This window comes from Humulus lupulus, chromosome 4, assembly GCF_963169125.1.
Source record: "Humulus lupulus chromosome 4, drHumLupu1.1, whole genome shotgun sequence".
Lineage (NCBI taxonomy): Eukaryota > Viridiplantae > Streptophyta > Magnoliopsida > Rosales > Cannabaceae > Humulus > Humulus lupulus.
The window spans coordinates 207,499,736-207,643,914 of NC_084796.1; the positions used below are offsets into that span (position 1 = coordinate 207,499,736).

The 144,179-nt window shown below is 36.8% G+C and overlaps 5 protein-coding genes, 1 long non-coding RNA gene, 1 other non-coding gene and 2 pseudogenes across 7 annotated transcripts; 2 read left to right on the forward strand and 7 right to left on the reverse strand.

Moving 5' to 3' along the window:
* The first annotated feature begins 24,876 nt into the window (after window positions 1-24,876).
* Window positions 24,877-28,736, forward strand: LOC133831143 (histidine--tRNA ligase, chloroplastic/mitochondrial). The gene is made up of 11 exons (XM_062261341.1): window positions 24,877-25,317; window positions 25,413-25,508; window positions 25,755-25,843; window positions 26,052-26,181; window positions 26,289-26,381; window positions 26,806-26,880; window positions 27,081-27,198; window positions 27,315-27,457; window positions 27,565-27,693; window positions 28,172-28,335; window positions 28,425-28,736. Exons 1-11 carry the CDS (start codon window positions 24,940-24,942, stop codon window positions 28,561-28,563), a joined length of 1,554 nt encoding a protein of 517 aa, XP_062117325.1. The 5' UTR covers window positions 24,877-24,939; the 3' UTR covers window positions 28,564-28,736.
* A 12-nt stretch (window positions 28,737-28,748) lies between these two features.
* On the reverse strand, window positions 28,749-31,321 carry LOC133832829 (glucomannan 4-beta-mannosyltransferase 1-like; annotated as a pseudogene).
* Window positions 31,322-32,358: 1,037 nt separating this feature from the next.
* On the reverse strand, window positions 32,359-33,886 carry LOC133831144 (glucomannan 4-beta-mannosyltransferase 1-like). The gene is made up of 4 exons (XM_062261343.1): window positions 33,553-33,886; window positions 33,223-33,315; window positions 32,835-32,908; window positions 32,359-32,742 (listed from the first exon to the last, which is right to left on the reverse strand). The coding sequence occupies exons 2-4, from the start codon at window positions 33,231-33,233 to the stop codon at window positions 32,522-32,524; spliced, it is 306 nt and encodes a 101-aa protein (XP_062117327.1). The 5' UTR covers window positions 33,234-33,315; window positions 33,553-33,886; the 3' UTR covers window positions 32,359-32,521.
* A 10,178-nt stretch (window positions 33,887-44,064) lies between these two features.
* On the reverse strand, window positions 44,065-44,715 carry LOC133829374 (uncharacterized). The gene is made up of 2 exons (XR_009891721.1): window positions 44,618-44,715; window positions 44,065-44,295 (listed from the first exon to the last, which is right to left on the reverse strand). It is a non-coding gene; the product is annotated as an uncharacterized LOC133829374 (long non-coding RNA).
* Window positions 44,716-46,937: 2,222 nt separating this feature from the next.
* Window positions 46,938-50,755, reverse strand: LOC133831145 (polyadenylate-binding protein-interacting protein 3-like; annotated as a pseudogene).
* On the reverse strand, window positions 50,367-61,522 carry LOC133832830 (ATP-dependent 6-phosphofructokinase 5, chloroplastic-like). Its single transcript, XM_062263118.1, has 8 exons — window positions 61,490-61,522; window positions 61,263-61,403; window positions 61,013-61,129; window positions 60,836-60,940; window positions 52,091-52,188; window positions 51,618-51,671; window positions 50,729-50,762; window positions 50,367-50,402 (listed from the first exon to the last, which is right to left on the reverse strand). Exons 1-8 carry the CDS (start codon window positions 61,520-61,522, stop codon window positions 50,367-50,369), a joined length of 618 nt encoding a protein of 205 aa, XP_062119102.1.
* LOC133831146 (probable plastidic glucose transporter 2) lies at window positions 59,828-66,130 on the reverse strand. The gene is made up of 8 exons (XM_062261344.1): window positions 66,118-66,130; window positions 65,898-66,010; window positions 65,723-65,816; window positions 65,170-65,323; window positions 63,423-63,480; window positions 61,846-61,920; window positions 60,836-60,940; window positions 59,828-60,098 (listed from the first exon to the last, which is right to left on the reverse strand). Exons 2-6 carry the CDS (start codon window positions 65,942-65,944, stop codon window positions 61,857-61,859), a joined length of 417 nt encoding a protein of 138 aa, XP_062117328.1. The 5' UTR covers window positions 65,945-66,010; window positions 66,118-66,130; the 3' UTR covers window positions 59,828-60,098; window positions 60,836-60,940; window positions 61,846-61,856.
* Window positions 66,131-131,615: 65,485 nt separating this feature from the next.
* LOC133832831 (uncharacterized) lies at window positions 131,616-132,077 on the reverse strand. Its single transcript, XM_062263119.1, has one exon. The coding sequence runs from the start codon at window positions 132,075-132,077 to the stop codon at window positions 131,616-131,618; it is 462 nt and encodes a 153-aa protein (XP_062119103.1).
* Window positions 132,078-141,318: 9,241 nt separating this feature from the next.
* Window positions 141,319-141,425, forward strand: LOC133833687 (small nucleolar RNA R71). Its single transcript, XR_009893054.1, has one exon. It is a non-coding gene; the product is annotated as a small nucleolar RNA R71 (small nucleolar RNA).
* Window positions 141,426-144,179: the final 2,754 nt, after the last annotated feature.

Below are 144,179 nucleotides of genomic sequence, written 5' to 3' on the forward strand. Positions count from 1 at the left end.
AAGAGCGATAGCCAACTTGAAATAACCTCGAAGTCACAAGAGGAGTAAGCATATAGAAAGGAAGTACCACATTATTTGAGAATATGTGGCCAGGGGAGATGTGAAGGTTATGAAGATTGCATCTGAAGACAATCTTGTGGATCCATTTACGAAGACACTACCAGAAGTTACATTTGATAAGCATATCTAGGAAAAAGGATTAGTAGAATTAAGGCATTAGTATCAATTAGTGCAAGTGGTAGTTTGTTGGGGTTTTATTCCCTAATTAAAACTCAATTTCTTTGTAATCTCATTTTATTATCAATAAAAGAATAGATATCATTTTTTGACTTGGTCAATCACCTTGCTCACATGTTTTATTTTCATGATTATTTATTTAACATAAACTTCTATTAAATCCCGAGCATATAGCTAATCATATTTCTAGTGATGTAATCACAATGGAATATAAATATGATTATATGTTAAAAATAATTTAGTCCTAAGATTAGTCAGTGCACATGATTTCCACAGACTTGCCAATCTACAATATGATCTACTTACACATTGTAGTGTTATGTTCTTTCCAGAACATTAGCATTGTAACGTCCTGGGTAACCAAGACCATTACACTGTGTGTTTATAATAGTGCAAGACTTGCTAATCAAGTCATTTAAACAAAATGTGAATCTAACGTCATCAACGAAATAGGAGTAAAAGATTTTGTTCATAAACAGGTTATTTTCGTTAAAAATGAAAGTTTAATATATGGAATCTCAAAACAGGGCTTAGATGACATATTCACAAAAATTTCAGAAGTTAAAAATAACCCAGGCCATTCTAATGGCAAAATACACATTTTAGGTTTCCATCCCTGTACAAACCCTCGACCATGGCGGCCGAGTAGCTGACAATGTACACCTCGCCCCCAGAGCTCTCCAACTCATGGTTGATCTAACATATCCTTGCTTTTACCTGCACCACGTAGCACCCGTGAGCCAAGGCCCAGCAAGAAAACATGTTATCATAACGTGACCAATATAAATAACCAGGTATTCCATAAAATGTAACCATGCATTCATCAATTCATAACATTTTCCTATTCAGTGCTCACAATTTGTCATCCAGATAATCAACATTTCATATTCATCAAATTAACAACAATAATCACATTCATAATCAACAATTTATCACAACCATTACACAATATTCAGGGTCAGTGCCCTTAGGTCGCACCCTCTGTTTAACCCACTATCTTCAGCTCACTTAGGCCGCCCCCAGTGTTATATCCACTAACTCCGGCCAGCTTAATCGAGCTCAATGATTAATAAGTTGTCCTCAACTACCAGTGGCTGAGCCGTGCCCTGTGCGCAAATATTGATACCGGCACTCTTAGGTCATTTATCATATGTCCCCATGGCATAATACCATCTCATGACATCATATACAAGTATAGGGAGCTCTTAGTCCCATTATATTCACATGGTTTATCACAATCATATAACAATGCATACCAACATAGGGAACACTTAGTCCGAACCTAACCACATAATCAGGTGCAATTTTCTTACCTCTTGTTCGAGCGAGAAATACGTTACGAATGACCATTGAGAATGATCGATCCTTTGATCCCTTAGCAGTCACCTAGTCATAACCAAATATGGAATCCAATTAATGAAAATATCAATAAATGGGTCTTAACCTAAACCTCACTCCCGGGACCCCGAATTGTACCCAAACGGTGAGTAGATTCGATCCCAAGCCTTAGGGATTGAAACCCCGAGCCAAAAACCCTTAAAAATGCCCAAAACGTGAATATGATGGAACAGGGTAGCGCCCCAGCGCTACCCCACTAGCACCCCAGCGCTTTTTCCAGAACCAAAACCGCCCAAGCATCCCTAAGTAGCGCTATAGCGCCCCCTTGTCGGCACTATGGCGCTACACCCAGCCAGAAGTGCCCCCGAACTTCTCCCCTTCGACTCCTCCATTTCCAACTTTATTCCAATGCTTCCAAACATCAAATTAAGTGCCAAATGAACCCAAAAACTACCCTCACGTGTCCTAGGCATCACAACCTAACCAAGCTTTGCCAAAAACCCCATTGAATACTCAACTTTCAAACCCAAAATCTCCACTGAACTCAATAATAAAATAGAGTAGAAAACCAGAGTTCTAATGGTTAGAATCTTACCTCAAGCTCAGTATAAACTCCTCTTCAATGATGGAACAATATCCTAGATCCTCAACACTTGATTCCTCAGCTTAATTCCTCAAAAGAAGCTTCAAAATTGAAGAAGAAAATGAGAAGAAATGATGAATGGTTGATGAAGGAAGAGGTGCTCTATTTTTCTACAGCCTTCTACAATTTTCTAGTGTAAGTATGGATATACATCCTTTAGGGTAAAAAGACCTAAATGCCCTGAAGTCTAATTAAAATTCTTAATAGCGACCAAGGGAAAAATCATCCTTTCGCACCTATCTCGTCAACCATAATTAACACCCTCCAATTCCTGTTATTCTCAATATCTTCGAATATCAATAATTCATATCCCGTTACCCCTTAACTCCCGGCAATGCTCTAATCACCAAATTACCCCAGGACTCACCCCGAGCCCCGAACTTACTCCCGTTATGACCAAACTGCTAGCTTATACTCAAAGATCGTCTCATGCCGAACAGCTCGAACAAATCCACATTATAATGTGGCCTCAATAATAGCTTACCAATAAGCATACAAATATACAATTACGCCCTCAACGGGCGAAATTACCAAAATGCCCTCATAACAAAATATATACCCATATGCATGCATTTATCATCATATAATAATATGATCCACCTAAACATGCATATAATTATATAATGGCATAATAAATCAGTTATGGACCTCCTGGCCTCCTAATCAAGGTCCCAAACCTTATTAGGAAATTTGGGTCGTTACAAGCATAGTAGATAAGATCGAATGTATTTGGTACATCGGACTGGAGTGATATTGACAGTAGATGAGATAAGTTAACTTACTATTATTATCTATTCTAGTCATATCATATAGTTGATCATAGGTCAATTCAATCTCAATTCTGAGTGGTTAATATTCTAACTGATTGTATGATTTGAGTTCTTTGACTTGTTCGTTACCAGCTTACCCTACGGACTAGCCCATACTTACTTTTTGCGAACTCAATAGTATAATTGTGTGGGAGTGTTAATCATAGATATGAACATCTATAGCTTCTGATGAAGAAGTGAAACAATGATTTCCTTTTAGTTTGGTTCAAGGTGCTAAATGATAGAGATCTCATTTCAGTAATTAATATTAGTTTACTGAAATATCATTTATAAGGAACTAAGTGTTTTAAGGATAAAATTCAATGAGGGGTAAAATGGTATTTTAGTCTCATCTCATTGTAGAACATTTGTAGAGGATTGAGTGACAATTATGGTTGTAACAATGGATAATTAATAACGTATCTCTATTGCTTATAAAGCGTTCTATGAATTCAAGAGTGCAATTCTGAATCTTTAGTGGAGCCACGATAAATTAATAAGTTAGTAAATTTATTTGTTAAATTTATGATAACTTATTGGAGCATGATTTCAATGGCATATGGTCCCCACTGTACCTTGGATAAAATAATCTAGATAGTCTCAATTAATTGATTTAATTATCAATTAGAATTATCAAAGTTGACCAGGTCAATTTTGAATAGTTTCACAGAGTTATGTAATTTAGAAAAGAAAAGAGAAATTAGGGCAGATTTATTAATTAAAATAAAATGGTGTCTAAATTAATAAATAAGCTTAAATCAAGGTTCAAATTATAAATAATTAATTTGATAAAGGATTTAAATAATTAATTAATTGAAAATAATACATACCTTGTTTTTAAGTCCAACGAGCTTATAATTAAAAGGGAAAATTTCACGAGCCAATGGCCTATGTGAATTTTGACCTAGGGTTGATTAGTGGCTATTATTTTATTGATTTTTTAATTAAATAAGTAACCTAATTGAGCCTATAAAAAGAATGCTAACTGAAAGTTGAAAATAGATTACAGAAAGACTATCTGATAGAAAATCAGAAGATCTATTCTTGATGCTCTAGGTTTTAGATTTTCTCTACAGCATAAGTTATTTTCTAAGCCTCAATATTCTTTTCTCTTCTTCTCTCTGTATCTATCTCATGTGTTGAGAATTGTCCACTCTAGTCTACGTGATTCTAAGGATACTTTGGAAGGCTGTGAAGAAAATTGAAGATCAATTTAGTTTATTGGTGATACCCTGCGATAGAAAGGATACAAGGGTTAGAGAAACTGAAGGAATGACTCAATAATTCCGCTGCACAATGATGTAAGTGTTCTTATCATTATCTCTGTATGAATTCAATTTTAGAAACATGTTCTTAGGTTGTCTCATATTAATTTGTTTAATATAAGATTTACATGAAAATAAACAAGATCATGTATATGTTTTCCCAACACAAGAGGGGGTAACCAAGCCAAGACCTCCTCGATTTGCCTGTTTGCCCTAGAGAGATGGCTTCTTAATTGGGAATTTTCTATCTTGACGGCAGTCAAATACCCCGAATTAGGATTTGGTGGGAGTGATGTTGAACACCCAGCGTCGTCCTGACCCACCGGTTGCTTTCCATGACGCGATTGAATGTTTGGGCCCCTTTCAACGAGAACAACAGTATGATGGGCCTCCTGCCACCAAGCTGCTCCATGTCATTGTCATCCATCGATCGAGTGAGCACCATGATGAATGTCGACTGAAACTTTCAAAGCACTAATTTCCTCTCAATGAAAGCACCAAATTGTTGACGCAATTTTTTGCCAACAGTAGATTAAGAAATCAAATAGGTAGATTAGTGCTAAATTAAAAACTGTAATGAAATAATAAAAACCCTCTCGAACACACATAACCTTTACGTGGTTCAATGGTTAAAATCCAAATAGTGCATGAGACAATGTTATTGTTTTTCTCTCTCAATTTCTGTAGAGTTTTAGTAATACAAAATGATTGTCTCTTTCCCTGTCCATTATTCCTGATATTTATAGAGGAATTTCCTGGACAAGTTTGGGTAACCGCGTGAATAAATATGGTATATATTTAATACAAATTATTCACATTTACATCGGGATATGATTTGATAATAGAATAGAATATACTTCTGCCATCTTGGATAATAAATGGTAGATATGCAATACATCCTAGGCATTAATGAGCATATAAGGAGCTTCCAAATCTCTTGGGATCCTTCAGTATGCATTCTGACCAGATTTTCACGATCTGAATAACTCACCCGAGCTCGTGCTCAAAGACTATATGAACCTTAGCTCGTATTAAGCTTAGAGCGCCCAAATTTGGATCTAGCCATTATAGGTCTCGAACTCGATTGTTATCCTACGAGGCGGTCTGATAATAACTTGTTGATCGTGTTCGAATTGGATTGAGTCTCGAGCTGCTCTCATCACTATTAACCAGATGTCCTACTTGGCTATTTTATTCCCACATTCATTTGTCAGTCGTACCTGAGCTGAGTAATTGAACTCACGCTAATTTTAGGGTACAACAAAAAGTAAGAAAATTTATCAATGCATTCAAGATCTCATATCTAGGGTTTTGAATAACCCTTAACCAAAAAGAAAACTACTCCATAATCAAATTCATATTCACAAACATAAATATCCAATGAAAATAAAAAAAAGTTTTGAGAAGAAAGAAAAACTAGATTGAAGAATAAAGATGACAATATATTTTCTTCTCCTCTATCGCTCTAGACTCTAATCGCAATCCAAAGTTATTATAAAAGTTAACCCTAACCCCTTTTATAGCCCTTTCAAAAATACATTTAAAATTCAAGTTCAGGAAAAAATCGATCGCCGACTGCGGCCAGTGTTTCTTGGCAGTCGCGGCCGCTGTAACATGTATTTTACAGAAAATCAAGCTCCGGTTGCAGCCTGGGATATGGCTGGCCACGGCCATAGCATTTTTTTTTTTCATTTTTTTTTTCTTCAACTGCAGCCACTGAGGATATTTTACTTATAACTTCTTAGATATAGTTCAGAATTGGACAATTCAAAAAGCTATGGAAAACTAAGAAAAATATCTAAAACTTGTATTTCTAAAAAGATTTCCAAAAGAGTATTATAAAATTATTAAAATTAAGTGTGAAGTTTCATATTTGTAATTCTGAGCTTAACCATTGCTTGTAAAACATCCCAAATTCATTATTTTTCACCAAAATGTCTTGGAAGTCCTAAAAATACAAAATAAACTTATTAAACATATATAAATAAATAATCAACTGCATAATCATAGAAAAATAATGAATTAAAAATAATCAAATTCGATACTTATCAATACATAAAACTCGAATAATAATTATATTAATCATAAAAAATAATATATTGAAAATGCTGAAAAAAAAATATAAGCAATATAACAATTATTTTGAACAAAGCATAGTAGATATATAAACCATTAATTAATAAGAACAAAATAGTAGAAATGACATACCATTAATTAATGAGAACAAAATAGGTCATTTTGATATAACTTACAAATTATGAAATATTTTGCTGCTGAAGTTTATTATTTGAGGACATTGATATAAGTCAGGTTATGGTGTAGTTTTATTTTAATATTTATATTTTGGTTTGATTTGTAATTTCAACATATTAAACAGTTGAAGCGAAACTAATCAAGGATTTTTTTCTAGTATAATTTTATGTATTTTTTACATTGATTTGTTGACGTCGCTTTCGTCAATTTAAAATGTAGAGCACGTAAACAGTAAAGAATTATGGCCAGAATAAAAAAATAAAACAAGGAGAGTTTTTTACGTGGTTCAGCAGTTAACTCTGCCTAGTCCACGAGTCTTTGTTATTAGAACTTAGGAAATTTCTGGAAATCCTTCAGGGATGAATTCTCCAGAGTTTCTCTCAAGATCACAAAAATTCAGTCATTTACAAAGGTACATGACTCCTTTATTTATAGAGAAAATCTCAGAATACTCTCCCACGCGTTTCGGGAAGTTATTCTATATATTAATAAATTTAATGGCTTTAAAGCCTGTAACTCCTATATACAAGGAAACGTCCCCTAAAGACCAGGGGGCGTGTAACCGACTAGTAAATATCATTTTATTGTAGGGAAGTTACAACAATAATATTTCTTGAATGCATGGACTGTGTCTCTTCAAGTGACCTATTAAGCCGTTCGAGACCAACGATTAGTATCATGCCTGTCAGTCTCTGAGAAGTATAAGTGGCCTTATTTTCCCGAGATCAACTCGGAAAGGGTAGATACCACCGAGGCCGCCCTACCCCGAGCTCACACTCATGCCAAGCTCGGGCCACTTGATCCGAGGTCACCCGACAATGGATGTACTCCGATGTTCTGTCTTTCGAGCTTGTAAGGACTTCGAGGCTGCCCATCTTCGAGGTTGCCACCTATTTTGAAGATTCGATGTCTAGATTACGAGCATGTATTTTGACTATCGTGAACTCACCCCTGACGGATCCAGCTTTCGAGGTTACAACCTTAAGTCTCGAAATCTGGGTGTAACAGATTTTTAATTTTTTATCGGGATTTTTTTTTTAACATATCTGGTATCTAGCTTTATTTATTTATATTTTGTTGTAGCAATTCTTAAACAAAGTACTCTGCAAAACCTCTATAAAATGTTACTCTATATTAAAATAACTTTTATAGAATCATAAAAAGTTTTAGTCTCAATTTAGAACAAGTTATAAATAGTAATAAATTTTATATTGTAATAAATTATAATATTTCTGGGTCTCAATATGCCTCCACACAATAATAATTGTGTTAATATTAAATATATTTATATATACTATTTTATATATTCTAAAAATTTATGATAAAAATAATTATCAATTTAGACTTATAAAATACATTTGTATATTTCCAATATTATATAAATATATATATATTGTAGATATGCTTTTATGTCATTTTAATTTATCAATATTTATAAATTAAATTTGTCATGTTTTATCAATTATTATTTAAATTAGATTTAAATGTGTATATTCCTAACACTTTATAGATATAATTCCATTAAGTTATAACTTTTTCATAGTAATAAAATATGTTAGACCCAATATTATTACTATATAGAGATTTTAATGTATTTCATGTAGATTTTTGTATGACAGTCTCTTTCAAAAAAAATAAAAAATTGTGTGACAGATTCAAAGCAAAAACAATAAACACTCAACCAAACAAAAAAAAAATACTCCATTGGTTTTGCTGGTAATGATTTCCCCTAGAAATTTGAAAATGAAACCAAATAATAAACACTCTTACTTTATAAATATCTAAGTTTGGAATAAATAAATGCCATTTTTAATGTTGTTCTGAATTTTTTAAACCAAGTACTAATAACGATTAAAGGAACTGCTTAAAAAATATTTTAAATAATCAAATATGCTTCTTACTTTATTAAAAATGGGGTATTTTTCTTCAACTTCTTCTTCTTTTTTTTAATAGAGATTTTTCATAAATATGACTTTTATGTTATTATTGTGCAAAATTATGAAGATTATACTTTTCCTAATTTGTATAGGAAGATTTATTAAATAAAAAAATAAAATATGAGAAACACAATTGCTAACTAACTAAATATGGAAGTTAAATTTATAATTAAAACACATCAACCAAAAATGAGTACTATTGTAATTACAATTACGCTCTTCTCTCTCAAAACTCAGCCGCACAAACCCACGATGAAGGAGATCCACCTTCGGTGCAAACCCCTTCCAGCTCCAACGCAAATCCCTTCTAGCTCTGGCGAACGGTGGTCCGGAGAGCTCTGTCACCTTCGTATGCGATTCAGATGACATTGACTTTGGGGAGTCTGTTTCTGCCATTAATGAAGATGAAGAGCTTCAACTTGGTCAACAACTTCGGTGGATATGGGAGACTTTGGCTATATCGTCCCAAATTTGCTAATAAGGCTTAGGGCCTTGATTAGCATGCCGGGAGAGCAATAATTAATTTAATTATATTAATATATGAATTTGATGATTATGTGATTGGAAATGCATGTTTAGGTGAATTAAATATGCATGTGGGCCCCATTTGGCTATTAGGGGCATATTTGTAATTTTAGCCCGTTGAGGGCATAAATGCAATATTTGTGTATATTATGATAGATACCACGAGTGAGTGATGATATATTTGAGATGCACGATCTGAGACAGTCCCAGGGAGTAGTTTAGTTAAATAGTTACAACGGGGTCGAATGCTCAGCTCGAGAGGAGCCTAGGGGAATTTTGGGAACATAATGTGTGTTCGGGATTTATCGAGTAATGGGTAGTAATTTAGCAATGATTTTGACATGTCGGGATTAAACGAAGAATTATAGGAACACTTGAGGAAGTAGTGAGACTTGGCAATTGAAGAAATTGCCCATTGTAGCATTTGAGGATTTGGATAAACTTAAGGGGCATTTTTGACTTTTGCCAAGGGATAGATTTGGACCCCTTTGACTACAGAGAGTGTAATGCCCTACTTCCTTAGAGCCGTTACTAAGTGAATTTAAAAACGTGCATTCAACTCGCTAATCGAGGTTTTAGGTCAAATGGTGTAATTAGGCCATAAACAGATAAAAACTTTAGAAATAATTTCATCTCAATGAAAATCATAAAAGTTTGACACCTGGGATCCCAAAATACAGTTTAGAAACATTATATCATATAAATTGAACCAAGTCGAATAAACGACAAAATCTAAGTTTATTTACAACCATCTCCCAAAATCCACTAGTTGTGGCGGCCAGGCTGGCCCAACATGTACACGCCGCCTCACACCTGCTACACTCATGGTTGGTTAGCTTTCTCCTTACCCTTACCTGCACCACAGAGCATCTGTGAGCCGAAGCCCAGCAAGAAAACCCACAAACAGATTACATATGCAAAACATACACCAAGAATATAAGCAGGCCATTAATGGGCTAAACGCATACGGCCTAGCCGTCCCAGGCGCTTACCAGGCCCTGGGTTCGCGGTCCACACCGGGAGGATATCCCAGGTATCCTTTTAGGGACTCGCCCTGGCAACTCGCACTCCACGTGCTCAACGCTGCTCCCGGCCCTTTGTCGTACTCGGCCTTGCACTCAACGTGCCTAACGCCGTTCCCGGCCCCTACCGACCTCGGCCTACACCGTTCGCGACTTTTGCTGATCATTCACATAAATGCACTCATAGCATAATAAACAAGTACAGAATACTAACAAATACAATCAAAGGGCTATGCCCTACAATTCAAGCACATTGGGCTCAGCCCTGCATACAAGCTCTATGGGAACAAGGGTTTTCTTACCTGAGTCCCGAGCTCACCGAGCACCGATGTCCTGAGCACAGTCCTCTAACTTGAGCCTCGCCGAAACCCTAGTCACAACACAATAACCATATCCATCCATCAAGTTCTAATCCATTAAATAACTTCAAGCCATAACTCTAACCTCCGGGACCTTGAATTCTATCAATCCGGGTGATAAAATCCATCCCCAGCCTTAACCATTGAGTTCCCAAACCTAAACACCCTTAAAAACACAAACTAGCTCTAAGAGTCGCGGCCCCACCCTCAAGCGCCGCGGCTAGCCTCAAAACAGAGGCTAGCACTTCCCTGCAACACACACGGGCCGTGGCGTGCGCACCAAGCACCGCGGCACGCATGAGACTTCTCGGCCTCCCATGGCCGCGCGCGCACACGAGTCGTGGCATGCCCATCCTAAGGCCGCGACCCTCACCTCCAACCCAAAAATCTTCATCATTTTTCTATATTTTCCTCAAGCCAATTCACCCAAAACTTAGCTAACAATCCCAAGCAATCAACACAAACATTCCAGCTCTGTATTAACATCGAAAACCATCAAAAACCTGCTCCAAAACTCAACTAAAATATCCAAAAACAGATCAAGTTCCAATCACATGCATATCCTAAAAACACAGTAGAAATTCAATCTTAATTCCCATGATTAGAGCTTACCTTTGCTGAGTTAAATCTCTGAAGTTGGTCCTTAATACCTAAGCTCTTAGCTCCCAAGATTTCCCAGCTGAATTCCTCTAACTTCTAGCTAATTTCTCCAAGTTTCTCCTTAAGCCTCCAAAGAAAAGATATCCACTTGTTTAGAGAGAATGAGTGAGTCGGTTTCCTGAGTGTTCTGTATAATTCTAAGGTTTGTTTTATTCAACTTAAGTCTATGTGGTTACCTCAAGGCTCGGGGTACCAAAACTTCCCCGAGGGCAAAATGGTAAATTTCGCCAATATTCCCTCCTAGACATTCTATCCTCAAATATATCTCCAAATATTTATTTCCATAACCCGATAATCCCATTGTTATCCCCAAAAATTGGATATCGATGACGTGGCAATAGAGGTGACAAGTGGAAGTACATGGTCTGTAAAAGACACATTAAATAGTCAATAAATACATTGACTCCTCAGAGTTGTGATAAAGTGACTCGGTAGGCTGATGAAGAGTTTTGACGGCTTGAGAGGTGTCACGTCCAAGCCAAGTGCATCCGAGGAGAGCCCAAGGGGCGTGGTCGGACTTTGGTCTGAGGAGAGGCTAAGGACGTGGTCGGACACATGTCCGAGGAGAGACAAAGGTCTGGTCCTTATGCGTATGTCCAACAAGTGCATGGTTGTCCAAATAAAGAAATGGCATGCTAGAGGAGAGTGCCATGTTAGAAGAGAGGAGAACCATGAGGTGTGGTCGGACCTTAGTCCGAGGAGAGCCTAGAGGTATGGTCGGACCTTGGTCCGAGGAGAACCCAAGAATGTGATCCTAGGAGAGCCCAAAAAGTGACTGGTCGGACTTTGGTCCGAGGAGAGTCCAAAGGATCTGGTCCTTATGCATGTGTCCAGCAAGTGCATAGTTGTCCAACGAGAGACATGGCATGCTAGAGGAGAGTGCCATGTTAGAGGAGAGATATGGCATGCTAGAAGAGAGTGCCATGTTAGAGGAGAGATATGGCATGCTAGAGAAGAGTGCATGTCCTACCCATGTCCTACCACCATGCACATGTCCGACCAGCAAGTGCATGTCCTACCAGCAAGTGTATGTCCTACCAGCACTTGCATATGTCCAGCATGCATATGTCCGACCAGCACTTGCATGAATGGTCAGTAGGAGATATGGGTTGACCAGATAAAGGAGGACTAAGTCAAGATTCCCATAAACGACTTCAACAAGAACCGGTCTTGGCACACGCGGGAATCTCTCATTCTTCCCACAAATTGGGGGTTTTGTTACATTTTGAATGTTTTTTGTAATTTAAATATAATAAATATAATGAAATATCCCGATTCTAAGGGATATCAGATGTACGATCCTAAGCCTATAAATATATGGCTTGTGGGATCAGAAAGGGGGCTTCTTCTGCTTCTTTTGAGACTTTTGGGAAATTTTGGGTCTGAGTTTTCTAGAGAGAGAAAGTGCTGGTATCACAAAGAATTCTTGTATTTTTGCAATCTGTACTGAAGAAACTCAGTTGGCCCAGTCCATCTGATCTTGAGTACAGATCTATAATCACAACTCTAAGTGGATTAGGCTATTACCAACATATTGGGGCTGAACCACTATAAAAATCTTGTGTGTTCTTTATTTTCTTTATTAAACCGTCTGTGTCGTTTAAATTCTCTTGAAGGTTTGTCGTTTTTGACATTCTCACGTCGTTGGCCAAAAACTTGGTCAACACCCATAACACACCTAGTACCCAAATTACCCCTCGACTCGCCCCGAGTCTGAATCTCAACCCTGTTGTGACTTTCTGGCTAACCGCTCCCCAAGACTGTCTCGGATCGTGATGCACAGACATATCACATATATATAGCATTTATCACATTTATGCCTCTAATATCCAGACGAGGCCCACATGCACATTTGACTTACTAAACATGCATCATTATCATATATTCACATATTAACATATTAAACCATTTATTGCCCTCCCGGCACACTAATCAAGGCCCTAAGCCCTATTAGCAAATTTGGGTCATTACAACTATCCCCTCCTTATACAAATTTCGTCCCCAAAATTACCTGAACAACTCGGGATACCGCTCCCTCATCTCTGACTCAAGTTCCCATGTCGCCTCCTCAACCTTGCTATTTCTCCACAGCACTTTCACTAAGGCGATGGTCTTGCTCCGCAAGACTTTATCTTTTCGATCAAGAATCTGAACCAGCTTCTCTTCATAGGACAAATCCTGATCAAGCTCCAGATTCTCAAAACTTAGAACATGCGTCGAATCGGACATATACTTCCGGAGCATGGATACATGGAAAACATCATGGGCCCCTAATAAAGCTGGAGGCATCGCTAATCTGTAAGCTACCTCTCCAATCCGTTCCAGAATCTCGAAGGGGCCAACAAACCTAGGGCTCAAACTTGCCCCGAACACCAAACCTTTTCACACCCTTCATGGGTGAAACCCTAAGGAACACATGATCACCAACCTGAAACTCTATGCTCCTGCGTTTCAGGTCTGAATAAATTTTCTGTCGACTCTGGGAGGCAAGCATACGCACTCCAATCTTCTTAATCGCCTCATTGGTCCTCTGAACCATCTCTGGACCCAGATATCTCTTCTCACCTGTCTCATCCCAATGAACAGGTGATCTGCACTTTCTTCCATAAAGCATCTCGTACGGATCCACTCCGATGGTCGCCTGATAATTGTTGTACGAGAACTCGATCAAAGGAAGATACTTACTCCACGATCCCCCAAAATCTAGCACACAAGCTCGCAACATATCCTCCAGTATCTGAATCATCCTCTCAGACTGTCCATCGGTCTGAGGATTATAGGCGGTACTAAATTGTAACTGTGTGCCCATAGCCTTCTGCAGACTCTCCCAAAGCTTGGAAGTGAAGGTGGGGTCTCTGTCAGATACTATCAACCTCGGAGCCCTATGAAGTCGAACAATCTCCTTCACATACAACTCGGCGTACTGCTCCACAGTAAAAGTTGTCCTAACAGGCAAAAAGTGGGCGGACTTGGTATACCTATCCACAATCACCCACATCGAGTCATGCTGTCCCACAGTCCTCGGTAAACCAACCACAAAATCCATAGTAATATCTTCCCACTTCCATTCTGGGATCCCCAGAGGCTGCAGCAACCCTGCTGGTCTCTGATGCTCAGCTTTAACCTGCTGGCAAGTTAAGTACTTGGCCACATAATCCACCACATCCCTCTTCATGCCCGACCACCAATACAGAGCCCTCAAGTCCTGGTACATCTTCGCTGTACCCGGGTGCAAAGAGTAGGGAGTGGTATGTGATTCATCTAAGATCTCTCGCCGGATATCAAGATCCATCGAAACACAAATCCGGCCCTTGTATTTCAGTAACCCCATCTCTAAAATGGAAAAGTCCTTTGTTGCTCCGACTAAGGCACTCTCCCCATGACCTCGCAACTGGGAATCTTTCCCCTGTGCTTCCTTGATCCTCTCAAGGAGTGTAGACTGAAGAGTGATGTTGGCCAACTGACCAACCACCAATTCTATACCTGCTCTAGTCATCTCCTCCGCTAACTTGTCAGATATCTGCCTCGAACTAAACAACTATCCTGGGCCTTTCCGACTCAATGCATCAGCCACTACATTAGCCTTCTGAGGATGGTATATGATATCACAATCATAATCCTTAAACAACTCCAGCCACCGCCTCTGGCGCATATTCAGATCCTTCTGAGTAAAGAAATACTTTAGGCTCTTATGGTCGGTGTATATCTCGCACTTCTCACCATAAAGATAATGCCTCCAAATCTTAAGTGCAAACACCACCGTTGCCAACTCCAGATCATGCATAGGATATCTCTGCTAGTATTCCTTTAACTGTCTCGACGCATAGGCTATCACCTTACCAGCTTGCATCAACATGCACCCCAAACCCTACCTGGATGCATCGCAGTAGACCACAAAATTTTCATTCTCTGTCGGCAAGCTTAACACTGGCGCAGTGATCAATCGCCACTTCAACTCCTTAAAACTGTTCTCACATCTGTCCGTCCAGACATATCTTGTCTTCTTCTTTGTCAGTTCTCTCAGTGGCGTAGCTATTCTGGAGAACCCCTCAACAAATCGTCGGTAATACCCTGCTAAACCCAGAAAGCTTCTCACTTCAGGAACACTGCTCGGTCTAGGCCAATCTCTGACCGCCTCAATCTTACTTGGGTCAACCAGAATCCCCTCTTTACTGACAATATGGCCCAGAAACATAACTTGTGGCAACCAGAACTCACACTTACTGAACTTAGCATATAACTTATGCTCCCTCAACCACTGTAACACCAACCGCAGATGCTGCTCATGCTCTGCCTCTGCCTTAGAGTACATTAGGATGTCGTCGATGAATACAATCACAAACTTGTCCAAATAATCCTTGAAAACCCTATTCATCATATCCATGAAGGCTGTTGGGGCATTGGTTAATCCAAAGGACATAACCAGGAATTCATAGTGTCCATACCTCGTTCGGAAAGCGGTCTTTGGTATGTCCTCCTCTTTAATTATTAACTGGTGGTAACCTGATCGGAGATCTATCTTGGAAAACACTGTTCTTCCCTGTAGCTGATCAAATAAATCGTCGATCCTAGGCAGTGGATACTTTTTCTTAATGGTTAACTTCTTCAGCTCCCTATAATCAATACACATCCTAAGGGACCCATCCTTCTTCTTAACGAACAACACTGGAGCACCCCATGGCGAGAAACTTGGTCTGATGAACCCGAAATCAAGTAACTCCTGCAACTGAATCTTCAACTCCTTTAACTCCGTCGGAGCCATTCTATAAGGTGTCCTAGATACTGGCTCCGCTCCTGGTACCAATTCTATAACAAAGTCAATCTCCTGCTGCGGCGGCAACCTTGGCAAATCCGTTGGAAACAAATCCGGAAACTCACACACCAATCTAGTCTCACCCGGTCCAACCGACACCACCCTAGAGGTATCCACAACGCTCACTAGGAATCCTATGCAACCTTCCTGCATCAGGTCTCTAGCCCTCAATGCTGAAATTATTGGTACTCGCGGTCCACTAACTGACCCCACAAACACAAAGGGTAACTCCCCTTCTGGTTCAAAAGTCACCATTCTGCGCTTGCAGTCAATCGTTGCCCCATACTTTGATAGCCAATCCATCCCTAGAATCATATCAAAATCATCCATCTCTAACTCAATCAAATCAACAGACAGTTCCCTACCATCTACCTCTACCGGCAATGCTCTAATCCACTTCCTAGAGACTACCAATTCTCCTGTTGGCAACAAAGTCTAAAATCCCCTAGCATACACACCACTAGGTCTACAAAGCTGATCTATCACTCTAGCAGATACAAATGAATGAGTAGCCCCTGAATCAAACAATGCTGTATACAAAGAACCAGCACTAGAGATCTGACCTGTCACAACTGAGGGGCTAGCCTCCGCCTCAGTCTGTGTCAAAGTGAATACCCTGGCAGGAGCAAAACTGTCACTTTGCTTCTGCTCCTCCTTCTTAACTTGAGGGCAATCCTTCTTCAGATGACTAGAACTCCCACAAACAAAGCAGGCCCTGATCCTACACTCACCCTGGTGTCATCGCCTGCACCGCGGACACATTGGAAAACTCCTCCAGTTGTCATTGCCACCTGACATCCAATGGAAGCACCCCGTGCCCTCCTATTTAAACTGGGAGGAACAAAGGAATCTGGGGCCTTCCTCTTCTGCTCACTAGAACCACCCCGACGACTGAATCCAACAAAAGGAGGCACTGTCCTCCTGGCATCGCGCCTAACAGCGCTTTCCTTCTAAATCTGATCTTCGGCCCTCTCAGTTGTAAGGGCCTTATCCACAACCTGGCCATAAGTAGTAGTCTCTGGATCCAAAGTAATATTCACATCGCGGGCAATCATAACATTCAACCCCCGCACAAACCTGTCCCTTCTTGCCGCATCAGTCGGCACTAAATCTGGCGCAAACTTCGCCAATCTATCAAACTTTATAGCATACTCCGTCACTGTCGATCGATTCTGGGTCAGGTTGATAAACTCATCAAACTTTGCAGCTCAAACTGCCACACTGTAATACTTCTCATTAAACAAGTTTCTGAACTCTTCCCAGGTCATAACTGATACACCCCTTCTCTGAACCACCACGTCCCACCAGATGCGGGCATCCTCTCTAAACATGTAGCTAGCATAGGCTACTCTCTCATTCCCCTGAACTCTCATAAAATCCAGAATTGAGGAAGTCATATTCTTCCACTGCTCTGCCCACAGTGGGTCTGATCCACCCTCGAAGGTGGGAGGATGCTGCTTCCTGAACCTCTCATACAGAGGTTTCCACTTATTCTCCATAGTAGACTGCACTAGCACTGGCGCTGCAACCTGCTGTACTGGCAGCCCAGTAACCTGAGGTGGAGCCTGCTGCCTCAACTGTCGCAACTCTTCCTCTGTTCGTTGTATTCTTGCTTCCATCTCGGCAAACATCTCTTGCCAATTCTGTGGGGCAGGTGGAGGGTCCTGACCCTGGTTGTCATCCTCAGCCCTAATGCCGTGGAGTCTAGCTAATTGTCGAGGCATCTCAACAAATATGCCTGCAACCAACGACGCCGCTCATCAGGCATGATAACAACATCCAAAACCACCTCCCAAACACATCAGCCATCCACAAATAATAACTCATATAACATATAACACACAACGGGCCATGCCCTAGCATCATGCATATGTTAACTCATTCAACATGCTCTATATAAGATACGCAGGCAGACAGGGCATTCAAACACATATTCAAACATATTAGTCAATCTTACCAACCAACCCTGAGTCAAGCCTGTCACTGACAGCGAGTGTACATGTTCGGTCAATCTTCAGAACCAATAACCTTGGCTCGCTCTGATACCAAGTTGTAACGCCCTACTTCCTTAGAGCCGTTACTAAGTGAATTTAAAAACGTGCATTCAACTCGCTAATCGAGGTTTTAGGTCAAATAGTGTAATTAGGCCATAAACAGAGAAATATTTTAGAAATAATTCCATCTCAATGAAAATCATAAAAGTTTGACACCTGGGATCCCAAAATACAGTTTAGAAACATTATATCATATAAATTGAACCAAGTCGACTAAACAACAAAATCTAAGTTTATTTACAACCATCTCCCAAAATCCACTGGTTGTGGCAGCCAGGCTGGCCTAACATGTACACGCCGCCTCATGCCTGCTACACTCATGGTTGGTTGTCTTTCTCCTTACCCTTACTTGCACCACAGAGCATCTGTGAGCCGAAGCCCAGCAAGAAAACCCACAAACAGATAACATATGCAAAACATACACCAAGCATATAAGCAGACCACCAATGGGCTAAACACATACGGCCTAGCCGTCCTAGGCGCTTACCAGGCCCTGGGTTCGCGGTCCACACCGTGAGGATATCCCAGGTATCCTTTTAGGGACTTGCCCTGGCAACTCGCACTCCACGTGCTCAACGCTGCTCCCGGCCCCTTGCTGTACTCGGCCTTGCACTCAACGTGCCTAACGCCGTTCCCGGCCCTATGTCGTTCTCGGCCCCTGCCGACCTCTGCCTACACCGTTCCCGGCTCTTGCCGATCATTCACATAAATACACTCATAGCATAATAAACAAGTATAGAATACTAACAAATACAATCAAAGGGCTACACCCTACAATTCAAGCACATTGGGCTCAGCCCTGCATACAAGCTCTATGGGAACAAGGGTTTTCTTACCTGAGTCTCGAGCTCACCAAGCACCGATGTCCTGAGCACAGTCCTCTAACTTGAGCCTCACCGAAACCCTAGTCACAACACAATAACCATATCCATCCATCAAGTTCTAATCCATTAAATAACTTCAAGCCATAACTCTAACCTCCGGGACCTTGAATTCTATCAATCCGGGTGATAAAATCCATCCTGAGCCTTAATCATTGAGTTCCCAAACCTAAACACCCTTAAAAATACAAACTAGCTCTAAGAGTCGCGGCCCCACCCTCAAGCATCGCGGCTAGCCTCAAAACAAAGGCTAGCACTTCCACGCAACACACACGGGCCGCGGCGCGCATGAGACTTCTCGGTCTCCCATGGACGCGCGTGCACACGAGCCGCGGCATGCCCATCCTAGGGCCGCGACCCTCACCTCCAACCCAGAAATCTTCATCATTTTTCTATATTTTCCTCAAGCCAATTCACCCAAAACTTTGCTAACAATCCCAAGCAGTCAACACAAACATTCCAGCTCTGTATTAACATCAAAACCCATCAAAAACTTGCTCCAAAACTCAACTAAAATATCCAAAAACAGATCAAGTTCCAATCACATGCATATCCTAAAAACACAGTAGAAATTCAAGCTTAATTCCCATGATTAGAGCTTACCTTTGCTGAGTTAAATCTCTGAAGTTGGTCCTTAATTCCCAAGCTCCTAGCTCCCAAGATTTCCCAGCTGAATTCCTCTAACTTCTAGCTAATTTCTCCAAGTTTCTCCTTAAGCCTCCAAAGAGAAGATATCCACTTGTTTAGAGAGAATGACTGAGTCGGTTTCCTAAGTGTTCTGTATAATTCTAAGGTTTGTTTTATTCAACTTAAGTCTATGTGGTTACCTCAAGGCTCGGGGTACCAAAACGTCCCCGAGGGAAAAATGGTAAATTTCCCCAATATTCCCTCCTAGACATTCTATCCTCAAATATATCTCCAAATATTTATTTCCATAACCCGATAATCCCATAACACACCTAGTACCCAAATTACCCCTCGACTCGCCCCGAGTCTGAATCTCAACCCTGTTGTGACTTTCTGGCTAACTGCTCCCCAGGACTGTCTCGGATCGTGCTGCACAGATATATCACATATATATAACATTTATCACATTTATGCCCCTAATATCCAAACGGGGCCCGCATGCACATTTGACTTACTAAACATGCATCATTATCATATATTCACATAAATCCACATATTAACATATTAAACCATTTATTTTCCTCCCGGCACACTAATCAAGGCCATAAGCCTTATTAGCAAATTCAGGTCGTTACAGAGAGTCTAGAAAGACTTGGAAGGAAACAGAAGAGGAAAGAAAAACACCAAAGTATCTCAGCTCTTGCACTCTCTCTTGGCCCTCTCTCTCTCTCTCATCCTCTTGTGGACTTAGCTAATCTTTGGAATTTTGGAGGAGAAACTCAGAAACTAAAGCTTGGAACTTGGGGAAGATAAGCTTAGGGTGCTAGTTAGTCTAAGCTCGAAATCTTCATTGAAGTAAGGTTACTTGCATGTTTTGATGATCAATTTTGTTGAGAATGAAACTTAGTTAAGTTCTGGACTTAATATTGAATTTGGTTTGAATTGGGGTGAGTTAGTTAGCTTTTTGGGGTACTAGCACTACTTAAGGTGTAGTAGAGTGATTATGGGACTCAACTCTGACTTTGGGGTGTGTTTAGATTGATTTTCAGGGAGGTTAGCTCGTAAAAATGTATGGGAATTCTGGGTTTGGAGGCTTGAGTTGCGGCCCGTGTGTTCAAAGAGGCGGGAAAGCCTCTGTTTGCCGAGGCGTGTCGCAGTGCAAGGCATAGCGTGTCGCGGACTGTGTCCCTCAGAAGAGAGGCATTTTGCCTCTAACTTGAGTGTGTTGCGACCCTTAAGGGGCTGGGCCGCGACTCAAATGCAAACTAATGGTTGTTTGAAGGTTTTTAGCTCGGGAACTCAAATGTTAAGGCTCAGGAAGGATTTTACTACCTGTATTGGTAGAATCCAAAGTCCCGGAGGCTAGATTAATATTCCAAAGTTATTTATTGGATTATAACTTGATGGATGGTTATTATGAATATGTTGTGACTAGGTTTTCAACGAGGCTCGGGATAGAGGACTGTGCTCGGGATTGCGGTGCTCAGATAGCTCGAGACACAGGTAAGGAAACTGTTGTACCCTTAGAGCAGGGTGTGGCCCTATTGTTTGTATTGTAAGGCGTAGCTCTAATGATTGTATTGCAGGGCGTGGCCCCAATATTTATGTTCAGTATGTTTTTAATATCTATTGATATCGTGCTATGTGATGCATATTTGTGAGTGAACGACGGAGGCCGGGAACGATGAAGGTTGAGAATGGCAGGAAGCCGAGTACGACAAGGGGCCGAGATTGGTGTTGAGCATGCTGAGTGCAGGCCATTAGGGAGAGACCCTCCTATGGTGCTGGAGCCACCCCTCGGTGAAGACCACGAACTCAGGGCCTGGTAAAGCACCTGGGATGGCATTGGGCGCTATGTGTTTAGCCCAGTGGCTATTTTGTTGTATATTGTTGAGTGATATGCATATGTTATATGTTTTATGTTGAGTTTTCTTGCCAGACTTCAGCTCATGGGTGCTCTATGGTGCAGGTAAGGGCAAGGGAAAGGTCGACCAACCATGAGTACAGAGAGCGTGGAGCAATAGGTACATGTTCGGCCTACCTAGCTGCCACGGCCAGGGTGATTTTGGGAAAATGCATTATATTGATTCGTTTTGTCGCCTAGGTCGACCTTGGTTGTAAATTTGAGCTGTAAAGTATTTTCTAAACAGTATTTTGGGATCCCAAATGTATAACTCTTTGCGATTTCAATGAATGACTACATTTTTATACTTAATGTCTTTAAACAACTTTTATTTTAGTTTAGTTACACTTTTAACTTAAAACCTCGATTAGTGGGCTAAAAGCACATTTTTAACTCACATAGTAACGACTCTAAGGAAATAGGGCGTTACATTGACGCTGGTGGCTACGATTGGTGGTGGAGGCCTGCAACTTCGGAGAATGGAGGGGAGCGAGCCTTCAAGGTCGGCAAATTGTGTTTTCCAATATGAATTTTTTTTCTAGGTCTAAACTTTTTTTTTTTAGATTTGGAACTAACTTGTAAAAAAAAGTAAGTTCAGGTAAACAATTGCTCATATTATTACAAATATACTTTCTTCTTCTTGAGTTGCAGATAAAAACTCATTTGTTTTCTTTGGATCTGTTTTTTTTTTTTCTATCTTCAGGTATGCAATATGTAGCTGGTTACATTCACGTTATGATATTTGTGTATATTTTTGGGTTCTCTATGGTAACCAGTTACCTTCACGTTCTGATATGTGTGTATATTTTTGAGTTCTTTATGGTAACTGGTTATCTATGTTGCTAAAATTAGTTATTTCTTCTTCCTTTTTTAATGAAGTGTTCTTCTTCTTTTTCTTCAATTTTTTTTTAAAAATAATTTGTAATTACTTATAGGAATATATTAGGTCTTTTTTCCCCATTGGAAACTGGTTACCTATGTTACTAAAATTATAATTACTTATTCTTCCTTTTTCAATAAAGTATTATTCCTATTTTTTCCTTCAAATTTGATGTTTCTTTTCATATTTAATATAACTAACCCATCACCCCTCTTATGGCAGAATATTACTCCTCTGAAGGTAACTGGTTACGCCTCATGATAACATGTTATTTAACCTAGATCTAGGATGTTTTTTTTACATAACCGTGAAAAGATCAATCAAGTAATTGATTACCTTACCCAAACTTTGAAAAAAAATGTACAATCTAAAAAAAAAAAAAAAAATTTATAATAAATAAATAACAAATAATAAACACAATTCATATTACAAAAAAAAAAAAAAAAAATGCAAAACAACCAAAGTAAAGAAAAAAAAGTTATATAATATTCATATAAAAAAACAATTAAGCTAAAAAAAATAATAATCAAATTACAAAAATATCATTCCAAATTAATAAAACTTGATTAAGAGTAAAACTATGACATAAACAAACTTTTATACAAAAATATGGGAAACTAAACCCATCAAAGTGAAAATTCTTTAAAAAAATCCATAGAATAACTTCTTTTTTTTTTTTTTTAAAAAAAAGCCATAAAAAATGTAATTTCATCTTTTTTAATTCATCCACAAAGCATAATTTAGAACTACAGATATGTTAATCCAATTTTGGATACAAGAGTTTCTCATTTTCTTACGAGAGGTTTACATTAATATGGGAAAAATAAACATAGTTTCTATATTTATGGAAAAAAAAATTATACAAAATATGGTAAGTTTTGAAAAAAAAAGTTTAAAATATGATAATTCTATATAATATAAAAAATTGATTACTATAATCATAAATACACAAAACTCTCTCTCACTCTTTCATTTCTCTCCCTCACAACATCTCTCTTTTCCCCTTTCTTCCTCTATCCTCTTCCATTTAGTTCTCTCATCTAGCCCTCCGCCGGCAATGCTATCTTCGCCCCTGCCCCCGACGACGACGATGCACCTTCGCCCCCGCCCCTAATTGCAACGTACCTCCGCCGCTCTAGTTCTTCTTCTTCTTCTTCAGATTTAGTTTTATTTTTATTCTCTTTGTTCTTCCTCTTCTTTTTCACATCTGTTTTTGCCATTTCAAATATGATTTTGCACTTCATATTTAATTTTTTTTCCTTCTAAACCTAACAGTAATCGGTTACAGTCACGATCTATTCTGATTTTTGGTTTTTTTTCCCAGGTCTTTTTAAGTAACTAGTGAAATGACGTCCGATTCTTTTTATTCATATATGTTTTTTTAGATCTAGCTATAACCAGTTACAATAATAATTAATTTAGATTTTATTTGTTTAGATCTAATTTGCTTTCACACCTGACTAAGTAACCAGGTACCATGACGATTGATTTTTTTAAGATCTGAATCTGTAACGAGTTACGATTATGACTAGTTTAGTTTTTTTGTTTGTGATCCTATTTGTTTCCAGGTTTGGCTAAGTTATGGTTACCATCGCAACTGGTTTTTTTTTTCAGACCTAGTTGTAACCAATTATCTTCACGATCAATTTAATTTATTTTTTTCATATTGGTTTTTTTTTCTTCCAAATCTCACTAATTAACCAGTTACAATTCATTTGATATTTTGATAATGGTACATTACTAAAAAAATTAAAATTATTTTTATAGCTGTAACTAGTTACTACAACACCACTTAAAAATTAAACTGATTTTATTGTTATAATCATTTACTACACATCATTATAAAAAATTGACAGTGGCACATGATTACTATCACAAAAAAAATAAAATTGTTTTATAGTGGTAACCAATTGCTGCGGATAAAATGTAGATTGAAGAAGATAAAAAATGAAAGAAATATGGTATGGTGATAAAAAAGAAGAAGAAATGTGAATAAAAAGTATGGTGATGAATGTCTCATATTTTTTTCTTCAAAGAATTATGTAAAAAAAAATATTTTATAAAATATGTGATAAAAAATAATACAAATAAATTAAAATTATAAAAATAATCTCAAAATATATCAAAACTAACTACTAAAAATATATCAAAGATAAAATATAGTGTAAAAATAAAATTTTACAAATATATGAGAAAAAAACTCTTATAAAAATATGTCATGAAAAAGTAGAAATTAGATCCAGTAGCTACTTTTAGGTAAGCATTTTCTTTTTTATCTACAATTTTTAAGTTTTAGTATAATACCCTCTATTTCAATCAATATACTTATTATACCCTTATAATCTATGGATACTGTTTTTAGAAGAGAACCATGTGGTCAAATGTATTTTTGGAATTGTCTGTGGTAAAAATGAGTAGAACTAAACTAAAAATATTTAGGAGGTAATTTTAGTTAAGAACTCATTAAACTGGCTAATTTTCAACTTATCCCCATGAAAAACCTAAGGATAAAGCACTATTATATTTTTCCAAAGTTTAAGAAAAAATATCATATTTAGTGTAATTTCTTTTATTTAAAATACATTGGGCCTTAGATAACACAACTGGGCCAACTCCGAATACTCGGCCCATGTTAATTTATTCACTGACGAGAAAAAAAGACCGCGAAGGGAGGAGAGCCGAGTTGTGTCCCAGTAAGGTTTGAGAGCGCGTGTGCTACACTCTCACGCCACCATGGCTGCTGCTGCAACAGTTGCGAAGCCCTCGAGCTTCCTTATCCTCCGCCCACGACTTAACTATTTCTTGAAGCCCTTGTTCGTCTCTATGGCCAATCCATCTTCATCATCGTCGTCGTCTACTTCCTCGACATTCAATCGAGCTGGCGTACTCCCAATCTTGAAGCCGCTCCTCACTACTAACCCGAGACATCACTCTTCCGTGGCCTTCGCACGCGACAATGGAGGCGGCGCCGGAGGCAGGTCAGGAGCTCTTGCTCCGGCTCAGATTGCGGAAGTCATGGAGAAGATTGATGTTAATCCTCCCAAGGGAACCAGGGATTTCCCGCCCGACGAAATGCGCCTCCGCAATTGGCTTTTCCATAATTTCAGAGAGGTTTCTTTTAATTTGTGTGTAATAATTTTCATAATTTATGGTTTTTTTTTTTGTTTTCCTGACATATTTATGTATCCATGCATGTATATTTTCAGGTTTCCCGGCTGTTTGGGTTCGAGGAAGTTGATTTTCCAGTGCTTGAGTCGGAGGCTTTGTTTGTTAGAAAAGCAGGAGAAGAGATTAAAGACCAGGTCCGTACAATCTTTGTTTTTCTATTTTTTCAAATTATAGACATTTGAAGTCCAATAGGATATACATGCATGCATGTGTATATATATATGTGTATAATGAGCATACATTTCTTCATGTTTTCATAGATGAAGTTGGAGCCTTTATTTTGTTTTTAATTAAGCATTGAAAACGTGTTCCTTTCACTAAATCATGGGAAAATTTGATAATTGAATTAGTTTCTGTTCTCTGCTCAATCAAATCTGCAGCTGTATTGTTTTGAAGATAGGGGAAATCGTCGTGTTGCATTGAGGCCTGAGCTTACTCCTTCTTTGGCAAGATTGGTGATACAGAAAGGGTAATGAAGTTCTAGTTCTGTAATTTGGTTTTTTTTGTTTTGTTGAAAAACAAGGCAAGGTCTCTCTATTATTTTTTTTGGCGTTGTTGCTTTGCAAATCGCGCTGTTAAATGGCATGAGACTTGTAGTTGAAACATGTATTTATTTACTTATGATTTTTGGATCCAGGTACAGATCGATTTTGATGTCGATGTTTTTTTCTGTTCAGAAAATCTTTGTCCCTTCCAGTGAAATGGTTTGCTATAGGACAATGCTGGCGGTATGAGCGAATGACCAGGGGCCGCCGTCGAGAGCACTACCAGTGGAATATGGACATCATTGGGGTACCGGAGGTCACGGTGTGTGCTGTTGCTTGGAATTTCAAACATTAGCAACTCAAGTCTTTGATTTAATGTACCTTATAATTTGTCAAGCTTAAGTTTTATCTCTTTGTTTTTGTATTTAGGCTGAAGCAGAACTTATTTCTTCGATTGTCACATTTTTCAAGCGAATTGGGATTACGGCATCAGATGTTGGATTTAAGGTTTCAAGTCGGAAGGTGGGAGATTTTTTTCTTTCCTTGCGTGAAACTGGTTTTAGAAGTTTCATGACATGTTATTGTTCTTATTTTGTGGAGAAGTTCTGTTTACCAAATTAGTTGGATAGTTTGTGTTTAATTCTAATAATAATACTGTTTCTCGATGTTCTTAGTTTACTTTGTTTAAGAATACAGGCTCTTGCTGTTAAATGTCTCTGTCAAGTGCCATAAACTTCTGAAAGTTTTACTTTTCTCAATAACTAAAAATGCTTTGCTCTACTGTTTGTTTTCTTATGGAATTAGTTATAAGTTTTATTTTTGAGATTTTATAAATGTGTTTTACTATGCCATCTTTTAATAGACAACAACCATGTCATTGTCAGTAAGTGCTCATTTATATTTTGAGAAACTGCGGCATATGATTCTTTTATATCTTTATTTACAGGTTTTACAAGAAGTCCTAAGGCGCTACTCAATACATGAAGATTTGTTTGGCAAGGTTTGCATCATTATAGACAAAGTAAGTTGAGCAGATCTTAGCAGAACTTTGATCTGGTACTCTTTTGTTATGGTTACCAGGCTGTTCTTGTTGATACTGTTAAGTCTTTTGTTTTTTTAACTCTTTGAACGAATATACATTCATGCCTTTCTTGAATTTTTTATTTCTGTATGATATATTAGTACTTTCTAATTTCTTTGTGTCTTGGTGTTCACAATCAGATTGAGAAAATTCCACTTGACAATATTAAGGAAGAATTGAAGGGTACTGGTGTTTCCACAGAAGCTGTTGATGAGTTACTGCAAGTTCTTTCAATAAAGTCATTGACAGAATTGGAAGGTTGGTAGATTCATTGAATAATGTATTGTTATCATCTACTTGTTTTCTAATCAGCTAAAGTGAACTGTGCATTCTAATTGATTATGAGATGTTTTTTGTATTCCTCTTACATTTAGAGATACTTGGAGATGCTGGGGAGGCAATTAATGAACTGAAGCAGCTATTTTCACTTGCTGACAAGTTTGGATATTCGGAATGGATTCAGTTTGATGCATCCATTGTCCGTGGTCTGGCTTACTACACTGGTATCGTCTTCGAGGTAAGATTTATTTATTTTTCTGTTTGTAGCCAATAAAAAGTACTATGGACTCTGGCAGAATGATTTTGAGTTAAAAACATCCCAATTTTTTTTCTTCTATTTTCTAGGGTTTTGATAGAGATGGAAAGTTGCGAGCCATTTGTGGAGGTGGGCGATATGATAGGTTGCTCTCTACTTTTGGTGGTGATGCAAGTCCTGCTTGTGGCTTTGGGTTTGGTGATGCTGTTATAGTGGAAGTAAGTTAACATTCTGTGTCTATGCTATTTCACTCTTATTAGGGAGTTCCTTGCATGAAGATTGTGTTCTATTATATCTTTATTGAAATTTTGTATGCAGACATCAGTTAAATTTATTTAATGATCTGAAAAGATTGTGTGCTATTGATGTTTCTGTGGTGGTTAACATCTCATGTTATGCATTTTGTGGCTCTTGAAGAAGACCGTTATTAAGCAAATTGAGACAGTAATCTCGAATATGTTTTGGTGGCTGCCATCTCAAGTTATAAGTATTATGCTCTATTTATAAAAGGAGAACTTGTTACATTAATGTAATTTCAACATTGTTTTTCTAGGTTAATGACGCCTGTCTGCAGATTCGCCACATCAATTTTGACACTTGTTATCATTCAATAAGTCAATTTTTAAATTATTTGCTTTCGGTGTTAGGCAATGTTTATTTCTCATTTTCTGACATTTGGATTGCTGAGTTTTGTAGTTACTCAAGGAGAAAGGTCATCTACCAGAACTCAGCCTCCAAGTAGATAACATTGTGTGCGCTTTAGATCATGATCTTCAAGGACCAGCTGCGACGGTTGCTACCATACTCCGGGAAAAAGGCCAAACTGTTGATTTAGTTCTTGAGAACAAACCCCTTAAATGGTATTTTCTGTTTAGCTTCTTAAGCATAATAATGTCCACTATATCTGGAGTGTCATTATTTTGTTTATTGAACTTATTCTCCTTTGCAGGGTATTCAAACGGGCAGCTCGCATAAATGCTGAGAGGCTGATATTGGTGGGAAGTTCTGAGTGGCAACGGGGTATGGTTGGCGTGAAAATTCTTTCTTCTGGCAAACAACATGAAATAAAACTTGATGAGCTAGAGTGATGAAATAGAGGATATCTAGTTTTGTATCTTTAATCTGTTCAATTATCATAGGTTATTTAAGCTTGACTCATTTATTTTTTTTAATTTTTGTTATGTACTATTCTTTGGGTGAAAATCTTCTTTATTTAAATATAAATTTGGCTAATGATTTAAGGAATTTATTAGCTTTGAACCATATGCTTGCTGATAACTTCTATTCTTCATGGAAGTGAGAACTCAATGCTGTGTACAAAACCTCAAAGTTTGGCCTTTAAGGCCAGTTTCATTTGGCCATCGTTTTGATACTATAAGGGCATTTAACTTATATCACTCAAGTATATCTTCATCTACTTGGTTTGACTAATTTTCAGAAATGCAAGGCGTGTATGGTTTCTTGAAGAATAACAGCCATGCTAATGTAAGTACGAAATGCATTAATAACTTCTTACTTTTATACACCTTCTAGCTATCCCGAGGAAGACTGGCCATTTTAAGAATTTTCTTATCATATAATTACCTATGTGCTTGGATGGGACTATCTCTTTTACTTTCTGACTGGTGATTGGGTTAGAGAATCTCCGTATGTTAGATTGAGTGGTTAAGGTATATAATAAGTGAAATTTAGGCAAAGCGTTTGGTTCTTGAGCTTCTCTTATGCTTGGAATTTTACATGGGATTTGAGAGGAAGAATAAAGTTGACTCACTGAGGCATTGAGAGTGATACTGAGCTCCTCTTTGTATTTTCAGGTATTTCGAATTTTATTTGATAGGATTTCTGGTTTTTTGGAAATGTTCAACTTGCTAGAGTTAGATAAACCCATAGAAGATTGGAGCATTCTGAAATTTATGAGCACTGAAAATGTTGATAGTATCCTGTATACATTTAAATTAAAGGTCATTACCATTTTCTTTTCTTTTGGAGATGAAACAGTTTATTTATTTATGATATAATTTGAAAGGCTATAATCTATTTATACAGAATTCCAAAAGGACTTGCTGTACACGTGGGAGATTGATACAAAGTAGATTATATGCATTTGTTCTATAATTTATATGATGCAATACAAAATAATTTGCATTTTCTTGTACCTAGACACACTTAATGCTATGGTAGACAAAGGGAAATTTAATAGCACATATGCAGGCTAATTACTTGGGACATATCTTTTAAGTACTCAACCACCCACCATCTGTACTTTTTTGACTAATTAGGAATAAAAGTTCCAACATATCCAAAACCCATTATAAAGAAAGCCCCAGCTTGCAGTGAAAGATATAAGAATAAGTGATCTTTCCCATATAGTAGATTGTAGACTGCACAATGCAGCATAAACATTCCCATTAACAGCTCCAATACATGGATCCTGTTTCAAGATCATTTGTTAAAACATTATGCTAGAATAGTGAGAAGAGAACCAACTAGAGGTCAATAGTTTCCTAGGAGAAGAAAGAAAGCAAAAATAGCAGCATTTCTAGTGTTAGAGTGCTTTGTTAAGGGTAAGAAGAAAAAAATTGGAATTAGAAAGAAAAAATAAAAGAGCAAGAAAGAAAATACCTTTCGCTAGTTCGAGACCTTGGCTTCTTTAGGACTTGATCAACCAAATTCCTCTTTGGCCTCATTGTGTTTCCAAGCTTTTCTGTCATCCCCTTCATTAACCCTATTTGCTTCTAGGAGTCCCTATGATTGCTGCTTTAGTTCGTTGGAGTGACATGACATTCTCAAACAAGATCCAAAACTCAACCACATGCAGAGACCTGTTTCATGGTAAGAGTTTTTTTTTTCATACATTTTTACCAGCAACTAAAGGAAATAAAAGGAAACTCTGTTTGTCTTCAGATTTCTGATACCTTGGGGTGCTGACTGCATTTAGAATTGTGATGGTTCCTGGAATGTAAACAGCAATTGGCTTTGTGATTTTGACTTCAGGAACTATAACACTTGCTGTATAACAATCCAGTAGAAGAAGAATGTGACCCAGTGAGCTACAATCTTCCTCACGAAAAAGAAAGCATATATCAGATGTAGTCTTTTCCAGATTGACACCTTCTGCATGATAAGTGATATTTTAACTAGAATTGAACTTGAACATAACCCTTAATAATTTCATCTAAGTTTGACAGGTATAGTTATTTTGGATTACTTACCTCACATAGGATGATTTCTTTGGACATTTTTCTTAAGAGTAGTTATTTTGGATTACTTACCTCACATAGGATGATTTCTTTGGACATTTTTCTTAAGAGGTTAGCTGGGCCACATGACCAACGGTGTTGTTGGTATCCATATGCCTTAAAAGTACTTGGTAGTTCATTTTTAACCTAGCAAAATAGGAACATAGGTTAGTGAGGAGTGATTTGCTTGGAGAATTTAGAAACAGGATTGCAGGCAGAAAAATCAGGAGAGGTTATGATTAGTGGTGAAAAATGCACATTTGTTGATTTTAATTGTCAAAATAAATTAAGCTTTAATTAATATTTTCATAGAATTAATGTGATATATTCTTACATTGGAAATATTTGATTTTAATTTAATTTATTTATTTTGTAGAAAATAAAGTGTATTTTGGCACTTGGAAACAAAGAAAAAAAGAAAGCAAGAAAGAAAGAGGTAGAACTGAAAATATAGTGGAATTGTGGCATTTTTGAAGTAATTTGCCCAGGCCAATTTCGGCCCAAACAACCCAAGCCTAGCAAAAATCTCTCTTTTTCTCCTTGCCCAGCCGACACCTGGCGAGTCCCTAGTGTGCCACCTGTCCACAGATACAGCCCCTTGACCCATGCGTGACCCGCATGGAGCCCCAACCTGATTCGCCTGCTGACCCGGTTTGACCCCTTTTTCCCTTCAGCCAGCCGCCCAAGTGGCATGCCCCTATTTGCTGGGAATGGGCCAAACCCACCAGCTGCACCAGCCTACTGTCCTAAGCACTTTGGGCCTTGAACTTCCCATTTTGAGTTTTAAAGCTCTTCTTTTGTGGTATTTTAGAAAAAGAGAAATTTGACCTAACTAGGTTAATATTTATAATAAGATTTGATTTTTCAAAATCATATTTTATTATTAATATTTCAGATTTATTTTGTAAATCCCAAATTGTTGTTTAATTTCTTTTTAGTTCTTTCTCCCTCTATAAATAGGGATTATTCCTTTACAATATATATATAATTTTTAGGTAGCAAAACTCTACCAAATTTTAGTCTCATTTCTCTCTAGAATTTCATGAGAATGTCTAGCATAATAGGCTAACCTTCTTAGGAAGGTTATGATGATCCTATATGCACTATGACTTTGTTTGGTATTTTTGATTCACCACGTGCTTAAAGTTTATATATTTGAGTGATTAATTTTCTTTCATCTCTATTTCTTCATCTTGTTGTCTATATTAATGTTTACTAATAGTATATAGATTTTGTTAAACACTTTCTATATATTATCAAATTAGTGAAAATAATATAGATAAGATCTTTATCATTTTCTCCTTCTCATTCATATATATTTACTTTTGCTAAAATCTATATAGAAATAGTCATGCTTTTTCTATGTAGTTTATAAATAGTAAAAGTAATATTTGTGTTAGGTTTTATGTCTAATCTTTTATTGCATTATGGCCAATGGTATAATACTATTTTTAGATTTCTCATAAGATTTATCTCATCCTTCCATGGTAAAGAATAGTAATCACTTGAATATATTTTTGTAAAATATATTTGTGCTTTAATGTTAAATCTTCCAAATGAATAGTTGGGATGTGAACTATCTATTTATGTAATTTTTATGAATCAAAGATCCAAATAAATAGTATGCATATTGGTGATTCTTGATCCTTCCTACTTGTTACTTATTGTTATATCACACTTTATTCTATCTTTATTTCTAATATTTAAATCTCCAAAACAAAATAAAATATCACTTGTTCTATTTGCTTCATATTATTTATTTCTAACATTGATTAACATCGACTGCTCATTTATACTACGACTACTGCTAAGTGAAAGTCACGATTGTGCGTTTAAACTTTACTCCAAGGTCCCCAACAAAGACAAACTTCCAACTGTTTATAAACTTTACTCCAAGGTCCCCAACAAAGATGAACTTCCAACCGTTTAAGCTAGCCCTGACTGCTGGATCCATGTCTTCCACTGCGGTTCGATCTTTCCATCCACCAGCATCTTTTATGGCTTGGAGTCGCCATACACCTGCAGTTCCTGTAAATATATTGTAAAGACAAAGTGCATTGAGTAGAGTTTATAGTTAGATTTCGTCACTAAATTAAAGGAAAGAAACTGATGTGGTTCACCATTGAATCCGAAGAATGAACATGTTGACGAGCCTACTTCTTGCTCAACACTAGTGATAATCGAGTGACATTTCCTGAAGTCGAGTCATTAGACATTCATCAGCATTCACGGTAGAGTAAAAGCAAACAAAATCAATTTTTAGATTGCCAAATGACTGATTACTATTGTCTGTAAATGGGGTAATACTCTTTTCTGTTGTGATTAACATGTGTGCCAGTGATTTCTTTGACCTCTGTCTCTTTTTTAAAAAAAAAAACATGCGTGCCAGTGATAACTATTAGATCCAAAGTTCCAATACTGATGCATGTCATCTGAAACTGTTTCCATAATACGATACATACGAATAAAGTGGTTATAACCTATTTGCTTGTCTTAATATGTTCTTACCAAATTTCCATCTAGCCTGAACCAAGCCCAAGTCTGGATTCTCAAGCAGATATGGAATGGTCCTCCACAGGAAATCCTCTTCAGGCTGGAAATCTGCATCAAAGATTGCTACAATTTCAGTCTTCAACATATTGCTTCTCCAAGCTTTCTTTAAGAGCACCTGCCTTGTAACCATTCCTATTGTTCCTAGTTTCATAATTAATATTCACCCCTTTCTCCATCCATTTATGACATTCCATCTCCACCAACTCCTGGAGTAAGTAAACTAGAGTGCAATAACAGGTTTAAATTATCTATAATGGGCACTTTGCAGGGGTTTCAAATAGATACCCTTAAAACTTCATTTGTTGAATCATCAAGAACCTGAATTATGAGGCGATCTGCTGGCCATGAAATTGCACATGCAGCCCCCATGGACAACCTGTAAACCTGGATAGAGACAATATATATTTATGTTTCTTTCTTTTTAAGTAGTTTATTATTTTGATATGTGCTATAGTAAACATACACCTGAGATGATAAGTAATTATAAAAAAATACTGCAATTTAATTCTGACAGATGCAAAGGAGGAATGTTTCCCATTTTGTTTGTCAGTTAGCTGACCTGAACATTGAGGTCTGCCTGGGCAGGCTTTGTGTGCAGTTGTAAAAGAGCATATACATGAGCTGTTTATCAACAATATGAGTGGAAATTCAAATTGGAAGGCCTGCAAGAGACTTATCTAGCATTTCATCTGTGAGTATATGAATGTATATCTGTCTATTTATCAGATTTTAGTTTTTTTGGATAAAATATATTTATGGGGACTTGAACCTCAGACAACTCACACTTTTTTTTACCAGATTTTACCTTAATCATATCATATGAGAGCCTAATCTTAGTATGACAAAATGTTAATTATGGGAACCAATCTAGTTAAGCAGGATAAGCCTAAGCATATTGTTCTCTGTACACACAGCATGTAGTATTACACTATTTGAAGCTTTGGGATGCGACAGTGCCCATACATGATGATAAAATGTTGTATTTATATACAGATACTATTTATTGTGTGCCGAAGAAAATAAATATAGAAACATAACGAATAAAAGAATCTCTTTAATTTAGAATTAATTTGAACTTTGTTACTTTAAATAGAAGCAATGAATTGCATCTAATAATAAATATGCTCAATTAATGACAAAATTAAAATTTGATAACATTCTTTTGAGGCAAGAAATTTCTTTCCTCTGTCAAAATTCTATATAAAGATTAATCAAATACTTTGTTTTGATTGTTGAAATGGCAGGAAAAACTGTACTACCATACAACTTAAACCAGGATATGTACAATTATTTGCAGATTTCTTTTGGTATTTCTTGATAGAAGATTGAGAAAAATTATTTTCTTAAACCAAACATGAAATTGGTTTACAGTGTAAGTTTAGATATGACAATCAAAACCTTGTTTTATTATCATATGATTATATATAAAGTTTGTATATATTACTAAATTTAACTTTACCTCTTTCTCGTTGAACATAGGTATTTGAATCAAGACCAATGGGTAGCTTTTGTTAAGCTCCACATCTACCTTCATTCTCTCTAATTTGTATCTGGTGTATCTTTTTTCCCCAAAAGTTTTACGAACAAGATTACTATCGCCATGTAAACTCACTCGATGAAAAGCATAATAGACAAAACTGAACACAATATCATTGGTAGGCTTAATAGAGGTACTATCACTGGAACTCTAGAAGAATCCCAGACATTGCTTAGAAGACCAGTAGCATCATCTATCGCTCACCTCTGGATTTTGAAAAACAATATTTCTCATGGTAGTGAGTCTTTCTAGCTAGGAAAAGGCAGAGCTGAAAGGTATATGTTAGGAAACCAAGAGTCAGCAAATAGACATTAATAAGGTGGTGGGGATGGTGGGTTATATTTTGTAATAATGAATAATTAAGGGGCAAGTGGTTTTGGGAAGTGTAAGAGCCCATATTGAGTATATTTAAATAGGGCTGTGGAGATGGAGAGGACATTCATCGTATGAATCTGAGATTAGGAGCAGTAGCTCTTTGGGGAGTGGTGGTCTCTCGAATACCACTGGGTTTATTAGCTATGCTATGTTATTTATCTGGTCATTGTTCTTGTAGTGTTCTATGTGTTGTGTGTGAATCTATTTGGGACCTAACTGGATAGTAACTTGAATTTATGGGACAAGGGTGGCAACTTAAAGTCAGGGTATGCAGCAAGCAGATATAAAGAATCTCACAGTAAAAAGTACACCTTAAGTAAAATTTGAAGTTGAAGAGAAGATGAAGACACGAATTGATTGGCTCAGGTTGAAGAATGTAGTGCAATGATGTACTGTTAGAAAGGAGGTCTTACTTATATGGAAGATACAGGGTCATCATGCAAGTGATGTACTACAAGGTATTTGATAGCTTGAAACCTGGCTACTTTTGCCAGCAATGCAAATACAAGTTTCTCTGTCAATTATATGGTTATGGATCATGATTGCCTGTTTTAAGCAAATTATTTACTGAGTTTGTTGTCTTGTCAATTTTTATGTTGGGTAGGTGCAAAATGATCAAATTGGCATTTCTAGTTTCTTATCTAGTGTCCAGGTACTTTCTATATTACCTTTTTAATTTCTTGTTTCTTATGAATAAAGACAATGCTAAATTGTTGTCTTTTATACCTCTAGAATCCCTCCTACCTTTTCTGAACTTAGTAACAAAATCAAGTTTAAGTTTCTCTTGTACATTTATGTATTAGTCTGTTTTAAAATGGTTTAATCTAGGAACCATGAAGCACAGCTTAGTTTTAGTTTGGAATTGGATGATCAAATAATGAACAATTGAACATAATGATACATTTGCTTTTAAAGGTATATTATATATAATGTATTTATTATGTATTATATATTAGGGTTCACTTTTAATGGTGATTGAGTTTTTTCCTCATGGATGAGTTGTCAATTAATAGCCATTGGATTAAGATCTAACGTTCCACATTTAAAGAAGTTAATTAATGCTATCTTTGATTCTATATCTCAATTCCTTTATTCTATGTTCTTTCCAGATTCATTCCTTATGCATTAATGACTCTTATCTTACCAACTACAATTAGTTGGCTAATTAATGATTCCTATTTCGAAATTTATATATGTATATTAAATATATTTTTATACAAAATTTACTTATCTTAAAAATCTTAAAAAATTTGTTTATTAAAGAAGCTCCAATTTTTGGAAGTGTTTTCCAGTAAGATTTCCAAATTTATGTTATTTTCGAAAATTACTAGTAGATTTTCTATTTTTTTTTAAAAAAATTCCAACTTGTTTTTTGTTACGTAGGATTTGAAATTCACATAGATGAGTAAATCTTATTTATCTTGAAAAACTTGTTTAGTAAAAACCTACAAAAACAATTTTTTTTAAAAATGTTTGATGGAAAAAACTCTATATTTTTCAGTGTTTCTTGCAAGATTTTCAATAATTCTTGTGCTTTCTTTATTTTTACAAACAAATTATCCTCTATTTATCTAATTTCATATTTTGGAATTCACAACTAGAGCTTTTTTTTTTCTTAAAAAAAAAAATTAACTTAGTTTTATTTGTCATGTAAGATTTGAAATTATAAAAGATGACTAAATCTTATTTATCTTAAAAAACTTGTTTAGTAAAATCACACAAGTACAATTTTTTTTAAAAGTGTTTGATGAAAAAGCTCTAGATTTTTCAGTGTTTCTTGCAAGATTTTCAATTATTTTTGTGCTTTATTTATTTTTTCAAATAAATTATCATCTATTTCTCTAATTTCATATTTCAAAATTCACTACTAAAGCTTTTTTTTCCCAAAAATTTTCCAACCTATTTTTGTTTGTTGTGTAGGATTTGAAATTAAAAAAAATGAGAATCTTATTTCTCTTAAAAAACTTGTTTAGTAAAAACCCACAAGAAATTTTTTTTTTTTTTGCAAGTGTTTGATGAAAAAACTCAAGATATTTTAAAGTGTTTCATTCAAAATTCTCAATTATTATTTTTTCTTTATTTTTACAAACAAATTTCTCTCATTGTAAAATTCGAAATTGAATGGTAGGTTTTTTTTTTTTTTTTTCCCGAAAAATATTCAAACTTCTTCGATATCAACTATTATGGTTATAAATTTACATTGAAGGTTATAGAGTTTTAAAAATTTCCAATTTTTAAAATTTTTCTTTAAAACATCACTATTACAAAATTATTTTTTAGTTAATTTTTCTTCAATAAACTAAAATTGTGAGGAATTTTAAAGTTTTGAAAAATTCATCAAGTAAAATTTTCAAATATATATTTTGTTTGTCTTGAAGGAAATATTTTTTATAGAGTGAATCTTCATCATTTTTTTTTGTATAGAAATTCGTGATAGAATCAAAAATGGAATGGAGGACAGTAATTGAACATGAGATGAACTAAACTCTATTAAACTGGATTTACAAGACAATGATAAAATTCTATGTAGATATGAGAAAAAAAATTGACATGTGAATCCATTAGTGAAAAAGTCTCACCATCACTATTTTAAAAAAAAGTAGAAATTAGATCCTATACCCATTTTAAATGATACACTTTAATTTTTACCCACTATTTTTAACTTTTATTTTAGTACCCAAATTTTCAATTGATGTACCAATTATACCCCTTCAATTACATGCTTTTTTTTTCTCCTTAAACACACTACAATTAGAATGTATTTCTAATTTAACTATAATATGACACATATAATACATATTACAACAACACTTAAAATCATGTGCTCAAATAAGGGTAATTTGGGAAATCTCATGATAATAATGGGTAAAGTTCAACTAAATATATTTAATGTCTAATTTTAGTTAACTACTCCTAAAAATGGGTAGTTCTCAACTTTTCCCTAAAAAAAAAACATGTTATTAGCCAAGATGATGTTGTGTTCTTTGAACATTTTAAACTCGGTAATACTTTAAGACCGAAAGATAGGGAAGTGTTAGAATACATTTTCTCAAACTCTGATCAATTGTAAGGTTTTCTTTCTTAATGTATATATTTTTTTTCATTTTTCAATATATTTTAATGTTTATTATTGTATCTATTACAGGGAAATAATAGTTGAAAGTGAGTTTAGTTTTCTACGACGGTCCGACTTCCGTTATCTTGAACCTAAAACGAAGTTGGAGACTGAGGTAATTCATTTGTATATATTAATAATTTTAGCGTGATTGTTATAATTTTTTTTTGGTAAATTTAGATTGTTACTTGGTTTCTTCACTCTTGTCCGAGGATGAAAGGTTGAAGAAGGGTAAATAGTGTAAGAATTGGTATCTTCTTCTTCGAAATGTGGTGAGTTTTTATTTTTTATTTTTTTCAAAACATATTCCATGTTTGTTGAGTTAATTTTTTAATTTTTTTTTAATTTTGACAATAGAAATACTTACTTCCCGATTCCTACTCCAATTTACCACTACATCAAATTTGGAGGAAAATGCATTACTACGAAAGATTTATGGGCTCCCTTGAACATTGCAATGAAGTATGATTCTAATGGTTTATGCTGTACCTATTTTTAAACATCTATTTATTATGTAATTTCGAACATCAATTATTCTAGTAGATTTATATTCTTATGTTGCTTGTAAGACACTTCATTCTTGCATGGGTGATACTGAAAGAAAAAAAATTAGAAGTTTGAGACTCACTTACTGATGAAAAGAATTCTATATTACAATCATCTAAGATTGTCGATATTGTAAGTTTTATTGGTTGAATATATTATTTTTTTTATAAATTTTAAATTTATAAATTCTAATGCTGGAGTGCAAATGCAGCTACACAATCTAGATTTGTTATTGGAGATGATCAAAAGGAAACCTGGTAGTTTCAACTTTGCTAGTTTTGGTATAGTTCGTGGTAGAAATGTCCCTAGACAACAAAATTTGTACGATTGTGGAGTCTTTGTCATATTATTTATGATTAATAGTTGTAAGCTCGACTCAAGGTCTTTTGTGGTAAATAGATTTCATTCTAAGTTATTTTTTTTATATATATTTTGTTCTTATCATACTATACTTGAGTATTTTTTTTTTCACTATTGTAGTTCGACTCTAATGAAGAAATGTGTCACATAGCTTCATGGATTGCATGCTCAAATTTCAACAAGAATAGAGCAAAATTATTGAAAGATGTTCGAGAGCTCATTTCAAGCAGAGGAATATAGTACTAGGGACGGTGATCTTTAACTTAATTTTGTTATTCTTAATCAAGTTGTGTAAAAGAAAGAAATTTGTATTATTATTTATCAATTTTGAGAAATTATAAGATGATCAATATTTGGGAGAATTTGAATATTTTACTTTTGAATTAATTATTTATTAACAAGATTAAAACACACTTTAAATTATATCATTTTCATGTTTATTGGAAGTTTAAAATGTTAGTTGTAGACACTAATATCATATTTCTTAAATAAAAATAATTTTGTATATGCTAATTTCAAATTTAATGATTAATATATCAACCAATCAGATTTTTGAGCATGACGTTAGAGAATTGGAATGGATTTATGGAGACATGTATTTAATGAAATTAGTTGGCATGATCTTAATTGTACATGTTTTTTCATGAGAAATGATTAATAACTCAACCAATCATAAATATAGCATGATGTTAGGGTATTGGAATGGATTTATGAATACATACATTTAATGAAATTAGTTATCATTTTCTAATTTAATTGCTCATGTTTTTAAGAAATTTTTTAATAAAATATATACTTTTTTTTTACACAAACTAACTCAACCAAAATTAAATATATTTCAAAATTATGTTTTAAATTTAAATTAAAAATCAGCGCATAGTAAATAAACTAATTAATAACAACTTAACCATTTAGAATTTAATGGTATAATTATGTATAATCAACCTAACCAATAACAAAATTATTGTGCTATTTTAGAGAATTGAAATATGTTCATTTAATGTTTTAAGAAGTATAACTGATCAGAAATTTGAGCATGATTTTAGGGATATGGAATAGCTCATTAATTGGTATATTTTCCATAATTATTACCCATCTTATTTATTAATTTAACCAAAAAAAATTCGGGTATTGGTTTATAATGAAATTTCATTTTAAAAAAAAAAATTGGATATCTTAAATGTCATAATTTCAAAATTATGTGGTTTTAACACTATTTATAAATAATTTTATCTTATATAAAATGTTATCATTTGTATTCAAATGTAAACTTTGTTTTTTAGGTAGAGTTTGAAATTATTTTATATTTTTAAGAATGTGTCCATTTACTCAATATTATGATGACTTAGGAGAGAAAGAAGATAAAGAGATTGTGTTACTTGCTACATATTTGATTGATTGTCTTGGATTGAGTTTTGGATCCGACAATTGTGAAACATTATTTGAGAAAATGAAGAAACTGTTCGAAGAGGAATAAACAAAAGTCGACGAGCACTTGGAAAATATGGACGTGCTCTTGAGAATGATGGAAAAGTTGAAAAGTGTGTAAGGAAAGTGTTTGTTTGTTTATCTACTATTGTACTTTGTAGATTTTTATTTTTTATGTTTGATTGAACTAATGAAATTTTACTTTTTATTATTTAATGGTTTAATTTACAACATTCATATGATCATTGTAAACATAAAATATAAATAGCTTTCATATAATTCTTAGTAAAAAAAAAACCATGAGATACCTTAAATAAATAGATAAAAATAACATTTATTGTGCATCACAAATTGCACCAATAAGATTATTAATAGCATTTTCCAAATCCAAAAACTTGATGCGAGTTTCAAATTTTAATTCTTTATCGAGACAAGCATGCAATTATTTAGTTCTTCTATGCAAGTCTTTTGCTTTTATGAGACTGTTGTTGTAAATCCTTTGTAACGCCCCACGTTACTATGGCTGCTTCCTGGAATGACGACTGGCCCTGCAAACCAGCACGAGTCTTTCCAGCGTGCTTTGTCCTCACTCGCACGCTTCCTGGGAAAACTTCCCAAGAGGTCACCCATCATGAGACTACTCCAGGTCAAGCATGCTTAACTTTGGAGTTCCCAAGTGAAAAGCTACCGAAAAGAAGATGCATCTTGTTGGCATAGGTAGTACCCATCAATCCCTTTAAGTCATCTTCAACAGTGTAGTCCCATACCTACACAGTCTTAGAATCATCACACTTGACCTTCCCTAGGCGATGTGGGATTGCACAACTTTTACCCCGTCTTTCCCCCTGCGGATCACGAGATTCCGACTATCACAATCACCCTCCCTTAGGGGTCTGACGTCCCCGTTGGCCACACTTCTGGCTGGTTCAAGGCTCTGATACCATTTGTAACGCCCCACATCACTATGGCTGCTTCCTGGAATGACGACTGGCCTTGCAAACCAACACGAGTCTTTCTAGCGTGCTTTGTCATCACTCGCACGCTTCCTAAGAAAACTTCCCAGGAGGTCACCCATTATGAGACTACTCCAGGTTAAGCACGCTTAACTTTGGAGTTCCCAAGTGATGGGCTACCGAAAAGAAGATGCATCTTGTTGGCATAGGTAATACCAATCAATCCATTTAAGTCTTCTTCAATTGTGTAGTCCCATACCTACATAGTCTTAGAATAATCACACTTGACCTTCCCCAGGCGATGTGGGATTGCACAGCTTTTACCCGGTATTTTTGTTGGGGTTTTATGCCCTAATTAAAACCCAATTTCTTTATAATCTCATTTATTATCAATAAAAGAATATAAATCATTTTTTGACTTGGTCAATCACTTTTCTCACATGTTTTATTTTTATTGACGCGGTTTTTTGCCAACATGTATTAAGAAATAATAAGGCAGAATAGTGCTTAATGATAAACCGTAATGAACAATAAAAAAAATTCACTCAAGAACACATAACTTTTACGTGGTTCAGTGGTTAAAATCCACCTAGTCGATGAGTCAATATTATTGCTGCTTCCCTCTCTATTTTGGCAGAGTTTTGGTATTACAGAATAATGGTCCCATTTCCTGTCCAATATTCCCAGTATTTATAGGGGAATTCCATGGACAGGTTTAGGTAATCGCGTGAGTCAATCACATATTTACATAATGTCTACATTTAATACAAATAATTCCCATTTATATTGGGATATGATTTGATAACAAGATAACGAGTTCCTGGTATCTTGGATAATAAATACGACAGTCTGGTCATAAATAAACGTATAAAGGGGATCCCGAGTCTCTGGGGATCTCTGAGTATGCACTATACTAGAATTACCACGAGCTGGATATATCCTCCAAGCTTGTGCTTCGACAACTATTTAATATTCCGAGCTCGCACTTCACAACCATCGTATCTTTAGTTTGGGATAAACTTAGGACGCCTAACACCACACAAGATCACTATGAATCTCGATTTTCTCACATGGATAATAAGCAAATATCATTCCTCTTGGTTATTTCTCCGTGTATTTATCTGCCAGTTGTACCCGAGCTGAGTGAATGAACTCGTGCTAAAATTAGGGTACAACATTTTTGCCCCAAGCTCCAGCTCGTGTATGATGTCATCACTTTCTGACCTACACAGTAGGGGCTTTTAGACTTCTATTACATAAAAGCATTCCTGCTAACTTCTCGAGTATTGGACACGTGGTTTATTGCGATTGGTGTCTGTTCGGGTTTTGAGGACTGTAATAATTGTCTTGTCAACTTTTTGCCACCATTTGGTCTATTTAATCTTGGCCCTTGGATCTTGAACTAACCCAATTTGATGGCCCAGATTAAATTCCATAATTTACGTATAAATAGGATGGCCAAATTTCAAACCTCACCACCTTTACATTTAAAAATTTCCCTTTTCTGAACTTCCAGGCTTCCTTTCTTTCCCAGAATCCCCAAACTGTTCATCATGCCCAGATATTCAGAAGCTTTCTAAAAGCTTCCCATTGCTGAGTCTACTCCTTTTAATCAGTGAACGTAGTTTCCTATAAGTATCTCATCCCTTGGTTCGAAACGTTTTTCCTTTTTTTTTAATGGAGATTCTGTTATTAACTATGTTCATCCACAAAACAAATTGTAGTTACTATTAGGCTATTTCTAACTGTTTATAGGGAATATGTTTCGATTTAGGTTCAATGGGTGAGTCCAAACATATTTTAGAAATAGGACGTCCATAAAACTGGGGAAATTTCTGGGTAAATCTGGGTAACACTAATGGTGAATTGATTTAAAGAATACCTGTTTAGGGTAAAGAAACTAAAGGGTCTTTAGGTTTAAAACCAGATAACTTAAGGGTCACATTTTCTTGGGTAGTTTTGCACTAAATCGCTTCCCAATGAAAGTAGTGGTCTGGCATTTCTGACACACGGATCCCTAAATATCAGGGGACTGCTAGGAAACCGAGGTGCGTAGCTTACACTACAAGAAAAAATGCTTTTAATAACACCGAAAATGTGTTATCAAAACATATGATAACACTTTTTGATGTGTTAAGACCGACTATGTTATCGTAGGTCAGGGTACTTTACATAACACTTTATCAGTGTTACACAGATGTGTTATTGTACTGTCAACGATAACATAATTTCTGTGTTATTTTAATATAGAGATAAGTGTTTAATTATGTTATTTATAGTCGATTATATAACACTTTTTTTGTGTTATACTACACTTTAGTATAACACATTTTTTGTGTTATACTACACTTTAGTATAACACATTATTTGTGTTATACTACACTTTAGTATAACACAAGTGTTATATTAGCTTTGAGAAACATAATCTTTTTTTACTTACACAAAACTAAGAAAACAAATATGAAAGTTGAAGCCAAATAAGGTAACATAAATAGATTTTTATTAATTACTCAAATGTAATTACAATATTTAGTCTACTAGTCTAGGCTTAAGAAATCATATTACAGCATAATTTATGCCCAATTCTAATTCCTTTATCACTAAATACAAAACAAGAAATGTATACAAAAATTAGTGAAATACATTCTTCCATTCTAAAGGCCTTAACTACAAATGTTGTCAAGAATTGCTCCAAAGAAATCATCTCAATATACCTGCACATTGTAAAAAAAAAATCCTTTTATTATTAAGAACATAAGACTTAAGCTAGTTTCCACCTGTAAGCATATAAAGTTTAAATTAAATTTGTAATAACTCCAAAACTTGACGAAACAGCAGGGTATAGCAAGATGTACTACCATGCAAAACGACTGAACCAACAAAACATGCAACTTAAAACAATAAGCTAAGAGATGAACGAAGAGAAAATTCCATTGCCAAACAGAGTACTCTATCAATACCTAAAACTTAATGAAAATGAAAGAAACATTCAGCAGCATAATTCTAAAGCACAACAGAAGACTTTCTTCTTTATACCTTGACAAGGGCTGATGAAAGTCATCTTTTTGTTGGTAGTTCGTCTTCTAACATGGTCATATCAGCCTATTAAGAAAGAAAAATCTAAGCATATGAATTTCCCACAAAACAAACATTTAAATTCAGAAATGAAAGTGAATGAGAAACTCAGAGAGGATAGAGAATGAATGAACTGAACTTTATTGAAATATATTGAAGTGTTAAATAGAAAAAGAGAATACATCACTTATAATGAGCTAAAAATTAGAATAAGACTAACAGATTCATAGAAAACCATAACAAATCTAGCAGCTACCACTTAATAGATAAAATTTGTAGTAATAAAAGTAATAATAACCTCAGAGTAGTCACTATCACAAGATTTCATTCTATAGTTGCTAAAATCATAAATGATGTTAAAGTGGTTACAAGATACTCTACAAAGATTACTTACAAGAGTCTCTATCAATTATGTTTTCATATTAAAAAATATGATTTAAATTGTTTCTTTTGTGTTTTATTTGATCATTTCATGACAATCTGTTTTAATACTTATCTATATATATACACATGTAAGACATGAATTATACTATGGAAAAAATAAAAATAAAGGTAATCTGGCTTCAGATTACCCCAGGGATGTCGTCCACTTCCATAGTTATGAAGATTTAAAGCAACAATAGCTCTTACACTAGAGGAACACATAATTACAAAATGAGATTTATAGAATAAGCATTGTGCCTTTTTTCCAGCAGGGTACATTTACATCAAGATACAAATATCCAAATAACAATTTTAGTTCTAAAAAATCATTGGTAATAGTCCGTAATCACAAGACTTTTCACATAATAAGATAACAAACCAGACCTTATTAGAAATTGGTCCTTGTGCCAGGTAAGGTTTCTCATTACGTAAATGATGAAAGCCGTAAGCCACCTGAGCATCCATTTCTGTAATATAGATCCAAAAAATAAGGAGGCTTGTGTAGAATGATAAAAAATACAGCCCTGGTCTGCTTCATATAAAACTAAGAGGGAGCGAACCACACACACACACACATACTAATACAGAATAATTATCAGCTCTTAGACAAGTCAAAAATCACACAAACATACCTATGCTAAAGTAATTATAAAATACTCCTTCATAACAAGTCTTTTTCTCAGGCAACTCCCCTTCAATCTCCAACCCTTGCATTTAAATACATTTCACCTATTTAGGTTAATTTGTTCACATGAAAATAAATAAATTTAATACTTTACATTTTACAAAGACTAACACAAAACATATTCTAAGTTTAATATGCAGCACATCAAAGATTTCAAAACAAAGTTCATTTTCTTACAATCAATTAAAAAAATAGCTTTAAAAAAAGTTAAATTTTCCATGTTTATATTGTTTTATATATCTTGACGATTAGAATAAATCTCTCTAGATACAAACACTAGAATGAAAACAGGAAAAAAAAACAATTAATTACATCAAAACTTCAAAAATCCCATCATCTAGCCTCTACAATTTTATTTTTCTGCATGAATTATAAGATTCAAAAGAATGATGCACAAAAAATTGCCTAATGTCACATCTAGCATTATACAAAATCCAGAGCAGAGCAATAGATTATATGCTATAATGCTATATAGTCCACCTTCTCACTGATTATTCTTACTTAAAAAAAAACTTTTGTGAGGCTTGAATAATATGAGAACCTAATATTTCATAGCAGAGCAACAGCACAGATATTAGGCCCAGAACACAACCTGATCGTTATAACTTCGCTGCTAACATACCTGAATTTGAAACCAGTAATAGCGAACGAAAACAGGCATAGGCAGTGGAAAGAATATATCAGGAGTTAACTAATAACTGTATGACAAAAACAGAAAATATAATTTGAACTCAAACAGTAAGAACTCCACTAATCCTATGTGTTGTAGCAAAGTTATCACATAGAAGTACATGTCGTTGGATAGAGATAAAAATCAAGATTTTATTTGAAATGCAACACCAAGTATATGACTTTAACCCTTTTTCTAATAATAAATAAAATAATAACAATGACGGTTTTGCTGCATAAAATCAACGGAAACAAAAACAAGGTCTAGGCTGCAGCATAAAATCAAAAGAAAATGTTCTCTAAAATTTTCCAAACTTCGAACCTATCAATCATGTCATGTTCCTGAACAATAAAAACTTAAAAACACTAACCAACACATAGATACATACTACAAGTTTAGCATAAATAAATTTCTTATAGTTAAGAAAAACAGGAATGCTATAAAGTAAATTATAATAACAATTCAAATCGACTAAATTACCACAACCAATACTATATCAAGCAATCGATAACATCAAATCATAAATCACCTAAATTGTTCCCATAAATTCTTCGGTAGGAAGTTCAACAAATTATATTTTGTGTTCGAAATGCGATTGGCACAATACAGATCATGTGAAGATTCATCATCATTGATGTAGACGTAATGCTTCATTGTTGAATTAGAAGCATGTGACCATGCTCAGCTACTTGTGCCAAGTTAGCAACAAGGATACTAACGGTGTATAGAATCCTGTTACATGCCAAAGTTAGTACACCAGATTACATATTTTATCCTTAGTCTAATTAATAAAATAAAATTAAATATAATAAAAAATTTGTTGTGATTTAAAAAAAAAAAAGACTATCCAAACCGTAATTGAAAAAAAAAACTTAGGCCTTTTACTTCTCTTCTTCTACTATATAAAAGTAAAAGCAAAATATATGTCAAACGAGCACACTATATACAACAATATATGATCTCCATTACTTTTGCTTCATGCCAGATGCCAAATACAAGGGCATTCAGGCATGGGATGCCACAATAGATAATACCTCTCACATCCTGTTTAACTCACAGCCTGTTTTTCTGAATACTCTTTCACACTCCCTCCATGTTTGCAAAGTTGATTATCCAACATCCTAAAATTTCAGACAAGAGAAGCTAGTTATGAAATAGGCGGGTGCTGCTTTAAAGTACATCAAAAAATTAAAATTCTTCTCCCCACTCCCTCCACACACACACACCAAAAAAAAAATCCTAAAGAAATGAATATGATTACTCTATTGGGAACCTGCTTTCACTGGTTGTAGCGGAAGAGCTTTTAAAAGGTGGTTCTGATGCCAGCTGCCCAGCATGATCATAGGAACCAGACCTGCTTTAATCCACACCAACACTTGAATGCAAAGACTGTGCTTGATCCTGCAAAAAAAATCCATACCATTTGTATAAAAGAGAAATATATATAGAGAAAAGCATTCTCAACAAAACAATGTACGGGGAAAAACCAGCACTATATCAGAAATAAATTTTAAATTTTCATAATAAAAAAAGGATGCATAAATTTATGGAACACGCCTCGAACAGAAACTTTTTTATTCTTATTTATTTTATTTTTTTTCCCTTTCTGGATAGAGAGGAAGGGGAGTGGGGTGGAGATAGCATGGAGATTTATAGGCTGTTGCTTCAATAAACCCAATTTCCAAAAAAGAAATATAATTAAGAACAAAATTTTAGAAAGGTCTTGCAGTTCATTTTGCTTCAAAAATTCATATGGTTTACCAACCAATACTTTGACAATAATCCAGAGTGCAACAAACTTGTTTAGATAATTCAAAAGACTAAACAACAACGAACTTCAATAGCTAACATGCTGAGCAAAAAATTATGAGAAAGATTTCTGATGAAGGAGCTACCATAGCACAAGAACTTGATGAAGCTCGAGCCACATCATTACTTTTTCCTTTGTTCCAGTCAGCTGAACTATAAATTCCAGAGGTAGAGGAATCTCCAAAGGTATCATTATTATGTGAATCCACCAATACGTCCTCATCATAACCACTGTCATCAGCTATCTTACCACGATAGACAGAAGAGAATCTTGTCTCCTCATCAATATCTAAATTGCCACTGAGTTGAAAGCCTCTTTCCTGTGTTGCATTTAAAAAAATCAACATCCAAAACTAGAAAACTTCGAAGGTAAAAAAAAAAGTATTTATAGGTTCAAAATACCATCAACAAAGCCTCACCTCTGCTAAATGAAGATCACGAGTGTTCTCACCCTCAATTTCTCTTGCAGTTCTTTGAGCTTCCTTTTCCAACTCTCGAGTCTTAGCACCTCTCTCAAGCTTTGTGGTGTAAAGTTCCTCATCAAATGTGCTTTTAACTCCAAACAATGCTTCATTTGCTGTAAACTGGTCCCATCCCCTAAAAGGAAAAGTGCACTAGTAATTACTTAGGAAAGCAAAAAAAAAAAAAAAAAAAAAAATCTAAAGAAGCATCAGTGCTCTAAAGACTTATCACAAATTAGCTTTAAATTTAAAAGAAAATGACAATTACCAATCGAACCACAAAGTTGTTCAAATGGCACCCTACTTGAAAGAAAAAATCATTTGCAACATTGAAATAGCAGTATATCACCAATAAATATGAGAAAAAATAGATGTTAGAACAACCTATTCCAATGGCCATAAAAAATATTCTCTAATTCAGGGCATTGCGGATCATCTTCGTCAGGGACCCATGGCTCAAGTTATCTCTCCAACTCAACATGGAGAGATTGCGATATGACAGAATCTATCATAAGTTCTTGCTATTTTTCACACTGAGCCTCATCTAAAAACCCCTCACTTGTAACAGAAACATCCTGTCAAAGTTGAATTACCACTGCATCAGCATACTCTATCCAATTATGTAATATCTAATGTAGCTACCTATTAAGCTATTTCCCGTAAACATTTCTATTTCAATATTCAAAATAATTGTGAAGATTTTCTGAAGTAACATCTTGATAAGATCTCCACCCTTTATTCGCTTTTGAAACCAAAAATTTTACCAAGCAAGGCATTAGTGTAATATAGTAGCAATAGTTTTGTTATTAGTTATAGTAATAACAAAACAATAACATAACTCAAACAAAAACCATAAGCAGTGGAACTTTTTAAAATATATGAAACAAATTGAAATCAGAAATAAGAAGAGAACATAAATATTGCAAAACCTTTGCTATAACTTGCACAAGTTCTTTAGAAGGTATAATCAATGTCTTTGCGGGAGGCTTGCTAACTGACTCCGCGGGAGACTTTTGTCCTCGAGAGCTACCATCTTTTGTCAAGCGAGCCATCTTCAATATAATTCCTGAATGTAACAAATAGGTGAATGTGATAAAGCTCATCTAAAATACAGGATTAGAACTGTCAGCTGACTAAAGTAATACTAAACGCCAGAAAAAATGCAAAATACTCAATGAAGACTAAGATATTAAAGATTGGATCTTTAATAAATAAAAAAGGTTGAAACCTGTAAAACATAAGCTCTTCAACAAAAATAGAAAAAGTGAAACCTACCAAAATCTTTTTCGTTTGCTGCATGAAATATTCCAGAATATATGGATCCATTTTTCACATGGACATCCACATGCTGACCAACGAAACAAGTAGTTATATATACTAAGCGATAATGCGAAGGACTCCCATGGCCACCAGTTTTGCTCCCTGTCATAGAATTTAAACTCTTTAACAATGGAAAATAAATCCTAACAAGAAACAACAGAAATTGTAAGCGAATTTCACCAGTAGATGTTAATCTGTTATTGGAATTTGACTTCCCACTCTGTGACCTGTTCTCCAGCCTGGTCCCCACATCTCTTTCGCCTCTGCGACGGCCAAATCCATTGGCAGATGATCTGGAATGGACAGCCGGTTGCATATTCATCCTTCACAAAACCCTTTAACCTATGACAAAGAACTTGACATCTGTTTAAGCCCACTCTATTGCATTAACATACATTGAATGAATGATCAATGTTATAAAAACCATGTTCAGATGATGCTAATAAACCAAGGTGAAAGTAAACACTGCAATTCTTATCCAGAGATCATTTTTATTACAAAAATCTATTGACTTGTGTTCCTTCAGCATATAACATAGTGCAAAGAAAACACAAAAAGTGTTGACCAAAATTGGAATAGCAATAAAAATTTTCAAGATATGCCACTGCCAAAATATCTCAAAATAATGTCCTGATCCAGATAACCATATTTAATAATGTTGAAATTTTGAGAAGATTATAACATTAATCAAATCAAAGTCTCACCTTACCCACTAAAGCTCCTGTAGTCCCAATGAACCTACCCAAACAGAACGAATGAGGAATCAAGCCAAATGCATAGTATAATTTCAAAAATAAGAAAGATCATATTATTCTAAGCATCTGTTTAAGTGCCCGTGAATTGAAGTTTTATCACTTGCATTATCGTCAAGGCTCTAATACTGATTGAATTCGTCCTATAACTGTCAATGATATCAAATCAATGACAGAAATAAATTAGCCAATCACCAAGCCCATTTAAAACAAATACTACATTTTCTTTATTATTTGTCTTTGAACCTACATATTAACACATGAGCAATGGAACTATGAACATAACCACATAGCCCAACATTCATAGGTCTTAAACAAATCATTCAGAGGGTCTGTTTGACATGGCTTTGAAACTTTTCCAGAGCCTAAATGTTACTTTTTTAAGTGTTTGGATGAATTTTGTTCTTTTTTTTTTGAGGAGTGCTTGGATGAATTTTCAAAAGTGTTTTATGAATTTTCAAACTATACGAGGAAGTAAATGTCCATTAACTTCTTCATAAAGATCTTTTGAATAAAAAAGGGAAGTTGTTTTCAGTTTTAATTTTTTTTTTAAAAAAAAACTTAGATTACATATTTTATCCTTAGTCTAATTAATAAAATAAAATAAAATATAATAAAATATTTGTTGTGATTTAAAAAAAAAAAAATAGACTATCCAAACCGTAATTGAAAAAAAAACTTAGGCCTTTTACTTCTCTTCTTCTACTATATAAAAGTAAAAGCAAAAGATATGTCAAACGAGCACATTATATATAATAATATATGACCTCCATTACTTTTGCTTCATGCCAGATGCCAAACACATGGGCATTCAGGCATGGGATGCCACAATAGATAATACCTCTCTAATTCACCAAGAATTGTTTCATCACTATTACTTTCTACAGTAACAATACTGAACATCAAGACCAAGAATCTTTGCAGCAGAATAAACCGCTAGGGCATATACACAAGGGAATTATCCCCAAAATACATTTTTGATGTAAGGTCAACTTAACACCAATTTACAACCCCAAATTAAGTTAATCACTACATAAGTTTAACAGAAATATTTGTTCAGAAAAATACCATACCTTTTAAGGCATCTCCTGTCTCATTTCCATAGAAAATGCCACTGATACAGCACCTTCTAAAGATCATCTTATTTTCTGTTAGAGTACCAGTTTTGTCAGTCAAAATGTACTCAACCTAGCCCAAGTCCTCGTTGATTGCTGTACTGCCACATATTATATAAACCTCATATGCATATATTCAAAAAAGGGGGGGGGGGGGGGGGAAAGCATTGACAATTACTACAATACCAATTACACTCACTTTGTTGCATGGGCTGGAGTAATAGTCTCATGGTCAATCATTTTATCATCCCAATCAATAAACTTTGCATACAAGCTCTTCACAAGGTCAAGGGACACCTGCCAAAGATATAACAGTTTAAACTAGAGACTATCAACCGCTTTCAAACAGAGAAATTCTAACTTTTGTTAACAAAAGCATTGCTATGTCTTTTATTCTTATAATGATTTATGTACCACATTTTCTCACACATTTTTATACAGAAGGATGCCTTAGTTGATATGGGGATCATGATTGAACAAAGTAGCTCAAAACGAAGTGGAATGACCAACAGTTCATACCATGGACCTTCGTTGGGATACTCGACATACCATTGCTGCAAATTACATTTATCTAATATTTAGCCTATGTGCTTATAGTATATATACAGAGAGGAGGGGTAGACGGAGAAGGAAACCAATTTGCAGATTATTGAGGGACACTCTAAGAGAAAAAATTGTATTATATGTAAGGAAAATTGGACTGAAGAAAATTACATAGAAAAAATCAAACCACGCTTCAAAATTCACATCCATCTCAATTCGCTATGACCAGTTAATTCAGTCCAAGACACAAAGAAAGAAGAGAGCTGACAGAACCTGTTGGAGGAGTCCCTTCCTGCGCCGTTGCTAGTTAGAGAGAGCGAGCCAAGAGCCTGTTGGAGAAGTCGCCGTTGGTGGGTGCTCTGCTTCCTCCGCTGCTCGGCTTGCTGGACTGTCCGTTGCCGAGAAATATGGAGAGAGAGTGTGAGAGCAGAGGTCAAGGGAGGCCGGAGGTAAAGGGAAACATAAAATCAAACAACCCATTAGATTTATTCCCAAATTAAGCTCGATTAGCATAAAAATCCAATGACCCAGATCAATAACACCTAAAACTATATATCCTTACCTGGCTTGCCAAGACCAAAGAGGAGTGAAACAACCCAACGAATGGAACCCTACTGACAGAGAGATAGAGAAAGACGAGAGAGAGATGGAGGAGATATGAGGTATGGAGGCTGAGATTTGAGGGATGGAGGAGATGTGAGCTTAGATTTGAAACAGGGATGATGAAACCGAAGATAAAGTTCGGACTTTGCTTAGCCAAAGAAGAAAATGGTGAGTCCGTGTGATTTTTTCTGAAAAAAAATGTACGAGTGGCGGGCTCCCAAAATATTACTGCCTTTTTATTTTGCTGCATACATAGCATTTACCATAACTCTTTTTCATTTCTATTATATTCATGTGTTATGGAAATGGGTATTTGGTGTAGTGTTAGGATATCGAGTGGCATCATACGATGGGGCTAAGGATAACTTTAGCTCGTTTAACCAAAATAACCCATTTTGTCCTGCGTACTCTCACCAGTTATAGATCATCTTAGGTCACCTACTAACTAGGCCGCTTTGTCATCAGGTGATCTGATGGCTCTGAAGAAGAACACTCCGAAGAAAAATTCCTCGAGCTCATACTCTCAACACAAGAATGGGGAAACAGGTCGCCTATGATTCTCATATCTCGCACATTGGTCCGGTGGTGGAGAAGGAGCTCGTTATCAACCCCAATGCTTATTTTGAGGTTAAGCATATAGTCTCGAAAATCATGACTCAAGGGAAGGTCAACAAAATCCTGTTGAGTCACAACATAGAAGTAGGATCTGGCATTCATCTCGCCCGACCTGCGTTTGAGGGGGAACAAAGTTATGCCCCCTTCCAGGATGATTACGCGGCCTGGAGCGACGAGCATATGAAGGTCGACGCCTTCCTTCCTTTGGACCAGTACTTCGCGGACTTCTTGAACTACGTAATATTGGCTCCATTCTAGCTCCCCCCAAACTCCTACAGGCTTATGGCGGGGCTGAAGTATCTATTCTTGAAACATGAGTGGGAGGTCCCCACCCTGGCAGACATAATATACTTCTTCTGCCTCAAGGCTAGCCCTGATCAAAGAGGGCGAGGTGACAGATTTTATTACCTCACACGGTTTCCCAACTCCGCCCTCGTCATTGAGCTTCTTAGTCATCCAAATGACTTTAAAGATCTATTCTTTATGTTGAATGGCTTCAAGAACTGCGAACACTGATACTTCAACCGTCCTCGTAAGTCCTCTATCCTTGTAAATCCAACTCATCAATTTTCATTCCTTTAAAATATTTTTCTTTTTTTTTGTACATGTATTAATTGAATTTGTTTCTCGTGCAACCATATTTGCAAGAATGGAAAAGTCTACGACCCTCGGGGGTTAGTATGAGAAGCTGTCCAGACTCCCCCCAGTGAAAAGGACTATCGCCAGGTCGTGAATGACGTTATAATGCTGGCCTGTAAATTGATTGGCGAGGGTCAAACACTGGCCTTGAGGACCCAGGCTATAATGCCCCGAAATCCTTAATGCAGTTTAATGGCTGGATTAGTGGGTCGGGAGGGCCATAATTGTTTTATTATGCCATTAAATGATTATATGCATGTTTATGTGAATTATATTATAATATGATGATAAATGCATGCATGTGGGTCCACATTTGATTATTAGGGCATTTTGGTAATTTGGCTCGTTGAGGGCATATTTGTATATTTTGGTGTATATTGTAATTTATGGATGAGATCCCATTATTATGGGGATATATTCGAGCTATTCGGCATGAGACGATCTTATGTTGCAAATTAGCAGTTTTGTTATAACGGGGTCAATTATTGGGATATAGGGTAATGAGAATGGCTATGTGATGATATATTAGGAGTTATTGAGATCAGAAGGAAATTCTGGGAGTTTTGACTATTTTGTCCCCGGGGGTGTTTTTGGGACCCCGAGCATTAGGTTTTATTTGAGGTTACTTAAGCCTGAAGTAGTCTGTCAGAAAGAACCGTACGTTGAAAACACCTTTCTCTCTCTCCCGTTAACCTTTGTGACCATTCGTGGCAATTTCGAAGAAATCTTGAGTTCTAGGAATCAGAATCAAGAGAGGATCGAGGCCTAGCGATCCTAGGAAAGATTAGAAGCTTCTTGACTGAAGGATTTAGCGAGAAACAACCTAATCAAAGGTAATCTAAGCTTTAAGTTTTGAGTTTTAGAGTTTCTAAGCTTTGATTTGGATTTTGTGTATCGATGAGTTTTTGATTCGTTTGAGCCTCGGAATTTGATGATTTTGGATCATCGGGAAGTTTGGGAACTTTGATTTTTGGATTTGGAGATGTTTAGGTATGTTTTTGGAAGGTTTAGAATGTGGAAAAATGGAGTTATGGCTGGTTCCTAGGTGGGGGCCGCGACCTTGTTCTTGGGTGCCGCGACCCAAGCTCGATGCTGAAGGAGGTGAAGTTTGTACGTGCTGGGGGCTGCGGCACTAGGTAAGGGGTGCCGCGGCTCTTGCCCCTGGTGATTTTTTTTTGCCTGGGGGCCGCGGCTCAGGGTTTTGGGGCCGCGATTATTGAGTGTGTTTTAGGCCAAATGAGTGTTTTGATCATGGGAACTCAATTTTAGGCCTCGGGATCGTTCCTACTACCCGGTTTAGTGGGGTTCAATGTCTCGGAGGCTAGATCTTTGTTCGGGAACCTTTGTTATTTATTTTATTGATGGGATCCCATATTTGGTTAGGTGACCGCTAAGGAACTTAAATGTTGATTGTTCTCAAGGGTCGTTCTTTTACTCATTCTCGCTCGAATCAGAGGTAAGAAAACTGCACCCTATGTATATGACATGCGTGGTTGTTGTTGAGGCACGTTGGTTATTAAATGTGGACATTGATTGCATATTAAATGCTTAGCAAAGATTTCTTACTTGTGTATGGCACTGACTATTCAGAATCGGCACTAGTCGTGTATTACTGACCTGGGAGTCAGAAACAACATAAGCGTCATGAACGCAGAGCTGATAAAAGATTAGATCTAATCGATATCACCGTTGAATGACTCTAGGAGCATTAATGATGGACCGACCCTAAGGTCGATGAAAATTATAAGCACTTGACTAGTCTAAGGCTAGTTACTCAGAGCCAGGGCCAAAGGCCTAAGTGATTGTCTGTCACATGGCTAGGGAGCGGAATCCCATGGTTGTGACTCTATGGTTATGCGATAGATTATATTGGTGACTAGTTCATCGAACACCTATCTTGATAAGCTAGTGAAAGGATCACTTATTTGTAAAGCCCAGGTGACCCTATCGTCACACGACTAATGGGAACGGAACCCACTTTAGTGACTTTTCCAATTGTCACTCCTTTATTTTGGACTAAAAGTCCTGAATGATTATTATGATCATTGTTGATATTATATTCATGCAATATTGTGTTTTCTTGCTGGGCTTTGGCTCATGGGTGTTATGTGGTGCAGGTAAAGGGAAAGAAAAGCTCACCCAACCTTGAGTGGAGAGCTTAGGTGGTGATGTGTACATATGCGGCCGCTTGACCACCATGACCAAGGAGTTCTCAGGGGAACTAGGGGGTTTATCCTATTTTTGCTGCTTAGGTTGGCGGGTTGTAAATTTAAACTATAATGACCATATTGAGTTGTAAATAACTTGTAAATGTTTTGATGGGCCCATGAACAGTTTTATGTTTTAAATAAAATATATCCTTTCCTTTTGATTGGTTTTCCACCTTACCCTATTAATAACACCTAGAAGCACATTTTTTTAACTAAAGAACTCGGGTAGCGAGTTAAATTCACGGTTCAACGTTCACCGTAACGGTCTTGGGGTAACCAGGGCGTTACAACTTGGTATCAGAGCGTGCCAAGGTTAGGGTTCCTATAGACTGGCTGGGCATGTATACTCACCACTGAAGACAAGCTCGACTCATGATTTGGTAACTATTTATGTAGTTATATGTATAACTGCTTAAATATAGTGTGAATGCTTTACCTTTTTACGTGAGACACCATGTTAAACCTGTGCCCTGAATATTACATCTTCAGCAACCGTGTGCTAAATAGCACTGAAATTACTGGAACATACTTATTAGTATTGTTGATTGTGAATTATTATGTGATACATGCTAAGTGCTAAATGCTATAATCATGTATCTATTTGTATATTTGTATGACTGTGGAATATGATAATTATCTGCTTGTTCTTGGACCGTAAGGCGGCAAAAGGTTTAGTTGTCACTACCTGACTGGCCGTATTGACTATTGTTTCAGTAAGGTATAAATTGATAAGAATGAATCCAGGGCAGACAGATACATCAGCTGGCTAGAGTGATCAAGGCCAGAATAATAATAATAATTAGGGTCAAGAGAATGACCAGGGACAGATTCCACAGCCAGTTCCTGCAAACTGGCAGCAGTTATTTAATGATCTGCAGGCTACAATTTTGAGGTAGGGAGTAGAACTTCGCCTCCTGAGACAACAACAAGCTCCTGCAGTGGCCAGTGTATCAGAGGCACCTCTTGTGTCGGTGCCAACAGCTGAGCAGCTGTCTGAGGTTGGTAATAAATGGGAGCCTTTCTATGAAAGGTTTAGAAAGCAGCAACCTCCTGGTTTTGAAGGCAGTACAAATCCTGCCAAGGCAGAGCAGTGGATGAGCATGATTACCACCATCCTAGACTTCATGAGGGTGACTGGTAATGAGAGGGTGGCCTGTGCCACTTATATGTTTCGGGAGGATGCCCGAGTTTGGTGGGAAGTTATATCCCAGACCAGAAACATCAATGCCCTGAGTTGGGAAGAGTTTCAGACTCTGTTCAAGAAGAAGTATTATAATGATGCCATCAGGGTAGCAAAGGCTGAGGAGTTCATCAGGTTACTTCAGGGAGGTTTGTCAGTGACTGAGTATGCCCTGAAGTTTGATCGTTTGGAAAAGTTTGCCAGGGAGCCGCTGCCCACTGATGGGACCAGGAGGGAGAGATTTCTCCAGGGGCTACAGCTCAGATTAGCCCGTGATGTTCGTATTACCACTGTGGCTGCGGTTATTACCTATGCGCATGTGGTTGAGAAGGCACTCATAGCTGAGAGTGAAGAGAACAAGATCTGGTGAGATAGTGCAGCCAGAAAGGAGTTCAGGAGGACAGGTCCTCCATTTGTGGGTTCTGGTAGGGGTGGAGGCCCTAGTGATCAGAAGAGGAAGGTTCCTGACACCTTCCCAGTTCCAGGTTCTGATATGCAGCCCTATGGTGTTTGGTAATGAAGCTTGGAAGTCTTATCCTGAATGCCCTAGATGCAAGAGGCATCATTTGGGAGAGTGTAGGGCAAGGGATTGCTTCTCATGTGGAGTAGTGGGTCATCTTAAGAAGGATTGCCCTAAGGCAAGAAGAGAAGAACCCAAGGAAGTGGGCAGTTCGGCCCCAGCTCGAGTGTTCGCATTGACACAAGCAGAAGCTGAGGCTTCTCCCTTAGTAGTTATAGGTCAACTTCTTAGTGCTAGAATCCCTTATAATGTTTTGATTGATTTTGGTACTACACACTCTTTTGTTGCTAGTAGAATTATTGATAGACTGTGTAGACCCTGTGATTTTTGTGCTGTGGGGTTTGGAACTTTGTTACCCACTGGGGAAATAGTGGTATCCAGAAGATGGGTCAGATCTTTGCCAGTGACAGTGGAGGGCAGAGAGTTATCAGTGGATTTGATAGAGTTGGTTATGAGTGAATTCGACATGATATTGGGTATGGATTGGTTTGTAAAGTATGGGGCAACCATTGATTGCAGAAGGAAGATGGTCACCTTTGAGCCTGAGGGTGAGGATCCTTTTGTGTTTGTTGGTACCGTCCATGGACCTCGTATACCATTGATTTCTATTTTGAGGGCTAGAGATTTAGTGCAAGAAGGTTGCATTGGATTCTTAGCTAGTGTGGTTGACACCACTCAGGTCGTGTCAGTGAGACCAGAAGAAACCAGATTAGTCTGTGAATTCCTGGATGTGTTTCTAGAAGATTTGCCAGGGTTGCCACCACACAGAGAGATAGATTTTGTGATAGAATTAGCACTAGGGGCGAAGCCAGTGTCTAGAGCACCTTACAGAATGGCCCCAGCTAAGTTGAAAGAATTGAAAGTACAGTTGCAAGAGCTGTTGGATTTGGGTTTTATCATACCTAGTTTTTCACCTTAGGGTGTGCCAATTCTATTTGTGAAAAAGAAGGATGGTTCTCTGAGGATGTGCATTGATTACAGAGAACTGAATAAGCTAACAATCAAGAACAAGTATCCTTTGCCAATGATAGATGATCTGTTTGATCAGTTGCAAGGTAACACTACAAGAAAAAATGCTTTTAATAACACCGAAAATGTGTTATCAAAACATACGATAACACTTTCTGATGTGTTAAGACGACTATGTTATCGTAGGTCATGGTACTTTACATAACACTTTATCAGTGTTATACAGATGTGTTATTGTACTGTCAACGATAACACACTTTCTGTGTTATTTTAATATATAGATAAGTGTTTAATTATGTTATTTATAGTCGATTATATAACACATTTCAATACTTATAAATTTGTGTTATACTACATTTTAGCATAACACTTTTTTTGTGTTATACTACACTTTAGTATAACACTTTTTTTGTGTTATACTACACTTTAGTATAACACATTATTTGTGTTATATAATGAAGTATGCATAACAAAATTCTTTACTTATAAAAAGTGTTATTATAATAGATATTATAACACATTTTTTGTATTATTTTAATATTTAGATAAGTTTAAATTATCATTATATATTCATTTATATAACACTAATTTATTCTATTATATTTTTATTTTTTATTTATATAATTAAAATTAGCTTTCTAATATATACTAACATCATCAAATAAACTTGATTTTCAAATAACAAAAAGTAAAAACATTCAACATTGTATTAACAATCCACAAATTAGTTTAAAATATTCAACACTGTCATCAACAACAAAATGTTCTTTAAGTATTCAAGTATTCTTAAATATTCAACATATTGAAAAGTTACTATAACAAGAAACTTGGAGAGTATTGTCTACTATAACATCCTCCAACTCTCACTCTTGCTTTGGCTCGTTCTCTCCATTTCCCATTCCAACTGTTTCATATAGCTTCACAGTTTCTGCATAGGAAATAAGCAGCCACAAAAGTCTTTTTTAAAAAATACTTCAAGAAACTATGCTACAAAAAAAAAAAAAAAAGTTATGCAAAATAATACAACTTCACATATATTCCTAATGGAATTCCTCTAGACTGTTGTAAGAGTGAACTTTAGAATTGAGTGCTCTATATGTCAAAAACTCTTAAAAGATTACACTATGTATATAAATAGATTCAACAAGGGGAAAGGAGTAATTTAGCAGCATTGGACTGGGCTTAAATTTATATATAGGATATGTAGAATGTGGTTTCACAAATTCTCAATATCATGCTTCTTTGGCCTAACCACATCATATATCTGAAACAATTGTTGCTTTAGGCCTTTTCCAAAATATGAAAGGCAATATTTGAACAACTATTAGTAAGCTGGAAAAATAAGTTAACAAGCAAAAATGTGTTAAACTAAAAACAGTCACTATTCCCAGGCCAATCATAACAAAACACTCAACATGCTATCAAAATTTAATGATCCAACTGTATCTTCAAAACCATTGATGTAACATACCTAACTTAGATCCTTAGAAAGATAAACATCAATTTGTTGTTTCTTTTTAGCTAGTTGAATCTCAACATATGGCTGGCATTTTGATTTTGGAGGGGTTTCATAGTATTTAGATCCAGAAGGGAAAAAAATATACTAGTTCTAATAAGTTGATCATGTTTCAACTAGTGAAAAACTGATGTTATACTATGACTAACCTGCCCTGCTCCCTCAGCAACACAGACCACTGCTGATCCTTTTGTCTCAATGAGGTATTTCAGATGCCGCAAAACACCATGAGGACCATGTAAATGGAAAGGTACCTTAAATGTATATAACCAGTATCAGTACAGAATCTAAAAAATAACTAACCAATTAGTAAGTCGCACAAATACCTCTGGTATTAAGCATATATCGATTTGTCCACTAGCCAGGGATGCATGCATAGCAATAAACCCACTGCTACGACCCATCAACTTTACAATTCCTATACCATGGTATGCACTATGTGCCTGTAATAAGGATTGAGAAGTTAACAAAGACTGTTTTTCCCACTGAATTCTTTAACAATGATATTATAATGCATGAAACGTAAGCAATCAAAAAGAAATCGAACAAATCACAAAATATAATGAAAATTTGTACCTCGATGTAAGCTGAATTAATGGCTTGTTGTGCTTCCTCAACAGCAGTGCCAAACCCAAAAGTTTTGTCCATCAGCAAAATATCATTGTCTATAGTTTTGGGGACCCCAACAACAGCCACCTTTAACCCTCTTCTACAGCACTGAAATGAAAATAGGAAAAGTAGGACATGAGACTTAAATAGAAATGGTAGGCAAGGTCGAGGCAAGATAAAGGGAAACAACTTACAAATGCAGCAATAAAGTGAAAGTAGTTAAACATATCCAATAAGATGATTCTAGTGGCACGGTCATCTATATGGCAGTAAAGTGCTTTCTAATTTATATGAAAACATGAGCATATAAACATGGTGATGAATCCTAAACTAAAAGAAAAATGAATTCAAGTCATCAGGAATGCATCAACTTTTAATTCTTGAGACAGCACTTTACATCTACAAATTTAGAACAACTTGTACCAAAGCAATTTATATCCCAAAAGATTTCTGCTTTAAGTTATCTGTTCAAAAGTGACCTTAGTTATGAATGCATCCCAGATTATGAGATAAGAAACACAGGAATGTAAACAAATACACGCATAACTACCTCTTTGTGAATTACATTTGCCCCAGCATGAGTTCCGTTCCCACCCAGCACAAAAAGCATGTTGATTCCTTTTTCCTGATATCAAATTAATAAATGTTTTCAGGTTAGCACAAAACTATAAGTTGCTTACTGGCCAGGTCAGTCAACTAAAGGCTACTGTATTAACATGTGGCACAATATATGTAGTCTAAGCTAAACCCATGATATTCCTCCACGAGAAAATAGTGTATTGACGAAGTTATACATATTCTTATTCATTTCCATTTATAAAAATAATATGACCATATTAATAAGGAAAGCATCTGAGAAGATTAGAACCAAAGTTATGTATATATATATAATATAATATAATTTCTTCTCAACAATGCAAGAATAAGCAACAAGTTTTGCTATTCTATTGATATGAATCATGATTTTTTAAATACCATTTAGCAGAGGTTTATTATAGTATTAGTTTAATATATATACATACATATAGATATATGGTGTGTCATTAAAAGGGTTTTTTAATACCTTGGTGATGGTAGGGCGCCATTTTGTGAGTGACCTTATGCAAAGTGATGCAGCAAAGGCAAGTCTTTTCAGCTGAGTAATATCATAGGCCCCTCCTAGCTTTGGATAAATCAGTTTTCAATTTCTCCTTGTTTCAATATTAATTTGGCCTGTTCAATTCATAATTAACAATTATTAAATTCAGTTCAATTACATGTGCTAAAATATTTTGTTACCAAGACTAAGCAAAGTCTAACACCAAGAGAAAACTCCAATATTAGACATTTACCAAAAAAATATGGCAAATTAATAATATAATAAATCAAGTGGCAACTTTTTCATTGTATAATCATAAGGAAAAAATGGGACTTTCTTTCATTACCCAAGTGTGTAAGCTCTGGCGAGAACCATCTTTAATATGTCTCTAGTGTTTACTTGTATCACAGCAACACCACTGAAAAAGTTTGTAAGATAAAATACAAATAAATTAAGCTAAAACCACTCACACAATATCAATAGCCAAGAACAAGAAAATTACAACTAATCAACTAACGGAGAATAAAATTTAGTCAACTTAAAACTAACAAATACAACTATTGTTATATATAATAAATATACCTTAACTATCCATTATTATTTGGAGACACATTAAAAATGAGAGAATAATGAGAAATTTATTCTTATTATTGAAAATGAACCAAGTGATGAGTACAATTGGGTTAGCCAATTAGCTTTATTTATAAGCTGGCTAGCCGATCAGGAGAATTCAATCAAGATAAGCTCAAAAAAAATTACAGGTCTTACATGAGCTCAAGAACAAGTGAAGAAGCTCCCCCGCCACCGTTGCATATGGCACCAACCCCGTACTTTCCCTTTTTATGTCTCAATACCTGCAACAACATTATTCTTATTTCAGAAATTCCAAGTAAAATATATCAGAGAGAGTATAGTTACCAATGTCTCTTTTATTCCACAGCTAAACTCTCAACAGAAATTTAAAAGAATAAATGAATAAAAGTGAATGGTAATGAGACGGATTGAAATAATTCAACACATGTAACCTTGTATCTAGAAACAAATTATACCTGTTAAGTTCACAATCCCTATGAAGACATTTGCAAGACTTGATGGTACTCCCGCTTTCTTAAAAACAGTCGAAGAGAAATAAAACACAACATTTATACCAGATAGCTGTTGTAAAGCAAATATGGTTGACCCAATAAAAAAAACTGCAAAAGGAATGCGTGAATAACAAAGAACTTTCAGAGAAGGAACAAAGAAAACAGATGAACGGAAGTGTAGCATTACAGATTTTGAAAACAAGGAAAAGAAGGATACATATTCTTATATAAAATAGATGAATGGAAGCTTAGAATTATAAATTTCACAAACAAATGAAATTACCAATCACACAAGACAGTATCTTATTGTTGCAAAATTTATAGCTATGCAAGTGCACACAGTCGCAAACTTGTAATAAAATGGTAAAACCAAGTATCGTCCTCAAGGACTGATTTATCAATTACCAGTCAATTAATTTCTCGTTCTATTTGATGAATTGAAATTCTTGATTTTTTATAAATACAGCAAAAGAAACTATAAATTGCAGAAACAATAATTGAAAATTGAATAGAATAACAACTAATGGAAAAACTTTTAATTTAATCACTGAGAAACAATTAGGATATTCAATCTCATCAACTATCCTCCCTATTATTCCCTAATGCAAAGTGTGAAGTCTTCTTCTTTTGACCTAATTCAATTAACAAGTTGATAAAGCAGCCTATAATCATACTATGAATTATAAACTCAACCTAGATGACAATTTCCTATATTTCTATGGTAAATTGAACCACGCAGGTAGCATTAATCTCAATCAACTTAATAACAGTTACATAATTAATTCAGATACTTTCGTTCTAAATTAGAATTATGTCCAATATAACCACAGCATAATTAAATCTCACTTCTCAGATTTTGACTTAAAAACATATGTAAATGACTAAAGATGGCCAATCAATAATCAATCTATAAGAACAGGTTATATGGAATTGAAGAAGATTGAAGAAGAATAATATAAAAAATGCATTAGTTCATAACAGGGATTCAAATGATTCAATTAAACATCCTAAATAGAAAATTAGTTCCTAGCCATAGTGCTAATCACAACAGAAATTAAAGATAACATCAAGAAGAAGAAAAACATGTAAAAATACTCTAAGCTTGAGCCTTCCAAATCAGTCTTCTCTCCTTTCGTCCGTACCCCTTTCTCTCTTCTTTTTCCCATCTTAAAAACCTAAGATTTCGAATTTTAAAGAGGCGGGCCGCAGCTCTACATACACTATGCCGCGGCCCGTGTCCAAATTCCTGGGCAAAAAGCCCTTTCCATGCCGCGGCTCTCTGAAGCCATGCCGCGGCCCGCATTGACGATTTCTGGGCAAAATGCCCATCTATGCCGCGGCTCTCTATAGCCATGCCGCGGCCCGAGGATTTCCTCAAAAATCATTGCTTCTGTTTCCCCCCTAGCCGCGGCTCCACTTTGCTCATGCTGTGGCTCTTAAGGGATTTCTCAATTCTTCAAGTTTTCATCCCAAAATTTAACCAACACTTCCAAATTGTGTTGAGAACCATTCTTTATCAAAATATGATGAAAAACTTGGTTATTTCTTCCCTTTCTTTGGCATTTTCTTCCACATGCTCAATTCTTCCTGATATTGACAAAGACAAACAAACAAAGCATAAACCCGCACTAAATGAAAGAAAAACGAAATAAAAGACTACTAAAAACATCACCAAAACATAACAAAAACTAGACTCAACACTTATCTATACCTCTAAAATGAGGACCAGATAACAATTTTGAAATCTTAACAGAATCTATGTCATCTCCTCTATCTAACTTGGTCAGCTCTGTCATTGCTACTTTGACATGTGCTACTCCAAAAAGCTTCTCAAATTCAACTTCCGCTTCAGCAGCTTTTCCTTGCTATCAAATAAAATAATAGTGAGAATGCTATAGGATGTTTTCAATAGAGCCGCTGACATAATTTTCAGATTATGCAAAACACGTATTTTTTTTAACTAATTTTATGTGTTTTCTGTATTATGTCTACATAGTAGAAAAATAAGTCGCTTTCATGTATGTTCTGTTTAAGAATAGGAAAAAAGATATGACAGACAAAAGGAGAAGGTCTCAGCCAAAGTGAGAAAAATCCCAGGAAATTTATCATTGTTCAAAAAAGAGATGAAATGGATACATAATCAAATGGAACTAACTCTCCTCGTGAAAAGAAAAACATAATAAAAAAAGTCTCAAGACCATCTTCTTTTTGCTAGTCAAACATAAAGCTGTTATCTTCTGTGCAAAAGATGAATGCATGCAAACCTTGTACAGCCAAGAAGGACTTTCCGCACAGAAAATCATGGCAAGAACAAGTGTTGTAGCTGGAATTGTAGATACCCAAAAACAAATGCGCCACCTGAGAAAATAAACTATAATGTACTTTCAAATAATTAAATATATAAAACTAGAGACAGGAAGATCTGGAATTCATTCTTACCAGCCAGCAATATCATTGACAGGGATTCCAACTAAAAGAGCCCCCATGATCCCAAGGCATGTAGCAATTTGGATTAAGCTTCCATAAGTACCCCTAACAAAAGCAGGTGAAACCTGCCAACGATAAACATTGGAAAAATTGGATGAGATAAAACTACACCTTTGAGATAGTGGAAAAACACACGCCAACACCTGCGAGAAAGATTTAATGGTCCTCGAACCTCAGTTACATAGAGAGCTATTCCTGTACATTTCTGAAACAATTTCTTTAGAATGGAAGTCTTCAACTGAAGAGTATCAATTATAAGAAATGGATGAAAGAGAGCAATATAACTACTGAGAGCACTTCTATATTTATTTATTTATTTATTTTAACAAAAACATAAACTAAACTTGTGTTTAAATATGAAAAGGCCACTAGGAAATTAATTGATGCAAACACATATAAAAAGCTCAAAACTTGACAAACTAAAATTTGTGTATTATACAAAATCAATTTATTAATAATGAATTTTTTCCCCCTTTTAAATGTAATAGGCTAAATTGACCGATTGGTCAAATTGTTCACTACGTCGTGTGTCAAATCTTAAACACAATCAGTGAGCCTATAGATGAAAAGCAAAAAACTACTGCATTTCTTCCCACAAACGAAGGGAGAAAATGAGGATATCATAGCTACATCGTAGGAGTATCAAGGAATGTACCCACCACCGTAGAGTAACAAGTGCACATATATGATATACCATAAAGAAATAGTTTCAGAAATGTACAGGAATAGCTCAAAGCCAATCTCAAACCACTATGGTCTTAAGAATAATGTTTGTTAAGTGCTCAATCAGAATGAAATGATTTTGATAGCAGTTGCTTTATGGAACAATTACATGATTCACATCACCTCATAGCAGCACCAATAATCATAGGCAGTGCACACATCTGAAATGCCCTACGACGCCCAAGTCCATCAGCAATCCAACCACTGAACAAAGATCCAATAAAGGCTCCACCCAGACATGTACTCACCACCAGACCTGTACATGAAAATTTAAAATGTTATAGAAGAGGAAGCAGACTTCAAATTAAAAGTTGGAGAGCGCACCCAAAGGGGGGAAAACGAAGAGGATGAATAATGCATGTCACCTTCTGCCAATGTATTACCACTGAAACCAAGGTCAACAGAGATGCTTTCAAGCGGTTCATTTACTACTCTGCACATCATAAGCATGGAAAGAGAACGCATGTCATTAGTGCAATTTCTTTCTTATATATGAAGGGTCATGCAAATAACATAGTGAGCGATTATATAGAAATTTCTTTCTTATATATGAAGGGTCATTGCATACTCTATAAATTCCTCTTGAAGACACAAATGTACAATTCCTCTTGTATCAACTAAACTCCCTAAAGCATTCTAATACTTACCAAACATAATACTTTTTTTTAAATCTATTAGATTTTAGTGTTGTTATTAACACAATAACAAGTTAACTAAATCTTTGTTAAGACAAATATTAACATAACAAACCAACAAAATTATAGTTTGAAGGGCACCATCAAACCATTTTTCGAATCGAAAGATGCACATTTACACAATCCACCAGTTTGATGCAACTTATTTTACAATAACCACTATCAAACATACTTAATAAATTAAACATGTTTACAATTAAAGTGTAAATAAAAGCTGCTCAAACGAATGGTTTCTCTTCAATGATTTTAATTGCTAATGCAGGATCCTTGGGTTAAAGTTTCTGAACAACAAGCCTAAAATGAATAAACTGCTTAAGTTGCACAAGACAAAACATGAATGAAGAAACCTAACCTCAACAGAGCATTGTCTATCAAAGATAGTTAGAGCACATGTTTAGACTCTTCATAAGAAATATCATCAAAGAATTCCATTAAGTAACAAGGCACCAGCCAAATTGAAATCAGATTTAAACAACTATTTACTAGTAATCCTTAAATTAATAAGATGCTCTGAGACTTGAGTACTTAGCTCATAGATATTTAATTACTGGATATGCCATTAGCCAAGTTGATGAACCAGAACAAGTAAGAACATAGTCTAGTTGATTAAATGCAAAACTTTTCTCTAAACCAAACTATTGGTCAACATAGATTTGTGGAATTAATTTCTCGTTTATGAACCAATGACGGGAGTAAAACTAGAATTCATGTAAATAACAATTGTTAAAGCTTACGAGCTGTTTTCATGACCAGATGTGCTCTGAAAGTAATTGCTGATCAAAAAAAAAAAAAGTTAAAAGAGACAAATATATTCAATTTTGAAATGCTTATGGTTCAATGAATATGGAAATAAATGAAAGAAAGAAAGGAAGGAACTCTTACAAATGATCTTGACAAGTTGATGGTTCAAATATATCCAAAAAGTTATTGTAAGATATATCTATGTTCCTGAACATAGTAAGAAACTTCATCATTAGCTAAATATTTTTAAGTGACTTTGTTTTCGTATTGGCACAATTATCTTCTTTGTTACATCTTCTGTTTATTAGGATAATATATCAAAAAAAATTATTTTCAACAGTTAAAGAGTGAGCTTAGAATTGGGGTTTGTAGGTCATCATTCTTCTTGGTAATTTTGGTCTGGTTTACACATTTTTATAAAACATAGCATTGGTAACTTACATGGGTGCATCTCCGAATATGTTCCTCCACGTTGGAATAGGCCCACTGAGTAAGTTACTTGTTAAATATCTATTCAATGTGCAACACCATAGCATAAGAGAAGTTTAATTATAAAGAAAAGAGTAATAAAAAAAAAGGGGACCAATGAAGTTTGAGTTACTTACATATAAAAAGGTAATATTTGAAAAGTTGGAAGTGGCCCTTCTAGTTTATTAAAGCTAAGATTCCTGCAAAATAAAGATCTTAGATGTCTGTTAAATTCGCTAAAGATTAAGTGTTTAAATTCCAAGGAAATGCTATACAAGAATAGAAAATTTGATAAGAGAATAATCGAACAATTACAAGACATCTAGCCTTCTCAAATAAAGAATATATTCAGAGATATGTCCTCTTAAATTACAACTCCTCATTGTCCTGCAATTTCAAACATGGTCCAATAATTTAAAAAATAATCAAATATTAGGTTGAGTTCCATCACAAAATTTTATGTATATATGGAGCTTACAACTTAGAAAGGTCTGTCATTTTACTCAAGTCGGTTATACTTCTGCAAAGATTGCCTCATCACAAACGAAGTTAGCAAGCATATATATTAATATCTAAAGGAGACAGAAAAGTAGATAATGAAAAAGAACTTACAACTCTCTTAAGTATGCCAAGGTAGAAATACTAGGAGGAATTGGCCCACTGAAACCACTTGCTTCCATCTCTTCGTGGAGAGTAGCATGTAAAATCAATGTAAATTGCTCATAAATTTTGAAAACCAACAAAGAGATCAGTAACTCTTACACATAATGAAGTTGTTTCCAATTGCCAAACTCAGGCATCCTTCTTGTGAAGTAGTTACTACTGATGCTAATGCAATGGAAAACATGAGTCACCAAGATTAACGTGACGATTGTTGAACCAAAATATGTTGTTTCATTTGAGCTATGAAGTTATAGTACACATTGTCACTTACAGCGTGTATAAGTTGGAGAGATTGGTGAGAGACAGAGGGAACTGTCCAGTGAGATTGTTTGCATTTAAATTCTTGCAGCCACACCATGTCAGTTATATAAGACTAAATTAGTTAATGTCATTTCTACTACTTTTTTACTAGATGTGATGAAAAGGTTATGGATTCTCACAAATAATCCAAGTTTACCAATTTCCCAAGCTCAGAGGGAATAGTTTCAGAAAACAAGTTGCTCTCCATGCTCCTGAATTTGTGAGTTTATTATAATTAGCAAATCACATGAGTTTAAAAGAGAGAAATTAAATGGGATAAGAAAGAGCATACAATAATCTGAGAGCGGTTATGTTTCCTAATTCGGCAGGGATTGGCCCTGATAAATTGTTCACGTCAATAATCCTGCACGCCCACATATGTTCAAACAATCAATTACTACAGGCATTTTACAGCTTAATGTTGAATAATGGTAGGGATAAATGGACCCAGGTAAAAAGTTCTATAAAGTCTCTAAAACTTACATGAGAGACATACCACAACTATTTTCCGTTTGGTTGCCAAGAAAACAAAACAAAAGGGGGGAGAAAGAAAGAAAGAAAAATGTAACAGCATGCATACAACTCCATTTCACATATATAAACAGACTCAAAACATGAACCAAATCTCATTTAGCTCAAATGAGTTGTTAATTCTACAATTCTCACACACACAATCACCAAATAATTCTCTTCAATTTTTTCGGCAACCAAACAGGAAAATAATTGAAAGCTCAAACTATAGAAAAAACAATGAAATCAAAGGCATACCTGTATGAATTCCAACAAAACAAACGAAGCACCGAAACATGAAAAGCCACGGAATCCAATCTCAACGAGGTAAGAAAGAAGAGAGGAGGTGAATTACATAGGTGACGAAACGCAAAAACCCTAAAAGGCAGAGCAAAACTGAAAGCAGTGGTGAAAGAAGAACAATCAAAAAGCACACAATAATAATAAAGCGATGGAAAGAAGAACAATCCGGTGTCGTCGTTCGCCTCTGGTGTCGTGTGAGGGCTTGGGCCGGCGAGGTCGAAGCTTCGACGGGTCTGGTGGGAGAAAGAGATCCGAGAGAGAGGAGAGAGAATGATGAGGAAAAAGGAGAAAGAATTGAAGGGAATGAATTGGGTCTCTCGGGTCTCACAAATGAAAAAAAAAAGCTAAGTGTGGCGGGATGGTGGAATTATTACCGCCCTTTTTTCATAAAGTGGCCCAATATATTCCTCTAGCATAACACTTTTTGATTAGTATTATATTCATGTGTTATGGAAATGGGTATTTGGTGTAGTGTAAGAAGGTATTCTCAGAGATCGACCTTCGTTCTGGTTATCATCAGTTGAGGGTTAAGGAGGGAGACATACCGAAGACTGATTTTCGTACTAGGTATGGGCATTATGAGTTCTTAGTTATGTCTTTTGGGTTGACTAATTCCCCTGCTGCTTTTATGGATCTGATGAACAAAGTGTTCAAGGATTATCTGAACCAGTTTGTGATCGTCTTCATCATGACATCTTGGTTTTTTCTTCGTCTGAGTCAGAGCATGAGCAACATCTAAGGTTAGTTTTATAGAGACTGAGGGAACACAAACTGTTTGCAAAATTCAAGAAATGTGAGTTTTGGTTATCTCAGATATCCTTTCTTGGGCACATTGTCAGTAATGAAGGGATTAAGGTAGATCCAGCAAAGATTGAGGTAGTTATAGATTGGCCAAGGCCAAATAATGTTTTAGAGGTTAGAAGTTTCCTTGGATTGGCAGGTTATTATAGGCGTTTCTTGGAAGGGTTCTCAAAGATTGCTACTGCATTGACTGAGCTGACACGCAAGAATCAGAAATTTGTGTGGTCAGATAAATGTGAGAACATCTTCCAGGAACTGAAGCAGAGATTGATTACAGCTCCGATTCTGAGTCTTCTGACAGATCAGGAGAAGTTTGTGATTTATTACGATGCTTCTCATTAAGGTTTGGGTTGTGTTCTGATGCAGTCAAAGAAGGTAATTGCTTATGCTTCACGTCAGCTGAAGGAGTATGAAAAGAGATATCCAACTCATGATTTAGAGTTGGCGGTTGTGGTCTTTGCTTTAAAGATATGGAGGCATTATCTTTATGGGGAGAAGTGTGAGATCTATACAGACCACAAGAGCCTGAAATACTTCTTCACGCAGAAAGATATGAATATGAGACAAAGGCGTTGGCTGGAGTTAGTAAAAGATTATGACTATGAGATTTTGTATCAAATGTGTATATGACATGCGTGGTTGTTGTTGAGGCACGTTGGTTATTAAATGTGGACATTGATTGCATATTAAATGCTTAGCAAATCTTGCTTACTTATGTATGGCACCGAATATTCAGAATCGACACTGGTCGCGTATTACTGACCTTAGAGTCAGAAATGGCATAAGCATCATGAATGCAGAGCCGATAAAAGATTAGATCTAATTGATACCACCATTGAATGACTCTAGGAGCATTAATGCTGGACCGACCCTAAGGTTGATGAAAATTATAAGCTCTTGACTAGTCTAAGGCTAGTTACTCAGAGCCAGGGCCAAAGGCCTAGGTGACTGTTTGTCACACGGCTAGGGAGCGGAATCCCATGGTTGTTACTCTATGGTCATGTGGTAGGTTATATTGGTGACTAGTTCATCGAACACCTATCTTAATAAGCTAGTGAAAGGATCACTTATTTGTAAAGCCCAGGTGACACTATCGTCACATGGCTAATGGGAACGGAACCCACTTTAGTGACTTTTCCAATTGCCACTCCTTTATTTTGGACTAAAAGTCCTAAATGATTATTATGATCATTGTTGATATTATATTCATGCAATATTGTGTTTTCTTGCTGGGCTTTGACTCATGGGTGCTATGTGGTGCAGGTAAAGGGAAAGAAAAGCTCACCCAACCTTGAGTGGAGAGCTTAGGTGGTGATGTGTACATATGCGGCCGCTTGACCACCATGACCAAGGAGTTCTCAAGGGAACTTAAGGGTTTATCCTATTTTTGCCGCTTAGGTCGGCAGGTTGTAAATTTAAACTGTAATGACCATTTTGAGTTGTAAATAACTTGTAAATGTTTTGATGGGCCCATGAACAGTTTTATGTTTTAAATAAAATATATCCTTTCCTTTTGATTGGTTTTTCACCTTACCCTATTAATAACACCTAGAAGCACATTTTTTTAACCAAAGAACTCGGGTAGCGAGTTAAATTCATGTTTCAACATTCACCGTAACAGTCTTGGGGTAACCAAGGCGTTACATAGGCTCCTCTTTCGGTGATCCCCGAGCTCCCCTCCTCTCAAGAGGCCTTGCCAGCCATTGAGGATGAGGACGAGGAAGAGGACGAGGTGTCTCTCATGCAAAAAAGGCAGGCCTCCGAAGCAGACCAGAGACCTAATCCTGACCAAGCTGCTTTTGGGGCAGTAGTTGGCCCTTCCGGCCAAGGTAACCCAGACCTTTTTAGGGAATTAGATAAGGTTGTTGTCGATTTTAGGTTAATTCGTTACAACCCGAATCAACTCGTTAGCCGACATCCTTTCAACTCGGATCTAAATGTAACCCTTCTCCAGTGCGTAGACCACCTAGTGGTAGGCTACGAAAATAGCTACCCTAGGGGCACAATAGTAGTTGATAACACCTTACACTTTAGATTTGCCAATATGGGACAAACTGTAGGACCTGGCCTTCTTTGCTCCAGGGTGCATTTGCCCTTGGGTTCAGACAATACGTAGACGAATCCAGCCCTGAGGAAGGACTTGAACCCCCTAGGATCCAAGAAATATTAACTTTAGACTCCCCTTCTCCTCCATTAAATTGAGGGCCGGAGGTTGTGCCTATCCCGGTCAAATCACCCGAGCTAGTGATAATAGACTCCTCCCCTAGCCTGGAGGGTAGGATCTTTGTTTTCTATTTCTTTGTAAATGTTTGACACAACATTTTGGTGAACTAACTCCCTTTGTTCTTTATAGGTGAAGAGATGGAACAACCATGAGCTCCCGACCTGCGGGTTGCCTTTCAAGCCAAGAAAACCAGCACGGACCCCATTGTGAAGAAGCTCCGAATGACGAAGAAGGCCACCCCTTCAACGGGGAATACATCAAAATCCCTCGCCAAGGGTAAGGACACGAGCTCAGCTCGGGAACTAGCTCCGGTGGCTTCTGTCACTGTTGGGCAAGTTCCCTCTCCCCCACCTCGATTCATGCCTCCTTAAGTAATACAAACTGAGGCCCCCACCATTAGAATACCAGTCAATCCCCAGGACCTGGAAAAGATCCCTGAAGCCTTTCGGGGTATCATCTATGAGACTGCGACTCATATGGTGGGTCATGCTTACAAACTTAGCGCGAGGGACTTGAGGACCATTGAGGAGCGCAGCCCCAAGAACATCCTTGAGTCCGCCATGGGGATGAATCTCACCGTGAGTTCTTTTCCTATACTTGGTGGTGAAATTGTTTTTTTTTTACTGTGCTTACCTTATATTTTTGACTTGTTCTGTTGTTTTGTAGTCCATCCTGGCCCAATATCGCAGCATAACTCATGCTAGGGCTAAAAATGAAGAGCTTCGGGATGAGCTAGATGCTGCCAAGGCAAGTGAGCAGGCTGCCAAAGCTGCTCGGACAAATGCTCAGAAGAATGAGCATGCTACCCAGGCTGCTCTCACCTCTTCCCAGGAAAGCGAGCAGGTTGCGAAGACCGCACTATCTGCCTCCCAAGCTTAAACCATCAAGGCGAATCATCTCGTTGAACGTCTTCAGGTCAAGATTGGTGAGCTCAAGAAAAAATTACTCGAGGTCGAAGCTAAAGCCAAGGAGGAAAGGGTGGCGTCTTCATCAGCCATGGAGGAGATGTTGTACCATTGTTGGGCCTTCAACCAGGATGGGAACTTCTCTATTATGGAGCCCGGGTTGTGGGATTCGTACCTTGCTAAATTCAAGGCTCAGCTCTCACAAGAACCGTCAGAGACTGGTGAGGCATCCGGAGTGGCGGAGGGAGGCGAGGAGGTCACTTCTGCGGGGTGAGTTGATGGAGCCCAATGATCTTTTTGTTTTTTAGTTTTCTTTGTAGTTGTCTAACAGTTTTTTAATATTAAACAATTGCCTTCAGGCTTAATTCGAGGTTTTTTTCTCCTCAACGTGATAATATATTTGTTTGTCTTATATCAATATATCTATCTAACTTTTGATCCATTCGTCTTTCCTTTATTAAATTCTCATGCTTATGAATCTTTAGACTCTTGTACATTCGAGATTTTTGGAATTGAATTTTAGATCAAGATAGATTTTATTGAACTTGGTTATGTCCAAGTTTTGTTTGCTTATTTGTATCATACTTGTTTAAGAATCAGGCCTCGAACCTAGTTATATTCAGGGTTTTTAATAATTTAAACTTAGTTTGCGCTATGTTTATTGATAACTTGAGCTTTAAGAAGCCCTTTAATAAGTTTTTTTAAACTTCTAAGTTTCGGACCTGGTTACGTCCAGGGTTTTAAATGATTTAAACTTAGTTCGTGCAAGGTTTATTGAAAACTCGAGCTTCTAAAAAGCCGTTGGATAATCAATTTTTCCAAGCTTCTAAGTTTTAGACCTGTTTACGTCTAGGGTTTTAAATGATCTAAACTTAGTTCGTGCTAGGTTTATTGAAAACTCAAGCTTCTAAAAAGCCGTTGAATAATCAATTTTTCCAAGCTTCTAAGTTTTTTAATCTTATCGAGCAGGCTTAATTTTGCCAACCTCGGGTTATGTGCCCCCCAAGCAACCGGAATGTATAAACTTTCTTGGTTGCTTCTACAAATATGAGAACACGAGCTAATACAATACTAAGAAATAGTTATTTAGCAATCCATTTATTATTTAATCAGAACAACTTTTATAAACAAGCTTTACATGGATGGTGGTACTATTGATAATATTTTTTCAAATGTAGAGCATTCCAAGTCCGTGGGACTACTTCCCCATTTAGCCAAGCTATCTTGAAAGTTCCCTCACGCAAAACCTCAACGACTTGATATGGTCCCTCCCAGTTCGGGCCTAATACACCGTCCTTGGGGTCCTTATTTGCCAAAAAGACCCTTTGGAGAACTAGGTCGCCTAGCGAGTGATCTTTTGTTGATAATGGGCGAGTTGTAGTTGCGATTCCTCTCATTTTTCTTCGATCAGATCGAGGGATGCGTTAAGTAATCCATTATTCTATTCTTGATAAAACTTCCTTTGCCTGTGAGTAGTTACCATTCCTTCGATTGGAAGCATAGCCTCGCTTTCGAAAGTTAGGGAAAAAGGAGTATGCCCTGTGGAGGTCCTGTGACAAGTTCGGTAGGCCCAAAGTACTTGCGGGAGCTGTTCGGGCCATAGTCCTTTGGCTTCATCTAACCTCTTCTTCAGGCTTGCCTTAAGGGTTTTGTTTACAGCCTTGACCTACCCATTGGCCTGCTGATATGCTACTGAGGAGAAGCTCTTAGTGATACCATATTTTTCACAAAAGTCAGTGAAGAGATCGCTGTCGAACTGTGTCCCATTTTCTGACATGTTCTTTTTAGGAAGCCCAAACCGACATATAATACTCTTCACCACGAAGTCCAGGACTCTTTTTGAAGTGATGGTTTCCAGAGGCTTGGCTTCTACCCACTTCGTGAAATAGTCAATCGCCACCACCGCGTAACGAACTCCCCCCTTTCCTATAGGTAGGGAGCCTATTAGGTTGATTCCCCATACCGCAAATGGCCATGGGGATGAAATCATCGTTAGCTCAACTGGAGTAGCTCGGGCAATCATAGCGAAACGCTGGCATTTGTCGCATTTTTTAACATACGAGATTGAGTCTTTCATTAAAGTGGGACAAAAATAGCCCTAGGTTTTGCCCCCCAAAATGATCTCCACAAAAGCCTTCGTGTATTTCTCATAAAAAGGTTTTGGTTTCCTCGGGCAGAACGCATTATAGGAGAGGCAAAAAATGACCACATCGATACAAGGTTCCATCTATTATTACATATCGCAGAGCATGGTAAAGTATTTTTCTTGCGTCTTTTCTGTCGTCAAGTAACTTTCCTGTTGTGAGGTATTCCATTATGGGAGTCATCCAAGTCGATCTTATGTCGATCATTTTGACCTCTATCATTTCTTCTGTCACAATTGGACTCTCCAGGAACTCCACTAGCACTACATTCAACATTTCAACTTCTTTTGAGGTGGCAAGTCGTGCCAAAGCGTCAGCATTAGAATTCTGCTCGTGGGGTATCTATTCAATAGAACTGTACTCAAATTCAGACAATTCTCCCTTTGCCTTAGCTAGGTAGGCCGCCATCTTGGTACCTCGAGCTTGATATTCTCCCAATACCTGATTGACCACGAGCTAAGAATCACTATAGCATTGGATAACTTTCGCCTTGAGCTCCCTTCCCACTCTCAGCCCTGCTAGTAAGGCCTCATATTCAGCTTCGTTGTTGGATGCCTCGAATCCGAATCTTAGAGCTGTATGAAATCAATGCCCTTCTGGTGAGATTAAGATGATCCCAGCTCCTGATCCGTTCTCGTTTGATGATCCGTCCATGAAGATTTTCCATAACTCCTGCACCGACTCCTTCAAGAGCTCATCTTGAAATCCAGTGCATTCAGCCATAAAATCAGCAAGGGCCTGACTTTTGATTGAGGTTCGTGGCACGTACAATATCTCAAACTGGCTAAGTTTGATAGCCCATTTTAAAAGATGTCCGCACATTTTAGGATTTTGCAAAACCTACCTTAAAGGTTGGTCAGTCATGACATTGATAGAATGGGACTGGAAATATGGCCGGAGCTTTTTGGAAGCCAATATCAGACCGAATGCTAGTTTCTCTATCAATGGGTATCGTGACTTGGCTCCAAGAAGTCTCTTGCTTATATAATATATTGGTTTTCAAGCACGGTCTTCTTCTCGAACTAACACGGTACTGACTGCATTTCTTGTCATAGCCAGATAAAACAATAGTGGTTCTCCAGACATAGGCTTAGATAACACTAGGGGCTCGGCCATGTGCTTTTTTAGGTCGAGGAATGCCTGTTGGCACTCCTCAGTCCACTCAAATTTTTTGTTTCCTCTGAGCAAGTTGTAGAATGGCAGACACTTGTCAGTGGATTTTGAAATGAAATGATTCAAAGCTGCCACCCTTCCAGTCAGGCTTTGAACTTCTTTACGCGACCTAAGTGAGGGAATTTCTAACAACAATCTAATTTTCTCAGGATTCGCCTCTATCCCCCTTGTGTTGACTATGAACCCCATGATTTTTCTAGATGCCACTCCAAAAGTGCATTTATGAGGATTCAGCTTCATGTCATACCTCCTTAATATTCCACAACATTCTTCTAGATCGGACACATGGTTATTGGCAATCTTTGATTTGACAAGCATTTCATCGACATACACTTCCATACTTCTCCTGATCTAATTAGCGAACATCTTGTTGACCAAACGTTGTATGTAGCCCCAACATTCTTCAGCCCAAAGGGCATAACTTTATAACAATATATGTTATTTTTGGTCATGAAGCTAGTATGTTCCTGATCCACAGGATTCATAACGATCTGGTTATATCAAGAATACACGTCCATGAAGGACATGAGCTCGTGACCTACCGCGGAATCTAAAAACTGATCAATCCTTGGGACAAGCTTTATTTAGATTGGAGAAGTCGATACAAGTCCTCCACTTCCCATTTGGCTTTGGGACCAGCACAGGATTGGCGACCTAGATCGGGTATTTTGCCTTGCGGATAAACCCGCATATTAATAGTCGAGCTACTTCTCCCTCAAGAGCTTCAACTCGGACCGTTCCCAAGCATCTCCATTTTTGGGATTTTGCAGGCACGTTCTTGTCCAAATTTAATGTGTGCATGATTACATTCAGGCTTATTCCCACCATATCTTCATGTAACCAAGCGAAAACTTCCATATTCTCCTGTAAGAAATTGACCAGCTCCTTCTTCCTTTTATCGTCAAGATTCTTCCCAATCTTTATGACTCTTGAAGCTTATTTGGGGTCAATGTTTACTTCCTCGTTCCTCTATGGCTTAGAGTTCTGACCTGTCTTCACCTATCCGTGGGTCAATGTCATCACGTTGGGCGGCGTCACTATCCACTTTTTGTTGAGGTTCTTCTGTCCTGCAAGTAACTTCTACTTCTCGGGACTCCTCACCTTCGCCATTTATGACCATTGCTTGCTGCCCTGGTTGTGATTTTCCCTTCTTAGAAATGTTATACCATTCTCTGGTAGTGAGCTGATCACCTCTGATGGTGCATATTCCCACGGCTGAGGGGAATTTTATTGCTCGGTGGCGGATAGCGGTTATGGCTTCAAGCGCCATCAGCGCAGGTTGGCCCAAAATTGCATTGTACGTAGCTGGACAATTGATTACCATGAACTCAAGTAACTTGGAAACAGTTCGCGAGTCTTCTCCCAATGTCACCACCAATCCGATCGTCCTGATGGCTGCCGACCCTTCACCAGAAAACTTGTATAGAGTTATTGAGGTCGCCTTCAAATCAGTTACAAGTAAACCCATTTTTTCCAAGGTGGACCTGAAAAGTAGATTCACAGAACTTCCGTTATCTACTAGTGTTCTCTGGATCCTTCGGTTGGCGAACTGAACAGTTATGACCAACAGATTGTTATGTAGGAATTGGACGTGGCTAGCATCCTTTTCTGTGAAAATGATAGGTTGCTTTTCCAATCGTTGCTGTTTCGATAACCGCTGTTCCAGGATGAACTCCACCTTGTTATGGGACTTCAGTTCGGTAATGTACCTCTTCTGGGCGCCGCTGCTTGTGCCTGCCACATGAGGTCCTCCCGAAATGGTGGTTATATCCTCCTACTATCGGAGGAGGGTCGACCTGATTTGTTTGAGCTCCAATTTGACTTACTGGAGCTTCGAGAACTGATTGAGGGTTTGGTCCAGCGGGCTGATTCGGGACCACCCAATTTCAGGCGTACTGGGCCAACGGCCTGGCTTTGATGAGAGTTTTGATCTCATCCTTCAGCTGTCGATAGTCATCAGTGTTATGACCGATGTCGATATGGAATCGACAGAACTTTGAAGAATCGCTCTTCGCCCTCTGGTTCTTCAACGGTTCTGGCTTCTTCCATGAAAGGCAAGTAGAATTTGCGAGGAAGATGTGCTCCCTAGTATTTGTTAGGTTGGTATAGGTAGCGTAAATAGGTTTGAATTTCTCTCCAGACTTATTTTTCTTCGTTCCACTCTGATCGCCCTCTCCATTTCTGTTCCTTTCGTTATTCCTCCCTTGGTTATTCTGGGTAACGATTTGAGTTGTAGCTACAACATCCGTTACCGCTCCAATGGGCTGGATAGGGGTCTGGCTGGTTCCCGCGATAGAAGCTCGTGCCTCTTCTAGGTTAATCCACTCTTGAGCTCGGGCCAAGAATTTTTCCACACTCTTAACTCCTTTTCTTTGGAGTTCCTGCCACGGGTCGCCCTCAACAAGGATTCCCGTCCTCATTGCCATGAGTTCGGAGCTGTCATCAGCATCTTTAGCTTGTGCAGCGACATTGGAAAACCTACTTAGATATGCCTTCAACATCTCGCTAGGTTGCTGCCTTACGTTGGCCAATGAATTGGTATCAACCCGAGTTGCCTGTGAAGCTTAGAATGCTTTTTTGAACTCAGAAGAAAACTTCTTCCATGAGCTTATGGAATGGCTCTTATATTTCTTAAACCACTGCTTGGCTGGCCTGACCAGAGTTGCATGGAATAAAATACACCTTAGATCGAGCTCGACATTGTGAGCCTTCATCATGGTGTTAAACATGTCGAGGTGATCTGACAGATCTCCATTTCCATCCAATTTTGACAAGTGTGGCATTCTAAAGCCTACCGGATATGTGGCCGCCGCAATATTTGGAACGAAAGGCTCGAGCTCATCTTCTGAGTCGCAATCGTCTTTTTCTTTTCTAGATAAAATCCTTTTCATTTGCTCTTCCATCAAAGCTAGTCTTTCGAGGGTTTGGTCTCTAGTCCCTAGGTTACCTGGGGGCTGTTCAACAGCTCCCATCCTATCATATGCGTTTGATGGGTTATTGTCCTTCCAAGCTCGAGCTTGGTTTTGTGGGGCATTCCTGGTATCACGTACTATGGACGGACCTCCCTCTTGTCGAGTATAGCTAATATCTTCATTCTGAGCTGGATTTCTTCTTTGCAAATTCAGACGATCGCGCAAATGAGGTTGCAGATCATATCAAGGGCTCTGTGCTGAACTCAAATGATTCCTTAGGTCGCCTTCGAACCTACCGCTATGACGAATTTCAGTCCAGTAACTCCCGTTTGTGAAACTTACAGCTCGCGGTTGTGACCAAGGATCTAGATTTTCGACACGTGTTTGTGGGACGTAAGTATTGGCAGATGGGGGAGAATTCCTCCTACTGTCTCCATAAGCTGGAATGTCCCTTTGAGGAAGAGGTGGTGTCATATGTATTATAGGCGACATGGGATGCCTTATTGGTGAGGCTATCCTCGTTCCGCCAAGGCGGACTAAATTAGCTCGCCTATGTTCTACTCCAATGTCTCTAGTTCTCTGTGTCTGGCAATCCGATCGCGACGTAGGAGGGTTTGTTGGAACATTTGATCTTTGTGAGCCTACCCCAGCCCCTCCTCATGGATTGCAATGGGCATCCTTGGGACCTGTGAAGAAGGCACCGAACTTGGGGTTGCAGTCCTAACCGACCGACTGACACGCTGATGACCCCTATGATGGTCGCTGGGTCAAGTATTTTGGTGATCTTGCTCCACAGGTACAAAACTTGGAGTGGCGGTTCTGATTGATCGACTTGGTTTGGATCAATTATTCCTGTGGGACTTGTGAGACCCACTTTGCCTCTTTTTGACATTAACGTTGCTTGCAGGATGGGGTAACCAGGCCAAAACCTCCTCAATCTGCCTATTTTCCTTAGCGAGATGGCTTCTCAATTGCATGTTTTCCAACTCAATGGCTGTTAGGTAGTTTGGATTTAGATTTGACGGCAATGACGCTGAACTCCCAGTGTCTCCATGACCCACCGTTTGTTTTCCCAGACGTTGCTGAATCTCAGGGCCATGTTCATTCGGAACAGCAGTATGATGGGCCTCTTGCTCACCGAGTTGTTCCATCTCATGATCGTGCATTGAGCGAGTGAGCACCATGATGAGAATCTACTGGGATTTTGATGAAGCACTAATTTGCTCTCAATGAAAGCACCAAACTGTTGACACGATTTTTTGCCAACTGTGTATTAAGAAATAATAAGGCAGATTAGTGCTTAATGATAAACCATAATAAACAATAAACAAAATTCACCCAAGAACACAAAACTTTTACGTGGTTCAGTGGTTAAAATCCACCTAGTCCACGAGTAAATATTATTGATGCTTCCCTCTCTATTTTGGCAGAGTTTTGGTATTACAGAATAATGGTCCCCTTTCCTGTCCAATATTCCCAGTATTTATAGGGGAATTCCATGGACAGGTTTGGGTAACCGCGTGAGTCAATCATATATTTACATAATGTCTACATTTAATACAAATAATTTCCATATATAATGGGATATGATTTGATAACAAGATAACATGTTCCTGTTATCTCAGATAATAAATACGACAACCTGGTCATAAATAAACATATAAAGGGGATCTCGAGTCTCTAGGGATCTCTGAGTATGCAATATACTAGAATTACCACGAGCTGGATATCTCCTCCAAGCTCGTGCTTCGACAGCTATTTAATATTCTGAGCTCGCGCTTCACATCCATCATATCTTTAGTTCGGGATAAACTCAGGACGCCTAACACCACATATGACCACTATGAATCTCGATTTTCTCACATGGATAATAAGCAGATATTATTCCTCTTGGTTATTTCTCCGTGTATTTATCTGCCAGCTGTACCCGAGCTGAGTGAATGAACTCATGCTAAAATTAGGGTACAACATTTTCCCCCCAAGCTCCTGCTCGTGTATGATGTCGTCACTTTCTGACCTACACAGTAGGGGCTTTTAGACTTCTATTACATAAAAACATGTCTGCCTACTACTCGAGTATTGGACAAGTGGTTTATTGCGATTGGCGTCTGAATGGGAGTGTTAATCATAGATATGAACATCTATAGCTTTTGATGAAGAAGTGAAACAATGGTTTCCTTTTAGTTTGGTTCAAGGTGCTAAATGATAGGGATCTCATTTCAGTAATTAATATTAGTTTATTGAAATATCATTTACAAGGAACTAAGTGTTTTAAGGATAAAATACAATGAGGGGTAAAATGGTATTTTTGTCCCATCTCATTACAGATCGTCTATAGAGGATTGAGTGACAATTATGGTTGAAACAATGGATAATTAATAACGTATCTATATTACTTATAGAGCATTCTATGAATTCAAGAGTGCAATTCCGAGTCTTTAGTGGAGTCACAAGGAATTAATAAGTTAGTCAATTTATTTGTTATATTTATGATAACTTATTGAAGCTTGATTTCATAGGCACATGGTTCCCATTATACCTTGGATAAAATCATCTAGATAGTCTCAATTAATTGATTTACTTATCAATTAGAATTATCAACGTTGACCATGTCAATTTTGGATAGTATCACAGATTTATGTAATTTAGAGAAGAAAAGAGAAATTATAGAATATTTATTAATTAAGATAAATTGGTATCTAAATTAATAAATAAGTTTAAATCAAGGTTCAAATTATAAATAATTATTTTGATAAATGATTTAAATAATTATTTAATTAATTAAATCAATAGAAAATAATACATGCCTTGATTTTAAGTTCAACATGCTTATAATCAAATGGGAAATTTCACGGCTCATGATAATTTCGACCTAGGGCTATTAATTGGCTATTATTTTATATAATTTTTAATTAAATAAATGACCTAATTGAGTCTATATAAGGAATGCTAAGAGAGAGTTGAAATCATAAGTTGAATCACAAGTTTATGAGAAGATCATAAGATCTATTAGGTTTTAGATTCTCTCTACTGCAGAAGTCCTTTTCTAAGCCCCAATTTTTCTCTTCTATTCTTCTTTTCTCTGTATCTATATCATGTGTTGAGAATTTCCCACCCTAGTCTAGGTGAAACCAAGGATACTTTGGAAGGCTATGAAGAAAATTGAAGAATGGTTCTGTTTCTTGGTAATACTCTGCAGCAGAAAGGATACAAGGGTTAGAGAAACTGAAGGAATGACTCATTCATTCCGCTGCATATAATGTAAGTGTTCTTATAATTATTTATCTTTGAATTCAATTTTAGAAACATGTTCTAGGTTGTCTCATATTAACTTGTTTAATATTATATCTACATGAAAATAAATAAAGATCCTGTATAAGTATTTCCAACAACTGACATCAGAGCCTTTGGTAATCTTTATTTTCATGCATGAACATGGTAAAATTGAATTATTTGATGTGTTGAGTAATTTGGTGGATTTCATGTTTTTTTATCATGCATATTGAATTTTATGTGATTATTAGCATATTTGAGATATTTTGTTGTGTTTTCTTTGCCATTTTTTTTTTATATAAATGCTTTATGTGATGTAAATCATGGTGAAAATTATTTAGAAAACATTTTTGGCTTGAAAAATTGCACAAATTTTATCAATTTTTTTTTTCTCGGGTAGTGGCCGTGGCCACCATAAACCTCTGGCCGCGGCTAGTGCACGAAAAGTGCCTAGAATCGTCCCGTGGCCGCGGCCACCCACTTTCACTGGCCGCGACCTGCATTAATTTTTTTCTTAAAATTTTATTTTTGAATATATTTTTAATAGGTTAATACAAAAATATCATATATTTTCTATTATTTAAAAATATCTTTTTCAAAGTATGATATTTTTGTTGTTTGATCTTTTAAAAATAGATACTTTTAACAAAGATTGAAATTCAAATTTAAAAATAGGTTAACTAATTAATTTTAAACATTTTAATATATTAAAATACTAGAATTAAGTTATTAGATATTTAAGATATTTTTTTAATACTTGACATTTTTTAAAATCTGATATTTGAAAATAAAAATATCTTATTATTCTATAGATTTTAATATTTAAATTCTTTGAAATTTGAAAATTTGTTAATTAGATATTTTTATAGATATTTGGATTTGTGTAATTGTTTAAGATATTTTTCAAAAGCAGCAGATGATATTTGTTTTAAAAATTTATAACTGGTTACATTTTTAAAAATATTACGTTTTTCAAACCAATTAATAATTTTTTTAATAAATTAGATTTAAATTAAATTGACTTATTGTTGATAAATTTCATTTAAATTGACTTATTTTTTTTATAAAAATTTAATTAATTCAAATTTTTGTTAAATTCTAGATAATTAATTGTGGTATTTTTGCAAATGAAATAAATTGTGATATTTTTGCATAAATTCATAGACTTGCTCATATAGTAACATGATTAGGCCCATCCAATTACAACATGTCTGTTTGCTCTATATGTGGTATTTTTGCAATTGAGCTTAGATGCATATAGTACCCCATATGCTTGCTAGATATATGGTTTTTTGCCAAATAAAATATTCATAAAATGATAGGTTTTATTGGAGCCCATTTGAAAATATAAAGTTTAAATTCCTCTCTTGTGGGCGATTCCACTTGTGAAGGCTCATTTGCTTTACATAACTATAGTGGACCTAATCAATTAATAACAATTAATAAAACAAAGGTTTAAAGTCCTGTCTTTTGGACCTTGTATGGAAGTAAGGGGGCCTTAATAGTGGGAACGACATGCTGGACCTAGCCCTCCTCCATACAAGCCCAATTGTTAAGGCCTATTTACGTGAGTTCGACTTAATTGTATATGTTCATTATATTAGTTAAACCTAAATATTGATTAGCAACAAATTAATTCTAAATTAATTGAATTTGTTTCAATGTGACACTTTAAAATTAATAAGAAATTATACGACTTTGGTTTTAAAAATTTAATTTTTTCAATTTTTTGGAGAACCATAGTCGTTAATTTTAAAAAATTAATAATAAAAATACTACTTTATAGTGAGCTTATTTTATAAGAATAATATTCGATCTCTACTGTTGGTTTAACAAGGTCAATAGCTTAATAGGGTCCCGAGATGCTTTGATTCGTCCCCCTACAGAAGGTGTTCATTAGTTATTTTGATAAGGTTAGATTTTGAAAGATAGATAATTATAGGTCAAATTCTACTAGACTCACCCCTACGGTGACTACTAGGACTAAATCTATTGATTATCGAAACCATGGGTCTAGCTCATAAAATAAAAGATTTTGTTTTCTTATTTTGATCGAATAGTAGGTTGTTAATATTGGTGTCCATTATTAAATAAGTTTACAATTTTATTTAACTAGTGGTATTTTTGACTCTTGCCAACCGGGACAAGGATATCATAGATTAGTTAAAAATCTAAAGAAATAGATATATGATTATTTTGGTATTTTTTCTCATATCTTATATATTTTTTATATATGCTGTGCTATTTATTGAAATTTGAGTGAATAGGAGTTTTATTGAGAAAAAGTGATTGATTTCTATTTTATTGATAATAAGTAGTTTTAAGTATGGCTTCCTGGTAAAACTTCCCAAGAGGTCACCCATCATGAGACTACTCCAGGTCAAGCATGCTTAACTTTGGAGTTCTCAAGTGATAGGCTACCGAAAGAAGATGCATCTTGTTGGCATAGGTAGTACCCATCAATCCATTTGTGTCCTCTTCAACTGTATAGTCCCAAACCTACACAGTCCTAGAATCATCACACTTGACCTTCCCCAGGCGATGTGGGATTGCATAGCTTTTACCTGGTCTTTCCCCCTACAGATCACGGGATTCTTTTCGGTATCCCATCACTTGAGAACTCCAAAGTTAAGCGTGCTTGACCTGGAGTAGTCTCTTGATCTGGAAAGACTCGTGTTGGTTTGTAGGCCCAGTCGTCATTCCAAGAAGCATCCATAGTGACGTGGGGCATTACAAATGGTATCAAAGCCTTGACCCAGCCGGAAGTGTGCCCGACGGGGACGTCGAGCCCCTCAAGGTGGGTGATTGTGACAGTCAGAATCCCATGATCCGCAGGGGGAAAGACTGGGTAAAAATCTGTACAATCCTACATCGCCTGGGGAAGGTCAAGTGTGATGATTCTAAGACTGTAGGTATGGGACTACATAGTTGAAGAAGACTTAAATGGATTGATTAGTATTGCCTATGCCAAAAAGATGCATCTTCTTTTTGATAGCCCATCATTTGGGAACTCTAAAGTTAAGCATGCTTGACCTGGAGTAGTTTCATGATGGGTGACCTCCTGGGATGTTTTCCCAGGAAGCGTGCGAGTGAGAACAAAGCACGCTGGAAAGATTCATGCTGGTTTGCAGGGCCAGTCGTCATTCCAGGAAGCAGCCATAGTGACGTGGGGCATTACAGTTGTAGAAACCCTTCGAGTTTGGAAAGGTTTTGGTAGAAGAATGAATGTTATCTACCTGACCATCATCGTTTCGTTCAAGCTCCTTATAATATTCATTCGAATCCGTACATATTGTTGGTGAACCGTTGATATTTTCAATTAACTGGACAACAACTATTTCCTTGTCAGTGTCGCTTGATTCAACATCAAAAAAGCCTTCTGAAAACTCCATATCGAGTAATGCTTGAGGCCATTTTCCAAGTAAATGAAAATGTTGTTCTTCTTTAGCTTGATTGATTGTATTGCCACTTTCACCTTCAACAACAATGTCTTTGTTCTGTTCATGCGAGACATTGTCTTTATATTTAACCTCATTCTCTGCATCTTTGACTTCATAGTTGGATTCACTTTTTGTTTCATGATTACCACCAACTTCATCAACCCTTCTAGAATCCATAGTAATCTCCATCTTGGAAATTATACTATTTTCTGTGTTACATTTAAAATTTGATGCGAAAAAACAAAAAATATTTATGAAAAGTGGTTAGGAATATGAATAAATGTCTTTTAAAAAGTTATACATAATTATTAAAAAGACACTTGTTCAACTTCCAACCATTCTATTTTTTCGAAATAGGAAGAATGGGAAGTGAATAGATGTATTTTTAATAATTATGTATAATTTTTATTAATTAATTTAGAAAAAAATACAATAGTAAATTGAACAGTTGCTTTTGTTTAATGGGAAGTTGAACATGTGTATTTTGAATAATTATGTATAATTTTTATTAAATAATTTCAAAAAAATACATTGGTAAATTGAACAATTGTGTTTGTTTAATGAGAAGTTGAACATGTGTCTTTTTAATAATAATTTATAATTTTTATTAAATAATATCATTAGTGGGGTGGTTGAAAATTAGATATTTATAAATTTTGAAATTATAATAGCAATAATTAATATAATTAGCGGGGGTTGAAAAGTTGATACTTATAAATTTCGAAATTATAATGGAATTTATATAATTTTGAAAATTTGAAAATATGTTTAAATCCAATAATATTTCTAAATTTTCATTATAATTTTCACAAATTAGGTTTTAGAGAACTACAATTGTGAAATATTAATATATATTTTTTATTTAATGCTAGGATATAGATAGTTGGTTAGAGTCTTTGAATATGAAGATGTGTATTTAATATCATTAGTGGGGTGGTTGAAAATTTGAAAGTATTATATTATATTATATTTAAACATGATAATGATAATAGGATTTAGATAATAACAATTAAAAATTAATAAAAACTTAGAGAATATCATAAATTAATATGGGAAGTAGAACAATTTACATCCATAATAATTATCTTTGATGTAAAAAATTATAAATTTCGAAATATTAATGGATTTTTTTTTGGCATTAAAATAGGGTATTTCGAAAATATGTGTAGGTTCTATGAATCTTTGCTTTTTAATGTGAAGTTGTCATTTAATAAGTGTATATAAAGTTGGGTTGATAGAATAAATGTGGATTAATTCATTTATAAAAATATATAACTATTATATTAATTTTTATTATTTTATTGGGAAGATGAATAGGTGTCTTTCAAAGGAATAAGTGTCTTTCTAATTAAACATGCAATGTTTTGTTCTATGAATATTGAAATTCAAATGTTCTCATATTTTCGAAATTATATTTAAAAATTGTAAATAAAAATTCATATTATTAGCATATAATAAGATTTAATACATGCTGAAATTTGTGTAATAAATATAAAAAAGATTTTTTTAAACTATCTCAAATCAACATACTGGACAAAATTTACTAGTTGGTAGCCAATGAACAATACATTTTTTTATGATATGTGTGTGTGTGCAAGGTAACTTTGTAGCTTCCAAACCAACATGAACATTCTTGTTACACCTAGATTTCGAGACAAGAAATTATGACCTCGAAGGCTGGACCCGTCGAGTGTGAGCTTGAGATATATAAAAACACATGTTCATAGTACAGCTGTAACACCCTCGAAGCAAGACGACAACCTCGAAGACATGTAGCCTCGAGATTCTTTCTGAGCTCGAAAGAGCATAGCATCGGGATACATCCGTAATCGAGTGTCTTCGGATTGAGTAGCCCGAGCTTAAAGAGTGCAAGCTCGAAATGTGATAGCCTCGACGGTATTTATCTGCCCTGAGCAGGTCTTGGAGTAAGACGACCAGTTCGTAACCTGTCCGTAAACCTTGACTGATGCGATGCTGATTCCTGATCTCGGAGATTTGATGAATCATCTGATGTAACACGTTCTGTACATTTAAAGATATTTATTGTTGTAATGTCTCGACATTAAAGGGATATTAACAAGTCTGTTATCCATTTTCCTGGTCTTCAGGGGACGTTTCCTTGTATATAGGAGTTACAACATTTAGTATCATTATTCCAATTAATAAGCAGGAGTATCTTCCCGAAATATGTGGGAATGAACTCTGAAAACTCTCTATAAATAGAGAGGTCATGAACACTTGTAAAGGGACGAATCTTTTGCTATCTAGAGAGAAAACTCCAAGTTCTAATAAAATAGACTCGTGGACTAGGCAGATTTAACTGCTGAACCACGTAAAACCCTTGTTGTTCCACCATACTATTCGTTTGCACCATAGTTCTTATTGTTTAATTTCTCTACATTTTAAGTTGACAAAAAACGGCGTCAACAATTCTCAAAGCAAACAGAACATACAATTTGATCATCTTTAATCAAAACTTTCTCCAATATTTTAATGGATTGATCGCTTACCGCCATGAAATTAATAGTCATATTATCCATATAATATTCACTATCAACGTCAGCATCAATGTCAGAATCGTGTCGTGGAGGAAGATCATAAACAAAAACGTGAACATCCACTTTTACACAGAAATTAAAATCCTCTTTGTTCCACATCTTTATAGCGTAATCAATAGTATTATCATAAAGAAAAAATATAGAAGGATGAAGATGAGTCTCACCTAGCATCTCGTCAATGATAACTTTGGCATGATTATTTTCATTGGCCATCAACGTTTGTCGTGAAAGAAACACAATATTATCGCAACAAACAGAGTCTTCCATGCCGTTGTCGACCATCCAATTTGTGAAATTTGGTTCTCTACTAGTTAGTGGATGTCGTGAAAATTTTGCGAAAAAGTGAATAATAAAGAAAGAATCGGAACCTTCACCTAGTCTAATGGTGTTATTAATATCACCTGTTACTATTTGGTAGTATGGATCACCTAGAATTTCACGAGGAGCCATAATCTAGGGCTAGAATGGTTACTTTTGCGTTATAATTATAAGCAAAATATGAGATATGTAGGGAATATAAGAGGAGGAGATCTATAAAATATATAGAAACAACTTGTGTGTTAAAAAAAAATAGAGAGAATAAAAGGCATCAATGAAGTTGTTGTGTTTTAAAAAAAAAATTATAGGTACAATTAATAATAGTGGTTAAAATATGTTACATGATAATGATACAGGGAAGATAAATGGTGGTCACTTGGTGACTTACATGGATAAGCTACCAATCTTAATTTCTATTAATATGATTATTTTTTTTTTTTTAGATTTAAAAAAGGTGGCCAAAAATATTTTAAATTTAATTTTTTATTAATAAATTTATATTAATATTATATTTTGGTTGTTTTATTAAATTCTCAAAATTTATTTGGTTTTTAAGAAAAATTAATTAAATTTTTAAACATCTTCCAATCATAAAATTAGAAAGTTTTACCTTATCAAATTTGTACTTAATTTCAATTTTTTAAAATTCATTAAATTAAAAAATTGTGCTAATTGTATTAAATTGCATAAATTAATATTGTTCTTTTTACTGCTTTTTAAAAATAAAGGCTAAACGTATGCGTACATGCATAAAAATTTTAGTTTTCGTTGAGGGTAATTAATCTATGGTTACTTTTATTTTGTAGGGTAATCTTGGATTAAAATTTTGAGATTCATATAATATCGCAGAGTCTTGGATAGTTGTACAATAGGTTTTCAGTTGATACAATAGAGACTTTAGAAGAGGTTCCGGTTCCGAGCTAATATTACTAGATAACATTGCACTAATCATACCTAATTATGACATAATGAACCGTTCCAACATAACCTAGTCAACCAATACTACAGCTAGAGTCTCAAATATTTTCCTAGAGGGTAAGATATAGTAATGAATTTAGAATGGGGTCCGATCCCGAAAAAATATTACTAGATAACATTGCACTAAGCAGATCTAATTATGACTTAGAAAACTGTTCCAACCTATCCTAGTTATCTTGCTAGCTGTTGACTGCGTTTTTAGCCAACGACGTGAGAACGTCAATAACGACAAGCCTTCAAGAGAATGTAAACGACAACAGACAGTTTTAATAAAGAAAATAAAGAACACCAAGATTTTTATAGTGGTTCAGCCCCGATTATCGGTAATAGCCTAATCCACTTAGAGTTGTGATTTATAGATCCGTACTCAAGATCAGATGGACTGAGCCAACTGAGTTTCTTTAGTATAGATTGCAAAAATACAAGAATTCTCTCTTATTTCAGCACTTTCTCTCTCTAGAATACTCAGACCCAATTTTCTCTCTCTAGAAAGAAGAAGCAGAAGAAGCCCTTCTCTCATCCCCTAAGCCCTCTATTTATAGGCCTGGGATACTCAACTGATATCCCCTTTAGAAAGTGATATTTTATTATTCATCTTATATTTAAATTACAAAAAATATATAAAATACAACTGATTCCTCAATTTGAGTGAGGAATGAGAGATTCCCGGGTGCCTAGACCAATTCTTGCTAGAGTCGTTCTGGGGACTTTGACGTAGTCTCACATGCATGTTGATTACTCCTTCAAGCTTTCCTTGGACAAAAGGTGGTATATGCATGGCTCTCCTAGGACCAAAGGTCATGCAAGCTTGGCTCTCCTCGGACCAAGGTGGTCCGAGCCAACTCCCTTGGCACCTCACCTCGGGTAGGTCCGAGGCAATTCTCTTGTTTCTCACCTCAGACAACTTTGAGGCATCCTTCTCCATGACATGTCCGATCGGACATGATGGCCTTCTCCTCGGACCAAGGTGATCCGAGGCACCTTCTCTTGCCTTCTCCTCGGACCAAGGTGGTCCGAGGCATCCTTCTTGGCATCTCACCTTGTACAAGCCCGAGGCACTCCCCTTGTCAAAATCTAAGTCTCAATTCTTGGTTTGCATGGGACTCCTTCTCCTTAGCTACTTACCTTGGACATGTTCGAGCCAACACTTAGGAAACCTTGGGAGGCTTACCTCGGACACACCCTTGGGGTCTCCTAGGACCACATCCTCCTTGGGGTCTCCTAGGACCACTTTCTCCTTGGGGTCTCCTAGGACCACTTTCTTGAGTTCTCCTCGATACACCCCCATTAGCTCTCCTAGAATGCACTCCCCTTAGCTTTCCTAGAATGCATCCTCTTTAGCCTCCTAGGATCAAGGTGCACTTGGCTTGGCTATGACATCTTTCAAGCAGTCCAAATTCTTTGTCAGTCTACCGGGTCACTTTCTCACAACTCTGAGGAGTCAATGTATTTGTTGACTATTAACGTGTCTTTTACTGACCATGCACTGCCATTTGTCACATTTATTGCCACATCCTTGATCTCCAATTTTTGGGTATAACCCTAACAAATACTATAGCTAGAGTCTCAAATAGTTATCCTATAGAGTAATACAGAGTTGTAACTTTAGAAGGTGATCCAATCCCGATCTTATATTACTAAAGATCTTAATTATTAAATAACATTGCATCAAGCATAACTAATCCCGGCATTAGGAAAAGTTCTCACGTCCCTATTCACCTAGAACACAAATAGTATCATAGAGTCTCGGATAGTTGTACAATAGGTTTTCATTTGATACAATAGAGACTTTAGAAGGGGATCCAATCCTGAGCTAATATTACTAGATTACATTGCACTAAGCGTACCTCATTATGACATAATGAACCGTTCCAATGAACACTAGTCAAACAAACTACCGCAATAGTCTCAGATAGTTGCCCTAGAGAGTAATGCATAGTAGTGAATTTAGAAGGGGATCCGATACCGAAAAGATATTACCAGATAACATTGCCTTAAGCAGAACTAATTATGCCTAGTGAATCATTCCAACCTACCCTAGTCACTGTAATAACCAATACTACCGCTAGAGTTGATAACTCTTGAATAAAGAGTTATTTCATGTGCTTTTGAAGTTATAATTGTGGAAAAATCGTTGGTGATGTTAGTTTATTTTTAGCTTTTGTAGCTAACTTTGTTGTTTTTATGATCTTAATTAAGTTTAATTATTTTTGTATTTTTTAATAGCTAATGGGTTGAAGGTAGTAGTTTCATGGATAAATATTTGCACGAAGAATGAACTAACATGTGAAACAATCTAAATTGAATTTTTGATGGCTGATTAGTAGGTTTTGCAGCAGCAAAGCAGATTTTGCTGAAGCATTTTGATCATGCAGTTTTTGGGCACCTAGAACACGTGAAAAGTCAAAGGGGTGAGTTGGAATAGTGGCTGAGGTGGCAAGTACAGAAAGTATGAATCAAAAATTGAGAGTAAATGCCAAAAAGAGGAGACCCGCATTTTTTTACCAAGAAGAGGGGTAATATAGTACTTTGTGGACCAATTTGGAAAACCTAGAATACACATATAGAACATAAACCGAAATTTGAAGGAAGCAGCCATTTTTGAAAAAAAAAAACCAGCAAGAAGAAGAAAGAAAAACTAGAAATCAGCTAGAAGGAAGGAGGACGAAAAAGGAGAAGCTCAAGCATCAAATGGATTTGTTCCTTCTTCTATTTCTACACTTCATTTTTATATTTTCTGATTTGATTTCTAAATCTGAATATTATGGGCTGTTTTGATTGTGGATTAATTTTTATTAACTCAGCCATGAACTAATTTTTAGGTGGCTTGAATTGTTGATGAACCCTATGTTATAGTCTAGTAATTTCTTGCACTTTATTTTAGTAAAATCTCTCTTGTTCATTCAAGTGTGCTTATATTTTTTTCTTGTTGTTGTTTGGCCAGCAATGGCAAGATATTTAATTATGTTTAATGCATGTTAAATGTAATGGGAAGAACTTGGATGACACAAGTCATAATCTAGGTTAGATTATGTTAGTAAGTAACACAGGGATGTGTTATTTTCCTTGTGTAACTTTTGAGAATTAAACTTTGAATTTGCATTCTTAAATCTGATTTTGCATAGGAATATGTTTAATTAGGTAAAATAATTAATGTCATAAAATTTTGGAAAGTTTTATGAATGTTTAATGAATTCTTGTTAACTTGAGAGTTTTGCTAGAATATTGCTGCCGCAATATGTTCATGATGATTAATATAGGGGGAATCAATAATTCAAGTCCATTTTGCAATCCATATATTTCTTTCAATTTTCTTGTTTAGTTCAGTTTTAATTTCAGTATTTCCATCTCTTTTAATATTTTGTTTAGCCTAAAAACAACCCATTTGATTTTTAGTACTTTTAAGCTGTTTAGTAATTTTTTTGCTTATTTTTCTAATTTGTAATCCCTGTGGAGACGATCTACTTATCATTATATTACTTGTGTGATTACGTGCACTTGCATATTTAAAATCAAATTTAAATTTATCACAACAAGAGTCTCAAATAGTTATCCTATAGAGTAATACAGAGTTGTGACTTTAGAAGGTGATCCAATCCCGATCTCATATTACTAAAGATCTTAATTACTAAATAACATTGCACCAAGCATACCTAATCATGTCATAAGGAAAAGTTCTCATGTCCCTATTCACCTAGAAAACAAATAGTATCGTAGAGTCTCGGATAATTGTACAATAGGTTTTCAGTTGATACAATAAAGACTTTACAAGGGGATCCACTGCGAACTAATATTACTAGATAACATTGCGCTAAGCATACCTAATTATGACATAATGAACCATTCCAACGTACACTAGTCAAACAATGCAACTGCTACAGTCTCATATAATTTCCCTAGAGAGTAAGGCATAATAGTTAATTTAGAAGAGGATCCGATCCCAAAAAAATATTACTAGATAAAATTGCATTAAGCAGACCGAATTATGACCTAAAGAACCGTTCCAACCTACCCTAGTCACCGTGATAACCAATACTACCACTAGAGTCTCAAATAGTTATCCTATAGAGTAATACAGAGTTGTGACTTTACAAGGTGATCCAATCCCGATCATATATTACTAAAGATCTTAATTACTAAATAACATTGCACCAAGCATATCTAATCATGACATAAGGAAAAGTTCTCACGTCCCTATTCACCTAGAAAACAAATAGTATCACAGTCTCAGATAGTTGTACAATAGAATTTCAGTTGATACAATAGAAACTTTAGAGGGGGATCCATTGCGAGCTAATATTACTAGATAACATTGCACTAAGCATACCTAATTATGACATAATGAACCTTTCCAACGTACCCTAGTCAACAAATACTACCACTAGAGTCTTAGATAGTCGTCCTAGAGAGTAAGATATAATAGTGAATTTAGAAGGGGATCCGATCTTGGAAAAATATTACTAGATTACATTGCACTAAGATATAGTAGTGAATTTAGCAGGGGATTTGATCCTAAAAATGTATTACTAGATAACATTGCACTAAGTAGACCAACGTACCATAGTAAACCAATACTACCACTAGAGTCTTAGATAGTTGTCCTCCTGAGTAAGATAGAGTAGAGAATTTAGAAGGGGATTCGATCCCAAAAATATATTACTACATAACATTGCACTAAGCAGACCTAATTATGACTTAGAGAACCATTCCAACCTACCCTAGGCACCGTGATAACCAATACTACTGCTAAAGTCTCAAATAGTTATCCTATAGAGTAGTACATAGTTGTTACTTTAGAAGGTGATCCAATCCCGATCTTATATTACTATAGATCTTAATTACTAAATAACATTGCACGAAGCATACCTAATCATGACATAAGGAAAAGTTCTCACGTCCCTATTCACCTAGAACATAAATAGTATTGTAGAATCTCGGAAAGATGTACAATGTGTTTTGAGTTGATACAATAGAGACTTTAGAAGGGGATCCAGTCCCGAGCATATTACTAGATATCTTTGCACTAAGCATACTAATTATGACATAATGCATCGTTCCAACGTATCCTAGTCAACCAATACTACCACTAGAGTCTCAAATAGTTTTCCTAGAGAGTTTGACATAGTAGTGAATTTAGAAAGCGAACCGATTTGGAAAAATATTAGTAGATAACTGTAACGCCCTACTACCCAGGGAATGTTACACTGTGTATTTTAAACAGTGCTAAACTCGCTAACCGAGTCATTTGGCCATAATCGTGTAACTAAATGTGAATGATGGTTAAGGGTTAAAATTTTTGGTCAAAGATACAACGTTTCACTAAAACGTTTACTATATACATTGGGATCCCAAAATATATTTTAAAGGTTAATTACAATAAAAGATTTACAACCAGCCGACCTAAGTGGCAGAATAAGGTTTAACCCTAGTTCCTCTTTATAGCCTCGACCATGGTGGTTGAGCAACTGCATAAGTACACATCGTCACCTATGCTCTTCAACTCAAGGATGGTCCAGTTTTCTTTTTGCCTTTACCTGCACCACCTAGCACCCGTGAGCTGAGGCTCAGCAAGAAAACTCAAAATTCTCATAAATAGATAATAACATGTCACTAAATCATAATAAGCATGCTTAGCAGTATTAACCCTATTCATGCATGCAGGCAAGTCCAAATAAATGATTATGGGGCCCTGCACCTTGAGTAGATGACTGTTGAGTCTATCTCTGGGGACTGCTCCCTGAATAGATGACTCATGAGTCTATCTCTGGGGATCTGCTCCCTGAATAGATGACTAATGAGTCTGTCTCTAGGGACTTGCTCCCTGAATAGATGACTAATGAGTCTATCTCTGGGCAGGTGACTAATGAATCACTATCTGGGTAGAGGACTAATAAGTCTCTCTCTGGGCAGGTGACTAATGAATCACTATCTGGGTAGAGGACTAATAAGTCTCTCTCTGGGGCTTTACGCCCTAAGCCATGTGACGTTTCAGTCACCTGAGCCTTTTGGCCATGACTCTAAGTAACTAGCCTTTAGACTAGACAAGCGCTTTAGTTTTCTTCAATCATTGGGTCGATCAAGAATTTACTGCTCAGGTTGATTAGATATAATCATTTCGGCTCTGCATTCAATACGCTTATGCCGCTCTTGACTCATAGGCCAATACCATACGACCAGTGCTCAGTACTACTGCCGATCATGACTGATAAGTCAAGACTTCACGACCAGTACTAACACCCTTGCCGTTTTTGACTAATGAGTCAGTGCCACTCATAAGTAAGAAATGTAGCCATGCATATATCACATGTCAAATATCCAAATATAAGGCATTCAACATGCTTACTCAATTCACCAGCATAATTATGATCATGCGCATTTACAGAAACTCAAGCTCTAATCAATTCCATATTCAATATTCATGCCATGCCATAATCACATGTATCACATGCATCACATCCATCACATACTGGGTGCATTTTTCTTACCTTTGGTCCAAGCACAGGTTACAAATAAACGACCCTCAAGCACGATCCTGTTTCCAAGCCCCTAGAAATAACCTAGTCACAACCATAATATAAAACCCCATGAAAAGCAGGAAATAAATACTTCTGGACTAAGTCCTAGCCTTCGGGACGTGGAATCCTACCCAACTGGGTAGTAGGATCAATCTCGAGCCTTTAGAGTTAAGTTCCCACGACTAGAAACCCAAAATGGCCAAAACTGGCCTTAAGCGCTGCGACCTCCCCAGCTTTGAGTCGCGGCTTGCCTCCAAACAGAGACCGAGCCCCTTCTCTGCCTGTGCCTAGCACCACGGGGTGTCTACCTTGCGCCGCGACCCTAACTGCTCATCAGCCAACTTCACTATCTTCGTCAAGCTTGGGCTGCGGCGCCCAAGAATAGGGTTGCGACCCAACCACAAACCCAGCCATAACCTATGTATTCTCCCACTAAAAACCTTCCCAAAACCTATCCAAACATATCCAAATCCCAAAATTAAAGTTCCCAAACATCCCAATTATCTAGAACCATTAAAACTCAAGTCTCAAATCATTCAAAAACTCATCGAAACATAAAATCCAATCAAATCTTAAAAACTTGAAAACTTAAAACTTGGATTACCTCCGATTAAGTCATTTCCCAACTAAATTCTCTAGCTAATAAGCTTCTAATCTTTCCTAGAATTGCTATGCCTCGATCCTTGCCTAAATCTGAGTCCTATAACTCGAGTTTCCTTTGAAAATGCGATCGGTGTCAAAAAGGGAACATGAGAGAGAGAGAGAGAGAACGTTTTGAACGTTCTTTTATAATTCTAATTGGTTACTTCGAGCTTAAATAACCACAAGCAAATCCTAATGCTCGGGGTCCTGAAAACACCCCCGGGGTAAAATAGTCAAAATTCCCATAATTCCTTCCTGATCTCACTAACTCCCAATTTATCATCAAATATTTATTCCTATTACCCAATATCCCGATAATGTGCTAAATACCCAAAATACCCCTTGACTCACTCCTAGTCAAGTATGAATCCCGTTGTGACTTTCCCACTAGCTTGCTCCCTAGGATCGTCTTGTATCGAGTAACCCAAACATACTCACATAATAAATTATGAAAATATACCCAAAACGGACCAAATTATGAAGATTTCCCAATTAAACAGAAATGGCCCCACATGCATATTTAATACACCTAAACATGCATAACAAGTCATATTATAATATAACTCACATAATCACATAATAATGCACATAAATATCATATAACCACATAACTCCATAATTTTCCATCCTGGCCCCCTAATCAAAGCCCTAAGACTTATTAGGAAATTTGGGATGTTACAACTATCTCTCCTTATAGAAATTTCGTCCTCGAAATTTTATCTGAATAGCCCGGAATATTAATCCCGCATATCTGACTCCAGTTTCCAGGTCACTCCCCGACCTTGTTTCCTCAAGTATAACACCTTTACCCAAAGTATAGCTTTGTTCCTCAGAACCCTGTTCTTTCTGTAAAATCTGAACTGGCTATTCCTCATAGGCAACTTAACCTCTAATTCCAAATCCTCATAACTCAACGCATGAGTCTCATCTAACACATGTTTCCTTAAACATGGAAATATGAAATACACTGTATACGGTCGACAATGCCAAAGATAAGGCCAATCCATAGGAAACATGAACAATCCTTCCCAGGATTTCCAACAGTCTTACTAATCTGGGGCTCAACTTGCCTTTATTTCCTCACCCCTTTCCATGGTGATATTCTATGAAAGATACAATCTTCCACTTGGAACTCCATGTTCTTGCATTTCAGATCAACATAACTTCCCCATTTACTTTGAGAAGCGAGCATCCAAGCTCTAATATTTTCAATAGCCTCAATGATCCCCTGAACTAACATAGGATCCAAATATAACATCTCATCCATCTCATCCCAGTGAATGGGCGATATACATTCTCTACCATACAACATCTCATAAGGTGCCATTCCAATAACAGGATAACTCTTTCTCTGATTTACCATCAGTCTGAGGATAATAAACTGTACTAAACTCCAACTATATACTCATCGCCTTCCGTAACCTTTCCCAAGACTTGGAAGTAATAACAGGGTCCTCATCCAATAAGATAGACCTCGAATTCCATGAAGGTGTACTATCTCTTCCACATAGAGAACTGCATACTGGTCAACTGTATTGCTCGTCCTTACTGATAAAAGTGAGCTAACTTTGTATAACAGTCCATAATGACTCGCACGAAATCATGCTGGCCCACTATTCTGGGCAACCCCACTGTGAAACCATCGTGATATTTCCTTACTTCTACTATGGAATACACAAAGGCTGTAATGGCCCTACTGATTCCTAATACTCTGTCTTGACCTGCTAACAGGTTAAGAACTTTTCCATGTATTAAATTACATCCCTCTCCATCCCAGGCCACCAATATAAAGCTTTCAGAGTCTGGTGCATCTTCATGATGCCTGGATGAAGAGAATAAGAGGGTAGTTGAGATTCATCCAGAATCTCTCGTTAATCCCAGTGTCCATCGGATCCCAAGTCCGATCCCTATACCACAATAAACACATACCTGACACTGCATAGTCCTTAGCTAATCCAGCTAAGACATTCCCCTCAATTTTCCCATCTATGGGTCCCTCAACTGTTTTTCCTTTGATCCTCTCTAAAATAGTAACTCAAACATAATGTTGGCCTCCTGGCCCACCAGTAACTCTGCTCTAGTTCTGGTCACACCCTTCAACTAACATGTTGCTTGGGCAATCACCTTTTCCTGTCAATGAGATAACAACCCTCGAGAATTCCTTCACAAAATTCATATAATATCCTGCTCATCCAAGGAAACTCTTGACCCCTGAGGGGTTCCTTGGCCTTGGTCAATCTCCAACTGAGTGTATATCATAATACCGTCGATCACAAATCCAATTAAGATAATCTCAGAATACCCTGTTCATCTAATCCATCAAAACAACGCATTAACCAAATCCTCAAAACATAACTTAGCAATCCTAGTGCCCATATCTAATATAAAAATCATTCTTCTGCATATTCTTCTCCCTGATCTTCAGCTGATAATAACCAGATCAAAGATCCACCTTAAAGAATACCATCTTACTCAATAACTGAACCTTTAATTCTTACAGCTTTGCTGATGCCGTACAATACAACGCCCTAGATCTAATTCTGTCCCCAGCACTAACCTAATCACCATTTTATCTCTTTGTGTAAATGTAATCCTGGAAAATCCCTTGGAGATACATCCAGAAACTCACAGACTAATCCAGTCTGTCCTGGTCCCACTGGCATGACCTAAGTGGTATCCACCACACTAGCTAAGAGTCCTATGTATCCTCCCGCAATAGGTCTTTAGCACTAGGTACAAATGTCATAAGCATATAAGGTCCATGCACAATGCCAACAAATACAAGGTTTTCTCACTCTCAAACCCAAGATTTACTATCCTTTCCTTGCAATCCATCATTGCCCCATACTTGGCTAGACAATCTATATCCAAGATCATATTGAAGTTAGTCATAACCAATCCGATCAAATCAGTGATGAGTCCCTTTTCACCATGACCTAATCCATCCCTTAAAAATTACCAATAGAATATCACATCCTCATCACAAAATAGCCATGTAACCTGTATATCAAGTCTATGCCTCTTTCTAAATGAAACAAAGCAAATAACAACATGGCATCAAAACTAGTCAGCATAAAACAAAAATCAAAACTAGGAAGCTGACCTGCCACTACTGAGGAACCAACCCCAATCTCAATCTCTAACTCTGATTGCATCGGAGCAAACACTCGAGCTAGAGTCGAGCTGTCCACCCCCTTTTGCTCATCCTTCCTTTTCCTGGGGAAATTCCTCTTACGGTGCCCAAACATTCCACAAAAGAAACATTCCCTTGCTCGGCATTCTCCCAAATGACGTCTCTTCACCAAGTGCATGCCAGATAGGGTTTCCAATTTTCTTTCTTGCCCCGATGGTGTATCGTAGCACTTTAGAACCCCTTACCTAAACCATAGGTACCGGATACGTTGATAACGCTTCTTTCCTGATCACTGGGATCTCTGCCCTTTTCTGATCCAACCAATGGAGGTATCACTACTTGAGCACTACGCTCTCCAGCACTTTCCTTCATAATCTGATTTCCTATGCTCTAAACAACAAGAGCCTTTCCTACCACCTGATCGTAGGTAGAGATTTCATGCACTGGGGCAACTCTAATGCCCTGAGCTATTCTGGGATTCAATCCCTAGATAAACCTTTCCTTTCGAGCTACATCCGTGGGTACCATATCAAAAGCAAACTTGGCCAACCCATCTAATCTATTAACATACTCAGTTACCATTGCATTTCCCTAAACCAGGTTAAGAAAATCATTCATCTTAGCAGTCTTGACTGCATCATAATTATATCTTTCATTAAAAAGCTACCTAAATTCTTTCTAGTTCATTGTAGCTGTGTCTCATGTCTGGGATACTACTTCCCACCATGTCCGGGCATCATCCTGCAATACAAATGTAGCACAGATCACCTTATCGTGACCTACCACCCCCATACTATCGAGGATGGAACTGATCGTGCCCTTCCATTGCTCAGATCTGAATGGATCTAGGCCTCCCTCAAAAACTGGAGGGTAATATTCCTAGAATCTTCCACAAATAAATTCTCACTTGTTCTCAACCCTAGGTTGAGCTAATACTGGTGCCACTCCTGGCATAACAAAGGAAGAGGTGTTCCTTGACAGAATCTGTTGCTGTTTCAAATACCTAATCTCTTCCTCTTACCTCTTCCATCTTAATTACATATCTGTAAACACCTGTTGGAAATTTTGAAGGGCAGGTGAAGAACTCAAACCCCGGCGGTAATTGCCAGCATCGATATAACCATCACCAGGTCTCATTATTTGCCTTGGGTACAAACCCTCTGATTGAATCTGCAGTCAATAACTTGACCCATTAAACATGATGAGCATATTCAAAAGCCTTCCCCACGGGAACAATCATACCAAACTGCATTCACAAACCACTGCAGTGCTAAAAACATGCCCACAACATCCGTACATCAATTCATAACCCCTGCTCTTCCAACATACATACTATGCTTTCAACTCCAGCATGCAACTAACACATTCATATAACCACTAAGCCGATAATCATATAATCATATCAATAATCAAGAGCCAGGATCTATCAGAATATCATGCACCCTAATAAAGAGTGTAGGTGAAGCATTTACATTCTATTTAAGCAGATAAGCACATAACTACATAAATAGTTACAATACCCTGAGTGAAGCTTATCTTTAGTGACAAGTGTATATGCCCAACTTGTCTACAGGAACCCTTAACCTTGGCTCGCTCTGATACCAAGTTATAACGCCCTACTACCGAAGGACTGTTACGCTGTGTATTTTAAACAGTGCTAAACCCGTTAACTGATTCATTTGGCCATAATCGTGTAACTAAATGTGATTGATGGTTTAGGGTTAAAAATTTTGGTCAAAGGTACAACATTTCACTAAAACGTTTACTGTATACATTGGGATCCCAAAATAAAATTTAAAGGTTAATTACAATAAAAGATTCCCAACCAGCCGACCTAAGCTGCAAAATAGGGTTTAACCCTAGTTCCTCTTTATACCCTCAGCCGTGGTGGTCGAGCAACAGCATATGCACACATCGTCACCTATGCTCTTCAACTCAAGGATGGTCCAACTTTCTTTTTTCCTTTACCTACACCACATAGCACCCTTGAGCTGACGCTCAGCAAGAAAACTCAACATGCTCACAAACAGATAATAACATGTCACTAAATCATAATAAGCATGCTTATCAGTAATAACCCTATTCATGCATGCAGGCAAGTCCAAATAAATGATTATGGGGCCCTGCGCCCTGAGTAGATGATTGTTGAGTCTATCTCTGGGGATTTTCTCCCTGAATAGATGACTAATGAGTCTATCTCTGGGGATCTGCTCCCTGAATAAATGACTAATGAGTCTGTCTCTCGGGACCTGCTCCCTGAATAGATGACTAATGAGTCTATCTCTGGGAAGGTGACTAATGAATCACTCTTTGGGTAGAAGGCTAATAAGTCTCTCTCTGAGGCTTTGTGCCCTAAGCCATGTGACGTTTCTGTCACCTAAGCCTTTTGGCCCTGGCTCTAAGTAACTAGCCTTTAGACTAGACAAGCGCTTTAGTTTTCTTCGACCATTGGGTCGGTCAAGCATTTGATGCTCACGTTGATTAAATATAATCATTTTGGCTCTGCGTTCAATACACTTATGCCGCTCTTGACTCATAGGCCAATACCATACGACCAGTGCTTAGTACTACTGCCGATCATGAATAATAAGTCAAGACTTCACAACCAGTACTAAAAGCTTTTCCATTTCTTACTAATGAGTCTGTGGATATCAAAAATCCACCAAGAAAAAAAAAAGTTTCTAGTCCCTTAATGAAGTAAGCAGCTAAGGGGCACCAAAGGCGCTAAGTAGGCGATGGAGGCAGAAGGTTATTAAAGGCCACCAAAATGTTAGACATTCACAGGGCCCTAGGCCTCATGAGGTCATTCCGGGCCTCCAAGCTACATCACCTCGTAATATGCCTCTGTCATGCGCACATGGCCCTTCGCCATGCCCCTCAGAGTCAAGGCCCCAGCCTCGCGAGACGCCTCCACTTCGCGTAGCACCTAGCAGCACCTCACGCATGGGCCTCGCAAACACCACTCCGGCAGCACCCAGCTGCGCCTCGCACATGGGCCTAGCGGACACCAGTTCAGCAGCACCCAGCTGCGCTTCGCGCATGGGCCTCACGGACACCACTCCGCACAACACCCAGCTGTGCCTCGCACATGGGCCTCGTGGGCACCACTCCGGAAGTGCCCAGCTGCACCTCGAGCATGACAACACCTCACACACCACGCCTAGCCTCGTCCCGAGGGTCTCGCACCAAGTGTCTCACACCAAGTGAGGCACGCTTAGTCTCGCCTTGAGGTGTCCCACACCATGGACCTCGCATCAAGAAGAAGCCTCACACCTGGGAGGTGTCCCACGCCTTGCCCAGGTATGCACCTCGCAGCCCCCAAGCACCTGACCTCGCCTCGTGCATTCGGGGGCGCCTAGGAGGTGCCACGCGCCCACGTGCACTTGGGTCTCACGCTTGCATGCACAGGGTTCTCATGCCCACGCGCACATGGGTCTCGCACCTGCACGCGCATGGGCCTCACTCACCAGGTTCTAACGCCAAGGGACTCGTGGCCTCGCCTCGCGCACCAGCCACGCCAAGGGCCTCATGGCCTCACCTCGCGCACCAGCCACGCTAAGGGCCTCGAGGTCTTGCCTTGCGCACCAGCCGCATCCTTAAAGGCCTCGCGAGATGTAGCCTCCCCAAAGCATCTCGCGTCCTTAGGGGCCTCGTAAGACATAGCCTCCCAAAGCGTATCGCGTCCTCAAGGGCCTCGCAAGACATGGCCTCCCCAAAGCGTCTCGCGCCCTTTGGAGCCTCGCGAGACATGGCCTCCTCTAAACACCCCTCGGCCACACACCAAGGGCCTTGCAGCATGGGGGTTGCAAAGCGATGGTCTCGCAAGGTGAGATCCTAATCTCATTCATAGGCATCATGCCTCATCGCACATGCAGCAGGCCTCGTTGAAGAGGCCTTACCTCTCTTCCTGAGACAAGTGCCACCAACGGAGCACCACTCTCCCTATAAGTCCCATGAGATGAAAAGTCAGAAAGGGCCTCACAACGATTCGACATGAAGTCAGAAGAGATACGGAATGAGCCTACATACCAAGAAGAGTTAGAGTATGGATACAGTGTCCACGACAGACAGGTAGTGGTAGTACAAGATTGGTACATGGTCAAGACTCCCTCAGCACGCTTATAAGGTCTGTACCCGACAAGTAGTGGAGGCATAATATGGTACCAAGAAAGGAGTACTTTTGCAGACCCCTGACACGTACTAGAGCAGACCACCACTCTTCCAACACCACTACCACCTGTGCTATTACACTGACAGTGTATTCATGTACTATTTTGTCTTGAGGGACCACCATGTATAAAGGGCCATTAGAACCCATCTATAGATAGAGCTTAACCCCTCAGAATAGGGGGTTGGAAAATTCATTGTAGGCTGAAGCTATTAAGCAATATACAGTTTTTACTCCATTGTTGATCTATGTTTATCCTTCCATAAGTCCATTCTAAGTTCTTATCTAAATATCACCTCACTTACCTTTGAGCTTTCCGATCTAATTTCGTTGATGAGATTTCAGTGTCAACAGATTCAATGCCACTCACAAGTAAGCAATCCAGCCAGGCATATATCATATGTCAAATATCGAAATATAAGGCATTCAACATGCTTACTCAAGATTCACCAGCATAATTATGATCATGCACATTTATAGAGACTAAAGCTCTGATCAATTCCATATTTAATATTCATGCCATGCCATAATCACATGTATCGCATGCATCACATGCATCACATACTGGGTGCAGTTTTCTTACCTTTGGTCTAAGCACAAGTTACCAATAAACGACCCTCAAGCATGATCCTGTTTCCAAGCCCCTAGCGATAACCTAGTCACAACCATAATATAAAATCCCATCAAAATGAGTAAATAAATACTTTTAGACCAAGTCCTAGCCTCTGGGACGTCGAATCCTACCCAACTGGGTAGTAGGATCGATCCCGAGCCCCTTCTCTGCTTGTGCCTAGCATCGCGGCCCTAACTTCCCATTAGCCAACATCACCATCTTCGTCAAGCCTGGGCTGCAGCCCGACCACGAACCCAGCCATAACCTGCATATTCTCCCACTTAAAACCTTCCAAAAACCTATCCAAACATAACCAAATCCCAAAATCAAAGTTCCCAAACATCCCAATTATCAAAAACCATTAAAGCCCAAGTCTCAAATCATCCAAAAACTCATCAAAACATAAAATCCAATCAAAGCTTAAAAACATGAAAACTTAAAACTTGGATTACCTTCGATTAAGTCATTTCCCAACTAAATTCTCTAGCTAATAAGCTTCTAATCTTTCCTAGAATTGCTATGCCTCGATCCTTGCCTGAATCTGAGTCCTATAGCTCAAGTTTCCTTCGAAAATACGATCGATGTCAAAAAGGGATCAGGAGTGAGAGAGAGAGAACGTTATTTTATAATTCTAACATGCTACTTCGAGCTTAAGTAACAACAAGCAAATCCTAATGCTCGGGGTCCTAAAAATGACCCCGGGGTAAAATAGTCAAAATTCCCAGAATTCCCTCCTGATCTCACTAACTCCCAATTTATCATCAAATATTTATTCCCATTACCCAATATCTCGGTAATGTGCTAAATACTTAAAATACCCCTTGACTCACTCCGAGTCAAGTATGAATCCCGTTGTGACTTTCCAACTAGCTTGCTCCCTAGGATCATCTCGTGTCGAGTAACCCAAACATACTCACATAATAATGTTGTCCCACATATATATCACATATATGCCAAATATACCCAAAACGGACCAAATTATGAAAATTTCCCAATTAAGCAAAAATGGACCCACATGCATATTTAATACTCCTAAACAGGCATAACAAGTCATATTATAATATAACTCACATAATCACATAATAATGCACATAAATATCATATAATCACATAACTCCATAATTTGCCATCTTGGCCCCCTAATCAAGGCCCTAAGCCTTATTAGGCAATTTGGGACGGTACAATAACATTGCACTAAGATATAGTAGTGAATTTAGAAGGGGATCTGATCCCGAAAAAGTATTACTAGATAACATTGCACTAAGCAGACCTAATTATGACATAATGAACTGTTCCAATGTACCCTAGTAAACCAATGCTACCGCTAGAGTCTTAGATAGCTGTCCTGTTGAGTAAGATAGAGTAGTGAATTTAGAAGGGAATCCGATCCCGAAAAAATATTACTACATAATATTGCATTAACCAGACCTGATTATTATGTGATCAACCTGTAACGCCCTAATTTCTCATAATATTATCGAGAACACAACGTTTGATTGTGAACATAAATATTTCTCCTTCATTTAAGAAAATCATAATAAGCAAAGGGATCTCGTGTCTTTACAAAAATAAAATAAGGTTTGTAACAAAATTAAAGAGCAACATTCAAATATTAAAAAAAATAAAGATACTTAAAAAAAATTCTTTAAAACTAAAATCATAGGCCCGTTGATCATTCCTTGACTATATGGTCCCCACGACCAAAACACTAAGCTCCTTAGGTCCCACTCACCACCGACCATTCTAACCTCAATTTTTTGAACAATAACAACATAAGGAGTGAGCTTCTAAGCTCAGTAAGGAAAATACAAACAAGCAAACATATAACAATATAATCATAACAAACATACCATAAGTTCATACAAGTGTTCATAACAACACTAATTTACAAATCATACAAGATCATCATATTTTCTAGGTCATAACATAGGTCATACTAGGTCATAATAGGTCATAATCATAGGTTATAATAGGTCATAATCATAGGTCATAATAACAAGATAGGTATAAGAAAAAGGTAAGTGCTTATACAGGAGTGGCAATTAAGCCCCGGACATAAGTGCCTCATACAATTTTGGCAACCGAGAGTACCAGGCATCAACTTAGGTCTGTCATATATTTCTGAACACCTTAGGTCCAACCACACTTATCTTCTTATTGTACCTGAAATGTTAGGGTGATACATATCACAAAACTAGGTCATAAACTAAACTACCTAATTTTCCTTACCTTGAGTGTAGAAATGAGAGGATAAAGAGAGATTGCTTTTGCTATAGAGAATCTCCAAAAACCTTATATATATGACATAAAATAGTTAAGATTAGAGACTTATAATAATAACTATACTTCCTGTAATGCCCTCCTAATCCAGGATCGTTACACTATGCACTTTAAATAGTGTTAGACTTGCTAATCAAGTAATTTGGTTATAAATGTGTAACTAAAGTTCCCCGCTGGAACCTATTGTTGTCTCAAGAGGCGAATCTCATCTTCTTGCCTCTGTAACCTGGCTTGCATATCAACAAGCACATGTTTCCAGTTCCTTGGAGCTGGAGGTGGGGCCTAGCCCTGGTCATTCTCTTCCCTGGCTTGTACCTCTTGGTCAGCCTACCTCTCTGACATTAGAGGAAGCATATTGATAACTATCCCACTCTGTAGTGATCAAATCAACCATTAGGCAAGTAATAACTATACCTCTTTTTTCCTGGCGGTCCAATGCCAAACAAACAAACAAATGCATTGCTAATAAGCATGCAAACACGTAATACATTCAATCATGGTGCTAATAAGCACTTCCTGATATTCATCAGCAAATAACAATGATCATAAGCATTTATGGCATTCATAAGAAATTAACGATGCAAATAAGCATGTTTAATCATTTATACATGTAAATCAATGCTAATAAGCATGTTCTTTAATCCCTGCCAGTATTAATAGTGCTAATAAGCATTTCCTGGCCTATATGCAAATAACAACGCTAATAAGCGTCTCCTGACCTACATGTCCATATAACAACGCTAATAAGCGATTCCTTTGCATTCACAAGCAATAAATAAGTGTGGGAAAAACAATCAGAGTGCGCAGCAAAATGGGCGTGGTGGGCCCAGTGTTTATAACACAAAAATTTTCCATCTCTCATATAAACAGTTATATGTTCAAGAAAACATCTAGACAGAAACATTAATATACAATATTATTAATCATGCAACATATATATAAATATACACATTTATACATATCATATACACAAATATTCAAGAACAAAAGTATTTACCTCTTGAAGCCTATCAACTGTCCTTGAGTCTTTTCGTATATATACATACATATATATATATCAATCTTCCTATCCAACGTTTTGAGTACTCAAACCACGAACATCCGGAGTGTTCTCTACACCTCAAGATGTGTGTGGGCACATAGAGAACATGAGTTTGTAATTTAAGAATCACAAGTATATCTCAACACATGAGAAGTTGGATTATGGTTTGAGAAATGTTAGAATAAAAGAAGAAGATGACAATTTCTTGTTTGACGAATTCTGAAACATTTATGAATTCTCACTAACTTGTCTTTTTCGATTTCCTTCTTGTTATTCTATAACACATATATAGAGATTATGTATTACATTATTATTCCTAATAATAATAGTAATATAATAATATCATAATGATGATAATAATTGATTTAGGTAAATATCTAACTTACCAAATTTGAAAATATATATTTTTAAATTATTAATTAAATAAATAAAAAAACAACACAGATACTACTACACGCATGGCACAATCCCTGGACTGTATCACGCGTGAATAGCAGTGTTCCCTTTTTAGGGATATTGCATTTTTATTTTATTTATTTATTTAACTAAAATCAATCATTCCACAAAATATGGTATTATTTTTTTAAGGAAAAGATTACAACCATATTTCAAAATTTAAATTTTAAATTCAAAATTCAAATTGATGATCATCGTTATCATAATCTTTAAAAAATTTCTAAATAAAAAACTATTTTGACTTACCAATTTTATTTTCTCCCACTCAAATAAAATAATTAATTTCGAAATTTTATTTATTTATATATATAGTTAAATTAATAAACATATTTTTGAAAATTTAATAATTAATTCCAAATTAATTATTCAATCTCAATTATCATTTAATTGTATACTTGACTCGAAGAATAAAATTCTTCTCAAATTTCTGAATTACAGTTTTATCTTTGTATCAACTCTTACCTTGATATGGTATTGATAGAGCCACCCTGGGTACCTATAATATCAAGCTCCAATAAATATTAGATTATTAATCAAAACTCTTTGATTAAATAATCATATTTATTAATCTCATGATTACTCTACTATAAATATGAGATTGAACTCTTGAAAATTATAGACATAAATTTACAGAGTAATTTATTAAAGAACAAAGTGTCCATTGATATAATCATTACATACAATGTTAATCCTTTATTAATGGTTCATAATTAAAAGGGAATAAAATTACCATTTTACCCTTTTTACTATATCTTTTTCCTAGAGTACCGTTGACTTTACTAGTGAAGGTTGCGTCACAACAAGTTTGCGACGTGAGCGCTCATAACCTTTTTAGTTCCAAAAGTCAACCCAATAGGGAACCATTATTCAATCTATAAGAAGATATAGATTCCATATCTGTTAAACTATGTCTCCAGTCATATATATCAGTGAGTCCCCAAAAAAATTGTTCTTAGCCTGATCATTTTGACAAACCTTAATGCATGAATCAAAGGATTAGATGACATATATAAGAGTTCATAGTAACCTTAGGATTAAGATCATCGTGTATATGATCATCGTTTGATGTGTTTGATTAATACTATGAAACGATGTTTAAACAAGTATTAATAAATCACATCTGGTCCAATTCTATACATCACTATATATAAAGTACCTTCACTAAAGTTTCCTACTACACTAGTGATGCGGATCTAGGTCACTTGTATTCATAATACTAGTGAACGTACTAGCAGTAATTGATCTAACGATTCCATAACTTTAATCTACTGCGAACTGTTTTAAGTTTATTATCTTAATCTCGATCCTCTCGTATAAATATGAGATTAAGATCACATAGATAAATTTTGGATTTTTATGATATTTACTTAATAGTATCAACATAATATCAGACATAGTCTATATATAATAAGTCAATTTAATTATTTACTTCATTTAAAACATTTGTCAACTACAATTGCTTTAAGGGCACTATTCCAAAAAATAAGCACATTATTTATCGATCATGCAACAGTCAAGGGCCAGGCCCTATCAGAATAACTCATGCTCCCTAATAAGGCATGTAGATAAGGCGTATACATTTATTTAAGAGTTAAAAAATTAATCGCATAAGTAGTTACCAAACTATGAGTCGAGCTGGTCTTTAGTGGTGAGTGTACATGCTGGCTAGTCTTCAGGAACCCTTAAACCTTGGCAGCTCTGATACTAATTTGTAACGTCCTCCTAATCCAGGACCGTTACACTGTGTACTTTAAATAGTGTCAGACTTGCTAATCAAGTCGTTTGGTTATAAACGTGTAACTAAGGTTAATGTCAAGGGTTAGGGATAAAATTTTTGGTCAAAGGAAACATTGACTTTTCATTTAAAAGTATAATGCTTACCTTGTTTGCATAGGTCGAGCCCAATTCATAGTTATAATAAACAATCGGGCCAAGCCCTAATCACATATATCACGTATTGGGTGTAGTTTTCTTACCTTAGGTCTGAGTGCAACGTGTATTAAGAACGACCATCGAGCACGATCCCAGTTCTGAGCCCTTAGTGATAACCTAGTCACAATCAATAGAGAATCTCGTCAAAGAGCGAGTAAAGGCTTCCAAACCGAGTCCTAGCCTCCGAGATGTCGAATTCTACTAAACCAGGTAGTAGAATCAATTCCAAGCTCTTAGGTTTGAGTTCCGCACTAAAGGCCTTCTTGGGGCTCAAAACCCTTCCAAGCGTCGTGACTCAAAATAAAAGAGTTGTGGTCCGCCTCAAGTCAGAGAGCCCAAGGCTCTCCTCTATTTCGACATGCGCTGCGATGCGCCCCTACTTGTGCTGCGACTCAAATTGAGGTTCGTCACCTCCTTCTCTTTCCTGTTCATGAGAGCTGCGGTGCCCCAAGAACAGGGTCGCGACTCGCCACGAAAACTCATAAATTTCCCCATTTTCTTCAAGCTAAAACTCACCAAAAACCTATCTAAACATAGCTAAATCACCAAGGTAAAGTTCCCAATAAACTCAGCACATCAAAGCACATAAAACCCAAGCCTAAACTTGGCCAAAACCCCATCAAATCCCAAAATTCAAAATTGAGTTTCTAAAGTTCAAAACTCAACTAAAAAACAAAAAAACCGTGGGATTCAAGGTTGGAAATCATTGCCTCAGTTTCCCCAAATGATGCTGAGCTTCTCCCTAAGAAATCCTGAGCCTAAGCTAGCATCGATTTCCTCCTAAATCGAAAGAATTCCCAAGGAATTTGAGTGAGTGTGTGAACGAGAGAGAGAGAGAGAGAGAGAGAGAGAGAGAGTATGTTGAACGCGTTTTCCTCTATTTTGGTGTTGGTGAGGTTTACTTAGACTCTAAGTAACCTTAAGCAAATCCCGAGGCAGGGGTACCAAAAACATTCCCGAGGGTAAAATGGTCAAAATCCTTGAAATTCCCTCCTATTCTCACTAACTCCAAATATATCCTCGAATATTTATTTCCGTTACCCGATAACCTGGTAATATACTAGATACCCAAAATACCCCTTGACTCACCCCAAGTCGGGTATTAGGTCTTGTTGTGACTTTCCCGCTAACTTGCTCCCTAGGATCTCCTCGTGCCAAGTAACCCAAATATAAGCACATAATAATGTGGTATCACACATATATTCCAAATATACCCATAACGGGCCAAATTACGAAAATTTCCCTTCTAATAAGAAACAGGCCCACAGGCATATTTAATACACCTAAACATGCATATCAAGTCATATTATCATATAACTCACATAATCACATAATTACACACATATATATCACATAAACACATAACTTACCATAAACTGCCATCCTGGCCCCCTAATCAAGGCCCTAGCCTTATTAGGTAATTTGGAATGTTACAATTATCCCCTCCTTACAGAATTTTCGTCCTCAAAATTTTACCTGAACAACTCGGGATACTAATTCTGCATATATGCTGCCAGCTCCCAAGTCGCTTCCTCAACCTTGCTGTTCCTCCATAATACCTTACCTAAAGGTATAGTCTTGTTCCTCAGGACCTTGTTCTTCCTGTCTAAAATCTGAACTGGCTGCTCCTCATAGGACAAATTCGCCTCCAATTCTAGATCCTCGTAACTCAATACATGAGTCCCATCTGATACATACTTCCTCAGCATGGAAATATGAAATACGTTGTGCACACTAGACAATGTAGGGGTAAGGACAACCTATAGGCTATCTGGTCGATCCTTTCCAAAATCTCAAATGGTCCAACAAACCTAGGGCTCAACTTGCCCTTCTTCCCAAATTTCTTCACCCCTCTCAGTAGTGAAACCTTAAGGAAGACATAGTCTCCCACCTGGAACTCCACGCTCCTTTGATCTAGGTCTGAATAACTCTTATGTCTACTCTGAGACGCGAGCAACCGAGCCCTAATCTTTTCAATATAGACTCAGTGGTCCTCTGAACTGCCTCAGGACCCAAATATTTCCTCTCCCCCATCTCATCCCAATGAATGGGCGATCTGCACTTCCTAACATACAACATCTCATAACATGTCACTCTAATAGTCGATTGGTACCTATTATTATAGGAAAACTCTATTAGAGGCAAATATTTACTCTAGGACCCTTCAAAGTCCAATACACATGCTCTCAGCATGTCCTCCAATATCTGGATAGTTTTCTCATATTGACCATCAATTTGAGGACGATAACGTGTACTGAACTTCAGCTGTGTACCCATCGCCTTCTGTAAACTTCCCCAAAACATGGAAGTAAAGATAGGGTCCCTATCAATCACGATAGACCTCGGAGTCCCATTGTAATGCCCTAAAATCCCTAATGTGATTTAATGGTTGAATTAGTAGGTCGGGAGGGCCATAATTGATTTATTATGCCATTACACTGTTATATGCATGTTTTTGTGAATTATATTATAATATGATATTAAATGCATGGATGAGGGTCCACATTTCATGACAGGGGTATTTTGGTAATTTGGCTCGTTGAGGGCGTAATTGTATATTTGTATGCATGTCGGTGATATATTGTTGAGGCCACATTATAATGTTGATTTGTTCGAGCTATTCGGCATGAGACGGTCTTTGAATATTAAGTAGCGGTTTGGTCATAACGGGATTAAGTTCGAGGCTCGGGGTGAGTCTCGGGATGTTTTAATGATTAGAGCGTTGCCAGGAATAAAAGGGTAACAAGATATGAATTATTGGCATTTGAGAATATCGAGAATAGTGGGAATTGGAGGGTGTTAATTATGATTAATGAAATAGGTTGGAAAGGACGATTTTACCCTTGGGAGTTTTTAGAAACTTTTAAAAGACCTAGGGGAAAAAATAGTCATTTCACCCCTAAGATATATATCAGCTTTGAAGGCTGTAGAAGTTCACCCAAAAATAGAGTGTTGTTCTTGCTCCTCACGTTCATCACCTTCCCTTTGTCTCCATTAAAGTTTTTGATCCCAAATTGAAGAATCAACCTAGGAAATAAAAGCTTGGAGGTTATAGACTTAGTTCATCCATTGAAGAGGACTCAAAACCAGCTTGAGGTAAGAAAACATCCATGAATATAAGCTTTGCTCTGTTTTTCTTTATTGCTTTTAGTTTAGGGAATTTGATGTGGCTAGTTGGGAATTAAGGGATGTTTTTGTGTAAAATTGATTGGGTTTTGATGAGGGTGTGATATAGATGAAGATTTGGGGTTGAATTGGATGTTTTGGTAGGCTTTGGGATTGGTTAGGAAGGTTGGTTTCAAAGGAAGTCGCAAGGAGGGAAAACCAGAAACTTTTCTGGTCTAAAGCTGGCGCCCCAGTGCTATACAGGGCAGAGACTAGGGCCTCTCTGCCTTGGGTTAGCGCCCCAGCGCCAATGGGCAGCGGCCCAGCGCTAGGCCAATTTTAGGGGATGTCATTTTTAAGGCTCGGGATGGTTTTTAAGGCTCGGGGGTTGGTTCCTTCACTCTGTTTGAGTAGATTGAGAGTCCCGAGAGTGTGGAATTGATCCCGGGAGTGTGGTTTTAGATTGTGAACCATTTATTGATTTACGTTATTAATGGATTGTAACGCCCTGGATAGCCAGGACCGCTACTCTGTGTGTTTATAAAGTGCCAGACTCGCTAATCAAGTCATTAAAGTAAAAACGTGTTATTGAAACAGTAGAGGAACTAGGGTTAAAACGTTTTGGTCTCAAAAGTACGTTCTCATTACTAAACATTGTTTACGAACATGGGATCCCAAAGTTGGCAGTTTAAAAGCCATTTACAAAAGTTACAAAGTCTAAATACATTAACAGCCATACTAAGGCAAAATGAGCAGTTAGGTGATCACTGTCCTGACACACTCCTCGATCATGGTGATCGAACGGCTGGCTATGTACATTCCACCTCGGAGCTCTCCACCTCAGGCCTGGTCCAACTTGCCCTTGCCCTTACCTGCACCACGTAGCACCCGTGAGCCAAGGCCCAGCAAGAACATACATCAATAATAGAGCATGCACATTTAGCTGTCAGGTCAATCTCACATATGACATCTCATAAACTTCAAGCATAGCAACAGTCAAGTATTTCATATACAAAGCATATCAATAATCAGGTATTTGATTTACAAAGCATATCAGCTCATATAACACAATGCACAGATGATAACCAGGGCTAGCGCTCACAAGCTGCTCCCTCTGTTATCCTTTCATTTCTGGCTCTTAGTGGCCAAATCGCGTCCCATGCGCTAAATTCATGAACGGTACTCTTAGACCGCTTATACGTGTCCCTTGGCATAATACCAACGATGACACGAAACAATTCTCGGGAGCACTTAGTCCCATCACAATCATACATTCGGGTGCAGTGTTCTTACCTTTCAATTCACTAGTTTTCGATGTCACGACACCTTGAGCACGATCCCACTCGAGCCCTAGCGCTTACCTAAACACAATCATAGTCAAAGTCAACATCAATCCTCAAGTTCAAAACCTAGCCCCGGGGCTAATCCCGAGCCCCCGGGATGTCCTAGTTCCACCAAACAAGGTGGTGGAACCAAACCCCAAACCTTAGGTCAAAAACCCTTGCAAAATACCCCAAAATCCCCTTCAGAAGGCAGGGTAGCGCTACAGCGCTCTTGGGAGGGCGCTATAGCGCTACAGACAGAACCAAAACCCTTCCAGCATATGGGCCTAGCGCTACAGCGCCCAAAGGCTAGCGCTGTAGCGCTAGTCACAGGCAGCCCAACACCAAAATTTCCTTTGTGCGATTTCTCTTGAGCCAACCTCAACCAAACCTCTTCCAACTCTTACCCAAACTTAAAAACAACCTCATGACCACACTCCACTCATCCCAAGCACCCTAAACATCTAAACTCCAAGCACATGCAATCACAAACTCAAAATTCACCATAGCCACCTCCAAACTTCAGAACCCAACATAAACCAGCTGAACATCAAAACTAAGCTTAGAATTCATACCTTTGATAGAATTTCGCCCACAAGCTAACCCTAGGCTCCCTTGGCTTGCTGCTCCTCAGCCCTAAGCCTGAATTCCCTAAAGTTCCATTCAATTCCATTCAATTCAACACAAGTACCACAACTTAAAAACCAGAAACAGAAATGGATGAACTCTAGAATCTTACCTCAAGTATTGGTGAAACCCTGTTAAACCTCTGTCAATTCCTTAGCCCTAGATCAAAGTCCTTGAGGTTTAGTTATCCCAGCTCTCCTCTAAGCTTTACTCCAGAAATTCTCCAGAAATAGATGAAGGAAAAATGTAAACCGACTCAAGAAACTCTCTCTGTTTTCCCTCCTTCTTTTCCCTTCTTTTTCAGACCCTTTTGATATTCTATAAATCCCACTATCTTAAAACCTCAGTAATACCCTTCCTTAAAAGTCAAATGACCTTTATGCCCTCACAGCTAACTCTAATCCTTTAGTCCTCTTAAGGGTATTTTAGTCATTTTGCCCAATTCCCGCTACTTCCTCGAGTGTCCCTATTATTTCCCGCTTAGTTCCCAATACCTTACTAATCACCAATAGCCTTCCTCAATATCATAATAATCTCCAGCTTATCCACTAAATTCCCATTTATACCCCTGAGCTCACCCCGAGCCGGGTATAAATCCCCGCTATGACTTTTACGCTACTTTGCTCACTAGGATCGTCTCGAGTCACAGATTACAGATATATCCACATAATAATGTGGTCTCAACAATTTTCACATATATCAAAGCAGTTATGCCCATAATGGCTAAAATTACGATTATGCCCTTCTAACCTAATCTGGGCCTATATGCACACTAACACACATAGTCATGCATCTCAAGTACTCAAGTAATCATATAACATGCTTAAGTCATAATAATCACACATAATTCCCATCATGCCCTCCTGGCACACTAATCAAAGCCCTTAAGCTTTATTAGTGAATTTGGGTCGTTACATGGATTATAATTGGTTATGATTTTTCATGAGGCATGTTGAATGCTTAAATGTGGACATGGATTGATTATTGAATGCTTAGAAAATCTTGCTCACTTGTGCATGGTACTGACTGAATAGTCAGAATTGGGAAAGGTGTCAGTATCAATTGTGAAGCTGTGACTCATTAGTTAAGTTCGGCAGTGGTACTGGGCACTGGTCACACAGTGCTGACTCATAAGTCAGGAATGGCCTTAGCGTGTTCAACGCAAGCCAACAAATATTAGATCTAATCGACATCTGCATTAAATGACTCAGAAGAGTGTTAATGCCAGACCGACCTCAAGTTCGATGGAAACTAAAAGAGCTTGAGTGACTTACCCAGTAGTCACTTATCTATTTAAGCTAGTGACTTACCCAGCAGTCACTCATCTATTTAAGCTAGTGACTTACCCAACAGTCACTCATCTGTTTAAGCTAGTGACTTACTCAATAGTCACTCATCTGTTTAAGCTAGTGACTTTCTTATCAGTCACTCATTATGGTTTACCAGAACCTCAAGTGATATTCACTCATCTATTCAGAGCTATAAGCTCTATGTGATTATAATAATAATCATTTGTTAATATTTATATGCATTAGTGTGTTTTCTTGCTGGGCTTTGGCTCATGGGTGTTATGTGGTGCAGGTAAAGGGAAAGAAAAGCTCACCCAGCCTTGAGTGGAGAGCTTAGGTGGTGATGTGTACATATACGGCCGCTTGACCACCACGGCCAAGGAGTTCTCAGAGGAACTAGGGGGTTTACCTTATTTTTGCCTCTTAGGTCGGCGGGTTTGTAAATTTAAACAGTAATGACCATTTTGAGTTGTAAATAACTTGTAAATGTTTTTTATGGGCACATGAATTTTTTTATGTTTTATAGAAAATATATCATTTCCTTTTGATTGGTTTTCCACCTTAACCTATTAATAACACCTAGAAGCACGTTTTTAACCGAAGTAATCGATTAGCAAGTTAAATTCACGGTTTAACGTTCACCGTAACGGTCTTGGGGTAACCAGGGCGTTACATCCATGAAGGAGAACTATCTCTCTTACATAGAGATCTGCAAACTGGTCAACCGTGTAATTTGTCCTCACTGGTAGAAAGTGAGTTGATTTCGTATACCAATCCATGATTACCCAGATTGAATTGTGCTGGCCCACTATTATGGGAAATCCTACAACGAAATCCATCATGATGCCCTCCCATTTCCATTATGGGATATCCAGAGGCTGTAATAGCCCTATTGGTCTCTGATGCTTTGCCTTGACCTGCTGACAGATCAGGCACTTCACCACGTATTGAGTCACATCCCTCTTCATCCCAGGCCACCAATATAAGGCTTTCAGATCTTGGTACATCTTTGTGGTGCCTGGATATAGAGAATAAAGGGTAGTATGAGATTCATCCAAGATTCATCCAGAATCTCCTGTCTGATCCCAATGTCCATCAGAACGCAATTCTGATCCTTTTATCTCAATAAGCCCATGTCTGACACAGCGTAGTCCTTAGCTACTCCAGCTAGGACGTCCCCTCTAATCTTTCCCAACTGTGGGTCACTCAACTGCTTCTCCTTAATCCTCTCTAAAAGAGTAGACTACAGGGTGATGTTGGCTAACTGGACCACCAGTAGCTCAATACCTGCTCTAGTAATATACTCAGCTAACTCCCTGGATATCTGCCTAGCACTATACAACTATCCCGGACCCTTCCGGCTTAAGGCATCTGCTACCACGTTGGCTTTCCCTGGGTGATAGAGGATCTCACAACCATAATCCTTCACCAGGTCTAACCAACTTCTTTCCCTCATGTTCAAATCCTTTTGGGTGATGAAGTATTTCAAACTCTTGTTATCTGTGTATATCTCACACTTCTCACCATACAAGTAGTGTCGCCACACCTTCAGTGCAAAAACCACTCCTGCAAGTTCCAGATCATGTGTGGGGTACCTCTGCTCATACTCCTCCAGCTGATGTGATGCATAGGCAATCACCTTCCCTGTCTACATAAGGACACAACCTAGGCCCTGCCTCAAGGCGTCACAATAAACCACAAACTTGTCCTGATCTGTAGGAAGACTCAGAACTGGAGCGGTGATCAAATTATTCTTCAGTCTCTGGAAACTGTCCTCACACCTGTTTGACCATATGAACCTTTGATTCTTGCATGTCAGCTCTGTCAGAGGTGATGCAATCTTGGAAAACCCCTCCACAAAGTGTCTGTGATAACCTGTCAATCCCAAGAAACTTTTAATCTCTGAAGCATTCTTCGGCCTTGGCCAATTTTTGACCTCCTTAATCTTTACTGGATCCACCCTAATTCCATCCTTACTAACTATGTGTTCTAAGAAAGTCACCTGTGGAAACCAAAACTCGCACTTCTTGAATTTCGTAAACATCCTGTGTTCTCTCAGCCTTAGTAGTACTAATCTGAGATGCTGCTTGTGCTCTGTCTCTAATTGAGAGTATACTAGTATATTGTCGATAAAGACAATCACAAACTGATCCAGGCACTCTTTTAACACCTTGTTCATCAAATCCATAAATGTTGATGGGGCATTAGTCAATCCAAATGACATCACCAAAAACTCATAATACCCGTACCTGGTGCGAAAAGCTATCTTTGGTATATCCTCCTCCCTGATCCTCAGCTGGTGATAACCAGATCGAAGATCTATCTTGGAGAATATTGTCCTACCATGTAACTGATCAAACAGATCATCAATCCTTGGCAGAGGATACCTGTTCTTGATAGTCAACTTGTTTAGTTCTCTATAATCAATACACATCCTCAGAGAACCATATTTCTTCTTCACAAAGAGAATTGGTGCTTCCCATGGTGAGAAATTGGGCTTGATAAAACCCAAGTCTAGTAACTTCTGTAATTGAACCTTTAGTTCCTTCAGCTCTGCCGGAGCCATCCTATAAGGTTCCCTAGACATTGGCTCTGTTCCTAGCGCCAGTTTAATCACAAACTCTATCTCCCTGTGTGGAGGTAACCCCGGCAGATCTTCTGGAAACACATCCAAAACTCACAGACTAATCTAGTCTGTTCTAGTCCCACTGGCATGACCTGAGTGGTATCCACCACACTAGCTAAGAATCCTATGCATCCTCCCTGCAATAGGTCCCTAGCTCTAAGTACATATATCATAGGTATACAAGGTCCATGCACAGTGTCAATGAACACAAAGGGTCCTCGCCATCTGGCTCAAAGGTTACCATCTTCTTCTTGAAATCTATCATTGCCTCATACTTCTCTAACCAGCCAATACCCGGAATTATATCAAAATCAGTCATAACCAACTCTACCAAGTCAACTGACAACTCCTTGCCATCCACTGTCACTGGCAGTGATCTGACCCATCTTCTGGAAACCACTAACTCCCCAGTAAGCAGCATAGTACCAAACCCCACAGGATAAATGTCACATGGTCTACACAGTCAAGCTATAATCCTACTAGCAACAAAAGAGTGCGCAGCACCTGAGTAAATCAATACAGTATAAAGGGTCCCAACACTAGAAAGTTGACCTGTAACCACCAAGGGACTAGCCTCGACTTCTTCCTGGGTCAAGGTTAATACCCGAGATGGCGTCAGGCTGTCCACCTTTTTGGGCTCTTCCTTTTCTAGCTTTCGGGTAGTCCTTCTTTAGGTGTCCCACACTCCCATAGACGAAGCAGGCTTTCACCTGACATTCCTCAATATGGTGCCTCTTGCACCGAGTACACGCTGAGAATGCTTTCCAGGTCTCACCGCCACCCTGGCGGCCTATATGTATGCCTTGTGGCCTTCTATCTGGCCCTAGAGCTGGAATTGTATTTGGAGTATTTCTCTTTTGGTCACTAGGGCCTCCGTCCCCACCAAAGCCTGAAAATGGAGATCTCGACCTCTTAGAATCCTTTTTGGCCACATTCTCGCGCCAGATCATGTTCTCTATGCTCTCAGCTGTAAGTGCCTTCTCCACAGCCTGTGCATAGGTAGTCACTCTTGGAACAGTAGTGATATGACCATCCCAGGCTATCATAGGCTGTAGCCCCTGGAGAAACCTCTTTCTTCTAGTCCCATCAGTGGGCACCAGATCCCTGACAAACTTTGCCAATTTATCAAACTTCAAGGCGTAATCGATCACTAACATATTGCCCTGAAGTAACTTACTGAACTCTTCAGCCTTCGCAACTTTAACTACATCATTGTAGTATTTGTCATTGAACAGAGTTCTGAATTCCTCCCATTCCATAACATTTACTGCCCTGGTTTAGGATACCACCTCCACCCATATTCGGGCATCCTCCCGAAACATGTAAGTAGCGCAAACCACTCTCGCATTACCACCTACCCTCATGAAATCCAGGTTGGTGGTTATCATAGTCATCCACTGCTCAGCCTTCAATAGGTCTGAGCTTCCCTAAAAAATCAGAGGGTGTTGTTTCCTGAACCTTTCATATAAGGGTTCCCATTAATCTCCCCCTGCCTGGGGCTGTACTGCCACTGGTTTCCCTGTTGGAACCTATTGCTATCTCAAGAGGCTAATCTCATATTCCTACCTATGTAACTTGGCTTTCATAACAGTAGGCACCTATTGCCAATTCTTTGGAGCTAGCGGTGGGGCTTGGCCCATGTCATTGTTTTCCCTGGCCTATAGCTCTTGGCCAAGAAACCTCTCTGACCTTCGAGGAAGCATATTGATAACTATCCAAATCTGCAGTGATCAAATTGGCCGTTAGGTAAGTAATAACTATACCTATTACTGCCAAATGGTCCAAGATCGAACAAACAAACAAATGCATTGCTAATAAGCATGCAAACACGTAATACATTCAATCATGGTGCTAATAAGCACTTCTTGATATTCATTAGCAAATAACAATGCTATTAAACATTTATGGCATTCATAAGCAATTAACAATGCAAATAAGCATGTTCAAGCATTTATACATGCATAGAAATGCTAATAAGCATGTTCTTTAATCCCTGCCAGTATTAATAGTGCTAATAAGCATTTCCTGACCTATGTGCAAATAACAACGCTAATAAGCGTGTCATGACCTATATGTCCATAGAACAACGCTAATAAGTGGTTGCTTTGCATTCACAAGCAATAACAATTCTAATAAGCACATTCTTTATCATTCATGCAACAGTCAAGGGCCTGGCTCTATTAGAATATCTCATGCTCCCTAATAAGACATGCAGATAAAGCATATACATTTATTTAACAGTTAAACACTTAATCGCATAAGTAGTTACCAAACACTGAGTCGGGCTTGTCTTTAGTGGCGAGTGTACAAACCCAGCCAATCTTCAAGAACCCTTAAACTTTGGCAGCTCTAAAACCAAGTTGTAACGTCCTCCTAATCCAGGACCGTTGCACTGTGTACTTTAAATAGTGTCAGACTTGCTAATCAAGACGTTTGGTTATAAACGCTTAACTAAGGTTAATGTCAAGGGTTAGGGTTAAAATTTTTGGTCAAAGGAAACATTGACTTTTCATTTAAAAGTATAATACATACATGGGATCCCAAAAGGTTACAAACAGATGTTTAAAAGGGTGTATACAAATCAAAAGTTACAACTAGTCAACCTAAGCAACAAAATAAGGGATACAACCCTAGTTTCTTTAAAATATCCTCGGCCGGGGTAGACGAGCAGCCACATACGTACTCATTTCCACCGAAGCTCTCCTTTCCCCTTACCTGCACCATATAGCACCCATTAGCCAAGGCTTAGCAAGAAAACTTAAACACGTGCATGACCGGTAAATACAAGTTCCAAATACATATCTAACATTCCCAACAGTAATAACCTACTCATGCATGCATAAAATTACAAATAAATGATCATTGGATCATTCTGGGGCCTGCTACCCTGAATAGATGACCATAAGGTCAACCCGGGGCCCTATGCCCTAGCTATGTGACCATAGAGTCACCTGGGGCTGAATAATGGCTTCCAGACCGAGTCCTAGCCTCTGAGACATTGAATTCTACTAAACCGGGTGGTAGAATCATTCTCGAGCCCTTAGGTTTGAGTTCCCGCATTCAAAACCCTCCTGGGGCTCAAAAACCTTCCAAGCGTCGCGACTTAAAACAAAAGAGTCGCATACCGCCCCAAGTCAGAGAGCCCAAGGCTCTCCTCTGTTTCGACATGCGTTACGACGCGCCCCTACTTGGGCTGCAACTTAAATGGAGGTTCGACACCTCTTTCTCCTTCCTATTCATGAGAGTCGTGGCGCCCCAAGAATAGGGCCATGACTCGCCGTGAAAACTCAAACATTTCCCCATTTTCTTAAAGCCAAAATCCACCAAAAATATATCCACATAATAATGTGGTCTCACACATATCACATATTTGCAAATATATTCCAAATATACCCATAATGGGCCAAATTACGAAAATTGTTCTTCTAATAAGAAATGAACCCACCTGCATATTTAATACACCTAAACAAGCATATCTAGTCATATTATCATATAACTCACATAATCACATAATTAACTACATATATATCACATAAACACATAACATTCCATAAACTGCTATCTTTCCCCCCTAATCAAGGCCCTAAGCCTTATTAGGTAATTTGGGACGTTACACTTCCAAAATTTCTAAACCTCATAAAGTCATACTGATCGGGAAAATCTGCACGCAAGTATACGTGGTCGAATAAACTAATATATGATAAGAAGAGTGTCAATCCCATGAAGACTTTTTTTTTCCCAAATACCACTAATTGCTCCTTAACTTTCTATTTGGTGAATTTAAACCTAAATGAATAATTAAAATTAAAATGAATAATCTAAATTATTAACAGAATTTAAATAACTATAAGCAAAACAATGAATCAACTAATTCAAAATCAATATTAAAAAGCCTAGGAATTAATTTCATCAACTTTTCAGTTTATTAATTTTACTAATCAATTCTAAATCTATTCTTCCTATTCTAATAGCAGGTTAATATAATCGATTCCTATTCTTTTTCAAGATATAAGATCTCAGTCTATATGCAGATTTTCTACATTTCTGTGATAAACTTGAACATATAGCAGGCATTAAGCAAAGAACCCTAATTACTACACAAGTCATACAAGTACTTTCGTCCAATATGCAACCTATGTCTATATAATGATAGCATATTCAATTATCATCTTTTGAATTTTGAATCAAAACCATTAAATCAAGTAAATAGTGTTCAAATATTTACCAGCATTAAACAAACATCATATATATTAGAATAGAGAAGAAGTATCAATAGAATATCATAATAAAATTAAATAGAAATCCAAGTGATCCCTAGATAAAAGAAATTAGTTCATAGATAACATGATGAAAATAAACTTCAAATAATTGTTCATAAAAATTAACCTAAAGAATTCATATGAAAAAGAAAACTAATTACAGCACCCTCTTCTAATTCTAGGGTTTATAAAACTAAACTCCTTATGAAAATTGCATAATAATGTTCCTTAAATAGTTTTCCAATGTTCCTAGGTGAAAAGACCATTTTGCCCTTCAAAAAGTGGTTTAAAATCTGAAAAACGCGTTGATAGCGCTATGGCTTTATGTATTGTGCACTGTAGCGCTATAGTCAGAACCAAAAATGCACTAAAAAATGTTTCACTAGCGATGTAGCACCCTTGATGTAGCGCTGGGGCATTGCTCTGCTGGTCTTGATAGCGTTGTAGCGCTTGCTTTGTAGCGTTGGGGCGCTACTTACAGATTCAATAGGCTCCATCATATCCTTCCTAGCATTGTGGCACCACTTTGAGAGGGTTGTGGCGCTATTGACAGTATCAAAGCTCGTACATATCGACCTCGAAAAACCCGATTTTCTCCAAATTAACTATATTTTCTTACAGTTTCACTTCATTTCACTATTTTCACCAACTTAGCATGGAAAACCTGAAACATGAACAACCGAGCATAATTCTGCAATAAAATAACCCTAAACTAACAAAACCAGCCTAAAAACTAGACCATAAACGAGCCTAAAATTCGTTTATCAAACTCCCCCAAACTAAACCTTTACTCGCCCTCGAGTATAAAGAATCTAACTAGACTCAAACCTAAACAAACCAAGTTGACATAACTAACCAATTCAAACACTCAAGACTACTATGCATATATAATTCTCAAGAAAAAAAATCATGCCATTTAAAACATTAATCTAGATTTTTAGTCTCAATTACTTCACCTTTCCACTGCAATCTATCAACACCAAAGCTCATTTACTCATAACTCGCAAATAAAATAATTGAACTACTTTATGCACATCAAATTCTCACCAACTAACCACATAACCAAATATTTCCATATGCCTGCATTACTTACTATTCTCCGTTAATATAAATAAATGCACAAACAAGAATCAATAGGACTTTATAACGGTTGTAATAGAAGGCTTAGGTATATGTAGATAAAGAGACATTTTTAGGCTTAATCATACCACAAGCATTCCCACTAAACAAACTTTCCCAGATTTTTCACACCACTCATCCCTTGTTACCCCTTTTTCTGTGCAATGATTGATAATATATATATGTTTTTTTTTTCAATGCACTCCCCCAAACTTTGATTTTTCAATAGATAATTGTTTGGGAACATAATCATTTTTCACTTTCTTTTCCTGTTCTTTCTTTAATTTTTTTTTTCTCAATCACAAGTAATTTTCTGAATAACACATAATACAAACATCCCATTACACATTCACTCCCCTCATATAATAATTTTCACGCTCATTATATGGGTCAAAAAGAGTAAATGGTAATCCAATTCACAGGTTGGCTCAAAAGAATGTGTTAACAAGAAAATGGTTGTAAGACTCAAAAGGGTTGACTAAGGATAACATTTAATAGGGTTAACTTGAAAGGCACAACCAGTCCAAAATAATTGCCTATATCATTTTCCTAAATGTGCATTGTTTCAAATTTCATCTCAAATAGTAAGTAAACAAGTTCTAAATTTTTTTTCTTCAATCTTTTCAATCCACAATCCAAATTCGACATGCATAAAATAACTCAATTATAACATTTGCAATTTATGAGCAATAGATCTCTAATGTCAACAAATCACAGTGAAAAAACAAAGTAATCTAACCAAGCACACATATTGTTTTTAGAAGCACATCAACTTTTCCTTTGGATTATACTAAAAAACAGTCAATCATATTAAAATGGCAATAATTATCAACTTAATTTACACTCTAAAATATGACTCAAAACAAACAACTTACGAAAATTAAAATAAACAAACCGTAAAACGCAAATGCATAAAAAAACATCAAAAATAAATCTCTCCCCCAAACTTAAAACCAAACATTGTCCTCAATGTTAAAACGCAGAAAGAATGAGAAGAGCAACTTACCTTACCAGCCTTAAAACCAAACATTGTCCTCAATGTTAAAGCGCAGAAAGAATGAGAAGAGTGTAGAATCCAAAGAACTTTACTTAACTAAGTTAGATAGTAGTATAATTGTAATAATAGTATTATCTTTATGACTGTGGATTTTGGGTTCAGACCGGGATTTATTTGGACACTCATAGTAGTACTTGTAGATTTTCTAAGTTTAACCTATAGTTTAAGAATATTAATTTTAACCTAAGGTTATATTAATATGACTGATATTGAGGATAATATTTATTATACTATAAGGTTTAGATAAGAACCAATAAGATAATAGCACATGTTATGTATAGGTTTATTAATGATTAAGTATTTTTTAGGATTAAATTTATTAAGGTTAAAATTTGAATACTCTAAGGCCAGTCAGCAACTTTGAAAACGTAAGAGGGCTTAGTCAAGGTTGTTTACTCAATTCAAATTAAGCTAAAAATGTGTAATTTCGTGTTTAAATATTCAGCGTATGCCGATATATCACAGCTATAGGGGGCGATATATCGCAGCACGAAGATACGAAAAACACGAAACGTTGCACGATTGCCTCGGGCATACTGGCCCAGGCGATATATCGCCTACAGGGGGCGATATATCGCCTCTCTCAGCATATTTTGAAAGTTTTCAACAACGTTCTCCATTCAAACCTTCAACCTCTTGATAAGTCCAGCACCTTTCTGAACGAGTCTTCAGCCTCTGCTGAACAATAATTCAAATTATTTTTACTTAAAAATAGCCATTATTTTTATTCCAGTTAAATGAAAATATTTTCATTCCTAAACTCTATAAATAGGACCTAGTACCCAGCCATTTATTCATCTATTACTCTAAGTTCAGAGGCTGCAAGTTGCTAGGTGTGTGTGAGAGTGTAAACACTTGGGTTGGGAATTATAAGCTTGATCACTATAAGCTTACCAAACACTTGGGGAAGTAAGGTTTATTCACATTTCGGTTCAAGGTTTAGATTGATCATAGAAGTACTCAAGGTATCCCAAACTCTATTCCATTTCTGTATTATGTTCTTTAAAGTCCTCATAGTCTTCTACTCATTCTAACCTTATTCTTATTCTTGGTTAGGAAATCCAAGTTCTTAAGCACAAGGTTTTTGGTAAGTATATTTTGATAGCATAGTTCCTTCTTCACTTTCATCCCTTTTCTTCAATATACTCACCATGTTATAAATGGTTTTTAGGAGTGTTCCAAGGTCCCAAATCAGTTTTCATATCCCGGTTATTTTGGTAAGGAAAATAGGATAGGATTTATGTGTTATATGATGTTATATGTTATCTTATGAATATGTGTTATGAAAAATGCTATGTTAAGTATGCTTGTAGACTTGGGCATATGACCTATACAACTAACAAGCCCCAAATAGATTATGGGCATATGACTTGCTTAGCTAGCAAGACTCCACTAATCTAATGGGCATATGACTTGTTTAGTTTATGGGTCCCCAAGTAATAATGGCCATTATAGTATGTATGTGACATAAGTGTTATGGTATGTTTTATGTTGTATTATGAATTTCTATGTATATGGCTATATGTTAGATTTTCCTTGCTGGGCATTAGGCTCATTCCTTTATGTTTATATGTGCAGGAAAATAGCTATAGTGGCGGGAAAGGTTCTTGGAAGCTTGGGGAATGTGTATTGAGGCGGAATGGATTCAAGGAGTCGAGAGTTTCGATTTTGAGGATGAAGTCTTTATTTATGGTTTATGTGTATTTTTCCGCACCTATTTATGTAATCTCTTTTTAATTACCATTATGTTATGTTTTGTCTTTAAAACAATGGGATCCCATATCCTACTTGAGATTTTATGTAAGTCTAACATTTGTTTTTACAAGTTTTAATAAAGTTATGATCTTTTCACTTGTAAGTTTTGTTAAAGATTAGTGTCTATGTATAGTTTTCGTTAATGGTCCAAGGTCTAGAGTAGTTGGGTCATTACAAAGAGAGACTTACCTTACCAGCCACATCAGTATGGCGTTTGTGGCCGCTGGGACGAATGTCCCTTGAAAGTTTGAGACGACGGAGGTTGAGGTTCTGGAAATCCAGTAAATGACTGAGGCAGAGGCGGAGAGTAAAATAGAGAATACGGTGGATACGGTGGAGGTGGAGCAAAATAAGTCTGATCCGCCTCATTTAAAGACCACTGACTCACCAAATTGTTTAAGCGATGTTTAATCCGCCTCACCGATAAGTTTGATTCACCTCGTATTCGTACCGTTGGCCCATGTATTAATTCATCATGTGCTGCTGCTGAACCATATACTGATTTTGTTGGATAAGATAATCCAACTTATCACTGACGTTCTTCATGCTCTGGTCACTACTATCTCCCTGCAACAGCAGATCAGCCTCTTCTTCCACCTCCGTTTCCACACGGCGTTTACCCTTTTTCCTTGTTTGTGGCACATAAAGAGCAGGTGCGGGATAATCCTTCATCAAAGTAATCGACAAAGGTTGTTGCAAGGACTGATAAATATCAGTAACAAACTCGGGAACTTTAGCCTTATAGTATAACATTGTGATGACAGATCCATGGCCCAAACCTCCAGTGGTATGACCCTTTTCAATGAACTCTATATTTTCTTTAATCCACGAACCCATATTAATAGTCATCCCTGTCATCAATGCATACATCAGGAGTACTTGATCCTTAGTCATGTCAGAGACATGACTTACTGGCATGATCCGAACACAAACAAAGAAAGCCCAAAATCTGGCTTCAATATTCAATTGACATGACGCGATACTCTTAGGTAAAGAGCCAGATAAGTTCCAAGGAGCACCTTCAAAGCATAACTTTTCAGCCATAGCATTATAATCAATATATCCCTTTAAAAATCTTGTATATTCCTCCTCTTGCTCTTTTATGTGTGTTACATTGAAAACCTTATTAATGGATTCAGCAGTGAAAGGGACTCGCTTACCTCTAACAAAAAATTTATCATTGTGTTTATTCCTTAAATTCGTATAAAACTCATACACCAATGATACATTTGCCTGCGCCAATTTTGTAACAAAATCGTCCCACTTCCGAGCTGCGAGATTAGATCTAACTAACTAAAAAATTTGATGATCAAAAGGGTCAGATTGATATTCTACTCCTCTTTTCGGAATCAAGATTTTTCGCACAAACTTCTCATATCGCTCTTGAGCTTGAAAATTTATAAATCTAGTTTCATCAAAAGCCTGCTCCGAGCTATCATCCCTTTGTTGGGAAGCAGAAGCTTGGCCTTTCCCCTTATCCTTATTCTTTCCCGCTCTACTTTTAGGAGCCATAGTCTACACTCTAAACAACACCAAACCCAAAAAAACAAAAAAAAATCGACAACACCTCCCAATAGATTAACTACTTTCCTTCTTCACAACCACCCTATAAATTCAATTTCACAAAACACAACACCGAACTTCTCCAAATTACAGCAACAAAAACCAATATCCACCAAAGACAAGCAACAATGGAGCCCAATCCCAAATGCAGAAAGAATCTTGAAATAAAAGGGATGGAAAACACTTACTAGCCTCTTGAAATGGTCTTCCTTGTGCTTGATTGATCAAATCCCCTTGAACATATGAACCTTTTTCAAGAAAATTTGAAACTCTGAATTTTTAGGGCTCAAAATGGAATTTGTAAATTGAAATTGATTTTAGAGGTAAGAATGTGACTAATGGACAAAAGGGTTGAGATAGAAGAGAAAATGAAAAAATAAGTGAAAGAGATGATGATATTTTCTGGAAAGAAGCTGTAATGGATAATGGAGGATCTATGGAGGTTTTGGGGTGTTGGGATAGAGAGAACACGAAAAGGAGAAGAGAAAATGAGGGTTTGGAAGAAGAAGTCTCGAAATTCAACCCTTTTAAAAAAAACTGGGATAGAGCGCTGTAGCGCTACTAGGGGTTTCTGGGCATATTTGGGTTCTGGGTATAGCGCTACTTAAGCAGCGCCGTAGCACCACTTGTCGTTCCAACATGCCTTTTTCAATCTGAGAATAACGCTGTAGCGCCTCCTGCTCAGCATTGTAGCGCTACTACCTTGACAAAAATTTCCATCTTCTCTATAAATAGCGTCGTAGCGCCACCTTCTCAGCGCTGTAGTGCTACTGCCTTAAAAAATAACATTTTTCTAACCCTTTTCTTGTAAACTCTTGCATTTTTTCACGTTTTTCACGGTTCATACATTACATTAAAAATTTTCTAATTAAAACTAAAAATAATCACTAAAACAAATTCCCTAAACATTGTTCCAAACCAAACAAAAACAAATAACATAAAATTAAATTACAAAAGAAATAAAAATAACTTAGGAATGCCTCCTAAGAGCGCTATCTTTAACATCTTTTAGCTGGACGTTGCAACTCAATCTTAACTTTATGTATCCACTAGTGTAATATTGACCTTCTTCTCAATTTCACCTCCATAGTAATGCTTCAACCACTGTCCATTAACTTTAAATGGCGAAGAATCACCTTGTTGAATCTCCAAAGCCCCGTATGGAAAGACTTTTGTAACAATGAATGGCCCCGACCATCGAGACTTTAATTTTCCCAGAAATAACTTGAGACGGGAATTGAATAACAGTACTTTATCGCCCACCTGAAAAGTCTGATTGACAATATTATTGTCATGCCATTTCTTTGTCTTCTCCTTGTAGATTCTTGCATTCTCATAGGATTCATGACACAAGTCATCTAACTCATTCAGTTGAGCTAGCCTTAATGCTTTCAAAGCTACCAGATCTAAATTCAACTTTTTTAAAGCCCATTGCGCCCTATGCTCCAATTCAAATGGAAAGTGACAAGCTTTACCATATACAAGATGGTAAGGAGACATACCGATTGGCGTTTTAAAAGCTGTCCGATAAGCCCACAATGCATCATCAAGCTTAGTAGATCAATCCTTTTTATTAGCTTGCACCGTCTTCTCTAAAATCAGCTTAATCTCATGATTTGACACTTCCGCTTGCCCATTTAACTGTGGATGATATCCCAATGACATCTTGTGTTTAATTCCATACTTTTCCATTAAGGAATAAAAAATATTATTAGCAAAATGAGTCCCTTCATCACTTATGATCGCTCGAGGTGCGCCAAAACGAGAGAAAATGTTCATTTTCAAAAACTTGACTACCACCTTAGCATCATTAGTTGAAGTAGCTACTGCTTCAACCCACTTACTTACATAATCCACCGCCAACAAGATATACAAATTACCAAACGACGGTGGATAGGGCCCCATAAAGTCAATTCCCCAGACATCAAATAATTCAACCTCCAATATGTTAGTTAGAGGCATTTCATGACGTCTTGAGATATTACCTACCCTTTGACAACGATCACAATGTTTCACATATTCATAACTGTCTTTATACACAGTAGGCCAATAAAATCCACATTCAAGGACCTTTGCAGCAGTCCTTGCTCCCCCAAAATGTCCACCAATAGGTGATGCATGGCAATGAAACAAGATGTCCTTCGTTTCTCTTTCTGGTACACATCTTCTGACAATCAAATCTGGACATTGTTTGAACAAGAAAGGATCATCCCAGTAGTAATGTTTCACATCATGATAAAAAAAAAATAATTTTTGCCTTGAAAATTCTGGTGGCACTATGTTGGCTGCCAGATAGTTCACATAATCGGAAAACCATGGAACCAACTCATCTTCCACTGTAAATAAATGTTCATCTGGGAAATTCTCATTAATCTCCTCTACACCAGCATCTGAATTATCCCCCAACTCAAGTCTTGATAAGTGATCCGCTACCAAATTCTCTGTGCCCTTCTTATCCTTAATTTCCACATAAAATATTGTACCAACAAAATCCAACAAATAAGACGTGGCTTGGAATATTTCTTGGTCATAAGATATTTTATAGTAGAATGATCTGTGTAAACAACCACCTTATTCCCAATCAAGTATGGCCTAAACTTATCAAAGGCAAACACTATGGCCAAAAGCTCCTTCTCCGTAGTGGCATAATTAATTTGAGCATCATTCAAGGTACGAATTGCATAATAAATCATTCTAAATACCTTGTCAAATCTTTGTCCCAACATTGCCCCAACTGCAAAGTCACTAGCATCACACATCACTTCAAATGGAAAATCCCATCGAGGTGCTACAGCTATAGGTGACGAAATCAATTTCTCAAGTATCTTAAAAGCTTGGTGACACTTCTCATCAAAATCAAAAGGAACTCCATTCATCAACAAAGTAGATAAAGGATTTGAAACCTTAGAAAAATCCTTGATAAACCTCTATAAAACCCCACATGACCAAGGAAGCTTCTCACTCCCTTAACTGAAACTTGAGGTGGTAAATTCTCAATTGCAGAAATCCTAGCTCGGTCTACCTCAATACCTTTCTTAGAAATCTTGTGCCCCAATACAATTCCTTCATTCACCATAAAATGGCACTTCTCCCAACTAAGTACTAAATGCGACTCTTCACATCTCCTGAAAACCAACTCCAAATTAGTCAAGCAATTATCAAAAGAAGACCCATAAATAAAAAAATCATCCATAAAAATCTCAATCCCTTTTTCAACCATGTCAGAAAATATAGCCATCATACACTGTTGAAATGTAGGTGGTGCATTGCATAGCCCAAATGGCATCCTTCTAAAAGCAAGAGTACCATAAGGACATGTAAAAGTTGTAACGTCCTGTGTTTTTGGGTACCTTTAAACGACTCGGGTCGGGATTTTTCCCCCGGGTTAAGAATATTATTTTAAATAATATTATATTTTTTTGGAAGTATTCCATGAGATATTGCTAGCCAAAATATGAATTTTGTGATTGTAAAAGTCAAGATAAGACTTTCGGTCCTGGACCGACACAAAAACCCTGATCGGGTAAAAATCTCGGAAAATAAAATGAAAAATTATGGCAATTATATTTTTGGCATAAAATACATTCATAAAATTTAAAGTTTGGTCAAAAATAATAAACCTAAAAGAAAATGGAAATTTTAGGGCATTTTGTATTAAATGCCTAATTTTACCGAAGTGGGGAATTTTATTCCATGAATAGACCTTAGGTTAAATTTTATTGTGTGATTAATTAAATTAAATATGAGAGACATTTAATTTAATTATTTAGTGTTAAGTTTTGTTTTTAAAACTTAAAAAGAGTGAAAAAGGTATAGAAAGTCAATTTGGACTTTTCTTCTTAGGAAATAATTATTAACCTTTATAAAAAGAATGAAATGATCACATATATAACAATGGGTGGCCGGCCATGTGATGTTTGAAAATTCCATTTATTAACTAATTGAGTTTAAATCCCATTTATTTAAAGGTTTGGGATAATGTCAAGTGGGCAAGTGGGAGTAAAGCACTTGAGCGTTTTTTAGGAATTTTAGAGTGTGATAAACTCTTCCAACCCTCCCCAACCGATCACACCACTCTCTCTCATTCACTCTTCTAATTTTTGAAGACCTCGCAAAGTGTTCTCTCCATTTTTCAACCCCAAGAACACCAAGGAAACTTGGAAGCTAAGTCTTGGTCTAGGAAGGGTTTTCCCTAAGGTAAAGTTTCATTAATCTAGACTTTTGTAAAGTTTTAAGCATAGAGTTTCAAATAGCTAATTAACTATGTTGTTGGGGGAAGTTTGTTAGGGTTTTTGAAAGGTTTTTAAGGAGTCAAAGCTAATAGGAAGGTCCAAACCTTAAGCAAGAACACCAAAAAGGTAAAAAGTTTACTTTTGATGATTTTGTTGTAGGGTTTTTAGTTTTAAACATTATTTCGTATATTTAATGCTTAAAGTTTTTTGTTGGTGATGTAATAAGGTTATGGTAGTTGTTTAATAATTTTTATGATGCTTGTGTATTGATTTTTTAAAATGGGAACCAAAACCCCCAAGGGTTTTGTAGGATACCCTAAAACAAAACATGTTTTGAGCTGTGATTTCCAAGGGGTCAAGCAGGCACTGTATATTGTTTTTGTAAAGTTAAATTATACTGTGATTTTTTTGAGATTGAGTACATAAAATTGAGCTTTTGAAACACAAAAAAATGTTTAGAAATGAGTAAGTTATGCTATTTCAAAGTTTAGGTAAAAAACTGTTTTTTCGTATTCTTATTTTCGGAACCAAGTTTGGACAGCCACTGTATAGGGAAAATGAACCCAGTTTTTTCTAAAATTTTGTAGACATATTGCTGGCGTAACCTAGTATTCCACTGTAAAATTTGGTAAGAAAATATTGAACGGTTTGAAAGTTATTAACTGTCAAAGTTTGGAAAAAAATAAGGACTTGAAAATAGGGTCATTTTTACCTCATTGTTGGAAAATGATTTCACCAATAAAAAATGCTCATTTTAACCTAAGATTTTACAAAGACCTAAATGGCATAACAAAAATGGAATTGGGAAATTTTGGTAACAATTGGGTAAGTAAATTTCAAGTTATGAACTAACGAAGTATGTAGTTAAAAATATGAAAAAAATAAGCTTTTCACACTTAGTGTAAAAATGAGATTTTGGAACATAAGGTAAAAAGTTGCTTATTTCAAGATATAAATTGGTAAGTCTTGAAAATATATTTTCACTAAAATTACCCCTTTGAGTTTAAATGAATTATTTTTATTAAAGAGTTTTTAATCTTTTTAAAAATAAGAGATTTAATTTATTAATAGTTAATAAATTAAAAGAGGGTTTAAAACCCTATATTTTGAGAAAATAATTAAATGAATTATTTTTCTAGTAAGTAAAATTGATTAATTGATTTTGGAAAATTAATTAGTCAAGATGGGAAATTTTTAACGGTTTCCCTAATTAAGACAAATTAGGCAATTTTTTTAAAACAGTTTTTAGATATTAAAACCTTATGAAAAATAAAAGGAAAATTTAAGAGTTTATTTTCTTTAAAAATAATTAAGGAATTTATTAGTATTTTCTGGATATAATACCGACTAAAATCTTACATATTTTAACCGACTAGTCGAAAGTGCAGGTTAATAGCGATATCTTGAAAGAATAAGATTTTTAGCGGATTGTGGGAAAATACCATTGTGATACCCGAGCCTAGGTATCGAGACCTTAGGATAGGTCTCCCCGAGACTTAGGGTTTAGTCTCGAATATTTTGTATGACTTTCCTTAATAGGTTTAAAACCAAATAAGGATTATAAATCCTTACAAATGACTTTTATTAAAATGAACAAACTACCCAAAATAATAAAAATGAATTATGAGTGCCATAATTAATCCGAATATACTGTATGGATAACTACAGTATTGGCTAAGCATAACTGGACTGAATGTTGGAGGGTGAAAACCTGTTGAGCGCTAAGGACTCCAAGTAAGTCAACTTATATTGTATGGCTGCAACATGAAACAATTATTGTATTGTATGTTAGTATAGGGATACATGCACATATATACCTTGTCGTAGGAAGTTGCTTAGAGACGTTAGTCTAGTGGGTGCTGAGTTAGAAAATATGAACGGTAGATGTCTGTCATACCCTAGACGGCTAATCCCCGTCACACTGCTTGATTTTATTTATGTTCGCTTCATTACCGCGACGAGTGGCCATGAGATGATGATAAGCTGGTTAAACCTAGGGGCGCCAAAATAAATGGGACCTAGGGGCCCACATGCTTACTTAATCATTGGACGGTTAGAATTCGAGCAAGTGCTCTGATAAGTTATTCCCGGATAGCAGCCGTGAATATTGGCCATTCAGTGAGAGTGCCTAGAGATACTAGGGGTTGCCAAGATTGAGTGAGGCTGAACACCCTAAGGGCAACTGCTCACCAACACCACTGATTAACATAGAAGTCTCCGTAAGACCGTGTAAATTGGATTACACTCTTGGATAAGTAGCGATGCCCTAGGTAACACGATAGTTACCATTGTTGAGGATATTTATTGGCTAGATCTTAGTGTGGAGACTCGATTCTCTTTTACAGATTAGCAATTCTGTTGGAGGGCGCATTACACCTGAATTGATGGAAATTGTAGAGCGTTGGTCTCGAATTATATTGTGATATAATATATCTGCTTGCTCTGGGATGTTCTGAGTGCAGGGATATATTTGTTGATAAGATATAGTTATGATATAATATATCTGCTTGCTCTGGGATGTTCTGAGTGCAGGGATATATTTGTTGATAAGATATAGTTGTGATATAATATATCTGCTTGTTCTGGGATGTTCTGAGTGCAGGGATATATTTGTTGATAAGATATAGTTGTGATATAATATATCTGCTTGCTCTGGGATTTTCTGAGTGCAGGGATATAATTGTTGATAAGATATAGTTGTGATATAATATATCTGCTTGTTCTAGGATTTTCTGAGTGCAGGATTTTATCTAGTTATGAATTAATTTATCATTGGTTATCAGGCATGGCCATAAGTTTGCCAGAACGCTTTAGCATTCTTGAAATTGATTGTGTAGGGTCCGGAACCCTAATTCTCTACATGCTTTGTTTGAAAGTTGATCTTACTAAGCGTTTTCGCTTACCTAGTTGTTTCATGTTGTAGATAAAAGCAAGGGCAAGGCAGTGCAGTGAGCACTGGAGTCTTCCTTGCAAATGTACATGTGGACCGACCTTTTGGGAAGCCATTTTATTTTTGGAAATGTTGTGTAATTTTCCTAAACTAGGCTCACTTTACTCTTTATAAAACATGTTTGTAACTAAATGTTAAGTATGGCCATACGATTTTTTAAAAAAGTTTTTTTTATGGGTTTTTGAGACATTTTGTTAAATGAAAACATTTATATTTCCGCATTATCGAGTCTTGAAAATCCGGGTCGTTACAAAAGTTGTCTTCTCTTGATCCTTCCGTGCAATGACAATCTGATGATAACCTGAGTACCCATCTAGAAAACAATAGTAGTTATGCCCCGCCAACCTATCCAACATCTGATCAATAAAAGGCAAAGGGAAATGATCTTTCCTAGTTGCCTTATTCAACTTCCAGTAATCTATACATATCCTCCAACCCGTCACAATCCTTGTTGGAATCAATTCATTACTCTCATTCTTCACCACGGTCATGCCACCCTTTTTAGGTACTACTTGTACTGGACTTACCTAAGCACTATCAGAAATAGGATAAATCACTCCAGCATCTAACAATTTCAAGACCTCTTTCCTCACCACCTCTTTCATTGTTGGATTAAGTCTTCGCTGAGCATCAATAATTGTTCTAGCATCTTCTTCCACAAGAATTCTATGCATAACTGTCGATGGGCTTATTCCTCTTATATCAGCAGGAGTCCATCCTATAGTAGTTTTGTCAGCCCTTAATACCCTCAACAACTTCTCCTCCTCTACTTCCAAAATAAATGATGAAATTATGACTGGAAGAGTCTCTTTCTTCCCAAGATAAGCATAGCGTAAATGTTTTGGTAAAACCTTCAATTCTAACATAGGTGGCTTCAAAATTGATGGTAATGGTCTTTTCGGTCCCTCACCCAATTCTTCAAACCTTTTATTTTTCCACGGCTCATGATTGTATCACTTCAAATAACTCAACGTCTCTTCAGTATCCTCACCATCTACGTCATCAACTGTAAGACTTATTTTAAGATGATCTTCAATTAACATTCTTCCCCCTACTACTTCTTCTACCACATCAACTGAGAAACAATTATCACTTGCTTTAGGATAAGTCATAGCCTTGAACACATTAAAGAATACTTCTTCCCCTTGTACTCTTAGCCTTAACTCTCCCTTTTTCACATCTATCAATGCTTGCTCAGTTGCTAAAAATGGCCTCCCCAGAATAATAGGAACATTCTCATCCTCCTCCATATCAAGAACTATAAAATCAGTTGGAAATATAAACTTATCCACCTTCACCAACACATCTTCTATAATACCACGTGGATGCTTCACAAATCTATCAGCCAACTGCAATGTTACTGTGGTTGGCCTAGCTTCTCCCAAACCAAGTCTACAAAATACCGACAAAGGCATCAAATTAATACTTGCCCCCAAATCACAAAGTGTGTGCTTACATTCAAACTCCCCAATCGTGCATGGAATAGTAAAACTACCAGGATCTCTTAACTTTTGAGGAAGTTTCCTTTGCAAAATAGCACTACACTCTTTTGTTAATGCTACTATTTCATAATCACTCATCTTTCCCCGGCAACGGTGCCAAAAACTTGATTGGAAAAATATGAACGCAAGTATACGTGGTCGAATCAAGTAATATATGATAAGTAGGGTGTCGATCCCATGAAGACTTTTTTTTTTCAAATACCACTAATTGTTCTTTAACTTTCTATTTGGTGAATTTAAACTTAAATGAATAATTAAATTTATAAGCAAAAGAACAATTTCAAGACCTTTATGAACAAAATTATGAACAAAATTTAAATAACTATAAGCAAAAGAATGAATCAACTAATTCAAAATCAATACTAAAAAGCCTAGGAATTAATTTCATGAACCTTTCATTCTATTAATTGTACTAATCAATTCTAAATCTCTTCTTCCTATTCTAATAACATGTTAATATAATCGATTCCTATTATTTTTCAAGATATAAGATCTCAGTCTATATGCAGGTTTTCTACATTTCTGTGATAAACTTGAATATATAGAAGGCATTAAGCAAAGAACCCTAATTACTACACAAGTCATACAGGTACTTTCGTCCAATATGCAACCTATGTTGATATAATGATAGCATATTCAATTCTCATCTTTCAAATTTTGAATCAAAACCATTAAATCAAGTAAATAGTGATCAAATATTTACCATCATTAAACAAATATCATATATATTAGAATATAGAAGAAGTATCAATAGAACATCGTAATACAATTAAATAGAAATCCAAGTGACTAAATTAATCCCTAGACAAAAGAAATTAGTTCATAGATAACATGATGAAAATAAACTTCAAATAATTGTTCATAAAAATTAGCCTAAAGAATTCAGAGGAAAAAGAAAACTAATTACAACAGCCTCTTCTAATTCTAGGGTTTATAAAACTAAACTCCTTCATAAACTTCACGTAGCTGGGCATCTGCTCTAATGCTTCTGCGAATGGTATATTAATATGTAGCTTCTTGAAAACCTCTAAAAACTTTGCAAATTGCTTATCCAGATTATGCTTGCGAAGCCTTTATGGATATATAATTCTAATATGATGCTCAATACTCACAGGTGATCCACTTCTTTCTTACTAAGGTATTTAGTAACCTTTTCTTCATTAGACTTCTCTTATTCTATGCCTTGTGTATTTCCCTTCTGACCTTCTTCTTCTGACTGATTCTTCATTGGTTCTTCACATCGTGTTCCACTCCTCAAAGTAATAGCTTGACACTGTTCTTTAGGATTAACTTTTGTAGTGCTAGGCAAATTTCCTTAAGCTCTATTAGACATTAAAGTAGCCAACTGCCCTATTTGAGTCTCCATACTCCTTAGGGACGCCCTGGCATCAGTCATGAATTGGTTAAGTACATCAGGTTGGGGTTCACTTGGTTTCATTGGCATTTGGTGTGGTGGTCTATTTTGTGGTTTATAATATCCAGGTGGAGGTTGTTGGTATGAATGTTGCTGTGGATATGGTTTTTTATTTTGGGAAGGTTGATATTGTGGCTGAGGTGGAGGGTAAGGTTATTGAGTGTTTTGAGTATTGGACCAGGAAAAATTGGGATGGTTCTTCCAGCTTGGGTTGTAGGTCATGGAATTAGGATTATTGGGTTGACTCGGGTGATTCCCTATAGCTTATACTTCTTCCATAGGCATGTTATTCATATCTAGAGTAGGGCATTGGTTAGGTGGATGGGTTGTACCACACAATTCACACAAGTTTTGAACTTGCATAGCTTGAGATGGGAGTGTAGTCTTTTGTAGTTGCTTTGTCAAGGCTGCTACTTGAGCTGTAAGCATGGATATAGCGTCCAATTCCATTAATCCAGCAACCTTCTTTGGTTGTCCCCTTTCAGTTGGCCACTGATAATTATTCATCGCCATCTCTTCTAATAGCTCATATGCCTCATTAACACTCTTACTCATAAAAGCACCTCCCACCGCAGCATCTATAATTGTTCTAGTTGTTCCATTCAACCCATTGTAAAAATTATGCACCAACATCCACTTTTCTATACCATGATGTGGACATTTTCTTAACAACTCGTTAAATCACTCCCAAGAATCCTACAGTGACTCCCCTTCCATCTGATAAAAATTATTGATCTCTCCCCTTAGTTTTGCAGCCTTCACTGGAGGAAAGAACTTGGCAAGGAACTTGTAAGCTAACTCCTCCCATGTAGTGATAGAATTCTCCTGTAAAGATATCAGCCAATTCTTTGCCCTATCCCTTAGTGCAAATGGGGATAACCTCAATCTTATAGCATCATTGCTCACCCCATTCATCTTGAATGTAGCATATAACTCCAGAAAATTAGCTATGTGTTAATTGGGATCTTCCATTAGCATACCTCCAAACTGAACAGTTGATTGGACCATTTGAAGAATTGCTGGCTTAATTTAAAAATTATTTGCAGCAATGGTTGGAGGTTTGATGCATGAATGCACTCTTGAAACAGTAGGAAGTACATAGTCTCTCAAAGTTCTTGTTCCTTGTTCCCTTGGAACCTCTGCAGCCCCTTGACCATTATTAGCACCGTTTCCGAAATTGTCAACCATGGTAAACTCCAATCTCCTCTTTATTTTTTCGGTTCTGTCTGCATGTTTTTTCAATTTCCAGATCTATTGGTATAATCTCCTTTTGTCTAACGCTTCACATATACCAACAATTCCTGAAACACAATAGAACCTATATCCAAATAAATGTTAAATAGAAATAAAATAAAATAAAAAAAAAACCAAATTAGAACAAACAACAATTAACTGTGATATTAGAAATTAAATCCCGCAACGACGCCAAAAACTTGATCAGGAAAATCTGCACGCAAGTATACGTGGTCGAATCAAGTAATATATGATAAGTAGAGTGTCGATCCCACGAAGACTTTTTTTTTTTTTCCAAATACCACTAATTATTCTTTAACTTTCTATTTGGTGAATTTAAACTTAAATGAATAATTAAAATTAAAATGAATACTCTAAATTATGAACATAATTTAAATAACTATAAGCAAAACAATGAATCAACTAATTCAAAATCAATACTAAAAAGCCTAGGAATTAATTACATCCACTTTTCATTCTATTAATTTTACTAATCAATTCTGAATCTCTTCTTCCTATTCTAATAGCAGGTTAATATAATCGATTCCTATTCTTTTTCAAGATATAAGATCTCAGTCTATATGTAGGTTTTCTACATTTATGTGATAAACTTGAACATGTAGAAGGCATTAAGCAAAGAACCTTAATTACTACACAAGTCATACAGGTACTTTTGTCCAATATGCAATCTATGTCTATATAATGATAGCATATTCAATTCTCATCTTTTGAATTTTGAATCAAAACCATTAAATCAAGTAAATAGTAATCAAATATTTACCAGCATTAAAAAAACATCATATAGATTAGAATAGAGAAGAAGTATCAATAGAACATCATAATAAAATTAAATAGAAATCCAAGTGACTACATTAATCCCTAGATAAAAGAAATTAGTTCATAGATAACATGATGAAAATAAACTTCAAATAATTCTTCATAAAAATTAACCTAAAGAATTCAGATGAAAAAGAAAACTAATTACAGCAATCTCTTCAAATTCAAGGGTTTATAAAACTAAACTCCTAATAAAAATCGCAGAATAATGTTCCTTAAATAGTTTTCCAAGGTTCCCAGGTGAAAAGACAGTTTTGCCCTTCAAAAAGTGGTTTAAAATCAGAAAAATGTGTTGATAGCGCTGTGGCGCTATGTATTGAGCGTTGTAGCGCTATAGTCAGAGCCAAAATGCACTAAAAATCATTTCACTAGCGCTGTAGCGCCCTTGATGTAGCGTAGGGGCACAGCTCTATTGGTCTTGATAGCACTGTAGCGCTTGCTTTGTAGGACTGGGGCGCTACTTACAAATTTAACAGGCTCCATTATATCCTTCCTAGCATTGTGGCACCACTTTGATAGCGTTGTAGCGCTATTGATAGTATCAAAGCTCGTACATATCGACCTCGAAAAACACGATTTTCTCCAAATTTACTATATTTTCTTCCACTCTCACTTCATTTCACTCGTTTCACCAACTTAGCATGGAAAACCTGAAACATGAACAACCGAGCATAATTCTGCAATAAAATAACCCTAAACTTACAAAAACCAACCTAAAATCTAGACCATAAATGAGCCTAAAACTCGTTTATCACATACCTTCACCTTGGAACCCAATGATGAAATCCCGAGCCTTCACTCTAATGCCTATCTTCAACAACAACACCAAGAGCTTTAATACTTGAGTAGATTTCAGCTATATATTAGCTTGATAAGGTTTAGTGTTTAGGCTACAGGGATTATGATGGCTATAGTGTTTTGAGGATTTATAGAGAAAATATAAGAAAATGAATTCCCGAGCACTATAAAGGCTATAGTGGTTCATCTATGTAGTGTGTTTATGGGGCAAGAAGATGAGAGCTTTTGGGAGAGTGACTTTCGAAAATAATGAGCACTTGAAGGATCGGATTTGTGTGAAAAATGAATGGTGAAAGGCTCTATTTATAGGCTCTAAACCCCAACCTCCTCCCTTAAACCTCTCCACTCTTCTTCAACAAAAATTTTAAATTCAAAACTTCCTCCCTAATAGTAGGTTTCAACCATCCATCTTTTACCTATTCTAAGGTGCTACAAATGCTCTCAAGATGACACATAGCCTCATATGTAACAAAATGGAGACAAAGTCCCCCATTTTTGTAATGCCCTGAAATCCCTAATGTGGTTTAATGGTTGGATTAGTAGGCGGGGAGGGCCATAATTGATTTATTATGCCATTAAGCTTTCATGTTTTTGTGAATTATATTATAATATGATGTTAAATGCATGCATGTAGGT

Excerpts from the sequence above, each read along its gene's own strand:
- LOC133831143 (XM_062261341.1), top strand. The coding sequence starts at position 24,940 with ATGGCTGCTGCTGCAACAGTTGCGAAGCCCTCGAGCTTCCTTATCCTC. Across the intron at positions 26,382-26,805 it reads TTAAGGTTTCAAGTCGGAAG|GTTTTACAAGAAGTCCTAAG; the intron begins GTGGGAGATTTT and ends CTTTATTTACAG. Across the intron at positions 27,199-27,314 it reads GTCATTGACAGAATTGGAAG|AGATACTTGGAGATGCTGGG; the intron begins GTTGGTAGATTC and ends TCTTACATTTAG.
- LOC133831144 (XM_062261343.1), bottom strand. Across the intron at positions 32,743-32,834 it reads TTCATTCTTCGGATTCAATG|GAACTGCAGGTGTATGGCGA; the intron begins GTGAACCACATC and ends ATATATTTACAG.
- LOC133832830 (XM_062263118.1), bottom strand. The coding sequence starts at position 61,522 with ATGTTTAACTACTTTCACTTTATTGCTGCATTT. Across the intron at positions 61,404-61,489 it reads TTCACTTTATTGCTGCATTT|TGCTGTAGAAGAGGGTTAAA; the intron begins GTAAGTTGTTTC and ends TTTTCATTTCAG. Across the intron at positions 52,189-60,835 it reads TTGCTGAGGGAGCAGGGCAG|GTGTCCCTTGACCTTGTGAA; the intron begins GTTAGTCATAGT and ends TATCTTTGGCAG.
- LOC133831146 (XM_062261344.1), bottom strand. The coding sequence starts at position 65,944 with ATGGGGGCTCTTTTAGTTGGAATCCCTGTCAATGATATTGCTGGCTG. Across the intron at positions 65,324-65,722 it reads GTCCTTCTTGGCTGTACAAG|CAAGGAAAAGCTGCTGAAGC; the intron begins GTTTGCATGCAT and ends TTTATTTGATAG. Across the intron at positions 63,481-65,169 it reads ATCTGGTCCTCATTTTAGAG|AAAGCGGGAGTACCATCAAG; the intron begins GTATAGATAAGT and ends ACTGTTTTTAAG.
- LOC133832831 (XM_062263119.1), bottom strand. The coding sequence starts at position 132,077 with ATGTCTCCTTACCATCTTGTATATGGTAAAGCTTGTCACTTTCCATTT.